General features: G+C 36.8%; 4 protein-coding genes across 7 annotated transcripts; 2 read left to right on the forward strand and 2 right to left on the reverse strand.

Annotated features, from left to right (window-relative positions):
• The first annotated feature begins 4,965 nt into the window (after nt 1–4,965).
• Nucleotides 4,966–10,447, forward strand: dnajc9 (DnaJ (Hsp40) homolog, subfamily C, member 9). The gene is given in 6 exon segments (NM_001200407.1): nt 4,966–5,001; nt 6,688–6,866; nt 7,274–7,411; nt 9,156–9,410; nt 9,502–9,585; nt 9,936–10,447. Coding segments are annotated over 5 exon segments (756 nt in total). The 5' UTR covers nt 4,966–5,001; nt 6,688–6,692; the 3' UTR covers nt 10,041–10,447.
• Nucleotides 10,448–13,465: 3,018 nt separating this feature from the next.
• p4ha1a (prolyl 4-hydroxylase, alpha polypeptide I a) lies at nt 13,466–33,364 on the forward strand. Of its 3 annotated transcripts, XM_053684967.1 has the most exons (16): nt 13,466–13,597; nt 16,210–16,297; nt 16,415–16,511; nt 17,733–17,884; nt 18,093–18,230; nt 18,340–18,591; nt 19,002–19,201; nt 19,357–19,533; nt 21,105–21,175; nt 23,150–23,215; nt 28,212–28,311; nt 29,286–29,339; nt 29,654–29,719; nt 29,854–29,922; nt 30,042–30,138; nt 31,151–33,364. In XM_053684967.1, exons 1-16 carry the CDS (start codon nt 13,583–13,585, stop codon nt 31,219–31,221), a joined length of 1,713 nt encoding a protein of 570 aa, XP_053540942.1. In that variant the 5' UTR covers nt 13,466–13,582; the 3' UTR covers nt 31,222–33,364. The 3 variants fall into 3 exon arrangements, with proteins under 3 accessions (XP_053540942.1, XP_017339065.1, XP_017339064.1); XM_017483576.3 differs by lacking the exon at nt 21,105–21,175 and having other exon boundaries at nt 23,145–23,215; XM_017483575.3 differs by lacking the exon at nt 23,150–23,215 and having other exon boundaries at nt 13,468–13,597.
• arg1 (arginase 1) lies at nt 32,500–36,905 on the reverse strand. Of its 2 annotated transcripts, none has more exons than XM_053684971.1 (8): nt 36,714–36,905; nt 36,533–36,605; nt 34,546–34,720; nt 34,294–34,453; nt 33,716–33,811; nt 33,500–33,612; nt 33,273–33,409; nt 32,500–33,086 (listed from the first exon to the last, which is right to left on the reverse strand). In XM_053684971.1, the coding sequence occupies exons 1-8, from the start codon at nt 36,798–36,800 to the stop codon at nt 32,923–32,925; spliced, it is 1,005 nt and encodes a 334-aa protein (XP_053540946.1). In that variant the 5' UTR covers nt 36,801–36,905; the 3' UTR covers nt 32,500–32,922. The 2 variants fall into 2 exon arrangements, with proteins under 2 accessions (XP_053540946.1, XP_017339068.1); XM_017483579.3 differs by having other exon boundaries at nt 33,500–33,604; nt 33,717–33,811; nt 36,714–36,904.
• A 3,690-nt stretch (nt 36,906–40,595) lies between these two features.
• heatr1 (HEAT repeat containing 1) lies at nt 40,596–73,258 on the reverse strand. Its single transcript, XM_017483580.3, has 45 exons — nt 73,166–73,258; nt 72,719–72,880; nt 70,855–71,071; nt 70,537–70,678; nt 70,003–70,104; nt 69,758–69,904; nt 68,562–68,773; nt 68,226–68,356; nt 67,013–67,118; nt 66,801–66,905; nt 66,025–66,142; nt 64,682–64,789; nt 64,440–64,535; nt 63,999–64,087; nt 63,665–63,876; nt 63,425–63,546; nt 63,094–63,288; nt 60,674–60,842; nt 60,388–60,536; nt 59,040–59,232; nt 58,760–58,932; nt 58,431–58,592; nt 57,630–57,872; nt 56,951–57,082; nt 56,734–56,837; nt 56,507–56,644; nt 56,145–56,260; nt 53,944–54,065; nt 53,708–53,836; nt 53,114–53,344; nt 50,349–50,478; nt 50,004–50,173; nt 49,840–49,892; nt 49,634–49,757; nt 48,638–48,778; nt 46,810–47,111; nt 44,950–45,100; nt 44,551–44,709; nt 44,234–44,368; nt 43,982–44,086; nt 43,724–43,892; nt 43,126–43,292; nt 42,465–42,623; nt 42,185–42,293; nt 40,596–40,984 (listed from the first exon to the last, which is right to left on the reverse strand). The coding sequence occupies exons 2-45, from the start codon at nt 72,858–72,860 to the stop codon at nt 40,896–40,898; spliced, it is 6,468 nt and encodes a 2,155-aa protein (XP_017339069.2). The 5' UTR covers nt 72,861–72,880; nt 73,166–73,258; the 3' UTR covers nt 40,596–40,895.
• Nucleotides 73,259–144,179: the final 70,921 nt, after the last annotated feature.

Below are 144,179 nucleotides of genomic sequence, written 5' to 3' on the forward strand. Positions count from 1 at the left end.
TGAGCAACACTGACCTGATAGTGTGTGTGGGGGATTTAAAATACCTTTTATATTGTTGCCTGGTTGAGAAACGGTCCACCACCCAAAACAATCCAGCCTAAATGTGAAGGTTCGAGTCACCCATGATCTGACATTTCAGACTTCCCCTCAGGCGGATATGGTATATTGTTTAGTGTCTTATTTCAATGTAATGTAGTGTTCTGATTTGATTTCTGACAGAATGATGAGGGTTTTCATTAATATCTTTAACTGAAAAAGCCGTAAAATAACAAGGCTCGTATAGGCGAACAATGTCAAGCTGACCAACAACAGAGTAACTATTATACTAAGCCAATGGTCACCAACCCTGTTCCTGGAGAGCTACCTTCCTGAAGACTGTAGCTCCAACCATATTCATCCCCACCTTACCATCTAATCATTGCCTTAAGAAGTTCATGATCATATTTTATCATTTATAAACATAGCAGAAAAGCACCACAGAACACATAACGACATCTGAGGTGGAAAACCATATCAGGTTCCACTCCTGACACCCAAGAACAAGAATCTGATGTTATCATGGATAAGCACAGACTCACCCTACCTGAAAAGTTGAAGACTGGAAAAAGACCAGGTGATTCCCGTCCATGATGCTGCCACCACCACACTTCACCCTGGGTATGCTGCAGTTGGGATGATCTTGATTTTATGCCAAACATTTCCTTTCGAATTCAACAAGTTCTACCTTGCTCTCATCAGACCACAACGCATTTTGCCACATGGTTTATGTCAGAATTTAGGATGGTTCTGGATGTTTGTTTCTCAGTCTCCTTGGTAAGTTTCTTTCATCTTTCATTGTCTGTTTGTCTATTTTGGAGAGATGTCCTGTTCTTGTCGCTGTGGTGTCCCATTTTCTCCATTTGATGAATGATGGCCTTCACCCTATTCCATGGTTACAGCTAACAGGGCCTACCTGGGCAACAAGAAACACCTGTCAATTGCAGGTTCCAGTATTTCTGATCACTTGAAAAATGGGTGGGTTCAAAAAAAAGGTGCCATGTTCTAACCTTTTTAACACATCTAGATGTACACCACCGGTCAAAAGTTTATACACACTCATTCTGAATTTATTTATTTATTTTTTACACATTTTAGAATAATAATAAAGTCATCAAAACTCTGGAGTAACACAAACGGAACAATGGGAATTAGGTTGTGATAAAAAAAAATTGTATTTTAGCATCTTCAAAGCAGACATGCTTTTGGCTAGAATTTTCCAGAAATATATTCTTGGCATTTTCTCAACTTATTTCTTGAGGAATTTCCCTGAGATGCTTTTTAAAACATATTAAAGGAGTTCACACCTACGCTGGACACTTACTGGCTGCTTTTTGGAATATTTCACTCGAGTCATCTGTTTAAAAAAATATTTTTTTGTAAATAAAATATTATTTTTCTAATGAAAGAAATGAATATGTTGGCACGATTATATCTTTGTCTACAGCACAGATTTCAAACATTTAATCAGACACAGTCAAAAGTGCTAAAAGAAAGTTTGGTTCAACCAAAACAATATTTTTAAGATCATAAACATTTCAGTCGAGTGTCTCCAAACTATTGACCAGTAGTGTATATATCACGAAATTAAAGCTAAAATTCTGATCTATCGTCTCATATTCATCTTTTGATCTCAAACCAATATAGCAAAAACAAAAGGCCTTGCCATTCCAACGCCAAATGCATCCCAGGCCTCCTCACCCAACACCAGTACCTGACCTCAACCTCACTAATCCCCTTGTGGCTGAATGAACACGAATCCCCCCAACCACGCTCCAAAATCCAGCCATACAGGCCCATGACATAAGATGAGGTTCTATGCTTTGAATCGTGAGCATTTCCTTCCCTTCTCCTGCTCTTCTCTTCCCATGATGCCATAGACACAAGATACAACTGTTCGTTTTTTTACGCATGAGCAAGCATGTTTTTCTAATGATGCTGAACAAGAGCCAACTGAGATCCAAGATAACTGACAGTCACCTTTGCAGTATGCTTCAAATCTTCACAAAAAACTTGACAGACATTCTTCATTCACATCACTGCTGCTATTAACTGACACAGTTTTATTTACACAACTCTATCAAACATTCAACATTAAAATGCGGTATTAATGGTTATAAATGTTATTACTACTGAGAGTCTGTGTCACATAACTGTATATATTTTCATACATCTGGCCCCCAACAAGAAAATTTTGGAAACCCCTGTCTTAAATAATAAGGAGAAAAATATATTGTGATAACATATTATTTACTAATAGTCCTGCCTTTTAAAATGAGCTCTTTGTTTTGGCCAAGCAATTATTCAGGGACTGGTACAGTGTGTAGCATAGCACTGCCTCGGTTGAGCCTGAGCTTGGGTTAATGTCACTTTTAAGTGACAGCAGTGTGGGTTTCCTCCAGGTTCTCTGGTTTCCTCCGACCTCTGAAAAACATGCCAGTAGATGTATTGGCTAGGGTCCATTGCACCTGTTCTAAGTTGTTTAACACATTTAGATGTAAATATCAAGCACGTTCGCCTCACAACTCCAGGCTTGGGGGTTCGAATCCCGTCGCTGCCCTGTGTGTGGGGTTTGCATGTTCTCCCCGTGCTGCAGGGGTTTCCTCCATTTACTCTGGTTTCAAAGACATGCATTGTAGGCTAATTGGCATGTGCAATGTCCATAGTGTATGAATGTGTATGTGATTGTGCCCTGCGATGGATTGGTACCCCGCCTTGTGCCCCATACCTCCCGGGATAGGCTCCAGGTTCCCCGCGATATAGAAGATGGATGGATGGATGGATGTTTTATGCTTTTTATCACCAGATCATTATGTTCTTGAGGATGTTCCAGCATGCAGTCCCCTTCTGGAGTGGTTTGTGAATAATGTTGAGTTTTTAGCAGTAAACTGTAGGGGGCAGCAAAACGGCGCGCTGCATCCAATCCCGCCATAAACCGTAGAAGAAAAACACTAACACTAATCTTCATGTCTGAAATCGCGCCCCTTGCTCACTATTCCCTACACTGAAGAATCTCGCGCACTATATGATAGCGGACTGTTTATTCATCGTTCAGCGCCAGCAGACACTTTTCTTGACACCAACAAACACCACTGCGTATTTTATATCGTTCTGACATGTTTGCAGCTGTGTGTAATGTTTTACATCGCTTGTTCCTGGCGCCCTATGGAGTAAGTGTGGTGTGGTTTGTAACGTGGCCTTTTCCTCGTGCGCGCGGTAAATTTTTGCCGCGTTCGTGCTGCGGGTTTGTAAAAGCGACAGAGACGCGTGTAGGAGCCGGTGTTGTGTCAACCTCAGGATAGGTCCCCTTCCCCCCGCCTAAACAGAGAAAAAAGCGCGCGTGCACGAAAAACTCGCCCCCGAGGTACTGTGCTCATACCGCTGAGGTACTATGGAAAGCCCTAAGGCTCAAAACTAACATTTTCATCCACTTTTATTTGTAAAATGTTGTAGTCCAGAAGTGAAAGGCATATTTCATGCCTGTCTAGTTTATTTAGGGATAACAGGCTAAAAAAGTACACAGGACGTACCTGTTAAACAAGTCATGAATTTGACACATGTGTAAGCTTTCTTTCTTATTGAAAAGTATTGGACAGTACCATCCTCAGCTGTCAGCATGCGCTCACCCTGATATTATAGACAAATTTTCTATGATGGAGGTGGTGTTAAGACAAAGATAAAAGCTAAACCTTGTATGATATTGTTTTTGTCTTCAATTTCTTTGGACCTTTTCTCAGTGAATTGCAGTGCAAGTGTACTTGTTGGGACAGAAAACCATCAGATTTAGTTTGCTCTAAACAGCTGAACTAAAGTGGAGTTGTTTTGTGCTTGATAAGTTTCAGGCATGATCTCGGTGTCTCAATTCTGAAAGTCTCTAGTTTGTGTCACGATGTACAGGAACCTAACTGTTTTGTGTTCTTGGTATGTGTTGTTTTTAGCATTCCTAAATCATCCTGTCTCTCTCTCTCTCTCTCTCTCTGTCTCTCTCTCTCTCTCTCTCTCTCTCTTCTTCTCTTATTATCTGGCAGACTAGACCAGTGGTTTTCAAAGTGGGGGGCCACCAGGGGGCGCCCGGGGGCCTCTACAATTTCGGGTCAAAAATAAATTCTCACTCTGACAACCACACAATCAATTCCTAATGTAATTTAATGTAAAAATGTAATTGTTAATAAAAAAAAGGGGGGGGGGGAATATTCAGAAATCTGTATTTTTAATGTGTTTTAAAGATATCTTGCAAAAAGGAGGCCTCGGTCAAATGTTAATGCCATTTGGGGTTCTTTGCCTGGAAGAGTTTGGGAACCCCTGGACTAGACGCCTTGAAGATCTTTTCTCACTCGAGCATATGTAATAGATGTTTTGATTTTATTTGTGACCTGTTCCAGTTGACATTTATCATTCTTTATCAAAATTCCTGTGTGTACTATATATACTATGGTTTCTGTATCATTAAACTAAGAAGCTTTCACTAAAAAACAATAATGTACTAAAGGGAAAAAAGAGAAATATGATCAATATGTCCAGGTATTGTGACTTTTGAGAGCGGGCAAATATTTAGCCTAGAAAATCACAGTTATATGTGAGTGAGCGCACATTTCTTCCAGAAGTCTACAATATTCAATATGAAAACTCTCTCACAAATATAACATTATTTGTTGATAGAATTAACAGTAGGTTTTTGTGTTAATAAAGACATAAAAACGCAACAAACATAAGTTCTGTTACCCCATGTTCACAATATAACCTGACAGTCATGAAATATGCCTTTCACTTCTGGAATACATTCTACAGATAAAAGTCGATTAAAAACGTTAGTTTTGAGCCTTAGGGCTTTCCACAGTACCTCAGTGCTACGAGCACAGCATATCGGGGGCGAGTTTTTCGTGCACGCGCGCGTTTTCGCGGTTTAGGTGGGGGAGGGAGTTCGATACAACACCGGTGTGCACAAAGTCGACACTTATTTTGTGGGTAAGTCAAAACAATATCAGTGATTTTTATATGAATGAGTAAATGTGCAGGTACAGGAGCAGAATAAGGAGCAGTGTTGTAGGTTTGAGACTCACAGCTAGTTTAGCTAGTTTAGCAGTTTTTAGCTAGTTTAGCAGTTTTTAGCTAGTTTAGCAGTTTTTAGCTAGTTAAGCAGTGTTTAGCTAGTTAGCGTGTCTAGGCGGTAAGAGGTTGTGTGTCTGTGCGTGACGAAATGTTTGGGTGTCAATAAAAGCTAAATTTGACAGCTTTGCTAAAAATATGTGGCAATTGGATGACACCAGTTATTTACAGCAATGTGCAAAGAAATACTGTAAAGCAAACATGCTTTTCAAAATAATAAACGGAACTGTTTCTACGTTAAAAAAAATAACTCCTATATAAATAAAGCGCAGTAAACATTAATGCAATTAACTGTCAGTACTGGTAATGCTTTGCTTTAAAATATATATATATAATAAATGCAGTAATGTCAGGTGTAATTTGCACAGTTTATAAGGAAATTAGTTTGTAGGTGTTTCTGAGCATTCTGACTTGGACCTTCACACTGGTTTCTGAAGGTGAAATCCCAACACTATGTTCATTATGGCTTTTTTTTTGTCTGAAAAGTGCTCTGTTATGTAAAAAAAAAAATATTTTGCACTGACTCAGTAATGCAGAAGTCATAAAATAATTTTTTGCACATTGCTGTCTGTCATTGTGATCTGGAGCTGTCAGTCACTTCAAAGTGCAGATGAATCCAGTTGTGTGATCATGTGACCAGCGTGCTCTGGTGTTCAAACAGTGTCATTTTATTATATGCATAATTTATTGACCTTATTATGAATAAGACAATATTCTGATTAAGGTGTTTACATGAGTTGCTTTTAGAATACTCCTTTTGTGTTCCTGTTTTACGTGTTAAAGAACATAGATGGATTAACATCACACGTCATTATGTCCGCATGCTACGTCGTCCGATGTCCCTCTAGAATTTCACGTGTCGACATACAGTTCACCTTCGTTATGGTACCATATACAGTTTTTTGTTTTTATTTTTAATTTTACGAAAGCTTCAAGTGAAGTTAATTATTTATCATGCTATACATGCAAATAGACAACTGCTTGAAACCATGGGCTGCTTCTGAAACTGCATACTTACCATGTATACGTGTATTTAACCTACTATGTAGTAAGTAAGTACACGGTTTGGGCCGCAGCCGTGCTCTCTTGTCTGCCGTCAAACGGTTGAGCGCTGCCATGTGTGTACGTGTCCTGTTGCAAAATGCGGTGAAAACTCCCACACGACGTTAATAGCGTGATTAAAGTGTGTACATGTCTGTAATACATGTCGATACTGTGACTAAAACAGGAATACTCCACACGTCTTAATTTCATTTGTTTACTTTGAGTATGACTTTAATCGGATTAAGGTCATCAAAAATCGCTGTTTACATGCTAGTTTCTTAAGATGAGTATCGTCTTAATCTGGTTAATATCGGATTATTGCTGACCATGTAAACGTACTGAGTGTTAGACCGCTATAAAATGGTTTAACATAAAGCAAATGACACATCTAAAAGATTCATACTATATCTGCGCCTGACGCTGCCAGTCATTTAGCAGCCCTCGTGTCCCACCGAAATCTGTCCATGTTAAAACATTGATGAGTTAATACTGTTATTCCAGGAGCCATGGGTTTGTTACAGCTATGTGCAGAGCTCTTCCGTACATCCGACCTTTACGAGGTGCTCTGTGTGGCGAAGGAGGCGTCGGACGCAGAGCTGCGGCGTGGTTATTATAAACTCTCCCTGCAGGTTCACCCAGACAGAGCACCGGATGATCAACAGGCCACCATCAAGTTTCAGGTACAGCATATCGTGCTTTCATTTATAAACCCTTACTGGAGTTCGTATACAGTAGTAGTGTTTAAAAATAAATAAATAAATCTGTCTTAAAAGTGAGTAATCACATCATTACACGATCAGATTTCTCCTAAAGTGAAATCACATGTTGGATCTTTCACTTTGTCAGTAAAATAATTTAGATGACTTTCCTATACAGGAAACCTAATGGCTCTTTCCTCATGGAAAGAATATTATTTATTTATTTTGTTAAATGATGTCACAAGTGTTTTCCAGTCTCTGCATGACACTTGTTTGACGCTCTTCCGAGTAACTTGCCCTACTTCACAGTACTTTCTTTTGCTGATGCGAACAGAACAAAGTCCTACAACATCTGATTTCACTATCCCAATATTGGATGTGCTAAACAGGTACTAGGAAAAGTCTATGCTGTGTTGAGCGACAAGGACCAAAGAGCTGTGTATGATGAGCAGGGTGTAGTAGATGAAGAGGATTCGCTTAACCAAGACCGCAACTGGGAAGAACATTGGAGAAGGCTATTTCCAAAGGTATGGTACTAATATAGGGTTAGGGTTTTTTTCTTTCTTTCCATATTCACAATTGTTCATTTGGAAACCTGTTTTAAGAAGTTCTGGGTATTTCCCTGGCTGAAAACACTATTTACTGTTTCTAATATGTTATTTTAAAAGTAATTGTCAAGCAGAAGAGATTGTTGTGAGGCAAATGAATGGTCTGTTTAAAAATAATAATTATGTAAACAGGGGTATTTATTTCCACCACTGGCTCTGTAAGTATTTTGCCCTGGATTAACTGAAGTGGTGTTTTCACTCTCTTTCATTGGATGTCTGTCATAAAGCATTTATATCTAATTATTTTTTAAATGTATATATTTTTGTATCGTTCCTGAGTGTCTCTTAGGTGCAGATTAAGTGATTTTTACCATTAAATTCCTGTCTATTTGTTTTTTAATAAACTGTTGTAGAGAGGCTTTTTTTTATATAATAGAAACACATTTATTAATGGTAGTGGACAAATCAGTAGCATGTGCAGTCAGGACTAGCAGATGTGACCAGGCAGTCACTATGCTAACCTAGTCTTAAAATTTCACAGTATTATAGTATTAATTAGGGATGCACCGAAATGAAAATTCTTGGCCGAAACCGAATATAATGAAAAACTTGTCCGAATACCGAACACGTTTTTTCGCGTTTTTTCCATTTATTTTGCCTTTTTTTTTCACCATTGCATAAATTAAATAGTCAAAACGGCTGATTATATTGGGGATGTATACCGCTCGCGTCCTTGTACACCTTGTAGAGTATTATAGTAGATACTGGATTTGTCTGCCTGCCCTTAAATAAATATGTCTTTACCTGCTTCCGTACTCTACTCCCTTACGTCTCGCGACGTGACAGAAACAAAACAAACGCACAGTAAACATCCGAAGAGCACGTAGCTCATGCACGTAGCTCGTGCGTGCGCGCGCCCCCTCATAAAGGTCGTGACATTTGCAAGTCTCACTCTGGTTGAAAAGAACTCTCGTTGAGATTTGGATGTCCTAAATGCATCCAAAAGTCCTATTGTCCCACCCTAGCTGTCTCATTTCATGCGGCAAACTTGCAAAAATAATATTACTGTGTACTGTTTTCACACTAGACCAATAATATCTAGTGTTTGCAGCAGACCCCTAGTGTAGGACCTCATGCATTTTGCCCATGCCACTGTACAGGGCATCTCACAGTGCTGAAAATCTGGTTAAAATCTACACCTGTCTGCTGTGTTTAATGTCAGACCCTGTCTAAAATCAAATTCAGAAATGTGTTGGGTGTTTGTCTTTAGTGTGATCAATTGATTAACTCCAAATCCCAAAATGCTAAAAAATAAATAAATAATAATAATAGAAAAATTAAGTGTACCTACAGTTAGGGTTCATATTAGGGTTGTCAATTGATTAAAATTGTTAATTGATTTAATTACACAATGTGCCGATTAATTAATCGAATCTGAGAGATTTTGACAAGGGCCGAGCACACAATGTATCGTAGCTTGCAGCATATGGGGCTTTGTAGCCAGAGACCAGTCAAGTGCCCATGCTGGCCCCTGTGATTACACTCAAAGATCTGCCAGTCTGGTTTTAGGCACCACCAGTAGACCATTATTGGAGGACCTTGTAGTCAGAGCTGTATTAGCTCAGAGAGGTAAGGCAGGGTGAGTCCATTCTTACTCATGATCTAAGGGAAGATGCCCTAAATGAATAAATTCTTTGATGTGTACAAATCTGTGTTGTCTCAGATAACGTTGCAGGACATAATTGACTTTGAGAAGCAGTATAAGGACTCTGAGGAAGAGAAGCAGGACTTAAAGAGGCTCTACCTGCAGCATGAGGGAGACATGGACCGCATCATGGAGTCAGCACTGTGCAGCAGTCATGATGACGAGCCTCGTGTGCGGGACATCCTGAAACAAGCCATAGATGCTAAAGATGTGCCAGCCTACAAAGTCTTTACTCATGAAAGTGCCAAGAAAAAGGCCAGACGCAGGAGGAAGGTCAGTGGTTTGTCCTTCATCTGGACTTCTTAGCCAACACATGGAGCTTTGTCTGTGTGTAGCATTAATGTCGCTCATCTGTGTTGTCCAGGCAGAGAACGAGCAGCAAGAGGCAGAGGAGCTCCAAAGAGAGATGGGGCTGAACACAGAGGATAGCCTAGTGGCCATGATCCAGGTGAAATAAATACTATGAGTGACTTGTGACCAAAGATTTTGGTTGGGCAGTATGACCTTAAATAGCATTAAAAAAAAAAAAAAAAAGTCAGCAGGCAATCATACATGACTTACACTGTAGGCTATTTTAAGTGTGACCCTGTAATAATCAACCGAGGGTCGACAAATCTTGAATGAACTTGAACAAACTATGTACACAAAAAAAAAACCTTAACTGAGCAAGCAGAAAAATTACTCTGGTCTAAAATCCCGCTGTCCCTGTGGATGAACTTGTCCCAGTGCAATTATTACTTATTTATTATTAATTATATTTTCAATATTCATCTGTTTGTCTCTTACTTCTCTCTCTAGCAAAGACAGAAATCCAAAGAAAAAGATTTTAACTCGCTCATCTCAGATCTGGAGGCCAAGTACTGCAAGAAGTCTTCCAAGGGGAAAAGGTCAAAGAAAAACTGAAATTTTATATTGTAAATATGAAACAAGAAATAGCTTGTGTTGAGTGTTGGGTTTTTTTCACCATCAACCATCTTCTTTTGGAACTGATCTCCCAGCAAAACCGTCAGGAACGCAGTAGGTGTATGTATTTCTTCTGTCGCACCAACTCCATACTGCATATCTATATCAGACCAATGTAAATATTAAATTGAATACACCACAGTCATACATGAATGAGTGCAAGTGTGTGTGTAACACCAAAACATTCATTTGAATTTTTCCCATCATGGATGACAAACAATTTAGACTATAAGTTCAAAATGATCCTACCCTTCTGTCAGCAATTCTTTATTAACGTTTTGAGGCACTTGTATGTATATTGATTTGGACAAAGTCTAAATGTAATAAACATTACTTTTTTCATTGAACTGGTCATGTATGACTGAACAGCATTCGCTGTATGTGTGACGTGTAAAGCAACATATGTCTGAACATATGTTTGAACATAGAGCCCAAAATGGTTGCATTTCTTTTTAAAAAGGAAAGAATGAAAATGGTTCAGGGTGACTGATACAATTGTCCTTAAATGTCTGCAAAGCTTTGTGATTTTGTGATTGTTCCATGGCCGAGCAATTAGACAATAGTAGCAACTGCATATTTAACTAAATTTCTACCTGTCATGCAAGCATGAAGACAAAATACATATATAGTGGGGCCTAAATTGAAAATCAGGGTGTTTTTTTATTTAAAATCGGAAATAAACTAAAGGTTTTGGAGTTTTTAAATATTTAAAACCAAGAAATTAAATGTTCAATATCTCAGTTTTTATGTCCCTATTTAAATCTAAGTAACATTTTGTACCTTTTTGTACAAAAGGTCACATTTTCCTCATCAAAAGGTCAGGATTCATATTCTCTGACGGATTTGATCTAAAATGGATTATAAAGTTTTTACAAACTTGTGGAGTCCATGCACAAGTGTACAATGCCAATAACGCAAAAAGGGAACATACTAAATACTAGGAACCTCCAAAATTCATGTAAATATTTCAGAGATTCTGCTTTTCAATCAGTTGTTGTAAATAATTTGTAATGAAAATTTTTGAATTAAATTAGAAAATAATGCAGCGTTTTCGCTAGTGGTTTCAGACTTTTGGACCCCAGTGTGTGTGTGTGTGTGTGTGTGTGTGTGTGTGTGTGTGTGTGTTTATACAGTCCACTTTAATAGGAACACCTGCTCATTTATGCAGTTCTCCAATAAGCCGATCATGTGGCAGCAGCACAATGTATAAAACCATGCAGATAACTGTGGCATGGTTGTTTTGCCAGATGGGCTGGTTTGAGTATTTCAGAAACTGCTGATCTGGCACTAACGACAGTCTCTAGGGTTTACACAGAACATTTCTCTAGGTTTCTGATCCTCTGCAACACTGACCAGGATAAAGCGGCCACTGAATCCCTTATTTTGAGGTTAAAACTTACTTTGGCATTATAAGAGATGCACACTGATGCAATTATGATGGAATACTTTTAAAATTCACCAAAGTTTTTGCAGTAGCAATGATTTACAACAGTGAATATACATATAAAATGCCTTAACATATTCCAATCACTTCAGTGAAGTCTTCAGAGTCTACTACCTCAAATATGCTAACTTTATTAGTTTTCTCCACTACAGGAAACCAACACACAGGCTTTCGATAACGGTTGTCCACATGCAGCAGCTTTATGAAGATGAACCTTCTGGGATTTACATCAGTGCAATCACTCAGATTAAGCCTTAATTTCCATACTGGCCTGAACAGGCTCGAGACTCGAGGTTGAGGCTTGAGGCTGTAATTCTCCACCTCCAAGTAATAAAAGCCAAATAAAACCCTCCTCAAATTGAAATTCCTACTCGTCAACTTCGGGTACGGAGTGACGTCAAATCAACATGGCGGCGCACAGCATCATAAATAAACACACCTTTAAATGAGTTAGACTATATATACAAGTATTTGCTTTAGAAGAATCAACATAAGGACATATTCGCTTGTTGACTCTATAACACTGATTATACACTTCGCTATTTGAGGAAGAATATATACATCACTTGACACAGTTAGCTAGCTTGTTGCTAACAAAGACAAACACGGAGGCGTCCATGTTTTTTCCCCACTTCGCAAGTCGAATATCTAATGAACTCATATACGTCGTCAGCTGACGCGTCACACATACACGGATGTAATTAGAGATATTTTTAATTAAATTCTGACTAGTCAAAATGATATTTTCAGATATCTGAATTGAGTTTTTGCTAGTACAGTTTGCTTTGTACTGAAGTGAGTGGGATGTGGAAACCATGGCGGCTGCTGTACTGAACCTTTTGGCCTCTTGGAGTCGCTATTGCTCCGATATTTTAAAAGCGCATAAGAATATACTGGCGTATGATACAAAATGTGGACTGTAAACATACAAATTGATTTTTATGGATTGATTAACTTGAGGCGCGTGGCACTTTTCAATGGCTTTTTCAACATTCAAAGAATATGTAGATTAACATTTCTTCAAGCTTTATTCTATCCTGATTTAATAACATTATGCAGGAACATAGTTTGCTGCACAGTCATTCTGTTCTCAGATTAACAGGCATATTTAATTCGGTATATAGGTTTTACTTTGTCTTAACTTTGTCCGAACTGCACTAATTGAGTGGTTAGAAAAGGAAAGACACGGCTTAGCAAAAGGGTTATTTGAATACATAATTTAGATATCTATAAAATAATTTAGACTAGTCAATGTTAATTCAAGATATGTCTATTGAGATTTGTCCTAGTCTGAATGACAGATCTCTGTGACTAAAGATTGCCCTAGTCAGAGATCTATTTGAGATATCTATAAATACATAATAGACGTCTTTAAATAAGATTCGACTAATGATACATTTAATTAAAGATATCTTTAATTAAGTTTGGACTAGACATAAATAAAATTCAAGATATCTACAATTGTAGTTTGACTAGTTATTTGTTCGTTTCAGATATCTCAAATATAATTTTGGATATATTTTGATACAAACTCAGTTCAGGTATCTGAAAATATCATATTGACTAGTCAGAATTGAATTAAAGATATCTATTTACCTCTGTATGTGTGACGCGTCAGCTGACGATATATTATGACGACATTAAAGATATCTTAAATGGAATTTTGATGTAAAGTTGTATTTACAGATATCTCGAATCAGATTACTTTCTAGTCAAATTATCTTTAAAGACATCTCTAATTACCATTCTGAGTAGTCAAATTATAATTATAACTCGTCGAAATACAATTGTAACTGTCTAAATATAATTATGGATACTCAATCAAACGTTTAATATTTTATAATTCCGCTTGCCATACCGCGCCCGCCGCAAAAAATAGGGTGCTGAATGTCTATAGGCTGTGTGACGTTAGAGCCGGTGTAGTATCGCCTTTCTGCCCTCAGGGGGCGACACTCAGCAGCAGCACTGCAGTCCCTGGAGCTGCACTGGTCAGTCTAGACACGGTGATACATCAGTAATCCACTCTTTTGGTAGGAAAATGAAAAGAATGATGGTAGGTTTCATGTTTTGTTCAGGTTATTAATCTTCGAATGACAAACAGCCGACGGAGCAAGTGGTTTATTAATTGTGAACTGGGGTCTGAGAGTCTAGAAATTTCTGTGTGTGTCTCTGAGCTGCTGCATGTCGGAGTAAGAAGAGCATGTCTAGCTCCACTTTCTATGATGTTTACACCACCTTTATTTATTCCTGCTCGGTAGTGTTTCGTGCTCCGTGCTGTTGCCGACCCCCTGTGTGTGGTATTTACCGTGTGGATACTGTGTTGTGTTTACTAACACCGCCAGTGTGAGAGAGGTCACTGATCAGTTCCTCGAGCTGGGCAAAAAGTTTTTGCTACAGAGGAGTATTTAGTTCATTTTTACTTCTCCCGGGTTACGCAATCCGGAAATCTACAAACTAAACCCCTTCTGCTTGACTGGATATACTGTTAGACACGATTAGCAGTTAACTTTCTTTTCATTTCTTTTCATTTCATAGGCTGCGGTGCCTTATTACAGGCCGCTGTTAACACGAGTAAAGCAAGGGAATAAATCTGTATTACAAAGGAGAAGAAAACAAGCTGGTTATGAGTTGTATTCAACTCCTGCAGTGTGTGTGTGTGTGTGTGTGCGCGTGCGCCCGAGGGACTGAATGAGTGTACGGGGGGGTAGGGCCGGGGACGTGGCACACTTTCCTCTTCACATATTCATATCACTTATGAATCCTGTGCGTTTTCCTCTTTGCTGAGGTTTGTGTGTGTTTTGTGTGTGTTTACAGCATGTCATGCAGATCCAGCCTGCTAACCTAATAACCTAGAAGAGCCAACTGAGTCCAAATAAAACTGAGTCCAACTGAGTCTAAATAAATAAAATAAAAACAACAACTAAAGCGTAAAGTTGTAGCGATGAAGATATGTTCTGGATATTTACAGCAAAAATAAACGCTTGATGTGTAACACACAAAAATGTTTGAAACATCCAAAATATATTCACATAATACACATTATTATACAGCACTGCACAAGTAATTGCACATATCTGCATTTTATTGCAATTATTGTCAGACTGTTGCCGTCACTCATATTTATATCCTACGTTATGTTTTGATATTTTTTACCAGCAAGTTCTGGTCAATGTAAATTCTACACTGTAAATGTGCATTTTCACTACACGTCGTACTGTGTATGGTTGTGTGCGTGATAAAAATTTGAAATGAAATTTGACTATTCGAGTACAGGTTTGTTTACGTTCTTCAGTTGCTGTATTTCTGACCGTTTCCTTACAGTGGCGCTATAGCACCAGGGTTTACGTTTTGGCGAGAGCTCGAGAACCTTAGGGTTCTTATTTTCTCCTCCCGCTATTTCATTGGCTACTGCCAAACAAAAAAAAGCATCGAGAGCAATTTAGCTCCACCCATTTAGATTTTGAGCTAATTTGTATACTATGCAAATAGTTTGCTACGGTTATGTTGCATAGTTGAGTTGACATGGATGTCGCTCAAGAAAAGTAAGTCTGATGGAGCTGAAATTTCTTTAACTGTATTGTTAAGATAGTCTGTAAGAGATTTAACGAGATTTAAAAGAAAATGGGGCTCATCTTACCATGTTGCCAAGGTCCAATTCCGAAGCTTGCATGCCCGTTGTACTTGCTGTCGATGATGGACAGGGGTCAGCATGGACACTGACCAGTCTGTGGCTACGTATCCCTATGTGCAGCAGGGTGTGATGCATTGTGCATTGTGACATGTTCCTCTCATAAAAATCATTAAAATTTTCTGTGACTTGTGCCACTGTAATCCATTATGTCGGTTTGGACCAGACGGGATAGCCTTCATTGCCCTTGTGCATCGATGAGCCTTGGGTACCCAACAACCTGTCACTGGTTTGTATTTTGCCCCTCCTCAGACCACTGTCTGTAGGTACTCACCACTTCTGACCAGGATCACCTCACGACCCTTGCCGTTTGGGAGATGCTCTCACCCAGTCGTCCGGCCATAACGCAATCCTAATCAGTATAGAGTGCCTTAGGAACTTTTGCTCAAAATCGCACCAATTCTTTCAGATTAGATGGAGACCATTGGTGAATGAATAATCTTGCCACAGATTCTCAATCAGATTGAGGTCTGGGCTTTGACTGCACCATCCTAGTCTCAAGTCTCTGACAGACTGGAACGAGTTTTCATCTAGGATTGCCATGTATATGGCTCAATCCATTTTGTCCTCAACACTGACTAGTTTCTGAGGCCCTGCTGAAGAAAAGCATCCCTAAAAAATGATGCTACCACAATCATGCCTCACTGTGGGTGATGGTGTTGTGTTTCAACCAAACTTACTATTGTGTACCAAGGCCAAAAATGTACATTTTGATCTCATCAGACGAGAGAACCATTTATTGCGTTTGCTTAGTCTCCATTGAGCCCAGAACCCTGGAGTTATAAGGTGGCAATGCTACCGACAGGGGCACCGTGCCTCCACTGTATAACACGAAGCAAGAAAAAGTATAATACGATAAGAGTGTATGGGTGTGTTTTTACATTTTTGTATTTATGTATGTGGATAAAGGTACAGCGTGCACTAATTAGCTCTCTCAGAAATCAGCGTAATTTGTGTATCTTTATGTATGTGTGTAGATGGAGACTTGGAGTGTATGGTGTATATTGCTGATCAGCTCGCTTCTGCACGACTGCTCTGCCCACAATGACCTCTACTCTTCCATTGGTCAGTTGAAATTTATGAGTTTGCAAAAACAGTTTGATTACTATTCATTTAGTATAACATGCTCTTAGGCTCTTCCATTTATGTTTCTGTTTGTCTACCCTATTATGTCCACCACAGGCCAAATGACAGATCTGCTGTTTATGGAGAAGGACCTGGTGACCTCTCTGAAAGACTATATCAAAGCAGAAGAGAGCAAGCTGCAGCAGGTCAAACAGTATGTCATGGACAGTGTTCCTTAAAATGTTTTCTACTGGCCAGACACCCGTGCCAGTTGAGCAGAAATACCCCATGAGCCACACAGTGTTGACCGTATAATAATTACATAGAAATTCTACAAAATTCAAAACCATGTAATATTTATTTCTTTATTAGGCCAATCATCAAATATTCCCAGTCCCTCCGTTTTGAGGTTCTTTTCACACACTAACTAAAAAAAAATTGTAATTGTGGCAGGATGATGTTAGTTATTTTATATGACAAGGTTATACGCTAAGCTGTGCCCACTCCGTTATGTTTCCCTAGTATGACAGAAGTGCCATCAGAGGTCAGCATGACCATTTTCTGCATCAAGGTCGTTATTGGCATAGAATTTTGTGACTGCTTTCACTATGTCTAGGCTATTTAATTGGCCCATACAGACATCCACTTCAGGTTCTAATGCTATAACGCCACCTGTGACTGGGCTGAACTGCGCTGCAGTTATCTGTTGGTTGAAGTGCTCAGCTTTGAGGGAACGGTGTTCACAGCCCTTAGATTAATAGTTACAAAGTGGATTTAGAGCTTAATTTACCACAGTCCGAGAATATTTTCCTTTCCTGATCCAACATAGGGTACCACTGAATCGGATTCTTACTACAGCCAGACAAAATTCTGTCCAAAACCAACTCCCTCCAATCAGAGGCCGAATAAAACCAGACTGTCCAGGTGATAAGACATGTAACTGTAATGAGATCATCAGTAAACAAAATCCAAATTTTAATTAGAATATAATTTGTATGCTCAGCAGGAAAGTGTATGGAGATCGTGAGTTTGAATCCTAATGATTCCACGGTTAAGGTCCAAGAGAGCAAAATTGGCTATGCTCTCTGGGTGGGAGGAATGGCATACTCTCTCCTCTGTTAGTCACTCTGACGCTAGCCAATTATGAGTGTCTGCGGGCTCATCTATGCAGAAGACGGTAGATGGCACTTTCTTCTGAGTGTCTTAGACTGTTCTGTGATGCAGCGTGAGTAGTAGTTTTAAAATTTAAAATTAAGCTTAAATGTAACTTTAATTATACATGGATCAGTGCATTCAAACAACACGACAAAACATTTTGTCTCAATAAGCTGGCCTTTTGTACTGACACAAACAAAAGACAAGCGTAAGCCTGCTTCGAATGTTAATTGAGATCAGTAAAAACATTTCATGGATATGTGCATGTGTTTTTTTTCAGTTGGGTTGAGAAAATGGAGACCCTAGTAACCATTGCTACGTACGACCCTGAGGGCTTCCTTGGTCACCCAGTCAATGCCTTCAAACTGATGAAAAGGCTGAACACAGAGTGGGGTGAAGTAGAAGACCTGGTGCTTAGAGACATGTCTGATGGTCAGTGTTGTATATCTTGTGTGAAGCCTTTAGATCAATATAATGAATCTATGTGAGAATGTGGCATTGGTTCATTAAAAAAACATATGTATACTCTGTGCAGTATTTTCTGTCAAGGTTGGATAGGGAATACATAAGTTTAGAAAAGTTTAATCTAAAACTGCAGAAGATAAATATATCAAATAAACAAATGTCTAATTTTACACAGGATTTATCTCCAACTTAACCATCCACCGGCAATACTTCCCTAGCGATGAAGATCAGACTGGAGCAGCCAAAGCTTTGCTCCGTCTTCAGGACACCTATAAGCTAGAAGCACAGGCTATCTCCACTGGAGATCTTCCTGGTGAGTATGATCTGAATTGAATGGAATTAGGCGAATTGTGTCAGTGTTATATAGGCCTAACTACGAATTTACATAGTTAACTTGCTACAAATGATTATATGTGTTATAGGTTTGCCTGCAGATTTGCCATATAAGGGCACTCTGGCAGTGGAGGACTGTTTTGAGCTGGGGAAAATTGCATACTCAGAAGCAGATTACTATCACACAGAGCTGTGGATGGCACAGGCTCTGGAACAGTTAGATGGCGGTGAGAAGTCAAGCATTGATGCTGTGACCGTCCTGGACTACCTGAGCTACTCTATCTACCAGCAGGGGGAGCTAGAGAGAGCCTTGGAGCATACCAAAAGACTACTGACTCTTGGTAAGGCCTGCTAGAAGACTATTCAAATCCTAACTAATGTTGCAAACTGTTCACTGATTTTTCATCCTTGCATAACTCTAACTCATTTGGTTCTCAAAAAAATACACAGCGTTGTTCATATTTGATAGTGTTACAACTGTCAGAACCTGGATTATTCACTGATTATTGTTGTAGCGGTTGGTATAGGTTGTACAAAAACATTAAAAGAATATAGATGAAGCCACGGTGGGAAGCCGGGTTCAGCATGGTCTGTATATCGTGCAGTGCAGGGTACTACTTTCATGATATGTATCTAAACATTTCATTTAGAAATTGTTTGGAAATCGATTTGCATGATGCTTTGTTAGAAGGGCTATACTTTCCTGATGTGATATTTTCTAACAGCTAATATAATCATTTATGTTGTACAGATCCAGCTCATCAGAGAGCCAATGGCAACCTAAAGTACTTTGAGTACCAGCTGGCCAAGCAGATGAAAGCCGAGAGGGATCAGAGAGGAACAGGGGAGGAGAAAAAGGAGCGAGAGAAGAGACAGTTGGACAGGATGAAGGACTTTCTTACAGAAAAGGGCAAATATGAGCAGCTTTGCAGAGGAGAAGGTATCAAGCTGGTAAGAGTCATCGTTATGTGCTTCCTTTAGTTCGGAAAGTACACAGGAAGAGTCCTCACAGTAGGGTTGCAGTGATAATCACAGAAAATGTAGAATTGGCAGAGCTACATAGGACTGGATTGACAGTTTCTTACTGTTCATTTTGAACCACACAGACCCCACGCAAACAGAGACGGCTGTTTTGCCGTTTCTACGACAACAACAGGCACCCGTACTATGTGCTGGGCCCTGTGAAACAGGAGGATGAGTGGGACCAGCCACGCATTGTACGTTTCCACGACATTATCAGTGAAAGAGAGATGGAAAAAGTAAAGGAAATGGCCAAGCCCAGGGTGAGTTCAACAAGATCTACAGCTCTTTATCAGTTATAGATGTTTTCATTTTAGATCACTTTTAATATTTGTGCTTAATGCACTTTGTTACTTGTTATAAAAATGGATCACAGTTCACTGGTTTTCAAGACTAGTGCTAAAAAAATTATATTCTACACATTAGTAAATTACAAAGCTCTTTCTGAGCTGATTTGGTGTGTACAACTGGAGCAACCATACTAGACATAGTTTTCACTAAACTAAGCAGTTTCTGACTCTTTGAGAAATGCATTCCATCAGATATTAATTTTATGTAACTTAGACCTGATTTTTATGCTGGTATTGCTAATCATCTACATTTGGTTTACTACCACATGCTATAATATGCTGTAATATGGTGCTGTAGTGCAGTTATATAGCTAATGCTATTGCCAGCACAGTAGACCTTGTAGTTCAGGCTAACTGAGGGATGTGTTCATTTATGAAACATTGGGCCTCATTTATCAAGCTGTATACAAATGGATTAATTTGTAAAATGGTTCGTAGGAACATTTACACAAGAAATTCGTTTGAATGAAAATCGCATAATTTCAGAAAGGAAAAAAAATGTTCCTGTGTGTGGAAATTTACACATAGGAATACTATCTAATGCAGGGGTGTCCAATCTTATCCGGAAAAGGCCGGTGTGTGTGCAGGTTTTCATTCCAACCGAGCAGAAGCCACACCTGAGTCTATTGAAAGCCAAGCTCAACTGATTAAACAGGTGGAATCAGCTGTGGCTCCAGATTGGTTGGAATGAAAACCTGCACTCACACCGGCCCTTTCCGGATAAGATTGGACACCCCTGATCTAATGTAAACCTTGGCTTGATTGACTTCAAATCAGATCATTTGTATGAATAACTGTACTTTTATTTATGTACTATATTGCAAGTTTAAATAGCTTATTTCTATTATATTTACAGCATTAGAACAGTGCTTAGAGAAGTGATTTATAGTCTCTATTAAAAACACTATTTTAAAACCATGCTAATTCACTACATCAGAGACTAAAAGTACCATCGAATATTTTGTGTAACTCAGTCGTTTTATATTATTGGCATTAATTTAAAAAATAAATATAAAGAAACCCATCAACCCTTTCTCTAATTTATCTCTAGATTCTGACCTTCTCAGGTGCTGTTACACTGCTAAACATTTCTTTTTATTGGCATAGAAGTGAGTCAGATAACTTCTGCAGCTCTGCCTTTTCTTTTACCATTTAGTAGTCATTTTTTGTTTCCAGCCCTGTATGCACTTTTATGGAGGTTTGTGGGCATCACTAAATGCAAATGAGCCGTGTTGGGAATGTGCTTTGGACTTCATGGGTGATCAGCATACATATGCAAGTATGAAGAAAATCAGCCTTTCTGAAACCTTTGTAAATCCAGCAGAATGTTCAGTTTGGCTTACATTTGCACACAGTTTTACAAAAAAGATGGATAAATGAGGCCCATTGAGGTTTAGTGTTATGGGAACATCGTAATCCCCAAACCAATGTACATAATTGGCGTAGTGAGTAATTCGTCTCCTCTCGGCCGGTTGGCTTCACAGCTGCGCCGAGCTACCATTTCCAACCCTGTCACTGGTGTACTGGAGACTGCCCACTATCGTGTCAGCAAGAGGTAAGACGCCTGTAGGCACACCAGTCATGCCAGTCATCCAGACACCTTTTTTCACCACATTCTACCTCAGCAACTTTAGCAAGACAGGACACACAGGGGACACTGTACACTTCTGTTTTAAATAATGTGTGTGTGTGTGTGTGTGTGTGTGTATGTGTATATATATATATATATATATATATATATATATATATATATATATATATATATATATATATATATATATATATATATATATATATGTATATATGTATATATGTAAAATAAAATATATGAAAAGTATGTTCCAATCCAAACATGGGGTTGAGGTCAGGGCTCTGTGCAGGCCACTCGAATTCGTCCACCCCGTCCTTGGTACACCATGTCTTCATGGAACTCACTTTGTACACAGAGGCATCGTCATGCAGAAACATGTTTGGGCTTCTTAGTTCCAGTGAAGGGAAATTGTAATGCTACAGCAAAGAAAGCCATTATACAGTTGTGTGCTTCCAAAACTGTGGGAAGTGTGTGGAAAAACCGCATATGGGTGTGATGGTCAGGTGTACACAAACCTTTGGGAATATAGTACATATGCAAAATTTGTATTAAAAAAAATACAGTGCGTAAGACTTTTGCACAGTACTCTCTCTCTCTCTCTCTCTCTCTCTCTCTCTCTCTCTCTATATATATATATATATATATATATATATATATATATATATATATATATATATATATATTCAATTCAGTTTTATTTGTATAGCACTTTTTACAGTAGACATTGTCTCAAAACAGTTTTACAGAAATATCAACACGGTATAGAGATGTTAAAGTTGCGAATTTATTCCAACTGAGTGGCGACGGTGGCGAGGAAAAACTCCCTAAGACATTTTAAGAGGAAGAAACCTTGAGCGGAACCAGACTCAGAATGGAACCCATCCTCATCTTGCAAGGTTGAGTCAGTACAAAAAACATTTTAGATTTCCAAAAATGACATTTTCAGCAATTTTTTTTTATGTTACAGAAAAATATTTATATAATCACAAGCATAGAAAGAAATAAATTAAATAGACTTCTTTTTAAACAATTTAGTGTCTACTAGGTTTTACCTGCAAAAACAGAAGTCAGTTTCCATTAGAACTGTTGTCTCCAAGATGTGCAGTAAACCTTACCAGCTGTTTCCTTATAAAATTGCACAAAATGTACCTGAGACTACTGATGTATTTACAAAAAACAAACAAACAAAAGCAAAGGGTTGGCACACTGAATATTGACCGTTTCATATATTACTGTTTACTCTTAATCTTTATAGCAGATTTTATGTAGAAGATGCAAGGCTATCTTTTCCAATACTTTTGCTCACCTGAAAATTGGGTGGTCTACCACCAAAGATGCCATGTTCTAAGTTGTGTAACAAATCTAGATGTTAATATCAGGGAATGAAAGCTGAAATTGTGATCTATCATCTCATATTCATCTTTGATATCTCAGCCTTGCCTTTCCAATACTTTTGGACAGGAATGTATGACAAATAGCTGTACTTGTTATCATCCTCACCAGGTAAATGAGTAGATTTCATTTATTTTTTGGCATGATAGTATGTTATTTCATTTAAACTCCTCATTGAATGATGCAGCAGGTTTATTTTTAACAATCATTTCACAGAGATCTTGAAACTTAAAAGGAGTGTGCAGGCTGTTCCTCTAGGTGTCACTGATCATGGTAGGGTTGCTGCAACACCTATCTTAGTACAGCGGAGATAGAGAATTAAAATGGCTGTTTTACTGCTTATAATTGCAGACTTTACCTGAGAGAACTTAAGCAGGTGCTACTCACCAAATAAGATACAAAGGGAGATCTTATCGGGCATGCATGCTCTTACCCTTTTCCTCTCTTTCTCTCTCTCTCTCTCTCTCTCTCGCTCTCTCTCTCTCTCTCTCTCTCTCTCTCTCTCTCTCTGTGTCTGTATTCCCCTGTGCCTTCTCCTTAGCTGAGGCGTGCCACCGTGCATGACCCCCAAACAGGGCAACTCACCACAGCCCAATACAGAGTCTCCAAGAGGTAAGGGGCTAAAGGTGAAGTGTAGAAGATCAGGAAGCATGTGTCCATTTGTTTTCCTGTCATGGTGCTCTAGTGTACCTCATGCATTCATGCTTTATGTTGAGGTTTGTCTTGTACTGAGTATATGAGGATGAAAAAAAACAAACTTGGATTAGCATTAGAATTGCCTCACATGTGGAGTAATGCACATTCATCAGAATGATCACTCGCACAAAGGTGCTGTGTTGGGACTGAGATAAAGCAAACATAAATATAAATATAGCATAAAAGAGTACAGTTCTTATCCCAACTTTAAAAATTGACCTCTGGCACTTTTCATTTAGCATGTATAAATTCAGGCAAATACGGTTAAATTAATCATTGTGTTTGTGTGTGTGTGTGAGAGAGAGAGAGAGAGCGAGAGAAAATAATTATTATGATGGACTGCATTTAATACAGTGGAAGACTTTAGTGGGGAACAGGCTGTGGGCCAAGCTTAAAAAATGTTGAATGTTGACCGTTACGATTTGTGTAAAAAAGCTCAGGCAATATCTCAGGATACCTACAGTACATAGGCACTTCTATGATACTTCAATAGGAAGCAAGCCAATCAGATCATTTGTTGGGCAGGACAAACCCACAACGCAAACATTACATGTGACTAGTAGAGCACCACAAAAACAAATTTAGCTAAATTATCTTCTGATAGCCAAGAAATGCACAAACAGGACTGATAAAAATATTATATACAGTGGATATGAAAGTATTCAGAGCCCTTCAGATTTTGCACACTTTGTGTTCTAGATTAATTAAATGGATTAATTTACCTATTGGATATCTACACACAATAATCCATAATGACGAGTTTATTTATTAAAATCAAAAACTGAAATTATTTGGATGGATGTTCAGAACTTTGTAGTAACACCTTTGTCACCGGTTACAGCTTGGAGTCTTCTTTGCACACTCGGATTTGGGCAGTTTCTCCCATTCTTCGTAGCAGATCCTCTGAAGCACAATCAGATTCTAGAGAATGTATTTCAAGATAATCAAAACAACAGGATGCACCTGAACACAATTTGGAGTGCCACAGCCAAGGGACTGAATACTTAGCTAAATGAGATTGTAACAGTAACTGTAACAGTGTTTAAAATATATATATATATATTCTTAATCACAGATCTCAACATAGAGATAAAAATAAATGCTAACATGAATACTCTCAATTTTCAGCAAAATAACAACGGTCATTTCACATAGGTATTTCCAGAATACCTGGTAAAAGATAATCACTGACAGTCCATTTTTGGCTAACATAATATGCTGATAATGTCATAATTATCAGCATGCAATTTCGACTGCCTTATTGGCATTGGCGTTGGTGCTTGCACACACACACACACACACATATATTAGTTATTTTGAGGGGACGGCAAATTTACACTGTTATACAAGCTGTACACTCACTACTTTACATTGTAGCAACGTGTCATTTCTTCAGTGTTGTCACATGAAAACATATAATCAAATATTTACAAAAATGTGAGGGGTGTACTCACTTTTGTGAGATACTGTATATACATACACACATCATGAGATATACAGTACTGTGCAAAAGACTTGCAGACAAGGCACATGCGTAGAAATGTTGTAGAGCAAAGATGTCTTCAAAAATAATGAAGTTAAATGTTTCTCCATTTAAAAAAAATACTATAAAGAGCAGTAAACAGTAATAAAAGAAACAAAGGCAGTATTTGGTGTGGCGACGCTTTGCTTTAAAAAAAAAAAAAGTAGTCTCTGGTAGAATTAATGCAGTTTTATAAGATAATGAGCTGTAAGTTTTATTGAGCATCTTGCAGTTGCCACAGTTCTTCTGGAGACTTTGACTGTTGCACTTGCTTCTTATATTTGCAACAAAACCCATCAGCCTTCATTGTGTTTTTTGTCTGAAAAGTGTCTCTTACCACTTAATATGTTGCTTTCTTTACTGACATACAAACATTTTTTGTAACATTTCATTTTGTGCTAGAAAACTAATGTTTGGAAATCTTAAATGTTTTTTGTACTGACTTGATAATGTAGAAGTCATAAAATAAAAATCTATAACAAAGTTTGTACTAAAAAAATAGGCTTCCCAAAACTTTTGCACAGTACTGTACATACACAACAATATCTCACGTGGTAGGTAGAATGGATAAACAGACAGAGTAACTCAGTGTCAGGTATACATACCCTCTTCCTCACAGCACCAACACTGATTAATGTACAAGCATATACGCTTGACTTTTCCCTGTAGCGAGTGCATTTCTGTCTAGCCTGACAGGAGCACTGAAGCTGCTGATAATCAGGTCAGTGTTTTCAGTGGCTGTCAACCACAACTCAGTAAGCAGTAATAGCCTTTATTTGTCATATATAAAAAGACTTGCACTATTAAGGGCCTTGATCAAGGGCCCAACAGTGGCAGCTTGTCGGTGCTTGGGCTTGAACCCCCGACCTTATGATCAGTAACCCCAAGCCTTAACCGTTGAGCCACCACGGCCCTAAAGCCAGTGTATTTCCATGAGTGCATTGTATTAACTTGAACGTCCTCCATTTTGTTCTCTGACGTCACACTGGCCAGTATTTTAGCGGGAAGCTCTGTTTCAAAGCGTTCATTCTTTTGTCTTTTTCTGCATTTCTATTCTCTTTTAACTTTTCCTTGGTTATAGATATTGTTTGAAAGTTTTCTTTACAACACTTAAAGAACAAGTCAGAGTTTGCTCTGAATGCAAGTGAAGATGTAACGAGCACTCTACAGTACAGAATCCTGTGGTGTTCATCTTCATGGTGATACAAACGCTGAGCAAATAAAATAAGTGCCCTTAAATAATATAGAAAAAGAGTGCCATAATCCAGTATTATTTAAATAAAACACTTGTTAGTCACAAAACATAAAATTGTGATAAGATTAGTCAATACAAACACGTGACGGCAACAGGAACAGCACTGCTCCTGGCCGCTACAAGAGCAGTACCTGCTCCCCCCCTCCAAGTAGGTCAAAAGGACCAGCCAACAGTTTTTTCAATCTTCAGTTGTCTAGTGTCAGTGAGTAGCCTCAGATTCTTGTTCTGGGTTGAAAGGAGTACTGTGAGATGTCTTCATCTGCTGTCACCTCAAGGTGTAACTGCTTCTGAGATGCATTTCTGCTTACAACAGTTGTTAAGATATAGCCACTATATGAGTTACATTAGCCTTTCTGTCAGCTCTGTCAGATCCTCTGACCTCTATCAGCAACAAAGAGTAAAGTCAGTGTAAAGTCATTCTGTATAAAGTCCAGAGACTGTTGTGTATGAAAAGCCCAGGAGATCAGTAGTTTCTAAAATATTCAAAGGTCCTGCCACAGCATCTCAATTGGTTCAAGTCAGGACTTTGACTAGGCCACTTTAATTTAGCTTGTTTTTTTTTAGTCATTCAGAGGTGACTGTGCTTTGGATCATTGTCTTGCTGCATAATCCAGTTGCGCTTGAGTTTCATCTTACAGACATTGTCCTTTAAGATTTTCTGGTAGAGAGCAGAATTCATGTTTCTATCAGTTAGTGCAAGTTGCCCAGGCCCTGAAGCAGCAAAGCATCCCCACACCATCACACTACCACCACCATGCTTGACAGAGCTGATGATGTTGATGTTCTTTTTGTGGAATTCTGTGTTTGGTTTATGATCAGAAGTAACAGGACCCCTGTCTTCCAAACAATTCCTCTTTTGACTCATCAGTCCACAGAACATTCTCCCAAAAGGTTTGAGGATCATCAAGGTGTGTTTTGGCAAAATTCAGACGAGTCTTAATGTTCTTCTGGGTTAGCAGTGGTTTTCACCTCACCTCTCTTCCATGGATCCATATTTACCCGGTGTTTTTCTGATAGTGGAGTCATGAACAGTGACCTTTATTGGTGCAGGAGAGGCCTGTAGTTCCTTTGATGTTGTCCTTGGTGCTTTTGTGACTTCCTGGATGAGTAGTCACTGTGCTCCTGGAGGACTTTTGGAAGGTGATCTACTTCTGGGAAGGTTCACTACTGTGCTGAGTTTTTCCATTTGGAGATAATGACTCTCACTGTGGTTCTTTGGAGTCACAGAGCTTTTGAAATAGCTTTGTAACCCTTCCCAGACTGATGTATTTCACTCACCTTCTTCCTCATCATTTCTGGAGTTTCTTTCAATTTTGACATAGTGTGTTACCGTGTTAGACCTTTTAACCAACTGTTAAACTGCTGTTGAAAAAGTTCTATTTAAGTGTTGATGTGATTGAACAGGGTTTGCAGTATTCAGTCCTGGTTGTGTCTAGTCCAGCTGAACCCCATTATGAATGCAGTTTCATAGATTTGGGGAATTACTATGGGGGCAAATAAATTTTCATACAGGCCCAGGTGGTATTGGATAACTTTTTTGCTTCAATAAATAACATTATCATTTTAAAAACTGTATTGTCTGTTTATTCAGGTTTCCTTTGTTTTATCTTAGATTATGTTTTAAATTTCTGAAACAATTTAGTACAATATATATACACAAAAACAGAAGAAATCAGGATACTTTTTCACAGCACTGTACTATTGCTGTATTGGACTTGTTTCAACTGGATTAATGTCAGAATATTGATCAATTTGTAAATGTAGTAATTCAAGCTTCATTAACATGCAGTACCTCCAAGGTTTCTGGATAGTCGGAAATTAGTGGTGTTTCCCAGAGTATCAATATCTACTGATCAGTGAGTGAGAGGGCCCTTTACTCATCAAAAACACATTAGGATAATGGAACATTTGATGTTTTTTCTTGGGGGGAATAAAGAAATGGGGCCTAGCAATAATCTCCCTACAGATGACTAATCAAACCTAAATCTTAGTAACTACACACTGCATGCTATCATTTCTACTAACTCAAATCACAACTAATTCTTGACCATTTCCCAACGACGATTGTGACTGTCTGAGCAGACTGCTTTCATGCTGATTCAGAGAAAAGCTGATTGATTGTTTTCTGCTTGCAGTGCCTGGTTAGCAGCCTATGAGCACCCAGTGGTGGACCGCATTAATCAGAGAATTGAAGATATTACAGGTTTGGATGTCACAACAGCAGAGGAGCTACAGGTGTGGCACTGTGTGTGTGTGTGTGTGTGTGTGTGTGTGTACTAACACTGCTGTTTGTTAACAAGTTAAATATGTTGTATTTTTGAAGATTTGCAGAATGGATAAGAAAACCATTGTATGTGATACTGTCAAAATTACTGCCTAAGGAATTAATAAGAGGAAAGGCTAATACATTCGGTTCAGAAAATATTCCAACTCCTTCTGGTTTTGCACACTGTTCTACATTTTCTTTTAAAATAGATGAAATTGACTTTTTGCCTTTAATCTATGCCCAATAATCCATGACAAAGTGGAAACGTGGTTTTAGATTTGTTTTTCTTAAAAATTAAAAACTGAAATAATTAAATGAGATAAATATATAGAACCTTGCCAAATTGAGGTACTCCAAATGAGCTCAGGTGTAGTCTGTTTGCTCTGATTAGCTATTATATCTCTAAACCATGACTGGACTCCACCTGTTGTAAATTCAACTGATTGAACATGATTTAGAAAGGCACACACCTGTGTTTATAATAATTCACAGTTGATGTCAGACCAAAAACCAAACCCTGAACTGAACCCCATATAACATCTTTGGCGAGACCTGAAGATGGCAGTTCACAGATGCTCCCGTCCAATCTGATCGAGCTTGAGAGAATCAGCCCGAATGAATGTGAGGAACTGCCCAACTCCAGGTGTGCCTAGAACACTCAAAGCTGTAATTATTGCTAAAGGTGTTTCTACAAAGAACTCATTTCAGTTTTTGATTTTTATTACACAGGCAAAAATTTCTAAACACTTGTATTCATTTAATCATTATGGATTATTGTGTGTAGATTGATTACCTTAATCCATTTTAAATTTAAGGTATTAGACAAAGTGTGCCAAAGCTGAAGAAGGGTTTGTATAATTTCCAAACCCACTGTATATCATTTTACAGTGTATTTTAATATAATGTGTTATGCATACTATACCTCTCTTTGTATTTCTTTTAGGTGGCTAATTATGGTGTAGGAGGCCAGTATGAGCCACACTTTGACTTTGGGCGGGTAAACAACATTGTCATTTTATGCTTTAACAGCTCTCAACATTGGTGAGCAAATAGGCGAAATGTATGTCAGTCTCCCATGGACTGATTTCAGTGTTGATCTGTATTCTTCCCTGATCTGCACATCAACTGATAACAAAACTCAAGATTAAAGGCAAATGATTCATGGCAGTAAAATTTTTAAGTTCATAAAATTAATAATGTGCATGGGACCTCTGTTGAAAGCTGTTTTGAATTATTCTGAGCCTTCTGCATTGAGCTCAAAGGCAACTGAAGCATTCGACACTTGTTTTGTTTCTTTATGATCTCCAATAGAAAGATGAGCCAGACGCCTTTAAGGAACTGGGCACAGGGAACCGCATTGCCACCTGGCTCTTCTATGTAAGTGATCCACGACACCTGAAATGCGTACTTGTATTTCCTCCGTTTCTACTGATGTGAGGCTGATTTTTATTTTTAAATTACTGTCTGAAGAAGTGGTCTCTCTGTAATATGGGCGCATGTTTCTTCTGTAGATGAGTGATGTGGCAGCAGGGGGTGCCACAGTCTTCCCAGAAGTAGGAGCAGCGGTAAAGCCAATGAAGGTACAGCATGTCCATGCTAGTGAAACAGGCTTGCTTAGTCTTGATTATGTTTTCAATCTTTTGTCCAACATTGTTTTTCCTTGTTTTTTCTAAAGCTTGTGTTTGTTTTTGAACTACAGGGTACAGCAGTGTTCTGGTACAACCTGTTCCCAAGTGGAGAGGGAGACTATAGCACAAGGCATGCTGCATGCCCAGTACTTATGGGCAATAAGTGGGGTGAGTGACCTGAAGGTCATCTTCATTTGAGCTCCTTTCGCTTTACTCCACACTGCATGTGCTTCTTTTTTCATTTAAATAGTTCATTTCTGTTCTTTTCTATTTTTATTCTGAAGGAAACTTCCACCCTGAGCATCTTGAGTTGACTTTTAGTTTAAACTTGGACAAGTTGGTGTATTTTCACTTTGTTTAATGGTTTCCTACCCACAAGGCCATTCTACAACCTGCTGATAGGTGTACCAGTGAGAATTAGACCTCAGTAAATCTCGATGAAAAGAGTGATGCAGCGGTGCTTTGGTCCTTTACTCTGTCCAGCTCACCTTCTCATCTTTACACTTTGCTGAAGTAGATAAGGTTCCAAAGCTTTCATTAAATAATGCAATCAACCGTCATGCCATATTCGAGCTAAGTCTCTGCCATAACCCTGTCTCGGAGTTGTATAGCTGCATCCACTACCTCTATGTTGTAGTTTTTTTTTCCACTAATATTGCATACAGTTAATCATGTCACTAGAAAATGGCGAGTGAGAAAAGCCACTTGTTCTTTTGTTTTTAGGAGTGGACAGCAAAATCTGTCATTGTCCCTTATGTTTGAGATCGTTGAAACTGTTCCTTCTGTTAAACATTATAGTAACTGCGCTAGTAATGACCCCGTGCGGTGCCAGCATGGTTAAAAGTGGCAACCAGTAATGTCTGACAGGAATAACAAAAATACAGCAGCAGAAAATGACCACGAAGAATCACTAAGCACAGTTTAACATGACATCCTTCTGACTTCCTGTTTTAGAAGGAAATACACCAACATATAGACTCAAATCATAGCTAAGAAGTTATTTCATGGGGACTTTAATGTGTTTCAGAGCAGAGTTTTTCCTTCTAATCACATCCCAACTTTAGAAAATTTATATCCCAGGAACTTTCTCTTGACAAAGAGAAGATATACATTTATTGATCCCTCTGAGAAATTCAAAAATTGCTTTGTTGAACATTCTTTCTGTGTCTTTCTTGTGTAGTTTCAAACAAGTGGATCCATGAAAGGGGTCAGGAGTTCAGAAGGCCCTGTAGTCTGCATAAGACAGACTGATGATACCCTTCCTCATCCCATCCTCCTCCTCGTTTGTGTCCACCCTGTGGTTTAAGACCTATGGGATGCTCCTAATTCAACCCCCAGCCCCACCCACATTTGCCTTTAACGATCAACCTAGGTCTGCCATATTTTATTTTTATTTAAATGTGTGTGTGTGTGTGTGTGTGTGTGTGTGTGTGTGTGTGTGTGTGTGTGTGTGTGTGTGTGTGTATCTGCCAGCATCTGCCAGCAAATTGCATTGATGCCACTGGTGCCTTTTATCGTTGCACAGAATAGCTGCAGAGAAGAAAGATGTCCCTCATGACACTCCATCTTTCCAGGTCTTAATATAGCTGAGGTACTATGGGGAAAATCTCAAGTTTCAGTACAGTACCCTCATGGTACCAGATTTAACTGAACTCACAAATAAAAAAAAACATGACATTTCAAATCTAAAACTTTCATCTAAACATTTCCTTCACACAAACTCTACACTCTGGAGCCCTGAAGTCGGATTGTAGCTAAGAATGTGTCAGGATGTCTGGCGGACTATAGCTACAACTGTGTCAGATTCCATTAGCTGTGCCATTGGAGTATTTTGCAATACCGTGCTTGCTCTGTGTCTGTGTGTGTGTGTCCATGTGTTGGGAAGGTAAAGGATAGGCTTATTGCACTGATTATCCTGTAGGAATGCTGATGAGAGTTAGGGCTTATAGATCTATGCACGCTTTCCCCTGAATGTCTGCCATTTGTTTGTTTCCCCCTTCTCTTCCCATTCTCTCAGCACACACACGTGCACACGTCTGATGCCAGGACATTGTATAAGGCTTCACTTGCACTGAGGTCATTCACACAGGGGAAAACAAATTAATGTCCTGTCCTGTTTAAACCAAAAGGTCCAGCTATGTTTAAGATTTCTCCTTCCTCAAGTGGAACAAGGATTAAAGAACAACAGATATAAAGTGCCCAAGAACTACTTGCCAATCAAATCAGTGCAAACCGTGTATGAAGTGCGCTAGGCCAAGATTTCTTGTACTATTGACAATTACAGTGGCTACACCAAGGTTTGAATTGATGAAATGCTAACATCCTTTTCTTCTTTGCTAGCAAAGTTTTTAATAATAGTGAGACTGTAGCACTCAAGCATGACTCCAGTTACTCCTGATCAGGAAATGAACACCTCTATTTGATTATCATTTCATGTAGTCTTTTCACTCCAGTGACATTAGATTTGGGTTCAAATACTGTATAAATGTGTGAAAATTGTTTACTGTGGAAAGAAATAATTCTCTGATCTATTTATCTGTTTGGATGCTTTTATTCTGTCAAAGCTTTCCAACAAATCTGTCAGCAGTGAAACACCACAAGAGAGAGAAACACTCATGTTGGTAATTGAATAAAAATAAGTAATAAAAATGATTGTGGTTATTTCATTTTGTTATGCTGCTACCACAAGGACGAGTGGATGGAGGGTTGTTCTATTTATAGTTGGAATATAGAATTTAATTGATTTGGATTTCTGAAATAGGTTTTCTTCAATAGCTTACTTCCTGTATATTTTAAGGGTATTTCAGGCATAAAAGAAATTGTTACAGGATGACTTAGTGCTGTTGTAGGCATTTCCATTGACGCTGTTTGTGTCGCCCAAAGTCTTGTTTTACTACAATTAATCTTGTGGCACGCATGAAATTTCCAGGAATACGTCTGAACATTTTGCATTTATGGGTCTGGGATTTTGTAATCGGCTGCGTGTGATCCTTCACGCACTCGTCCAAAACAGCCTAACACAAGATCCACCGCCACATTTGCTGTAAAACGTGCCTCTTCCTCTCTTTTGGCTTGCTTTGGGTTCACCTCCACGACGTCAACAGCAGACAGGAGCCCTGTTTGTGAAACACCATGGGATGGGTCGGCTCCTAATACTACATTTCCATTTCTACATCTGAATCCCTAAAAAGCTTCTCAACATTGCACCCAAGACTTTTGCATGTTTTATTTATATATCGCATGTTACTTTATTTATATGCTTGTCTAATTATGTTCAATTAAAAACAGCAGGTTTCTCTCACCTGTTTGACACACGTACTCCGTGATGTAGATGCCCTCTCTGTACGTCAGGCCTCCTATCACTGGGGTCCCTGTGGCTGGTGCCACTGAGGGGTCCAGGGCGTCAATATCATAACTCAGATGGATGGGTTTTTTTATCCTGTGTGTCAAAGCATAGTTGATATATTTATAATGTGGAATAATTTGAATATAGATATTATTTGTTTTAAGAATGTGAATGAGTACTTACTTTGAAAATATGTGATCACACATCTGTTCCATAACCTTGGCAATTCCAAGACTATCTACCTCTGTCATACAGAAAGTCTTAATACCCAGGTGTTTCAGGATGTGACTGGAATGTCCATATTTAAAACAAAAAAAAAAGAACATATGCCTTCATTCAGAGCCAAATAATACAAAAGTTTGATCTGAAACTGTATATTAGCCACTGATTAAGAATTTACTGTTCCTCTGGGTCTACATCTCTGAGTCCAATGTACACTACATCTTGTGCTGCTATGCAAGGCTTAATCCATGAGAAGTTTGGCAGGACAGGAATCTGAAGGAGACAGAAAGACAATAAAATAAAACAAACATATTTCTATATAAATAGTCTCTGTATGTTAAAGTTATAAATGTAACAACTAACAAGTGTCCATAGCAGCGGTCAAGGTCTGTGATATTCTGATCCATAATCAATGTTCTAAACATCAGGTTGATTGGGAAAAAAAAAAAAAAATTAAAAATCTTAACCTTCAAAACTAAGAAAACAGGATACTTTGATCTACATATGTATATGTACACACTGGAAACGTCTCTGACAGCTATATTTTTGCAGTAAGACTAGCAGACCATTCTCATCATATTACATGACCACACACATCATAGAACAAAGTCCTATAAATATAGTCCATAACACAGCCATGATGAACACCTTTCACATGGGTCTCTTGTATGGTGTACCCTAATTTTATTAACACAGAGGGTGTATTAGATGCACTGAATAAAAATATTTTCTCCAAAATGGTAAATAATTGCTACCTTAGTGCACAGCTCACGGATGAGGTAGGACATGGGCTGCCCATGGATGTTTCCTGTCGGACTGGTTAAAGGTGTGTTAATGTCAGCATGGGCATCCACCCACACTACACTCAGCTCAGGTCTGTAGGCTGCGTGACCATGGATCGAACCAATTGCTAAACTACAGGAACAAACAAAAACACTGGTGAATAAACATGTCCATTCCTCATTTTCAATCCTCAGACTTCAGTTTACGACATGAACTTGCTGAACCTGTGATCTCCTCCAAGCATCACGCAGGTGTGACCATCATTCTTAACTCTCTGCACAGCATCAGCAACTTGTTTGTTGGCAAGACCAACCACCCGGGGTTGCTTTGTCCTCCCAATGGGCTCATCATTGGACACGTCTTCAAATATTAGATTGCCATAATCCTTCACCACACAACCTGAAAGACAGAGCCTGGACCAGATTATTTCCTGATACACTCACTCACCAAACAATTTATTAGGACCACCTGCCAATTCATGCAATTATCCAATCAGCCAATCATGTGGCCATAAAATGCATAAAATAGTGCAGATACAGGTCAAGAGCTTGAATAAATGTTCACACCAAACATCAGCATAAGGAAAATGTGACCTTGACCATGGTATAGTTGATGATGGCAAATGTGCTGGTTTAAATTTTTTCAGAACCCTGGAACTTTCATGCATAACAGTCTCTAGAGCAGTTGCCAACATTGTTCCTGGAGATCACCCTTCATGAAGACTTTAGGTCCAACCATAATCATGCCCACCTAACCATCTAATCATTGCATTAAGAAGTTCTTGATCAACTGAATCAGATGTGTAAGATTTTAGTTGGAGATGAAACCTGCAGGAAGGTAGATCTGCAGGAACAGGGTTGGTGCTCTAGAGTTTACACAGAGTGGTGCAACAAAAAAAATCCAGTGAGTGGCAGGTCTGTGAGTGGAAACACTCACGTGTCAAGCTGACAGGACAGCTATGGTATCAAATAACCTCGCTTAACAACTTAACAACGGTGAGCAGAAAAGCATCTCAGGACACACAAAACTTCAGCTCTTGAGGTAAATGGGCTACAACAGCAGAATACCACATCAGGTTCCACTCTTGTCAACCAAGCCCAATGGGCACAGGCTCACCAAAACTGGACAGCTGAAAGTTTAAAAAAGTCCATGGATGTTTTTCCACAAATTCTTAAACCCTTCAACCAACAGCCATGCCATATTTTCCCACATTTGGATGTTTAATATGAACATTACCTGAAGCCCTTGACCTGAAGCTACATGATATTATGCACTGTGCTGTTGCCATGTGATTGGATCATTTCATTAATATGCAGGTTTATAAGTGTTCCTAATAAAGTGGTCAGTGAGGTAGTGCCTACACAAGAAAAAAAAAAGCCTGACGTCTGTTTTAAATTCTCTGGACTTGGAAAATACAGATTTAAAAGTAATAATGGCACTAAATGGAAAACCTCAAGCCTAATGAGTGACAGAAAAGTAAAATAAAGGCATAATCCAGTATATTAAAAACAGGCTGAGTTTGACTGTATGTCAATAAGTCACTCATGATACACAGGGTGCGTTACTGGTTGCACTTGGCTCTCTGCTGGTGAATTACTGTTTATGCAAGGAGAAGATCAACGCAGTAATGTCATCTCATTCTGACTATAACAGGAGGTGTGTACTGCACAGATACAATCAAACACACACAGAGGTGGGTGTTGCAAGGTCAGCCAGCTCTGTCCTATCAGATCCCATCTCGTGTCTCTCTCTCTCTCTCTCTCTCTCTCTCTCTCTCTCTCTCTCTCACACACACACACACACACACACACTACAATGTACTAGTCAGATTAGACAGCTGAATTGTGTTAAGAGAAACTGTAATAATACAGCAATTTATTTAAATGTTGCAACATGATCTTTGAGGCATTATGCAAATCCTGAATTTGTTTGAAGATTAATGATCCACAATAGGGACTGATTGGAATAACACGTTTGAACACATTTTGGTTATGAAACCATGTGAATCCAGTATTACAATGCAAACCTCGCCGTTAATACTCGAAACTAGTCAGTATTGCTAGAAAAAGTGCGTGTTCTCCTAAACAGAGAAGTTTAACAGTACAAGATTATATTTAAAATATCAAATACTGGACATTTTATTGGTAGATATTAGTAGCTTTTTTTTTTATTTATCTGACTTTTAAATTTCCAGCACAGTAACACGGTTACCTTGGCCTTCAAGTTTCTTCACCAGTCCCGCTTCCCGAATCACATCTGGTCCCAGCTGGACACCATCCCTGGGCTGTAGCAGGACACTTCACATTATTTCTCATTTCATTTACTATCCATCCTTCAAACAGGGAAATCAAAGCACGCTTCCAAATATCTTTTTTCTCCAACTGGAGCTCACCTGTCCTTTAGAAAACGGTGCTCCGATGATCCCGACAGAGTGCAGGTCTCTGCGGAAAATTCTGACCGCGGTGTTTAAAAGCTTCATTGCGGTGCTGATGCGGTGGCTCTCTCTGTAAACGCCTCACGCGCTCCAGCGCTCTCCCGCACCTGGGATCTGATCCATTACTTAAATAGCACCTCGGGCCAGGACTCGCCCCTTTCCCTCACATCACTGTGTTTATTAGGAAGCGGGGTCAAAAAAGTGGCCCGCCCACCAACCTGACCATGTACTTTAAACAGTCTGAGTGAGGACGCCAGTTAAGATGAAAAAAAAAAAAGGTAACACTAACGTTATCCAAGTATAACAACATGAACGTATGTAATCTGATGTTTTAAAACCTTGTCAACAAAATAAGCCTATTAAACCAGAATACATGATTTTATACCTAAACGTCACACGGATTAAATATTGCATTTTGAATGGGTTTCACTGGGGACATTTTTGTCCTTAAGGTCCTGAGTGTAACTATTTTGTGTAGCTAGTTTAAAATAGATTTATAAAATCAAATGAGGGTGAAATATTAAAATTCCAATAAAAATACAATACCTTTTGCGAAATCTATGCTGTTTGCATTAACACAGACAATTATATAAAACAACAAAAATAAAAAGACAAAAATGTCCACAAAGGGGTTAAAAACCGCTGGACAGCGACTTAAAAATTAATCTGACATTATTCTGCTGGCATGTTATGTCTAGTGGTAACCATTAAGGACCAATAATGGCAATGGTTTTAATGGTTAGCTGATGGTCTCTAATTGTATTTGTAGTGGAAACCATTAGGATTTCTGAGATGGTTTCTATTTTTTTTGTTTAGTTTTTCAGCAGGGATGTCACATTGACACCTCTCAAATCAGGCCACATGTGGGCAACGTGCATTAGAAATGCAGTTTCTCTTTGCTCACCCAGCAGGCACACGACCGACCTTCAAGGCTGAAACATGCTTGAAATAATGCCACAGTTGTTTTAGCATTTAATGTTTAAACAACAACTGATGCTAAATGGTTGCTGAAAGGTCAAAAGAATACTTATAAAGCAACGCTGAAATTTTGCCAAGACGTGTAGGTTGTATCAACACAATGTTTTCAACAACATAGTTGCATTTTAAATTAATATTTTAAAACTAATAATAATAATAATAATAATAATAATAATAATAATAATAATAATAATAATACATTGTAGTTGAGTATGAGTAGATACACAATTACTAAAGAAATATCACAGGCCTTCGCTGATTGGAACTTCAGGACCTGTTGACGTAATCACGCGAGACTAGCATGTGACTTCTGCACATGTATGTATTCAGCGCGAAAATCTGCAACGACAGCTCAAGGTTTTAGATTTAAAGGTAAGTCAGTATTTGTAAGCCAAAATGCTATTTAATTTACATATAAATAGTGAAACTGCTAAAATGACTAATGCCTAGTGGTGGGCAGAGCGAGGCTTCGTGGAAGCAAATGTGCCGTATTGTGTCGAGGCTTCGAAACAATCCGACTCCCGTATCCATGGTGACACTTAGTGGTCACTTGCAGGTGTTGCTCTGTGAGGGAGCTGATAGAGATTTCGACTGGTACAGGCTGCCTTGGGTTCAAATCCTGGGTGAAGTGTCCCTGTCCACATCATTCTAAGAGCCATTTAAAAATTTGTGTTTAAAAAAAAAAAAAAAAAAAAGTGTTGAGTTTTTAACATCTGTCTGACAGCTACATGAGCTTGGTTTTGTAACCTGTAGGCTCCTCATTGTGAATAACTATAGGTTATTTTGGTGATGAAAAATGAAGATTAATAAATGTAATAACCCACAACATCTGGCCCTGTCTTTTGAATTTTTATCAGGAAATTTGGTGGAATTTTGTCAGGTGATTAACAAGGCATCCTGAGGCGAGTACTGACCATGGACTATTGAATCATTTCAATTTTATAAACCTATATAATAAAACTGACCGGAGAACAGTTCAAATTATACATTAAACACTATTTCATTGGTTCACCTGGAGATCGGCGAACACCCCCTCGCGGCGAACTATGGAAATATCGAAACAGTAATGACCAAACGAAGCCTCGTTTGCTGAAATCACGTGATATGCCCAATATGATACACGCGCCGAACCCCTGAATCAAATAAAAGATTCATAAAGGTTTCAAAGCTTCAATAAGAAGTGTTTTGAAAGCGCCCATGACTGCTGATGCAGTAAAGCAAACACCACAGTTTGCTAATGGCTAGTTAGCCATATTTCCTGTGATGTACAAATACCTTCATGTATTACACAACTGCATCACCAAGCTCAATTTCCTGTGATATAAATACATGTTCATCAACACAGCACACTGTCAACAATTTTCAGTAACTTTTCATTCATTCATCATTCTTTTCACTCATCAGTTTTACTTTGTGATATCAGTTTACAGTGAACTACTTACAATTTTAAAAAGGACTTGCCTCTCCAAGTGCAGCACTGCATTATCTGACAGGTCAGTGACAGCATTTCCTTTGGCGATGCTGTCCGTTTGTGCAAAGTGCTCGGTGATGGACTGCCATTCCACCCAGGGCGTCTTCCTGTCTTGTCTCCAGTGTTCTCAGGATGGACTCCAGATCAACCATGACCAGGATAAAAAAAAGCTTATTGAGAATGGATGAATAAATGAATGAATATTGAGGTTAGTAAACCATGTTAATCCGTTCTGGGCAGAGATTAATTTACTCAAAGAGCTCTAAATGTGTGATTTTCGTCGGGCTACTGCTCAGAAGGTCATGAGACCAAACTCTAGCACCGCCAAGCACCATCAGGCACCATCAGGCTCCTGAGCAAAGCCTTTAACCCTCAGCTGTTCAGATGTATAAATGAAAGTAGGTAAGTAAGTCTCTCTGGACAAGGGTGTCTGCCAAATGTTGTAAATGTAATAAATTGAAAGGCATGTTTAGCACCAGTTTCTGAGGCCATGTACAACGGGTTGGGGTATAATAATTCATATGGACAGGGGAAAGTTCAAATAGCTGTTTCTGCATTGCCAGGATGTAAGCGGTATAAATTTTGTAAAATAAATAAATAAACAATCATGGCAAGAACTGGTCATTGTGCTGTTTGTGATGGATGCTTAGACCACATAGCTTGCTTGTGTTTGTTTTGTTTTCCTCAGATACATGACTACAAGGTGTCCCAAAAGTCTCCATACATGGGGAAAATGAACACTTTTTAGCTAAATGTCTTCCAAACATTTTATACTAGTTTTTAAATATGATATATTTTTCAGATAGCTTTTAAGAATGACTTTGACAAAAGAAGAACGTATTGAACTCATGCTTACTAACAGGAAACATGGCAAGCACATCACACAACATTGTTGCCAAACTTATTAACAAATCAAAAAACTGGAGGTGTTGCGGACCAACCGAGAAATGGACAGCCACGAACATCCACTGATGAAGACACAACCAACGTGGCGCTGGGAAACAGTCCACTATGTATGGAGACTTTTGGGACTACCATGTATATAAACTTTATAAACAAATAAATACACCTTATTACCGATTTGTCCGATTTCTGCTTTAAAAGACTAAATTCTTTAGAAATGGAAGGGTTAAATCCAAGGTGATGTGCCACTACAATCCTTCTGCACTCTGTCCAGAGGTGACATCACTGACCAGACTGAGTCTGGGTCAAAGGCCCAATAGGAGCAAACTTAAACTTAAACTTAATGTATAAAAGTTAAGGTGAACGTGTAAAAGTGTGAATACAGGGTGCAGCCATGGTGTTGTTTGTTAGTGTGAACAAAGTAAGAAGGTGTTCAGTTTAGACGGTTGTAAGCGTGAGAGAATAAATGGAACAGAAGACAACCCACATCATAGCACTCGGCAGACGGATTTATTGGAGACAATCATCTGGATTTGTTGCTTCATTACTAAACTGTGTTAAACAGAACACTGCAATTCAAATGTCACTGCTGGCAGAAGAAATGCACAACAGATAGTCTGTTATGCAAAAGGTACAAAGAAAGACCATCTTGGCAGTGGCTGTGAAGGTTTTTTAAGAATTACTTCAAGTGTGCAGTACATGAGACAGGAAGAGTGGCAGAAAAAAAAACTATGCTGAATCTGCAATAGAGCATGTTCCCATTAAAGAAGGTTTTTTAGATGCTTGTATTAGAAGTAGCTCTGTAACGATTCTCCCAGGATCGTTTCCATCTCCTGAATGGTCTTCTGTACCTGGTGTTCCACTTCCTCACATTCATCTGCAGCAACAAGACACATTTACATGTTGAGATTTTAAAATACCCAGAGCCGATAAAGAATTACCATAACACAACATGGTTAACAGATTAATCACAAATTGTTCAGAAAAAGAAAAGTCAGATGAGCACAGTCACGTTTATCAGATATAACCAATAATAACAACAACAATAATAATAATAATAATAATAATAATAATAATAATAATAATAATATCTTGAGTGTAATCAGCAGAACAGGGAAAACTGAGGCCATGATTGAGCAGTGAAAGCTGTAATAGGAGCGGTAGGTTGTTTATGGTCTGTCTGTAAAGTAGGAAATTGACTGGGCAGCACCAGTAACACCAGTAGCAGAGAGTTAGGCAAGAAATACATCATGGGACATGGTATCAAATACAGAGCTGTGGTCAAGCAGAAGAATATTAAGTTCACCAGAGTGAGTAACAAAGGAGGAGGTCATTAACAACCCTTATTAGACCAGTCTCAGTGCTCTGGAGGAGATGTAAGCCATGCTGGAAGTGTCTTTATTATTGGCTACAACTGCACTTGGAAGGTAACGACTTTTTTAAGCAGGCCAGCAACAAAAAGCAGATTACATGTTGCCTGGTTGTTGTTATTTAGATCAGTAGAACCTAAATCACACCTGGTATAGCTGTTCAAGGCTCTATATTAACTGCTTTCATGACCCGGGGTTCAGGAGTGAATGAGGTAGAGTGAGAGGAAGGTACAAGCCTAGCGGCATGTAAATCAAGGGCTATGGAAACAGTGTGGCTGGAGTGAGATCTTATCTAGCATTAACATTTTAGTAGAGAAGCAGAGAAAAATTGTGAATTAATTGATGTAAGATCGCAAAAGGATATGCAAGTGGAAACTCCAGTGTGATGCCAAGTCAGATGTTTTGGTTGCCCTACACTGTAACGTAATGTCTGGCTAACTAGTTAGCAAGTTAAGTGGATTAATACAGACAAATGAGTATATGAGGGCACACCGTGTTTGTGTCTTCAACATAACGTCAGCAAGATCAGTATCAAAATGTATATTAATAGCACTTAAAAATAACAACACAAGTCAGAGACCAGAGTGAGTAGTCTACTAAGCTCAGTTAAAAGTGTCAGCGTTTGGTTTAGAGGTGATAGATTAAGACCATGATTAGTGGAAGATACATAAGGAGGGACTGTATATGAACACACTCTCCTGGCTTACCTTCCATAAGCTCAGCCAGAAACGGGATGCTCTCTGGCAGAAGCACCATGTAGTTCTCCTTTAGTTTGCTTGCCAGCTCCACCAACATCAGCAGAGCAGAGAAGCGCACCTGCACCACAGGAGAAACACATACACAAACTTTGAGCAAATTACATGTGACATTATCAATTTACATCTATGTGAGAGGCGAAACTGAAAAGATTTATAGTTTATTTATATATTTTATTTATATATAACAGTGCGACAATAGGGACTGTTCTGCTATTTTTGCTGCTGTTACCTTGGGGGAGCTGTGGCGTGTCTTCAGCAGGATCTGGTAGTTCAGAACTTTCCACTGCGAGTCATCACCCATGGCAACAGAGAATTGTGCCACACACGGAACCAAGTGCTTGGTGACTCTGGCCTCGTAGACCTGCTCTCCGCCCAGCATGTTTTCCAACTGCCAATGAACAACATGAATATGTGAGTGCATAATCATAAACCTGATGGCTCTTTGCATGTTTGGGTCACATAACCAAACAGCAAGTGCATTACTGCCACTCATCCAGTTCGAGAAATTATTTGTCTTTAATCCAACAAAATAAATTTTATTTAATTGTATTTTCTCTTAACAAGTGGCACATTACAGACACACTAATGACTATCTTGAATAAAAGCAAACAAACGGTCATCCTATTCTGCTTTTATTTGCTCTCCGTGTCAAACAATTTTATTTTTGCCTTTGCTTAAATATGCATATCCCATATCTTTTTTGTATATTTGCACTTTAACAACAACAACAACAAAATAATAATAATAACAATAATTACCAGAGAAATTATCAAAAACTACAGGCAGTTAAAGTGTCATTAAGCATCATCAGGGATATAATAAAGTTTCAAAATTTGCCAGGAAGTGTGCACATAAAGTATATAAGAAGTATATAAAGCTGTTAAACCCACCTGATCTACCAGGGGGATAAGGAGTGCATCCGCTCTTTCTTTGCTGAGGAATCGTTGTGTGTCATACAGAAAGATCTTATGAAGACAGTCCAATGTGTATTGCAGCAACAGACTGCTCTTCTGCTTGGCATCATCATCCTCCTCCTCTGAGTCAAAGAAGGCCTCGTCTACAGGGGTTTCAAAGGCAAAAAGGCACACAATCATTTACAAGGGTGTTTGTGCCACTGGAAGACATGCACCTTAGTAGGCACCATATCAATTCAATCAACAGTGCTCTAGTTCTAGTTATTAAAGCACAAACAGTCACAGGATCAGGCCAGTTCACGAGCTCTCAGGGCAGTGTAAAAAGCACCATTATAATTATGAACATCAATATAATTAATTATAATGGAGTTGTGTTTGGCAGACCTATTCTGTTATGATTAGGAAATACTAAATTTGAATGAAAAGTGCCTACATTAGCTTCACTCTTTAGCATGTTCACACTACAGTATGTTCTTTCACTAAACTGTGTAAGAAGGGAAGTTGGGACGGAGGACACTCCTAAAAAACAATACAAATGGTGAATAAAGTGGCTCTGCAAAAAGGATTTCTCTACCGGTGTGCGCAGTATTCAGTTGACAGAGAAGGTCTGAGAATGGTTTCACCAGCTGCCCAGCAAACAGAACAAACAAGCCCTTCAGTCTGTCTGCAATGCAATCAGTCAGCCTGCAGAAGGTCAGCATTCGGTCTTTAGGCGCTCCCTCTGTCTTACTCCAGTCAAAAAGCTGCCACAAAAAAAGGTTTTGTTTTTAGCTTATTTATTAACTGATCCATTTAATAAGATCGACAGATAACTTGTGTTTTTTCCACTTACCTTGAAAAACAGTGGTCTAAATGTGACCTCAGAAAGCTTCATGACCATCACGAGAAGACAGTCTATCACACAACCCTCGATTTCAGCCGTCTTTTCCAGATCTCCCTGCCCAAACACATCAGGTGAAACGTCACCATGATTCTATATCAGGTCCTGACTACACTTACTATAGAATTCACATTAGCTTCAGCAGCAGAACTACTAACCTTTAACCATTAACGATGGTTTTAAATGTATGCTCAGGAGTTTTACCTGACAGTGTTTGGCACGGATGTCCAGAGCTGATAGGAAGAAGGAGGTGAGCTCTGACTGGTGGGAATTGAGTTGATCCTTTTCCATATGACCAATATGCTCTTTCAGAATGTTCATCAGAGGACAAATATGGCTCTGAACCAATGAAAAGAACATATAACAGACATACATGTGATTTTGTACTATAAAAGATTATCAATTTCTCTTAAAATATAACATTTCTCTACATACCCAAAAAAAAAAAAAAAAAAAAAAAAAAAAAGGTCACATAATATGATCAAATCTTTATGCTGTAAATAAAGGATAATCACACAAACCTGCTGAGAGTCCACCATGCTGTTATAGCACCTTGCCAGGGTGGGCATTAAAACCCTTGGTGGAACCTTTGTTGCGAGTGTGGAACTCAGGGAGGAGAGTCTAACGGCCAGCTGAGGGCAGGTGGTGAGACGTTCAGCAACCCGTGCCAGACGTGCCACCTGCTCCACAAAGGCAGACAGCAGCAGATAAATTAAAAATGATCATATACAGCACTGCATACAGACTATACTCAACAGTAATGGAACAATTAATTATTTATCTATTATTGGTAGATTAAGATTCAAATTAATTAGATTAAATGCTCCTGTGGGGAGTTCATTCCACAGAACAGTAGAGTTTTTCTGCGAAAGTTTGTATATATGAGCATGTGTTTTTATTATTTATTTATTTATTTTTACCTGTAATATTGTGTCCTCAAGGTAAGGGCTGATGAAATGAGGGAGAGTTTCTGCTGTTTTCTGTAGGGCTGTAACTGCACTCAACAGATACACCTCTGTAGAAAAAAGATCCTTGCGCTCCTTCAGGGCCTGTAGAACCGCTGGCATTAACCTTACCAACACACACACACACACACACACACACACACACACACACACACAGTGTAAATATTATTGAGTTTAGACAAAGGAGAAAATACAAGATAAATAAAGTCAAACTTAGTAACGAACAATGTACAAGTAAAAGACTGACTAAATATGTAGTTAGAATTAATGACTTCAATAAACTCACTCTGCATCAGGGGGTAAGAAATTCTATTTTAAAACAGAATCATACTTCAAAAGCATTTCAGGGCAATACAAGTTAAAGACCTGAAAACACCAGACACTTTATTAGGAACACCTGGTCATCCCTGGGATTTTCACTCAAAATAGTTTATACAGAATGGTGTGAAAAACAAAAAACATCCAGTAAGTAACAGTGCAGCAACATAAACGCCTTGTTGACGAGAGAGGTCAGAGGAGATTGACCACATGACTGACAAGCCAGCCACGGTAACTCAAATAACCACTCTTTACTACTGTGGCAAGCAGAAAACATGGCCAACATTAAGGTGGATGAGCTATAACAGCATGGCAGATTCAGAGCAAGAATGTGCAGCTGACAGTTATGTGATGCAATCACAAAAAAATGTGATGCAATCAATCAGAATCCATGGGTGAGTCATGTGTCAAAAATATAAATTTTTTCAGGCTGGATCACGATCCACAATTTTTTGCTCATGTTGCTTTCTAAGAATATATGTACACAGAGGTGTTGAAGATATACTAGTAAACAGTGAACATTTGCACTTAACATATTTTGGGGAGAAAAACTTGCTGCTTTCCAAGATTTCCATCTAGCTCGGACACCTACAGTAACTTACCCATCTAAATGTTGAAGTTTGTTTAAAAATCAGGGACTGGAAAATGTTACCAAATTGCTTTGAGTGTTATCTCAAGATCAATCAATAAATTAAGAAATTTTGCTGTGTTAGCTGCCATGGTTTATGCAATCACTTCAATCACACTGGTTTGCCAGTTAGAATACCAGTGGCTAGTACAATACCAAAAGGCTAGCTTAGACATCACCATGAACAACATCCCAGATAAACTACAAAGACCTCCTCACTGAGGGTTTTTCCATTACAAAGACAAATGTTGGGGATAATAAGGTCAACTGAACTTCCCCTGCCGTTGATGGAGAGAGGTAGCTCACAAGCACCTCCTGCACCTTCAGCAGAGCTAGATAACACAATGGCCCAGTCTCATTCATTATTCAGTGGATAACTGAAGATCTCTTCAAGACACTCAGTACAGTTTGACTTTATAGTATACAGCTGTGGATGAGCTGATAATCGCATCTGGTGTCACCCTGAAGAAGATAGGTTCCCTATTGAGTCTGGTTCCTCTCGAGGTTTCTTTATGTCATGTCTGCAAATCACTGCCTCAGTTGAGCTCTAAATCTAAATCCATATCTGTATTTCAGTAAAGCTGCTTTCAGACAATGTCCACTGTTAAAAGTGCTACATACACCCACCTAAACATTTTGTATTCAAATACATATGAATTCATAATTCATAGGCCTCAATTATGAAACATTGGTGAGTTTGTGGCACCCAGCCCTAATTACAAGAGATCGATTTAAACGTGATCAAAAAATGTTCTACAGAGTAATATACCAACAAAGCTAAAATGTTAGTAGTGGTAGAGGAGAATCATTTTGACATTTGTTAGCATGTAGGAAGTTCTTTACGCTTAATAGAACAATAGAACTAGTACCTGTGTACTTGGGTGATGGCAAGAGCCTCCAGTGTGCTAGTGACTTCGGCCACACAGAGCAAAGCGCTGCTCATAACATTTCTCTCTTCCCTGGGATTTGCCACCAACTCCACGGTCCTACTCAGTACAGGTAAGAATGCCTTCTGGTGGTGGGCACCAAAACTGCGGCACAGCAGCTTCAGACTGTAGAGGGCTGTCTGCCTGTTAATGGCTTGCTCTTCTTCCTCTTGTCCTCCAATCTGGCCACAACCCCGCCCCACAATGCTCAAGAGGTCATCAATGAGTTCCAGCAGCACAGCCACCTTAAGCATAGAAAAGGCCAAAAGACTAAATACAACTGGTATATTCTACAGCTCAAAAAATGTTTATATCTTGGAAAAGTTCATTTATACCCATAATTTTAATTCAAAAAGTGGAACTTTCATATATTCTAGATTCATTACACAAAGTGATATCTTTCAAGCTTTTTTTTTTTTTTTTTTTAAATCTTTTTTGATAATTACAGCTTACAGCTCATGGAAATTAAAAATCCAGTATCTCAAAATATTAGAATAAAGAATTTATTTATTTCTTCTGAAAAGTATGTAAATTTATGCACTCAATACTTGGTCAGGTTTTTTTTGTGTGCATGAATTACTGCATCAATGCGGCGTGGCACTGCTGAGGTGTACTGGAAGCCCAGGTTGCTTTGAGGCCTTCAGCTCGTCTGTATCGTTGGGTCTTTTGTCTCTCATAGATTCTCTATGGGGTTCAGGTCGGGCGTGTTGGCTGGCCAATCAAGCACAGTGGCCAAAAGTCAGCAAACCAGTTACTAGTAGTTTTGTGGGCAGGTGCCAAGTCCTGCTGGAAAAGGAAATCAGCATCTCCATAAAGCTCGTCAGCAGTTAGTAGCATGAAGTGCTCTAAAATCTCCCGGTAGACGCTGCATTGACTCCCAACTTGAGAAAACACAGTGGACCAACACCAGTAGATAACATGGCAACCCAAATCATCACTGACTGTGGAAACTTCACACTGGACTTCAAGCACATTGGATTCTGTTCCTCTCCACTCTTCCTCCAGACTCTGGAACCTTGATTTCCAAATGAAATGCAAAATTTACATTCATCTTCCCTGTGATTGTGGTTGTGTACTGAACCAGAGATTAAAGGCTCAGGAAACCTTTGCAAGTGTTTTGAGTTAATACGCTGATTAGAGCTCTTCTCAGGTCATCAGGACATTTCTGTATTATAAATTCTTTATTCAAATATTTTGAGATACTGGATTTTTGATTTCCATGAGCTGTAAGCCGTAATCCATCCATCCATCCATCCATCCATCCATCTTCTACTGCTTACTCCTTTTCAGGGTCACAGGGGAACCTGGAACCTATCCAAGGGAGCATCAGGCACAAGGCGGGGTACACACTGGAGGGGTGCCAGTCCATTGCAGGGCAGTAAGCCGTAATCATTAAAATTAAAATACAAAAGGCTGGAAATATTTCACTTTATGTGTAATGAATCTTGTATATATGAAAGTTCCTTTTTTATATTAAATTACAGGGAAAAATTAACTTTCCCATGATATGAATTATTTATTTTATTTTTACATGCACCTGTATATATATTTCTATTTCTAAAAGCTACTAGTCAACTGTTCATCTCAGAGAGAATCAATAACAAATACCCAAACACTGTATTTGTGCATGAAACATCACATATTCTGAAACTAACTGGCCACAAAATGTATTCATTTGAAAAAAATGTGTCTCTGACTAGAATAAAGCCTGAATATGAACTAAGACAAAATTGACAGCCATAAAGCCCAAGGAGTTAATGTAGGTGTGCACCTGCTGCTCCTCCCACCGTGTCCTCTGCTGCAACCTGTTGTTCAGCAACTCCATTGCCTTCCTCCTTACTGATGACAGCTGATTACCCATCAGGCCCCGCACCACCATGATGAAAGTGTCAGTAGGGAGGAGGGCGTTCACCTTCAGAGAAGACAAGGATCTTAAAATCACAAACACACACCCACCTTGAATACACCCAACCCAAGACATGCACGCAGACCTGCAAGAGGAACACTGAGTATTCCTGGAGTGTAAAAACATTTTCGATATAGCCTTTTCACAGATCACTTGCATACGGCATGAAATTAAATTCTGAAGAAAAACCCTCAAGACCACAGCTAGAAAGTTAAAACATGGCTACAACTGTGTCTTCCAGCAAGACAATGTTCCAAAGCATACCTCCATAGTTGGCTTAAAGATAACAAAGTGAAAGTATTGGAGTGGTCATCACAAACCTCAATCAGATAGAAAACTTGGGGACTGAATTGTGTGTACGAGCAAAGAGGAACACAAAACTGACTGAGGTACAGCACTTCTGTCTGGGGGAATGGGCAAAAATTCCAGCAAGGTATTGCTAGAATACTTGTGGCAGGCTAACGCAAGAGTCTGATTCAAGTCAAGCAATTCAAAAGCAATGGCACCAAATACTAACAAGTGCATTCACTTTTGACCCACTACAAATCGATACACTAAGTAAAAGCTGAAATAAATCTGCCTCTTAGCTTTTATTTTGAAATTACTAATGCGAGATGGGGGAAGGGCACAATGGCTTCTAGGGTGTCAGTTAATACAAAACTGTCAGTCATTCTGGAGTTACAGAAGTGTGTATTTTTTCAGTGATAAATCATAGCAGCATACTCTGACGTTAAAATGCGGAGTTCACACGCAAAGGTCGGCAAGTCTGTGCTTGGGTCATAATGTAATCCACAATATGTTACTTTTAATATGTTTATGTTTAAAACATTTGTGGAAGTATCTGTGATGAGCTGATTGTACCTTATCCAAGACATCATATGACTTGCTAAGCAATGCTCTCCAAAACTTGGCTGTGGGTTTGTCAGAGTTCTCCTCGACACACTGAGCCACAGTGTAGATGTAGCGCAGGTTCTCCTCCAACAGGCTAGAAAACCATCATGATATCATAATATGTTTACAGAAGAACAGCATAAGCACACTGAAAATAATTTCTGACAGACACTCACCTTTGCTGAAGTTCCTGCAGACAGCTTTCAGTTAAATCCTCACAATCAGCCACCTAAATTAGTACATTAAAATAACTTAAAATGAATCGAATATAAAAGTGTAGTTATTTTTAACCTTCCTTAAACTAGACCATGATATACTTAATTGAAAATACACAGCTTACCTTTCCTACAAAGCTGCTGGCGGCTAGTAGCTGTCCCATGAAGGACACAGACAGGAACTTGAAATGTCTGAGCTCTTTTCCACTGTGGGCCTCTACATTAAAAACCAGATCTAAAGCACTTTCCTCTGTTTTTTGACATACGGTTCCTCTCACCAGTCTCTTCTCCGGGACTGTAGAGAATGAACATAAATGAAAATATATGCTTTTGTCCATGAAGGAATTTAAAAGATTTTTCATAGGCATCACTGCATAACGGTTTGCAAAACCATACGTGTTACCTATATACTTGTTATTACATGTACTTATTACAAGATCTGGACAAGAGGGAGAACAGGGTGCACTTACCATCCTCTTTTTCCTTCGGGAGGCCCAAGAGGAACTGTAGAATTTTAATGAGAGAGGTCAGCTGCTCATGAACTTCAAATTCACAACACAGGAAGACCCAGAACTCTTGATCCCGCTCCAGTGCTGCTTCCTGAAACAGTTAAATCATCAAGGCTTCTACAATAAATACAACACTACTGCAGTTAAGAACCTTGATGTACACATAGATGCTGGCTTATTATTTGATTTGTATCATCTCTAAAATGGCAACTTTTATATAATTAATAGCCAAAATAAGAAATGCGCTAAATCCACAGAACACTGAAACTAGTGCATGCTAACTTCTACAGTACATTACGTCCTCTTCCCAGCATATTCATTAGAGCTCTGTTTAAAACATCTAAATTATTGTCCTAATAGTGGATATGGCCTTTTTTGAGAATACTGCAATTTTTATAGCTCGATTTTTGAAGGTCGACAAACTTTTATCTAATTTTTTGTGTATTGTCAGAGCTTCCCCATGTTGATGAATTACTCAGGAAGAACTGGGAAAGAACTGAGGAAAGGATAAATACAGATAAATACAGAAAACCAGAAGAAAACCTGCTTCAGAGTGCACATGACCTAAAAGAAGGGTGAAGCACGATAATGAAGTCTCTGAATGTCATAAGTGAGGACAAGGACAAGCAGTGTACAGTTTTGTTCTCTATACTTCATTTAAGTTAGCTAGACACAGTTTGTGGTCCTGCCGTTTGTAACATACCCCAGACATGTGCAGAGCCTCAGGAAAAGCTCATGGTCTGGTGCGGTAAGCATTAGGAGTGTACATCGCAAGTTTCATGACAATACGATGGAATATCGATTCTTTTAGCCAGCGACTTGACTGCCACGATGCGATTGCGCTTTGACTGATTCAAGGGCCTGATATTAAACAGTGCATCAATTTCACACAATCTGTAACATTTCTATTAGTTCACAGATGTGACCGAAAGATATTTTGAAAACATTTATTGCGCTTTTCAGTGCAAATAAGGACCCATGATGAACTTAAACTTTGACATGAAGTGGCTGGAATTAGAGTGTCCTAAATAAAGGTCTATCTCAGGGCTGGAGTGAGACCCATTTTCAGTTTAATGCCCAAGACCTGTCCATATTCTTTCATGGTGGAAGAACTTCTTACTACCCAGTTAGACATGTTTCAACAAAAGTATAAAGATAAATAACATACGACATACTGAGTATTGTTTTCTGTTACAAAAAGTCCAACTGTATCATTATGAAAAAAAAGTTGATTTGCACTCAAACAAATATGAAGTATTTCAGTAAGAAATATACATTTTTTAGGCAGCTACCTCGCGCCACGGCATGTGACGACGGTTTGTTTCTCCATGGTAATGACCTGGGTATACGCGCTTGCGTATGCATGTAAGCTCTGAGCCAAGTGATGTGAGAAAATGTCACATTTTAATGCATAAGAAATTTATGCGCTGCATTAAATATAAATGTAGTGTAATGAATTACTTTAGTTATCAGTCACGCAATAATGTAACACACATGCCTTTTCTGCTCGTGTGTGAGATACAGAGAGAAAGCGGGCGGAGTGGCAGTCTGCCGGCCCGATTTATGAGCGGCCCACCGGGAATTCTCCCGATTCTCTCAATTAGCCACTCAGGCTGTGGCCCAACTTAAAAATTATACACGCACTGATGTTTGCGCATTGCACTGATACATCAGAACGTTGGTTATTTGATTGATACATCCATCCATACTAAGCATGCCTTGAGATCACACTCTTCCCATCAAACAGCGCTAACACTAGGTGACTAGTGATTCTCTGTAGAATATTTGCTGATTACGAGCTCACAGAATGAGCAGTTGCAGCATAGCATGTTGGGAGTACGCGGACACTGACAGTAAGAGATAACCAGCTGATGGTAGACAAAACACAAGATCGTCCTGAGGGGAAGCGCAGGGTGATAAAACGGTATCGGTATTTATCGACGGTACACCTGTATCGGTAATGAAAGAAAAAATGTTCGGTATACAGCGCAATTAAATTTAAACAGACATTAAGTTTGGCTGCATGAACAACGCTCATGCTTGCGCGATCCCTGGATCATAAATAGCCTATCATATCCTTGATAAAGGAATGTGCTACAAGTGTCAAGCAAACAGCCAATAACAAGTTGCGTATCTATGGGGTGCGGTTGTGCCATCACCACGTGACATTAGAACACAAGAACACATTTGAAGATTAGTTCAGAGCCTGCTGAGGAGATTGTGAATAAAAAAAAAAAAAAAGAGTTTCTTCAACACTTATTTATTTAATTTTCATATAAGATATAAGAAAATATTTGTCTAAATTCTGTTTTGTTTTTGACTGTTTAAACTAAAATTATTTGTTGTTTGCCTTAATAAAGTGAGTAAACGAAAAACACAGTGGTTAAATTCAAACCTTTTTTCCTAATGGTCTTCATTTAAAAAAGATTCAAATTTATAAATAAAGAATGATATGAAACATTATATCGTGATAAATTGTTTAGCTGTACTGCCCAGCCCTACTGAGAGGTTTGGTCTTTCCTCTGGTACTCAGTAGCAGTCACACTGATGCACACAATCAAATTATTTTACTCTCATGACAATCAGAGAGTAAAATTGCACAATTGCAAGTTGCAAATACTAACAACATACAAATATGCAACTCAATTATTTTAGTAAATGTTGCTGACACCAGTATTCAAGAAACATTAAAGATTAAAATCCTAAGAAACATTAAAGCAGCGTACCTTCTCAGCTCCTGTGCTGCTGATAGCAGTGCTGGTGGCATGCTGTTTGAACAAGAGCAGCATTAAGACCCAGAGGAAATGTGCAGGCCCCAGTGTGCCCAGCAGCTGCCTGAGGATGGGTATACGCCTGTGTTCAGGGACGTGTGGAAGAGCATCAACAAAAACGTGTATGACACGTGTCACCACAACCTGCATTTGCCCCTGTGGATGAGTACTCCTACCGTCATGAGCCTTATGGACAAAAGAGAAGCAACAGGTTCATGTGTGGCAACACACGGAAAGCGGATCAGCATCCATTTCAGATCAGTGCAGCATAAACGTGCAAACCCCCAAAAAAGTCTCATTGTTATAAAGACAGGAAGCTATGCACACCAGTAAACAACAGGTAAAGCAGTTTTAATAAATCCCTAAAAGAATCCTACAACCTACTGAAATAAAGTGACTTATAAACTGCTCTCCGCTACTCAAGTGTACCCAGGTATTCATCATCATATATGAGGAAAACATCCTTTAACATTTTCTATGGCACAATTAACCCATAGCCATTGTGAACATTGGTCCTCCTCAAGCAAAGCCACTATGGTTTCAACATACATGAATGAGGGCAGGGATAACCATCTGCACAGTCCTGTTGATGATCTGGAAGCTGTAGGCGTCATCAAGTCGCATAATGTTGGCCCCCATAAACGTGAAGATTGGCATGATATTGTGCAGAACTTTTTCCTGAACCGCAGAGAACAAAAAGAAACATTAATAGTCTTTGTAAAAAAATATTTTTAAAAAAAGTGCAGCCAGAAGCATGTTTATGAAAACGTATGCACATTACTCACTGGAAAGATTCCAGCTACGGTACCCAGCAGCAGGAGTGCGTGGTGGTGTGTTTGAGGTGTGTTCGATGTCCTCACACATTGAACCACTAGCTCCACACTAAATTTATCCTCATCCAAGATGTCTGTAAAAAATGCGAAACAATTAAGCCAACAGAAAAACACTTATTTCATTGAAAATACATAGAGCTTTACAATTTAATTAAATAAATCCCTGCGACACAGTCGATATCGGGGAAATTCTTTAAATGGTTCTTAAAGCGTCACGAAACACTAAACTACATTTTCTGAGATTTTAACAGAGGTGTTCGTATCGCACATCATAAAACAACCTTAGCATCCGTTAATTTTAATTGTAGGAGAAAGCTGGTTAATTTTGAGCTTTTTTCCGCTTCCTGGTTTAAAATCTCGTCTGGTCATACGTCACAGGCAATGAGTGAAATGGCAATGTACTATAGTACTTTTATGACATGTTGGTGTCTCAAAATTATTCATGAGCCTGCGTGTTCTTATCCTACGAGAAGATGCCGTCTCTTAATTATTCATGACAGCACGTGGTGCTTTCCTACAGATGTAGTAGATGAGAGAGACGTTCAAATGGGATGCAGGTGTTCGTTTCAGTGGTGTAAGAGTTCAAGTGTGTTTACTTGGGAGAGCTATGAGAATTGGAGAAACGTGTCTACACAATGATGCGGTACTCAGTCCCGAGGACTTTCGCATCCCTTCAAATTAAATGTGTCTAATTTTTACATTTACATGTATATTTACAGTGGTCAGTGGTAGCTCAGTGGTTAAGACATTGGACTGCTGATCAGTGCATGACTTCAAATCCCAGCACTGCCAAGCTGCCACTGCTGGGCCCTTAACCCTCAAATGCTCAGTTGTATAAATCAGAGAAATGTAAGTCGCTCGATAAGGGCGTCTGCCAAATGCCATAAAAGTAAATGTAATTTTTAACCATGACAGTTTTACTTGCCTTTTGAGCTAATTAAACCGCTTAAAGCTCCTCAGGCCATCACGTGCAAAACCATGCAAGGAGAGTCCGAGTTGAAGGGAAGAGCCTTCGCCTTTTTATTTGTGAAAAGCTCGAGCCTATTACCTAGTTACCATTTCCACACTTCTCCCATGTGCACTGCCTCCGGTATTATTTTATGTTTTCCTCCATAGTCATGCCAGGGCCTAATGATTCAAATAGATAGAGCAGAGGACCTGCACTGCTATCTACTGTGTCTCCATTTAGCCCTGGGGGTTCAGGAGGAGAGAAGTCCTCTGCCTCGTCTGCAAACTTTTGGTCACTATCCGTCTATAAGTCCTGCCTTTCCCTGCCACGCCCACTCCCCCTCCCTTCTTCGCACAGCCATCCACGACCATGTAAGTTGCATTTTTCAAAAACAGTAGCTGCGTTTACATGGACAACAATAATCCACTCTTAATCCAATTAAGACCATACTTGGATTAAGAAACTACCATGTAAACAGCAATTTTTACATAGCTTAATCTAATTAAGGTCATAATCGAATTAAGCTCTAATCGAATTAAGACAGGTGGAGTACTCCTGTTTTAGTCGCATTATGGACGTGTATTACAGACATGTAAACACCTTAATCACATTATGAACGTTGTGTGAGAGTTTTCACCGCATTTTGCGACAGGACACGATCACACACGGCAGTTTTACGGCGAACAAGAGAGTTCGGCTGCGTCCCAATCCGCGTACTTACCTACTATAGGCCTGTAGTGGGGAAAAATACATGTATCTCGGCTACTATATAGACGGTAAGTACGCGGTTTGAGACGCAGCCTATGGCTTCAAGCAGTTGTCTATTAGCACGTATAGCATTACAAATAATTAACTGCACTTAAAGCGTTCGTAAATTTTTTTTTAATAAAAACACCCAAAACTGTATACGGTACCATAACGAAGACCAACTATATGTTGATACGTGAAATTCTGGAGGGACGTCGGACGGCGGATCTAATTATGCTCTATAACATGTAAAACGGGAACATGAAAGGAATATTTTAAAAGCGACTCATGTAAACACCTTAATCACATTATTATCTTAATCAGAGTAAGGTCAATAATTAGATTACTGCTGTCCATGTAAACGTAGTCAATGAGAGGTTGACTTGAGCTGAAAGAGGGAGCTTTCATGACCCTTTAAACCAGCATTTGCCATTGATGTGGGCCAGTAAATACATACCCTTGCTGATTGGTCCACCCTGTGGGGAGAGCTTCTGACAGACATTGAGGAGAACACTGAGGAGAAGCTGTTTGGTGTACTCCATATTCACTTGCTCCGTTGACAGCTCCAAACATCTCCAATACAGTAAACAGCAGGAAAAGGAGCATTAAATACAGATCTGTTCCACTAAAACACACATTACATTGTGAGGAACACTTTCATTAAAAAGAACCGCTACATTTATGATGATGAAAAGAATCAGATTTTTTAATTCACTGCTCTTACCAAAATAGGACATTTCTAGCGGTGTGTACTTAAAAAACCTATGGCATTGCAAGCAGTTAAAACATTTAACTATGTATAAATATATATGGCTGTACCTGGAGAGAAGGCTAAAAAGAGCTGGCACCAACATCTGAGGCCTTTTTAGCTTCTTCTTGTGCTGTAGGAGCTCCAAAATAAACGTGACCCTCGGCCAGGACACTGCTCCTCCATCTGTTGGGGCATCCTGCGCAGTCCTTTTGGTGGGGAAAAAATATTAACACGCTTGACCAACACTTTAGAGTAATTCAGGTTGGGTTTGGATGAATTCAAGTCGGCCACTTACTTAGGCTGCACCTTGCTCCGGCGAGTCTGCTGCACACTCACTGACATTTTTGGCTTGTCCATTGGAGTCAATTCATTAGCCACTAACTCTGCATCCACAGCAATCTATTAACAGATATACCATCTATAAGGCATAAACCAACAAACACCATAGAATAGGAAAACTAATAATAATAACAAGCTTCTTTTTCTGTTTCTGCAAGAAACTGCGCCCCTACCCCTTTGAAGACGCTACTGATGGTCTGGGAGCAAGTCGGGTTTTTATTGTCCACCAGCAGGTCGAATAACACTCCCAGTATCCTCTGTTGAATGTTCTCATCTCGCAGGGCCACAAAGAAGGGCTTAGTGATCTGAGTTCAGAAGAACCACAACACATTTAGGATTATTTTATGTACTAGTGATTAGTTTATAAGCATTAAAACTCATACAGCTAAAAATTTCAGAAGCTGTTTGAAAGAAAGCACCCCACCAAAAAGTAGAATGGATGGGAGATGGGAACAAAATCTAGCAATTTGGCACAGAAGGGAAAGCACCTGATACCTTCTGTAAAATATAGTGATGGATCATTCAGTATGTGTCCATGTAAACGTACTGATTGATGATCTAGGGCTGTTTAGCAGATGGTGTGAAGACTGATGGTCTCAGGAATTTTAACTTATGTATCAGGATATATTAGCCCAAAACCTAGTTGCCTCTCATAGTGTTTGTTTTATGTGTTCAGTGGGATCTAGTCATGTCTCCAGACTCATTTGTTAGGATATTGCAGGGGTGTCCAATCATATCTGCAACATCTTACCCCACGTGGCTTCTGCTTGGTTGGAATGAAAACCTCCACCCATACCGACCCTTTCCGGATAAGACCGGACACCCCTGTGCCAGAAGGGTACGGCTGCCTACCTGCTCCATGGCAATGATCTGGAAACTGTCCATGTGCGAGTAGGGTTTAGAGGAGCTGCCCAGTGCAGAGATAAAGAGCTCCAGGCTCCTAGCATCTCGAGCAAGCAGTGGGGCAGAAGCCTCAGAGTACTTGCCCAGAAGCAACTGCAGGAGCAGAGCCTCATCTGGCAGAAAAACTAAAGTGTCTGGAGCACACTGCTCCAGCAAACGCTCAATGGCTGGCAGGAGGATGGCCAAAACCAACTGAAGAGAGACCAAGAGACAGAGAGAAACACACAAACAAGTAAAAAGACAAAAATATTCTTTAGTACATCTACAGCAATACCAATGGCCTTTCTACTATTGTCAGTACTCATTCACCCAGGATTCACCCAGAGTAAAGTGAGCCATGGCATTTATTTGCCAGTATAAGCTATACACAGATCATTTGGTCATTTTCAAAGCTCAACAAACAAAACAAGCATTAAACAGTCATATGGAATGCAGAAACCACAACCGTATATGCAGCCTTTTCTTGATAGTTTTATAGTATTGTTCTACTGCTGAATAAATGAAATTTAATAATCCCCTCTAATATCTCATTTATAACCAAGCCACTAAACCTAATTTCTTTAACTATACTCTAACAAGTGTCTGGCTGAGAAGTGTGTTCTGACTGTGTGGTTAGTCTAAAACCATTGGATTAGTTTATGTCACAGTCTTCAATTTATGTCTAAAGCCAATCACCAGCACCTTGTAAAACATACTAGTACTAGATCTTTATCAGAAGAGATAACAAATTCACAGAAAAATCGCTTATACCTCTCCATTGACGTCTTGTAGTGCTCGCAGCAATACTTTAGCCATGTAGCTGGGGCAATCGGGAGACCTCACACATTGTAGAAGCTGCTCTATAGCTGAGAGCAGCTTGTTTTTGCCCTTCCCTTTCATAGAAACAGCTTCCTCATACAGCCTTGACAGTGCCTAAACCCAGATAAGGATACAAACAGTAAGCAAAAAAAAACAATACAGCTGTTGCTCCAAGCAATCCCAAGGCAACTCATTAAGAATCCTTAAGCATAGGAACAAATGGCATTGATATTATATAATTATTTATGTATAGAATCTGTTAGCAACTGGCAGTGGACAACCTGAGCGAGGTAGGTTGAATCAGCGATGAGCTCTTCAGCTGACAGAAGCAGCTTCTCTAATAGAGGGTGGTATGGAGAGGTGGTGACTCCAGCAAGAGGTTGCAACACTGCCACTGCTGCCCTTCTCACCTCTTTCACACCACAACTTAGACACCCCAGGAGAGATGGCACCACTGCGGGCAGCAAAAAATAAGCTTTCAAATTCAGAATGAACACAAATAATAAGTGCTTTCTAAGAAAATATCATTCTGTGTTGATGAAGGGGAGTACGTTTCTGTACCTGTTGAGGAGGGTGAGGCCAGAATGTTGAGCTTTTTCACAGGGAGGGCACTAAGAAGCACTTTACTCACATACAGTGCTTGGGTCTGCAGCAATGCTGTCACACGGAACTCTAACTGGTCACTTAGGTTATTGCTGTAGCCCCACAGCAGAGACAGAAACTTAAAGAGATGCTCTGGCTCACTCAGGTGCACCTGAGAATCCACATTAAAAGCAGAAAATAAAATTAATCGGTTACCTATTGGGATGGGGGGGGTTTAATTTTGCATCATCAAAAACCATTTCCCAGTGGTCCATATGTTTGACAGAGAAATAATCAACAGAGAAAACTTTACTGCAACAACTTTACTGAATGTCACTTTTCTCACGCCGCAGCAGCAGCTTGCACTCTCACCTCAGTTGTATTTTGTAAAGTTTAGAGAGTTATAACTGTCCCAGAGTCTCAGAGAAAATTTTTTAGTGGATTAACAACATTTATACGATCGCCACTGTTTATAAGTGGGCAGTGGTGGCTTGGCGGTTAAGGCTCTGGATTACTGATCTGTAGGTCGGGGTTCAAGCCCCAGCACTGCCAAGCTGCCACTGTTGGGCCCTTGAGCAAGGCCCTTAACCTTTTATGTATCATGGCTGACCCTGCACTCTAACCCCAGCTTCCTGACATTCTGGGGTATGCAAAGAAAAGAATTTCACTGTGCTGTAATGTAAATGTGATCAATAAAGACTCATTATCATAACAATCTGGAGGTCAGTACAAATATCTCATGTGTGTCATATCTACAAAACCAGTGAAATTTCCACAGAACAGTAGGACGCAGTGTAAAATAAAAAGCACTGTGGAGCAACTGGAGTCAGTGTAGTAGAATACTTTCAATGGAGATGTATTAAACTCGAATGTAAACGTATTATCTCACCCGTGTCCTGCTGTTTCACCCACATGAGAATGAAAACCACCTGTCCCCGAGATTTGTTTTAGTCCTGTTATCTACATTATCTACACTGACATACTGAGAGAAGTGCTATTTCTTTTGCCTCTGTCTCTATGCGTCTTTCTATCTGCGTAGTGATTTCAGTACTTGAACACAGGTGCCTCATACAGTTAGCTAGACAGTCAAATACATAATAAGCATGTTCTGTTCTGGCATGGCACTGTTTTTGTTTATAGCAGTTTTGTGGCTACAACCCAGAACACATTGCAACCAAAAATTAGACTATTGGCAAATATTCCTGCTCGCGTAGCATGTTCTGGGTGTGGCCCTTGCAGTGTACATAACAAAGGCCTATGAGCATTTGGGCTACTTTGTTCACAATGCACCGCTAAGCAGTTAATGCAAATAATGCTGTTGTGGTACCTGTAATAAGGGCTGCAAGAGGGCTCTAAAACTGGAGACCAGGGGTCCCTGACTAGCTCCAGATATCGCCATGTCAAACAGGCGGCACAGCAATTGCAGGTAGCAGCAAGTATTCATGTCTAGCTTCTCTGGGTTCCACCAGAGCTCACCTAAAACACAAATAAGATCCTGAAAGTCAAATGACAAATACTATCTGGGTTCTCACACCATATTAAAAGGTAAGGTCAATTTAAAAGTAATAAAAATAAAAAAAACTCAGGATGAAAAATAAATCACTCAACTCTACCTTTGAATGTAGATGCAGGACATTTGAGGTTTTTAATGAATTGTTGGAGGAGAGAGAGGAGCAGCAAGCTATATTCCCTTTCTCCTTTCTTCCCAGTGCGCAGTTGAACTAGGAAGCCTGCAAGCACCTCGTACATAGGCAAAGATGCTTTGTCCTGGCCCTCGTATAGCTGCAACAATGCAACACATTTACCACAAACCAACATATATGGGGCCCATCAAACACTTAAAATATTGTTAAACGTGAAGGAAAGCTCACAGTGCCATAAGGTATTTCTGATTATTAAATTAAATCAACAATGTTAACATTGATACATGAAAAAGTACAACAGTCCAAAAATCACCATCACAACAGACCATCACAAACTGTCTTCAATTTCAGTTTTTGATTGTAATAAATTTGCAAAGAAATTCCAAAAACCTTGTTTTTGATTTGTCATTATTGGTTATTGTGTGTAGATTGAAGGCCATAAAAGTAAATTTAATCCATTTTAAATTAAATGTATAACAGAGTAAGTCTGTAAAAACTGAAGGAGGCCGAACACTTTCCAAAGTAATAATTAGATTATTAACCCACTGAAGTAAAAGTGAACAAAGATCATTTGAGCAAATCATGGTCAAATTGCTTCAGGTGATAAAACTAGACAGGCTAACATAGGTGAATCTGATAACCAAATTGTGACCAAATAAATGGCCAAAACCCTGGACAAATTACATAAGTTATTGAATTTAAAAAATGATGAAAATTTATAAAATTCTGCAAACGTTAATCCATAGTTACTTTGTATTTGATTCGTTTAGAAAAATATAGTAATTGTGGCTGTGCAAAATATTGGACACTCTTCCAGTTGTAAAGTTTCACAGTTTAACTAGTTAGCCTTAAGTGATTTTGTCATTAGGAATTCCACAGCATAAAAATATATTTGACTCATCAAACCTTGTCCTAACACTTAACCACCATCGGAGGAGCTGACTAAGGATCTGAATATGATGCCTACAGAAGAGAAGGCGGTAATAAAAAGAAATTGAAGTGCTTCCACCTCCAATTTCCATTGTCTGTTCCAAAGAACTTTAAGAAATGGCAGTCAAGGGGAACTGTGAAGTCAAGGCAAGATCTGATATAAAACTTAAAACTGGAACTTATTGGCCACAAATCAACAAGGATCTGTTTAAAGGACAAAAAAGAAACAGGAGACTTTGGTGAAAAGAACACCTTGCCAATTGCCAACATGGAGGTGGATAAAGTTTGTGTGACAGCCAGTGGCACAGGAAACTTTACAGGCAGATGGTAGAATGGATTCCAGCAAATATCAGGAAGCAAGTGTAACACCTTTATCCAAGAAACTGAAGCTGAAAAGAGGCTGGCTTCTGCCACAGGACAATGATCCTAAACGTACCTCAAAATTCACCATGTACGACTTCAAGAAATGCAAACTGGAAGCTTTTGGAATGGCCCTCACAGTCCCCTGACTTGAACATCATTGAAAATATGTAGGTATTTAGAATTGTAAACAGTTATCCAATAACACAATAAATATTTTTTTTCCCATGAATAAATTAGGTTACAAATGTAGAGGTAGGCAGGAAGTTTGGGGTTACAACCTAGGATGATTTTAATCACGTTAAGATAATTCCGATGTTAAATAGTTCATGAATTAAATATAATGATTTCTAATTAATTATAAAGGTTATTTGATATCCTAAAATTAAAAAAAATATTTTCTTATTTTTATTACAACATGGAATGACTGCTTGATGGGTGAGACATCAGAGTAGTTTATCAGGCAGCTATGAATCTTTAAGAGTAATTTTCTCTTTCTCTGAAGGAAACCAGCTTTTTTTTAAATTGCATTACCTTGTGACTGAGATATGTGCAAATAAGACAACATGAACAACATACAGTATGAACAATTTACATCATAAGTTGTGAACAAACAAAGTTTTCCCAGCCTACTTGAGGCATTACCTCTTTAAAATACCATAAAAATACAAATGTATTCTACACAGAATTGGTAAACTTTATACTATTTCTCTCCCAACCTGAAAAGTGTCATTTTATGAATACAAATATAAAAAAAATATTTATTGTGTTATTGGATAACTGTTTACAATTCTAAATACCTACATATTTTCAATGATGTTCAAGTCAGGGGACTGTGAGGGCCATTCCAAAAGCTTCCAGTTTGCATTTCTTGAAGTCGTACATGGTGAATTTTGAGGTACGTTCAATGACACCATCATTGTCCTGTGGCAGAAGCCAGCCTCTTTTCAGCTTCAGTTTAATTAATACAATACTAAAAATTAGTATTGTATTAATTTGATATCCTAATATTAATGCCCTTAATATTTCAATGACACCATCATGTAAATAGTAATTTATTTTTTTCAGTGCAAGTGTTAAGTATAAAGCAGTATCGAGACCTTTTCAGTCTGTAGTGTGTACAGCTTTCTCAGCGAGGGCTCAAGCAGTCTGAAGAATGTCTGAGCTGTGTGGAGGTGCATGCTCTCATTCAGAGACTCCAGAGACTGCAGAAGAGCACAAATCAACACCACAAATGCTGCCCTCTCTCTCATTCCAGCACCCTGCTTGGCCAGCAATGCGCACACACTCTCAATCTGTCTCACACAAAGAAAAACAAACAAACAAAAATATCAGAGAGCCCTCCTCTGGATCTGCTAAATAAGAAAAACAAGCTCAATGTAATCAGAACAATCAGCAACCAAGAATTCCAACAGCCGGATAATGACTTACAGCATTGCGCTTAGTGGATGGCTCCATGCGGGCCAGGTTTTTTGTCAGAGTGCTGATGAGCATCTGGTTGGCCACTCGGATAAGATCTGCTGGAGGAGTTTTCTTCAGCACCCCGTGTAATACTGCAACAAACAAAGACACACCATACTCAGTCAAAAAACAAAATTAGTAATGATGAAAATTTCTCTATGTCAGACACTAGCAATTGGGATGTAAGAGAGTCAGCAAGTGTGTATGTACCTTTGGCCCAGCCCTCGGTGAGAGGATGCTGGGATAATAGATGCGTCTCAGCCACAAACAGCGCCAGCTTCAGCTCTGCTGACTCAGGTACTGAATTTGTTATTAGCAGGAAAGGTAGTAGCTCCCAGCTAATTTGGGCTCTCAGATTAGAGTTAGCCTCCCTGACGGGCAAGTCATCAAGAACTCGAACTGCCTCCTTCAATACTGAATACCTGTCATGGCATCAATCGCAGAGATTATTAGTTCTAGAAGGTGCACATCCGGCTGGACAACGCTGACACTAATAAAGCTCATAACGTGGAAATGTGGCATGTCTATTGCTTTGTGTACACACCAGGGATCAGCGTCGGCTGGCTGGACCCGGTGGAGAAGAGAAATCAAACAAGAAACTGTCTTCTCTGAATCCATATGATCGATATAGAGCTGGCGAGCCATCATTAGAAAGAAAACCCAATCAGAGTTCATGCAGAAAAAGGAACAAGTATTCAGAACATTCGAAAGCAAAACCTTTCCTCATGTATTTTGATATTAAGTATAAAAGTGTTTTGTGAAAGAATTAGGTAAAGACTCGTGAAATCGCAATGTGTTACATGTGCATTAGAAATTTAGAAGCTCATGACATACTGGAAAACTTTTGCAATAATTTAATATTTAAATCAATCATGCATTTGTGATTGCATAAATAATGGGTGAAGTTTTCTTCAAAAAACAACAACATATCTGTATGTCCATTAAACAGCATGCTTTACTGGTGGCCATAGGCCTTTTTTCCTACCCGCAGTGCTGAGAGTGCTGACAGGACAACATCAGGCACATCATCCTTCAACCTCTCAAGCAAAGCATCCTTCAGGAATGCCTCATCAAAGCCCTCCTTATAGAAGACACACACAAACCATACAAATTACAATACTTGCAATTCCATAAATAAAGGTGTTCACACAATGAAGTACAGGGTCTTTCTGAACATTTCCTGCATGCCGTAACACAGCAACCACGCAGCATTAAGGCTGAACAAACCTGTCCAGCAGTGAGAATCTCTTTCACATATTCTACAGCCATGTTCCTCACAGCGGACACAGGGTGTTTAAGACTGAGCATCAGAGAGGTGTCCGAGTTTGCCAGAACCTACACATTAAGTACACAAAATGGAGCAGATATTACAGTTAGAATTATATAAATATAAACTAGTGATAGCAGAATTTTACACAAGAAATTACACAACAGCGCAGCAGATACTGCTTTAGGTTAAAAACAACAATTATAACAACTGAAACAATGAAATGTTTCAGAAATGAATTATGTAACAAAAACAACATGCAGCGTTCATGGTCAATTAACACGCTAAACAGTAATATGATCTAAAATTACTACCACTAGCTAAACAGTAATGGCAGCTTGGTGATGTATACTCTGCAAGTACTAAACCAAATGATTACTCAAGTAAACCTGTATTTGTATTCAGTTCACTTTGTTGCACATTATATAGCTTACGAAATAAAATAAAATAAAATTAAAAAAATCTAAATAGGGAAATGCCCTGGAGAACAAATATTTGTAAAGGCTACATGAATGCACAACAAAAGTTTCATTGTCAATGTTTTATCATCATTTTAGTTTATAGTCCTTTTAGTTGACTGTTCATGGCTGTGTGAAGCCCTTAAATTAATTGAATAACATGCAGACAAACACTCTAGCAGCTATATTATAGCTTAGGAGCTATACCCTCCTAAAAGCTATATCACTGAGATAATCTGAAAAATGATTTTCACTCATTGATGATCACAAACATTTCTCATGAGTAACTACAGTCACTCTGATGGTAATCCATAATTATAGTGGATGACATTTTAATCCAATTCCTTAATACAATTCTTGATAGCTTCTTCAGTCAGATTTTAACCACATTGCTAGGCTATGTGGGTCTCTTTTTGTTTACAAACACCCAAGTGATATAGTAGCATGTCACTCATGGCATACACTTTTAGTACAATTCATTTACAAATGATGCAGCTGGTGTAAAAGGCTACCACTGATACCATATTCACTGTGTCTGGTTTAATATGTTCTTAATTAGATAACATTTTTAATTTGCTGTCAAGTCAGTAGGGTTTCTTTTCACCTTTGCAGTCAGATGTGTGCGTGTGCACCTAATCTAGACTTGGTAAACAGTACTGTTATGTTTCAACTTGGTACAGAAGCACCAGTTCCAATACTGAACTGAAAGCAGCTTTTGCATTTTTACCAGCTTTTAGAAGTACCAAACATCTAGTCCAGATTATCCTCAAATCTTCTTTACCACTTCCTGGTCTTAAACTGTACTAACATGCAGAAGGAAAAGACACAAATGCTACTCTGCCTACCTGGTGCTTGCCACAGCACACCGTAAGAGAGAGGAACTGATGGAGAAGGTTCTTCTGCTGCGCTGCGCTGATCTCACCCACACAAGCCACCAGAACAGCATCCAGAGCACCAGGATACCTGCAACACAGCATTAGCATTAGAGATAAACACTCTCCTCTCATCTGGATAAAGTCTGGGAAAGAATGGGCACAGTTATTCAGATATCTGAACCCAACTTCGTGTGTGAATGTGTATTTGACTAAGGCATCTGCAAATTCGAAACTAAATAAAATAAACTGTTTATTACAGTGTCGTTTTTAAACCTTTTTGACCGTGCACGCATAAAACTAAAGAGAATGATAGAACACAAGCAGCAAATATTGGGATTCATCAAGTGAAATGAAGCTAACAAAAGCAAACAAAAAGGTTCAACTGCCAGATTGAGAAAATACATAATGTACATCTATAGTAAATAGAAGAATGTAGAGTGACAGTGAGGCTCTGTAACCCAACACACAGCTGTGGTGGAAAAAACACAAACTCTTAGCTTCTTTTAGCTCGCAAAAGTTTCTTAAGCTTCTCGTGTATATTTTCAAAAACTATTTGTGTAGGAATGTGGATATTTGAGTATCACAAAAGCTTACAGTGCTCAACCATTTTCCAGATACTACATCAGCAATATGCACATCCCATACCCGGTAAAGAAAGTCAAGACCAAGTAGGGAGAAAACAAAAAAAGCTTAAGATTCTAGATTCATCGCAGTTAAAGCAAAGTTGGAGGTAGCTGAAAACTCACTTGTGTTCAAAGAGTCTGACAACTGGTTGGATCTTCTGATTAAGGACGGAGAGTTTGTCTGAGGGGAGCTCTGTACCACAGCACATGTATCCCTCAAGGAGTAGTCTAGAAATGCCAACAAATCCTTATTATTAGTCTTCAGCGTTCATACTCCAGAGCATTGTGCACACAGCACATAATGACGACACAGATTTGAGCCTAAAGCAGATTACCGTGCCACTGTGCTTGCCAAGCCAGTGGTCAAGGGAAGGTTCTCGATGACTGACTTGAGAAGGCCGCAGTTTGAAGCACTGTGCGAGTCCTCCTTGCCTGACTCATCTGTTGGCAAGCAATTTCAGTGAAATTATTATTCAAAAAAAGGTATGAAAAATTCTCAGGTAGCTCCATAAACACTATTTAAACATACTATCTTTACTTAACATAAATGGACAGACAATCTGAGTTCGTAGAACATTATCAATGAGTCATTAGTCATTAAAAGAGAGCACAAGGGGACACGAATTTCATGCACACAAAGTTATCTGAGAGTGCGAAGCAATGACGAGAAGTTGCTGCATGTGAGAGTGAACACTGAGCCCTTAGACAGGTGCACTTCTTTTCTGCTCACCAGGGACTAAATTTTTCTTGTGGGTCAAGTTGATTTTTTGAGACCTCTGGGGCAGGGATAAGATGTATGTTCCCACTCCTATGATTCTCAGGCCAACGCTTTCTACCGGAGAACCAGATCTCGATCTGTCTCTTATAAGAGTTACCAAGATGGAGAAGAATTACTTTTTACGTATTTGAGTTCCTGTATTTGTCACTTAAACAAAAAATCAGTTATAAAATTGTTTTGTTTTAAAGAAAATGTCAAGCAAATGGCACTACGTGGCCACTTCTTATGCAAAGGTAAATAAACTATATTTAAAGAAAATCTATAGAGTGATATAGATTTATAGATATACTGGAATTTATAATGGTGTGTGATGATTTTATCATGACCAGTGGTTAAACTAAGGTTAAACTAAGGATTCCAACTTGAAACCATGAAAAAACATTTGAATCCTATTAGCAAATATCCCAATATCAACTATTTCACTGCTCCATGTTCTTGGACACTTTTGTGTACATGCAGTTCATGGCAGCTTGTGCTCTTTTAATATCCATGCTCACTGTAAACTACTGCGCACTCATCTCTCCTTACACTATTAAAGATACTTTTTAAACGCCACAGTTCAAGAGCCAAGTGACAGAAGAGAAACTTATGGATATTTTTTTTCTCCGTAATTGAAACAGGGGAAAGAGAATATATTCCCGGCCATGGGTGACTGTCGCATCACTAGGATTCTGATCCATGATCAACAAAAAATACTTTTCAGGCATTTATCCAAGATTAAGCCCAAACATTTATCTAACAGTTTTAAAACTAGCAAATATGAACTCTACCATTTTGCGTGATGACCGTGTGAGTGAGATGTGGCAGGAGGTAGTGCAGCAAGGGACTGATATCGTAGGAGGCCGCTATACACTGCAGGGTGGGCACCAGAGAGGGAACTTGACAGAGGTACTCAAATGTCCTGGGTGGAGGAGGATGGGGACATTACTGATCAAACTCCATCCATCCATCAACAGATCACAATCACATTCAAAATTAATTAAAAAAATTAATAAATAATTAATTGACTGAAAAAACAATAGTCCGATTTACTGAGTGAATCGGTTATTAGTACAACAGATGAAAATAATCAAAGTACTAGTTTTGGAGCAAGCAGAAACACTCACCTTTGTCTGATGACTCTTTCCTTCTGATTTTGGAGGAGGATTATGAGGCACGACAAGCCCTCAGAAGTCAGCACTGGAGCTCTACTCACTGACCTACTCAACTGCCGTGCCAGTGAATCCAGCAGGTCTGGCTGCATCACTACCTTCACAGCAAGCTGACACACAATCATGTAAGTGGCAGCTTTGTAGTCCAACAGCTCTGATTTCAGGCCCTGCAAAAAATGTTTGCTGTAGTCATCTCTGCTTTTTCCGGGGCTCTGAGGCCTCGCTTTTATGTCAAATATTTAAATTGCACAATTGCAGTTTTAAACAATTTTAAGTTAAAATCTTAATGCTGTCTTCATGATTTACAGTCAACCCTTAAAGATTGTAGAAAATAAACAAGACAAATAAGTATTCAGATTTTCAAATTTATCTGAGTGGAGATTCTACTTATTGTTCTCTAACTGTACCATTCCCCCAAGAACATTTTGAAATAATGTTTTTTCTATTGCCAAGTTAAAAAAAAAAAACTTGTAAAATGATTACTCCTAAAGAATATCTAAATACTTATTCAAGCAAACTACCACTTTTGGGGAAATTAAAAAAAAAATTTTCATTTCTGCTTCCTTATGGTATAAATATGAAGTTACACACATGTAAAATCTCTATTTTATCATGTCATCCACGACGATAGTGGATTACCTGCATAAGTTATAAGTAATGGATACACATGCAGTAAAACTGTGCACTATCAGAGTCGTAATAAAAATGTAATAACGGTCTGGAACAAGTGAACACCTGACAGGAATTTAGCCAAAACCTAGTTTCCTCTCCAGATAGAGATAGATGGCCATAAATTGAACTTTCAACAACTCAATTACCCCAGCCATGAACCCAAATGAACAAAGAAATGGTCACAGGATGCCAAATTAATGTTTTGCATCTCAGTCTCAGGTTTTGAATGCTACTGAAAACCAACAAATTAGCTGAAGAGGTCAGAAATTATACAAAATCCTAAGTACAAGTGCAAGGAAGAGTGTACTTTAATAAAATATTCCCCATACAAAAATGGTTTACGTTTCAAAGAAATATTGTGCTAAAATTAAATTAATTACTAAAGGCATGCTTTTCTAAGTTTCAAGAAGGGTGCCAAGAATTGTGGAGTTAACTGAAAGCGTATTAACATTTTTAGGTTAAGTAAGATCTGGACTTACCAGTTGTAAATATGGAAGCAACTTGGCTAAGACAGAATCTGTGATTTTCTCTACTGCCTCCAGTGCGGGAACAATAGTTGCCGAATAGAAAGAAAATATCACTCGCAGCTGCGCACATTTCCCATCGTGAACAAATCGTGAATAAGCCTAAAAGAACAATAATGTTACCCAGTTAATCAGGCTACAACCGTAAAAATCTCTTTATGATACCACAACAAATCAGGCTGGGGGTAAAGATGGTTTACCTCAACTGACTTTGTCACCAAGGTGCAGATGAAATCCATAAAACCCAGATCTTTATAACAGTGAGTCAGAAGAGTCCCTCTTGCTAAAGGAACTCCAGGTTTCTATGGAGCAGACAGACAGACAGACAGTGAGAGAGAGAGAGAGAGAAAGAGAGAGAGAGAGAGAGAGAGAGAGAGAGAGAGAGAGAGAGAGTTCATCTGAGCAAGTTGCTGTCTTGCTGTACTGACTAAAAAATGCTGCCGGAATATTTCAAAATGGAATTGCATAACACAGACAAGTAGTTTATTTAGTTTGGGATGAAAACATTGGATGAAGACTCCCTAGCTTTGTCTTATTTACTGCTATGGAAGAGTGAATAATTGCAGACTTTCTCAGTACTTATAATTTTAAAGAAGCACGCCTATTATGTCATCAGTTGTATAAAATAAATAAATTAATTAATAAGTATTTTTTGACGCATCTTTGAAATATAACAGACATTTACAAAAGCATAAAAAATCTCCCCCATTGCAGAGCCATTTAAAAATGTTTACCTGAAGTGCATGCAGCCAATGCCACCTGTGTGTGGGATCCTCTATTTTAAAAAGCTGAATGACTCGTACAAACAATTTGGTCTCGTGATATGGCAATACACAAGCAATCAAACTGTCCTGGTTGTACAAGTGAATGTGGAACCTGAAATACAGTCATAAAAAAATAAATAAAATAAAAATTCAGTGTATGCCTGCCTACATGTGTGTTCAAACATGAGATAACCAACAAGAACATACAGATAACCAACAGCAGACAGTCATGACAGTGCTTAATAAATCATGAGCAAAATAATGATGTTATTATTAGAGATATTCCACCTGTGTACAAGCCATTCCAAACACTTCAGCGCAGGCTTGAGCAGGAAGTATGGGGATAGACGGACAAGGAACAGTGAGATGTCCTTGTCTAGTTTCTGGTTTACCTCCTTGGACTGCACGCTACGCTCAAGGCTTAAGGAAGCCTGGCTAAAGAGGGTTTCTTGAAACTCTGCGAACGCTGCCTCAATTCCAAGTAGCTCATCAAGCCCTGTGCAACCTGCATAATGGACATATAGACTTTAGCAGAATATTATTAAGGCATGATTTAAGCAATCCATGAATCATGTATTATATAGCATTTAAGTAATCTGCAGTGTGTGCGTGTGTGTGCACATACTGTGTCATGTTTTGTAGTGTGAGTGTGTGTGTTTGAGCTGCATCAATATGGAGCTTGGAAACTGATAGTATCCGAATATATGCATTTCATATATTGGAATTCTATCTGTCACAGAAAACAATTTTTTTCTGTATTGTATTTAAGAAATTTATGTGGGTTTTTTTTCCCCCACCAGTATTTCTCTTTGTTTTGTCTTTAAATACATAGTTAGAAATTACAGGATACAGTTTTGAGATAATAATAAAAATAAAAACAAAACAAGAACCCTAAATACAAATCTAAAAAACAAAAATAACCTTAAAAATACATTTTATGTAAATTAGGTCAAAGGCAAAGCATCTGCAATTCCCAGGGAACAAATAACAGTTTTGAGTTTTCTATGGTGATGTTAAACACTAAATGCCAAACATAACTATTTAGGTGGGGTTTTTTTAACTACTAGAGCCCAACCATGTTTACAAAGCTCTGCCCCAGGATCGATTGTGATCTGTAGAATCTACAAATGGAATTTTCCACTGCACGATACTGCTCGACTCGACTCTGCTCGCTTTCCACTGTGCATACCACGTACCTTTTTTTAGTACCACCTCAAGTTGAGGTTCCAAGTGGGCTGAGTCGATACTAAATGTGAGGTATGCACTGAGGGAGTAAAGATTCTCCTTAACATGTCATTCTGTATTGTACCTGAATAAATGTGTCATTTAATACATACTTTATGTATGGTAATATTCTATTAATTGAAAATTCTCTCATACAAAATAAAATTACAACAAAGATTTTTGATAAACGCCTGTTTGGAAATTGGTAACAAGCAAGATACAAAAATCTAAGAAGATTTTTAAATCTTGCATGTTACCGATTTCCAAACAGGCATTTATCGAAATCACTCCTGTTACAGCTGAATCTAACTTCTATCATAACTTGTTATATCGAGCACTACGTAGGTTCTAGAGCACTGTTATTTTATATCCTTAATAGGGTCCATGTTTGGTGAATAGGAAAGGCATTTGGAATACGGCCTGAGCATGAATTTGTACAGGGTTTCGATTCGATACAACATTATTCCAGTGTGAAGGTGAGTGGAAGATGGCACCCACCCACACACACACACACATGTGTGTGTGTATATATATATATATATATATATATATATATATATATATAAACAAATTACTGCACCTCTAAATCTCAAAACAGTAAAACTTATTTTTTAATGATTAGTTTTCAATACGAAGAAAAAACTGGCAAAACATAAATGTATTAAATAAACTGCAGAAAGCACTATTATATAGAGCATATAATTTAATTGTCATTATTTTTTGTTATATATGGGGTGTATATAATTCATATTCATACTTTTGTCACCTTCCAAACTCCATACATCACACTCTATATTGGGTGTGTGTGAGTGAGCTGCATAAACATTCTGTATTATATATATGTATGTGTGTACGTGTGTACGTGTGTGTGTGTGTGTGTGTGTGTGTGTGTGTGTGTGTGTGTGTGTGTGTGTGTGTGTGTTCATACCCAGGGCATAGATAGTGCCCCTGTCCATGCTGGCAGCATCTTTAGGATCAAAGAGAACCGAGGCGACCTCCCTCCGGCTCAGCAGACTCGGGTCACTTTGCGGTAAAGCGAGCCGCTTCAACTGGTGTGCTAATGACGTCATCTCAACTACTCTCTGTAGATCTTAACACACAAATCTTGATTTAAATATGTTTAAAACTACATTGATCTATGTTACGTTAAAAATGCCGAGGGGACCAAAATGTAACATCTGTCCAGCTGTGTGTATTCTGTGGGCCTTGCTGCCCGGCACGTTACAGACAAAACGAGCAGCCAAGATCATTCGCGCTCTTTCTTTGTGTTCTTCGTTAGCCATCAAAACGAATAATCCAGTTATAAGTAAAAACCGCTCATTTTTGATATTTAATTGCCATTAAACTGGGAACAGGGTAAAAACACAACACTTACCTTCCTCACACGTGCTGCTGGAGCGTAAACTTCTTCGACTGTTTTGCAATAAGCGCGATGGTCCCTCCAGTTCCCTCTAGTGGAGAGGAGTCAATATTACTGCGTTGTCGACTAGAGGTCGTAACTCGTAATTCCCGATTTTCTCACCAGGAAAAACCAAAGAAACCCCACCTCAACTCAGAATCCATACCCTATATATAAATATAAGGCCCCGTTTATATCTTAGCACCTGTTAGTATATGTTATGAGTTAGGGCATAACAGTGACAGCTTTGGGGGTCTGATAAAATGGAATCTGACTTGGTATGTTGAGAAGATTTTTTTTCTTTTAAGAGTTTTATAGGGAGTGGTAGTTGACAGACTTCTTTCAGCGAGTTAATGTTTTTGACCCCTGTTAAGCAGGAGTACATTTTAGTGTAGTCTGGGGTGAAGTGCATTTTGCATTTTCTTTCTTTTTCTTTTGGACATTACAGCGTTACTGAACTACAGTGGTACAGTGAGAGAGGTCGACTGTAAAGCCCACCCACAGATAATACTGATAGGTTTAGTTTAATTGGCTTCCCATGGGGCTCCCACTTCGGCTCTAATTGGCTACTTATATTCCTATGGTTTACTTTATTTAAATGGTTAGTAGTAATATGGATCCCAGCATAGCTGGGACAGGCACGCCTTTAAGATTTATTAGTTGGAACGTCAGAGGTATGGGTAATCCTGTCAAGAGATCTAAGGTTTTTACACATTTGAAACGTTTAAATTCCGATATAGTATTTTTACAGGAGACTCACCTACATATTAAAGCTCATCATAGGTTACACTGCTCTTGGGTGAGTCAAGTCTTCCACTTGAACTTTAATTCGAAGGCAAGAGGGGTCGCTATTTTAATTGACAAAAGGTCAGTTTTCCTCCACTAACGTTATTGCTGCTGTGAATGGTAGATATATTATAGTTGCTGGTACTCTAATGCAAAGACAGGTGTTGTTGGTAAATGTATACGCTCCAAACTTTGATGACGTGGAATTCGCTAATAGTTTGCTGAGCAACATTTCTTTCTTAAATACTCACCTGTTGATTTTCGGGGGAGATCGAAACTATGTTTTTGACCCAAACTTGGATCGGTCTAATTCCCGTACTCTGAATCAATCTGCTACGTCTAAAACATTTTCCGATTTTATGTGTCAGAACGGTCTCGTTGATCCCTGGAGATCCCGTAACCCCTCTCTTAAAAAGTTTTCTTTCTTCTCCCAGGTGTATCATTCCTATTCGAGGATTGATTCTTTTTTATAGACAGCACTCTTGATCCTTGTGTAGTCTCTTCTAACTATTTGGGTATTGTAATTTCTGATCATGCGCCTCTACAATTAGATATACAGCTTTCTATTTATAAACGTAGCCCACCGCCTTGGAGACTTAATTCTCTTCTTTTGGCAGACAGCGAATTCTGTAAGTTCATTTCTACTTCTATTGATGACTTTCTTTTCTTCAATCAGAATGACTCCACCTCTTATTCATTGTTATGGGAGACACTTAAATCCTATATCAGAGGGCAGATTATTTCTTACTCTGCTCTCTGTAATAAAAAATGCACTGCTAGGGTGAATGAACTTGCATCTGTGATCATTAACCTCAATCAGAGATGTGCATTGAACCCCTCTCCAGAACTTCTTAAACAGCGTCTCGACTTACAGGCAGAATTTAATGTTATTTCGACTAAAGAGGCGGAACGCTTGTTGTTACGTACTCGTGGTTCATATTATGAACATGGCGACAAGCTGAGTCGTTTACTGGCACATCAGCTACGGCAACAGGCCACTTCCTGTCTCATACGTCGTATTAAAAACACTTATAATATCGTCACTACAGATCCCATGGAAATTAATGCTACTTTTAAATCCTTTTACTCTTCTCTTTATAAGTCAGAATTTCCAACAGATAATACTAAAGTGAACGCATTTCTTCAAAACCTTTGTAACCCTGTTATTGATTCGAATACTGCCATGCAACTGGACTCCCCAGTCTCTCTTGAAGAAATTTTAATTTCAGTTAAAACTATGCAATCTTACAAAGCTCCTGGCCCGGATGGGTTTCCAATTGAATTTTTTAAAACGTTTATTGGAAAATTAGCTCCATTGCTTTTGGCTATGTTCAACGAATCCTTGGAACGTGGGTCTTTGCCTCCAACTCTGACACAAGCCACGATAGCTCTCCTTCTTAAGGAGGGTAAGGATCCATCTTCCTGTGGTTCTCATAGACCGCTGTTTAATCTGCTTAATGCAGATGTAAAGGTGTTGGCGAAAGTAATGGCATCTCGTTTAGAGAATGTACTCCCTTATATTAAATCTGAAGAGGAGAACGGCTTTATAAAGGGACGTCAATTGTTTTTCAATACCCGTACACTCTTTAATATAATTTATTCAAAGCATTCAGATGAGCTTCCTGAGATTGTGATTTCTTTAGATGCTGAAAAAGCATTTGATAGGGTTGAGTAGGAATATTTGTTTGCAGTCTTAAGGAAGTTCGGATTTGGGGAAAAGTTTATTTCTTGGATTAGCCTCCTTTACTCATCCCCTAATGCCAGGGTTCAGACAAATTATATTTATTCAGATTATTTTGCTCTCGGACGTGGGTGTCGCCAAGGTTGTCCTTTATCCCCTCTGCTTTTTGCTGTTGCTATCGAGCCTCTGTCTTTCGCATTAAGATCTTCCCCCTGGTTTAAAGGAATAATTTGATATGGTGTAGAATACAAATTATCGCTATATGCTGATTTGTTATTGTATGTAACCGATCCTATTGCCTCTATGCCAGCTGTCTTGGGTGTTCTGGAGTCCTTCGGTGTTGTCTCTGGTTATAAATTAAACTTGGACAAAAGCGACTGCTTTCCTGTCAATACTGAAGCATTTTCTCTCCAACAGTCAGATCTACCTTTTCGATTTAGCCAGTCAGGGTTTAAATACCTAGGTATCAACGTGACACGTTCATTATCTAATCTTTTATCAGCTAATTTCACTCCCCTTATCTCAAAGGTTAAATCCAATATTCAGAGTTGGGGTAACTTACCCCTTTCTCTAATTGGCAGGATCACTGTCGTCAAAATGAATATATTACAGAAGTTTCTTTTCTTGTTCCAGAAAGTTCCTCTTTCTCTGCCAAAATCATTCTTCGACTCATTGGATAAGATAATTAGTACTTTTATTTGGGGAGGGAAGTTACCAAGGGTTCGTAAATCTTTATTGCACAAATGTAGACTTAGTGGAGGACTTGCATTACCGAATTTTCAATTCTATTACTGGGCTGTGCACATCCATAAACTCTGCTACTGGATTAAATCTCCTGGATCTTCTTGGTCTAAATTGGAACTATCTTCTTGTAGGGAATCCTCTTTACCTGCTTTACTCTATTCCTCTCTACCTATAAAACTCTCCCTATATACTGATAATCTAGTTGTTCTCAACTCACTTAAGACGTTTATTCATTTGGACGGCACTTTAAATTTTTAGGTGTATCCTCTTTGGGTCCTTTAGTCAACAACCATCTATTTCCTCCATCGTGTTTTGACTCCACATTCTCAGTGTGGTATGACAAGGGTATTAAACAAGTTAGAAATCTGTATGCCGATGGTGTCTTTGATAGCTTTGCCAATTGTCATCTACTTATGACCTCTCTATGACGCATTTCTTTCTGTATTTTCAAATTCGGAATATTATTTCTAGATGTTTTTCTGATTTCCCCTCTGCGCCTCCTGAACAGGCTTGAGAAAGCTTGTTTTCAAACAGTCCACATCAGAGAGGAACGATTTCTAGGATATATGATTTTATTCTGGCGTTAAGTCGAGCACCAAAATTAGGAATGTGTGGGAAACTTAGTTAAGAGTACAGATAAGTGAAGAGTGTTGGGAACATGCTATAGGGAGGATACAATCTACCACTTCTTGTGCTCGTCTTGACTTATCCAGTTCAAAGTTTTACACAGAGTCCATCTGTCCAAGTCAAGACTTTCTTGCAATATATCCAGACGTAGAGGACAAGTGTGATAAATGTCATGGCTCTCCCTGCCATCTTGGCCATATGTTTTTCTTCTGCCCTGATCTCCATGGTTTTTGGACTGGGTTTTTACCATCATGTCCACTATTCTTAGGGTAGATTTAAAGCCTTGCCCATTGATTGCTGTATTTGGGATTCCTGATGACTCAGTTCCACTGAACTCGATAGAAAAGGATATTATTGCTTTCACATCCCTTATAGCAAGACGTTCCCAACTGTTGCATTGGAAGTCTAATAAATATCCATCTATCTCCCAGTGGCTAAAGGACGTGATGTTTTTTTCTAAAACTCGAGAAAATAAGGTATACGATGAGGGGTTGTACAGACAAGTTTTTTTTTTAATAAATGGCATCCCTTTATTGTATACTTTATGGAGTTACAGACACTTCCAACCTAAATTTTTGTGCCTGTTGTTGGGTTTTACAATATCTATATAACCAGCGACAGTTGTTGGGTAGCCATGATGAGCCGGGGGGGGGGGAAGGAATGTTCAGCAGGAATGTTCAGGAGGAATGTTCAGTAGAAATGTTCAGTAGAAATGTTCAATAGAAATTAAACTGGAGATGTTAGTTTGAGCTGAAATGAAATATAAACACATACAAATAAATAAATAAACAAATAAATAAACAAAAAAAAAGCACATGTACATAAGTATTCACAGCCTTTGCCACGACACTCAAAATTGAGCTCAGGTGCATCCTGTTTCCACTGATCATCCTTGAGATGTTTCTACAACTCGATTGGAGTCCACCTGTGGTAAATTCAGTTGATTGGACATGATTTGGAAAGGCACACACCTGTCTATATAAGGTCCCACAGTTAACAATGCATGTCAGAGCACAAACCGAGCCATGAAGCCAGGAATTGTCTGGAGACCTCCGAGACAGGATTGTATCAATGCACAGATCTGGGAAAGGGTACAGAAATATTTCTGCAGCATTGAGGTTCCAATGAGCACAGTGGCCTCCATCATCCGTAAATGGAAGAAGTTTGGAACCAGCAGGACTCTTCCTAGAGCTGGCCGCCCAGCCAAACTGAGCGATTGGGGGAGAAGGGCCTTAGTCAGGGAGGTGACTAAAAACCCGATGGTCACTCTGACAGAGCTCCAGCGTGTCTCTGTGGAGAGAGGAGAACCTTCCAGAAGGACAACCATCGCTGCAGAACTCCACCAATCAGGCCTGAATGGTAGAGTGGCCAGATGGTATTGGCCAGGTGATGACTGGAGGAAACCAGGCACCAGTCATCACCTGGCCAATACCATCCCTACAGTGAAGCATGATGGTGGCAGCATCATGCTGTGGGGATGTTTTTCAGCAGCAGGAACTGGTAGACTAGTCAGGTTCGAGGGAAAGATGAATGTCTCATGTCTTGTGACGTAAGGAAGATGAGGACGGATGCAAGTGCAGTAGGAACCGTTTTATTTAAGAGAGGCACAGACAGGTAAATCCAAAACCTCATCCAAAAACGTAATCCAAAAGATGCAAAAGGTCAGGCGATCGGCAAACAGGCATAAACGGGGCAAGGCACGGAACTATGTCGTGGTCACGGATAACAGGGTCGATATACAAAACATGAAACATAAGCTATGACTATGAACTGGGAGCGGAGAAACCAGCGTGAACTAAACAAACGATCTAACATGAAACGGACTATGACTATGGTTAACTATGGAAAGGACGCTAAACTAATCTACTCTAATATATCTTATCTATTCTAATATTCTGCGCCGTGTGCTGGGAGGTGCACTGTATATATACAAACATAATCAGCCTTGTAATGGCTGACGGCTGAGGGCAATTCAGACACACCTGAAACAATAACCAATGACAGAACGGGGAGGAGACATAACAGAAACATAAACAACTGCACGAGTCGAAATGTCACGATTGTCAACAAGGGAAAAGCAGGTTCTCGCGCACCTTGCTTGTCCATGCGCGCTCATATGCTCTCCCGTGCATTAACACCTAAAGGGGAAACCGTGACAGAATGCAGCAATGTACAGAGACATCCTTGATGAAAACTTGCTCCAGAACACGCTGGACCTCAGACCGGGATGAAGGTTCATCTTCCAACAGGACAATGATCCTAAGCACCCAGCCAAGATGAGGATGTCGCCCAGCGTTCCAGTCCCTCTGAGGACGTCGCCCAGCGTTCCAGTCCCACGGAGGACGTCGCCCCGAGCTTCAGTCACACTGGGGTTGGTGCTCCGCCTGTTTGCTTCCCGGCGGAGGTCACCCTGTTTTCCGATGCATCAAGAGACAGCTTACACAGCGGCCCAGGTCCCCTGCTGGAGGGTGTTTTTCGGCGCTCTGGGAGGAGCGCGTTTGGAGGGGGAGGTTCTGTCATGATCCTGCCGGCAGATGGCGCGGTGGCAACCACATGCACGAGCGGCTTGCGAGCACGCACGTGCTTGAAGAGCACATGGACGCTAAAGCTGTGTGAAATGTTGCCAGCTGTCGGCAATTAAGAGACTGGTTACTTAAACCACTCGCGTTCCTGTGCACATCGTGCGGCATTAAAGTGTGAAAGTGTTAAAGCAAAGTGAAGAAGTAAAATAAAGTGAAGAAAGTAAAGTAAAGTGGAGAAAGTAAAGTAAAGTGGAGAAAGGACTAATGGTGAAAGGACTAACAGAGAAGACAGACTGAATAATGGTGCCCGGTTGTCATGTTGCTTTGCTCTTTCTGTTTTCTTGTTCCTTAGTTTATGAGTGTTGAGAGTGTTTATGTCCTGTCATAGTTGAGTGTGTGTGCTATGCCTTGTTAAGAGTGTTGATGTCATGCTCTAGTTAAATGAAGCGTTCAGCCCAAAGTTATGTGTTCATGACATAATTTGAGGACTGTTTCCTGCCTAGTTTCTAGTTAAAGGAGAACTGTTTGTCAGTTAAATGTAGTAGAGTTTCCACACCCTGTTAAATTTCATACTCTTTGCTTAAGTTTTAGTTTTATGTTTAGACCTGGTTTCCCGCCTGCTTGTGTGTTTAGTTAAGTGGCAAATAAAGACTGCACTCCTGCGCTTACTTCCTGGCTCGAGTCCTGTTTCGTAACACAGTGTGTATGGACACACAGGACAAATGTACGAGTATTAAATTACATCATAAATATGTGAAAAATCACAAAGTTATTGATTTTAATGTAAACAATCATATTTTGTAATATTTTAGCTCAGAAACATTTCATAGTACTATATTATGTGTAAATATGTGAAATATCATATTGGAGTAGGTCGGGCAACTGATTATATGAGTTTGTTAGAAAAAGACACATACAGACGTGGAGCAGAAAAGTTCAGTAGACTTCTAGCATTAAATGATTGGTTAGTCTCTTGGTGTAATGAGCAGAATCTGGTGTTTGTCAATAACTGGAATCTCTTCTGGGAGCGTCCTAGGTTGTTTCGTCCTGATGGCCTGCACCCCAGCAGCCTTGGAGCGGAACTGCTTTCAGACAACATTTCCAAGGCGCTACACTCCAAGTGACTGCCTACCGTAAGTACATCTTCCAATAATAACAACATTCAGTATAATCAATGTTCAATTAAAAATCCGGCAAAGGTAATACATACTATAGAGACTGTGTCTGTTCCCCGAGCTATACAAATATATAGAAAATCTCGGAAAGTCTATCTTCGTAACCTAATTAACATAAAATTAAATCATATTGAATGCACAGCCAGCACTTTTGATCTGAGGCTAGGACTATTAAACATTAGATCTCTTGCGTCTAAGGCTCTTATTGTTAACGACATCATTACTGATCAGGAATGTAATTTAATGTGTTTAACGGAAACTTGGATTAAACCAAACGAGTACATAGCATTAAATGAAGCCAGTCCTCCTGGATACAGTTATGTACATCAGCCTCGTTCAACTGGTAGAGGAGGAGGTGTTGGACTCATCCATAGTAAAAATCTAGTCGTCACACAAAAACCTAAGCATAAATTTAATTCTTTTGAAATTCTTTATACCAGTATAAGTTATGTAGCCACAAAAAATAAGTCAATTCCTCTAATTCTTATTTACAGACCCCCAGGGCCATATACTGAATTTCTTAGTGAATTTGCAGACTTTGTCTCAAACCTGGTTGTGTCTGTAGATAAAGCATTAATCGTCGGAGACTTTAATATTCATTTTGATAACCTGGAAGACCCTCTAAGATTAGCGGTTGTGTCCATCTTAGATTCAGTAGGGATTAATCAGAACGTAATCGGGCCTACTCATAATGGTGGTCACACTCTTGACCTCATACTAACATACGGACTAAGTATAGAAAATATTATCATTTTTCCGCAGTCTGGAGTTGTCTCAGACCATTATCTTATCTCGTTCATAATACGTATTGATCATAATAGTTTCGCCTCGCTACCGCATAAAACGTACCTACACATCAACTACTGCACCGAGCTTCATAAATAACCTCGCAGAAACATCAATTAGATTTGGATCACCGTCTGAGCCCATAGAACTCGATCAGACGCCTGAAAGCTTGGAGTCAACACTCCGCTACACGCTAGATAGAGTGGCTCCACTCAAAAGGAAAATAATTAGAGAGAAAAAATTATCACCCTGGTATAACGATCAAACGCGAACCTTAAAACAGACAACTCGACAATTAGAACGTAAATGGATATTTCAAACAGCATGGAAGGAGAGCCTCCTGAAATATAGGAAATCTCTTGGCGATGCTAGAAAAATCTATTTCTCCACCTTGATAGGAGACAACAAAAACAATTCTAGATTCCTTTTCAACACAGTAGCAAAATTAACTAGGAATAAAACCACTACAGAGAGAAACACTCAATCATTACATAGCAGTGAAGATTTCATGAAATTTTTCATTGGTAAGGTTGAAAATATTAGACATGAAATACAGGCCATTAAATTAAAACTGGACAGTACTGTAACAAACCCATTACATGACAATGTAGCAATATCAGATCAATGTTTAGAGTGTTTTGCTCCGCTTAGAGAGACCGAACTAGCTACATTAATCTCTTCAGCCAATTCATCATCTTGCTTACTAGATCCCGTACCTACATGTTTGTTTAAACAGATTTGTCCAGGAGTAATTGAACCACTTCTAAATATAATCAATTCTTCCCTAAGCACTGGCTATGTACCTAAATCACTTAAATTAGCAGTTATTAAACCCTTGATTAAAAAACCTGATCTTGACCCGTCTCAATTGTCCAACTATAGACCAATATCAAATCTCCCCTTCATCTCTAAGATTTTAGAAAAGGTTGTAGCAAAGCAGTTATGCTTGTACTTAGATAGGAATAACATTCATGAACTGTATCAGTCGGGATTTAGACCTCATCATAGCACAGAGACAGCGTTAGTTAAAGTAGTAAATGACCTTCTACTGACTTACGATCAGGGTTGTGTCTCGCTGCTTGTGTTACTCGACCTTAGTGCAGCTTTTGATACTATAGATCACACTATTCTCCTTGATAGATTAGAAAATGTTGTTGGTATTAAGGGAACAGTCCTCTCCTGGCTCAGGTCTTATCTGACAGATCGTTATCAGTTCGTAGATGTAAATGGTGATTTCTCCATGCGTACTGAGGTTACTTTTGGAGTTCCACAGGGTTCTGTTTTAGGCCCACTGCTCTTTACTTTATATATGCTACCCCTAGGTCAAATTATTCGTAAACATGGAATTGGCTTCCACTGTTATGCTGATGAAACAGTTGTATGTTTCAGCGAAGCCAGAGGACAGACAGAAGCTTAGTAAAGTTGAGGATTGTGTAAAGGACATTAGACGTTGGATGTTAATTAACTTCCTTCTACTTAATTCTGATAAAACAGAAATACTTTTATTAGGCCCACGTGTAGCTAGAAGTATTCTTTCTGATCACATGGTTACTCTGGATGGTCTTTCTGTTTCATCATGTGCAGCAGTTAAAGACCTTGGAGTGATTGTTGACTCCAGCCTATCATTTGATGCTCTTGTAGATAATATTACTAGGATAGCCTTCTTTCATCTCAGAAATATTTCTAAAATAAGAAACATATTGTCACTACATGATGCGGAAATACTAGTTCACGCATTCGTCACCTCTAGATTAGATTATTGTAATGCCTTACTGTCTGGATGTTCCAGTAGGAATATAAATAAGCTCCAGTTAGTCCAGAATGCAGCTGCTAGAGTCCTAACTAGAACTAGAAGATACGACCATATCACACCGATATTATCAATACTGCATTGGCTCCCAGTAAAATCTCACATTAATTATAAAATACTTTTATTAACCTATAAAGCACTAAATGGTCTCGCGCCACAATATCTAAGCGACCTTTTGGTTTTATATGATCCGCCACGCCTACTTAGGTCAAAAGATGCAGGCTATCTGACGGTACCTCGAATAGTGAAGGCTACAGCAGGGGGAAGAGCTTTCTCTTATAGAGCCCCACAGTTATGGAACAGTCTTCCTATTAGTGTTCGGGACTCAGACACAGTCTCAGTGTTTAAGTCTAAGCTTAAAACGTATTTGTTTACTCAAGCCTACCCTGACTAGATTCTGTTCTACTACTTTGCAGTCATAATGATCTTTTTTCTCCCTCTCTCCTTTCGCCGAGCCCCACACGAATTTATGGAGATAGTAGAGATCCTGATCCTCTCTGCCTCTGGATGGAGCGCAAATCTTCTTTAATTCCAGACTGCTGGGACTACGGCTGCTCCTAACGCCATACAGACTTCCTATAAATCCATAATGAACTTTTTCACACTATCTGTTGTTACCCAGATGAGGATGGATTCCCTTCTGAGTCGGGTTCCTCTCAAGGATTCTTCCTCTTAAAACATCTTAGGGAGTTTTTCCTTGCCACCGTCGCCACTCAGTGGCTTGCTCAGTTGGAATAAATTCACACCTTTTAATATCTGTATACCATGTTGATATTTCTGTAAAGCTGCTTTGAGACAATGTCTATTATTAAAAAGTGCTATACAAATAAATAAAATTGAATAGAAAAACCACTTTCCTTTGCTCCTAGCGCCTTCTCGTTCGCTGTATAGCGTTTTGAGCGGATAAAGAGCACAAGTGTGTAAGGAGACACAGGATGAATGCAAACTAGTTTTGTTATGGTACTTTTGATTCAAAGTGACTTTCTAGACATAAAATGTCACTTTTTTTCACCTTATCATACTTTTTCATCAACTTTTGCATTTTAATGTAAACAATCATATTTCGTAATATTTTGGGTCAGAAACATTTCATAGTACTATATTATGTCTAACTATGTGAAAAAAATCAAATTGGACTACGTCGTGCACTTGCTTATATGAGTTTGTTAGAAAAACCACTTTCCTTTGCTCCTAGCGCCTTCTCGTTCGCTGTATAGCGTTTTGAGCGGATAAAGAGCACAAGTGTGCATGGAGACACAGGATGAATGGGAACAAGTTTAGTTATTGCACTTATGATGAAAAGTGACTTTCTAGACATAAAATGTCACTTTTTTCACCTTATCATACTTTTTCATCAACTTTTGCATTTTAATGTAAACAATCATATTTCGTAATATTTTGGGTCAGAAACATTTCATAGTACTATATTATGTCTAACTATGTGAAAAAAATCAAATTGGACTACGTCGTGCACTTGATTATATGAGTTTGTTAGAAAAACCACTTTCCTTTGCTCCTAGCGCCTTCTCGTTCGCTGTATAGCGTTTTGAGCGGATAAAGAGCACAAGTGTGTAAGGGGACACAGGATGAATGCAAACTAGTTTTGTTATGGAACTTTTGATTCAAAGTGACTTTCTAGACATAAAATGTCACTTTTTTCACCTTATCATACTCTTTCATCAACTTTTGCATTTTAATGTAAACAATCATATTTCGTAATATTTTGGGTCAGAAACATTTCATAGTACTATATTATGTCTAACTATGTGAAAAAAATCAAATTGGACTACGTCGTGCACTTGATTATATGAGTTTGTTAGAAAAACCACTTTCCTTTGCTCCTAGCGCCTTCTCGTTCGCTGTATAGCGTTTTGAGCGGATAAAGAGCACAAGTGTGTAAGGGGACACAGGATGAATGCAAACTAGTTTTGTTATGGAACTTTTGATTCAAAGTGACTTTCTAGACATAAAATGTCACTTTTTTCACCTTATCATACTTTTTCATCAACTTTTGCATTTTAATGTAAACAATCATATTTCGTAATATTTTGGGTCAGAAACATTTCATAGTACTATATTATGTCTAACTATGTGAAAAAAATCAAATTGGACTACGTCGTGCACTTGATTATATGAGTTTGTTAGAAAAACCACTTTCCTTTGCTCCTAGCGCCTTCTCGTTCGCTGTATAGCGTTTTGAGCGGATAAAGAGCACAAGTGTGTAAGGGGACACAGGATGAATGCAAACTAGTTTTGTTATGGAACTTTTGATTCAAAGTGACTTTCTAGACATAAAATGTCACTTTTTTCACCTTATCATACTCTTTCATCAACTTTTGCATTTTAATGTAAACAATCATATTTCGTAATATTTTGGGTCAGAAACATTTCATAGTACTATATTATGTCTAACTATGTGAAAAAAATCAAATTGGACTACGTCGTGCACTTGATTATATGAGTTTGTTAGAAAAACCACTTTCCTTTGCTCCTAGCGCCTTCTCGTTCGCTGTATAGCGTTTTGAGCGGATAAAGAGCACAAGTGTGCATGGAGACACAGGATGAATGGGAACAAGTTTAGTTATTGCACTTATGATGAAAAGTGACTTTCTAGACATAAAATGTCACTTTTTTCACCTTATCATACTTTTTCATCAACTTTTGCATTTTAATGTAAACAATCATATTTCGTAATATTTTGGGTCAGAAACATTTCATAGTACTATATTATGTCTAACTATGTGAAAAAAATCAAATTGGACTACGTCGTGCACTTGATTATATGAGTTTGTTAGAAAAACCACTTTCCTTTGCTCCTAGCGCCTTCTCGTTCGCTGTATAGCGTTTTGAGCGGATAAAGAGCACAAGTGTGTAAGGGGACACAGGATGAATGCAAACTAGTTTTGTTATGGAACTTTTGATTCAAAGTGACTTTCTAGACATAAAATGTCACTTTTTTCACCTTATCATACTCTTTCATCAACTTTTGCATTTTAATGTAAACAATCATATTTCGTAATATTTTGGGTCAGAAACATTTCATAGTACTATATTATGTCTAACTATGTGAAAAAAATCAAATTGGACTACGTCGTGCACTTGATTATATGAGTTTGTTAGAAAAACCACTTTCCTTTGCTCCTAGCGCCTTCTCGTTCGCTGTATAGCGTTTTGAGCGGATAAAGAGCACAAGTGTGTAAGGGGACACAGGATGAATGCAAACTAGTTTTGTTATGGAACTTTTGATTCAAAGTGACTTTCTAGACATAAAATGTCACTTTTTTCACCTTATCATACTTTTTCATCAACTTTTGCATTTTAATGTAAACAATCATATTTCGTAATATTTTGGGTCAGAAACATTTCATAGTACTATATTATGTCTAACTATGTGAAAAAAATCAAATTGGACTACGTCGTGCACTTGATTATATGAGTTTGTTAGAAAAACCACTTTCCTTTGCTCCTAGCGCCTTCTCGTTCGCTGTATAGCGTTTTGAGCGGATAAAGAGCACAAGTGTGTAAGGGGACACAGGATGAATGCAAACTAGTTTTGTTATGGAACTTTTGATTCAAAGTGACTTTCTAGACATAAAATGTCACTTTTTTCACCTTATCATACTCTTTCATCAACTTTTGCATTTTAATGTAAACAATCATATTTCGTAATATTTTGGGTCAGAAACATTTCATAGTACTATATTATGTCTAACTATGTGAAAAAAATCAAATTGGACTACGTCGTGCACTTGATTATATGAGTTTGTTAGAAAAACCACTTTCCTTTGCTCCTAGCGCCTTCTCGTTCGCTGTATAGCGTTTTGAGCGGATAAAGAGCACAAGTGTGTAAGGGGACACAGGATGAATGCAAACTAGTTTTGTTATGGAACTTTTGATTCAAAGTGACTTTCTAGACATAAAATGTCACTTTTTTCACCTTATCATACTCTTTCATCAACTTTTGCATTTTAATGTAAACAATCATATTTCGTAATATTTTGGGTCAGAAACATTTCATAGTACTATATTATGTCTAACTATGTGAAAAAAATCAAATTGGACTACGTCGTGCACTTGATTATATGAGTTTGTTAGAAAAACCACTTTCCTTTGCTCCTAGCGCCTTCTCGTTCGCTGTATAGCGTTTTGAGCGGATAAAGAGCACAAGTGTGCATGGAGACACAGGATGAATGGGAACAAGTTTAGTTATTGCACTTATGATGAAAAGTGACTTTCTAGACATAAAATGTCACTTTTTTCACCTTATCATACTTTTTCATCAACTTTTGCATTTTAATGTAAACAATCATATTTCGTAATATTTTGGGTCAGAAACATTTCATAGTACTATATTATGTCTAACTATGTGAAAAAAATCAAATTGGACTACGTCGTGCACTTGATTATATGAGTTTGTTAGAAAAACCACTTTCCTTTGCTCCTAGCGCCTTCTCGTTCGCTGTATAGCGTTTTGAGCGGATAAAGAGCACAAGTGTGTAAGGGGACACAGGATGAATGCAAACTAGTTTTGTTATGGAACTTTTGATTCAAAGTGACTTTCTAGACATAAAATGTCACTTTTTTCACCTTATCATACTCTTTCATCAACTTTTGCATTTTAATGTAAACAATCATATTTCGTAATATTTTGGGTCAGAAACATTTCATAGTACTATATTATGTCTAACTATGTGAAAAAAATCAAATTGGACTACGTCGTGCACTTGATTATATGAGTTTGTTAGAAAAACCACTTTCCTTTGCTCCTAGCGCCTTCTCGTTCGCTGTATAGCGTTTTGAGCGGATAAAGAGCACAAGTGTGCATGGAGACAGGATGAATGGGAACAAGTTTAGTTATTGCACTTATGATGAAAAGTGACTTTCTAGACATAAAATGTCACTTTTTTCAGATTATCATACTTTTTCATCAACTTTTGCATTTTAATGTAAACAATCATATTTCGTAATATTTTGGGTCAGAAACATTTCATAGTACTATATTATGTCTAACTATGTGAAAAAAATCAAATTGAACTACGTCGTGCACTTGATTATATGAGTTTGTTAGAAAAACCACTTTCCTTTGCTCCTAGCGCCTTCTCGTTCGCTGTATAGCGTTTTGAGCGGATAAAGAGCACAAGTGTGTAAGGGGACACAGGATGAATGCAAACTAGTTTTGTTATGGAACTTTTGATTCAAAGTGACGTTCTAGACATAAAATGTCACTTTTTACACCTTATCATACTTTTTCATCAACTTTTGCATTTTAATGTAAACAATCATATTTCGTAATATTTTGGGTCAGAAACATTTCATAGTACTATATTATGTCTAACTATGTGAAAAAAATCAAATTGGACTACGTCGTGCACTTGATTATATGAGTTTGTTAGAAAAACCACTTTCCTTTGCTCCTAGCGCCTTCTCGTTCGCTGTATAGCGTTTTGAGCGGATAAAGAGCACAAGTGTGTAAGGGGACACAGGATGAATGCAAACTAGTTTTGTTATGGAACTTTTGATTCAAAGTGACTTTCTAGACATAAAATGTCACTTTTTTCACCTTATCATACTTTTTCATCAACTTTTGCATTTTAATGTAAACAATCATATTTCGTAATATTTTGGGTCAGAAACATTTCATAGTACTATATTATGTCTAACTATGTGAAAAAAATCAAATTGGACTACGTCGTGCACTTGATTATATGAGTTTGTTAGAAAAACCACTTTCCTTTGCTCCTAGCGCCTTCTCGTTCGCTGTATAGCGTTTTGAGCGGATAAAGAGCACAAGTGTGTAAGGGGACACAGGATGAATGCAAACTAGTTTTGTTATGGAACTTTTGATTCAAAGTGACTTTCTAGACATAAAATGTCACTTTTTTCACCTTATCATACTTTTTCATCAACTTTTGCATTTTAATGTAAACAATCATATTTCGTAATATTTTGGGTCAGAAACATTTCATAGTACTATATTATGTCTAACTATGTGAAAAAAATCAAATTGAACTACGTCGTGCACTTGATTATATGAGTTTGTTAGAAAAACCACTTTCCTTTGCTCCTAGCGCCTTCTCGTTCGCTGTATAGCGTTTTGAGCGGATAAAGAGCACAAGTGTGTAAGGGGACACAGGATGAATGCAAACTAGTTTTGTTATGGAACTTTTGATTCAAAGTGACTTTCTAGACATAAAATGTCACTTTTTTCACCTTATCATACTCTTTCATCAACTTTTGCATTTTAATGTAAACAATCATATTCCGTAATATTTTGGGTCAGAAACATTTCATAGTACTATATTATGTCTAACTATGTGAAAAAAATCAAATTGGACTACGTCGTGCACTTGATTATATGAGTTTGTTAGAAAAACCACTTTCCTTTGCTCCTAGCGCCTTCTCGTTCGCTGTATAGCGTTTTGAGCGGATAAAGAGCACAAGTGTGTAAGGGGACACAGGATGAATGCAAACTAGTTTTGTTATGGAACTTTTGATTCAAAGTGACTTTCTAGACATAAAATGTCACTTTTTTCACCTTATCATACTCTTTCATCAACTTTTGCATTTTAATGTAAACAATCATATTTCGTAATATTTTGGGTCAGAAACATTTCATAGTACTATATTATGTCTAACTATGTGAAAAAAATCAAATTGGACTACGTCGTGCACTTGATTATATGAGTTTGTTAGAAAAACCACTTTCCTTTGCTCCTAGCGCCTTCTCGTTCGCTGTATAGCGTTTTGAGCGGATAAAGAGCACAAGTGTGCATGGAGACACAGGATGAATGGGAACAAGTTTAGTTATTGCACTTATGATGAAAAGTGACTTTCTAGACATAAAATGTCACTTTTTTCACCTTATCATACTCTTTCATCAACTTTTGCATTTTAATGTAAACAATCATATTTCGTAATATTTTGGGTCAGAAACATTTCATAGTACTATATTATGTCTAACTATGTGAAAAAAATCAAATTGGACTACGTCGTGCACTTGATTATATGAGTTTGTTAGAAAAACCACTTTCCTTTGCTCCTAGCGCCTTCTCGTTCGCTGTATAGCGTTTTGAGCGGATAAAGAGCACAAGTGTGTAAGGGGACACAGGATGAATGCAAACTAGTTTTGTTATGGAACTTTTGATTCAAAGTGACTTTCTAGACATAAAATGTCACTTTTTTCACCTCATCATACTCTTTCATCAACTTTTGCATTTTAATGTAAACAATCATATTTCGTAATATTTTGGGTCAGAAACATTTCATAGTACTATATTATGTCTAACTATGTGAAAAAAATCAAATTGGACTACGTCGTGCACTTGATTATATGAGTTTGTTAGAAAAACCACTTTCCTTTGCTCCTAGCGCCTTCTCGTTCGCTGTATAGCGTTTTGAGCGGATAAAGAGCACAAGTGTGTAAGGGGACACAGGATGAATGCAAACTAGTTTTGTTATGGAACTTTTGATTCAAAGTGACTTTCTAGACATAAAATGTCACTTTTTTCACCTTATCATACTTTTTCATCAACTTTTGCATTTTAATGTAAACAATCATATTTCGTAATATTTTGGGTCAGAAACATTTCATAGTACTATATTATGTCTAACTATGTGAAAAAAATCAAATTGGACTACGTCGTGCACTTGATTATATGAGTTTGTTAGAAAAACCACTTTCCTTTGCTCCTAGCGCCTTCTCGTTCGCTGTATAGCGTTTTGAGCGGATAAAGAGCACAAGTGTGCATGGAGACACAGGATGAATGGGAACAAGTTTAGTTATTGCACTTATGATGAAAAGTGACTTTCTAGACATAAAATGTCACTTTTTTCACCTTATCATACTTTTTCATCAACTTTTGCATTTTAATGTAAACAATCATATTTCGTAATATTTTGGGTCAGAAACATTTCATAGTACTATATTATGTCTAACTATGTGAAAAAAATCAAATTGGACTACGTCGTGCACTTGATTATATGAGTTTGTTAGAAAAACCACTTTCCTTTGCTCCTAGCGCCTTCTCGTTCGCTGTATAGCGTTTTGAGCGGATAAAGAGCACAAGTGTGCATGGAGACACAGGATGAATGGGAACAAGTTTAGTTATTGCACTTATGATGAAAAGTGACTTTCTAGACATAAAATGTCACTTTTTTCACCTTATCATACTCTTTCATCAACTTTTGCATTTTAATGTAAACAATCATATTTCGTAATATTTTGGGTCAGAAACATTTCATAGTACTATATTATGTCTAACTATGTGAAAAAAATCAAATTGGACTACGTCGTGCACTTGATTATATGAGTTTGTTAGAAAAACCACTTTCCTTTGCTCCTAGCGCCTTCTCGTTCGCTGTATAGCGTTTTGAGCGGATAAAGAGCACAAGTGTGTAAGGGGACACAGGATGAATGCAAACTAGTTTTGTTATGGAACTTTTGATTCAAAGTGACTTTCTAGACATAAAATGTCACTTTTTTCACCTTATCATACTTTTTCATCAACTTTTGCATTTTAATGTAAACAATCATATTTCGTAATATTTTGGGTCAGAAACATTTCATAGTACTATATTATGTCTAACTATGTGAAAAAAATCAAATTGAACTACGTCGTGCACTTGATTATATGAGTTTGTTAGAAAAACCACTTTCCTTTGCTCCTAGCGCCTTCTCGTTCGCTGTATAGCGTTTTGAGCGGATAAAGAGCACAAGTGTGTAAGGGGACACAGGATGAATGCAAACTAGTTTTGTTATGGAACTTTTGATTCAAAGTGACTTTCTAGACATAAAATGTCACTTTTTTCACCTTATCATACTCTTTCATCAACTTTTGCATTTTAATGTAAACAATCATATTTCGTAATATTTTGGGTCAGAAACATTTCATAGTACTATATTATGTCTAACTATGTGAAAAAAATCAAATTGGACTACGTCGTGCACTTGATTATATGAGTTTGTTAGAAAAACCACTTTCCTTTGCTCCTAGCGCCTTCTCGTTCGCTGTATAGCGTTTTGAGCGGATAAAGAGCACAAGTGTGTAAGGAGACACAGGATGAATGGGAACAAGTTTAGTTATTGCACTTATGATGAAAAGTGACTTTCTAGACATAAAATGTCACTTTTTTCAGATTATCATACTTTTTCATCAACTTTTGCATTTTAATGTAAACAATCATATTTCGTAATATTTTGGGTCAGAAACATTTCATAGTACTATATTATGTCTAACTATGTGAAAAAAATCAAATTGGACTACGTCGTGCACTTGATTATATGAGTTTGTTAGAAAAACCACTTTCCTTTGCTCCTAGCGCCTTCTCGTTCGCTGTATAGCGTTTTGAGCGGATAAAGAGCACAAGTGTGTAAGGGGACACAGGATGAATGCAAACTAGTTTTGTTATGGAACTTTTGATTCAAAGTGACTTTCTAGACATAAAATGTCACTTTTTTCACCTTATCATACTTTTTCATCAACTTTTGCATTTTAATGTAAACAATCATATTTCGTAATATTTTGGGTCAGAAACATTTCATAGTACTATATTATGTCTAACTATGTGAAAAAAATCAAATTGGACTACGTCGTGCACTTGATTATATGAGTTTGTTAGAAAAACCACTTTCCTTTGCTCCTAGCGCCTTCTCGTTCGCTGTATAGCGTTTTGAGCGGATAAAGAGCACAAGTGTGTAAGGGGACACAGGATGAATGCAAACTAGTTTTGTTATGGAACTTTTGATTCAAAGTGACGTTCTAGACATAAAATGTCACTTTTTACACCTTATCATACTCTTTCATCAACTTTTGCATTTTAATGTAAACAATCATATTTCGTAATATTTTGGGTCAGAAACATTTCATAGTACTATATTATGTCTAACTATGTGAAAAAAATCAAATTGGACTACGTCGTGCATTTGCTTATATGAGTTTGTTAGAAAAACCACTTTCCTTTGCTCCTAGCGCCTTCTCGTTCGCTGTATAGCGTTTTGAGCGGATAAAGAGCACAAGTGTGCATGGAGACACAGGATGAATGGGAACAAGTTTAGTTATTGCACTTATGATGAAAAGTGACTTTCTAGACATAAAATGTCACTTTTTTCACTTTATCATACTTTTTCATCAACTTTTGCATTTTAATGTAAACAATCATATTTCGTAATATTTTGGGTCAGAAACATTTCATAGTACTATATTATGTCTAACTATGTGAAAAAAATCAAATTGGACTACGTCGTGCACTTGATTATATGAGTTTGTTAGAAAAACCACTTTCCTTTGCTCCTAGCGCCTTCTCGTTCGCTGTATAGCGTTTTGAGCGGATAAAGAGCACAAGTGTGTAAGGGGACACAGGATGAATGCAAACTAGTTTTGTTATGGAACTTTTGATTCAAAGTGACTTTCTAGACATAAAATGTCACTTTTTTCACCTTATCATACTCTTTCATCAACTTTTGCATTTTAATGTAAACAATCATATTTCGTAATATTTTGGGTCAGAAACATTTCATAGTACTATATTATGTCTAACTATGTGAAAAAAATCAAATTGGACTACGTCGTGCACTTGATTATATGAGTTTGTTAGAAAAACCACTTTCCTTTGCTCCTAGCGCCTTCTCGTTCGCTGTATAGCGTTTTGAGCGGATAAAGAGCACAAGTGTGTAAGGGGACACAGGATGAATGCAAACTAGTTTTGTTATGGAACTTTTGATTCAAAGTGACTTTCTAGACATAAAATGTCACTTTTTACACCTTATCATACTTTTTCATCAACTTTTGCATTTTAATGTAAACAATCATATTTCGTAATATTTTGGGTCAGAAACATTTCATAGTACTATATTATGTCTAACTATGTGAAAAAAATCAAATTGGACTACGTCGTGCATTTGCTTATATGAGTTTGTTAGAAAAACCACTTTCCTTTGCTCCTAGCGCCTTCTCGTTCGCTGTATAGCGTTTTGAGCGGATAAAGAGCACAAGTGTGCATGGAGACACAGGATGAATGGGAACAAGTTTAGTTATTGCACTTATGATGAAAAGTGACTTTCTAGACATAAAATGTCACTTTTTTCACTTTATCATACTTTTTCATCAACTTTTGCATTTTAATGTAAACAATCATATTTCGTAATATTTTGGGTCAGAAACATTTCATAGTACTATATTATGTCTAACTATGTGAAAAAAATCAAATTGGACTACGTCGTGCACTTGATTATATGAGTTTGTTAGAAAAACCACTTTCCTTTGCTCCTAGCGCCTTCTCGTTCGCTGTATAGCGTTTTGAGCGGATAAAGAGCACAAGTGTGTAAGGGGACACAGGATGAATGCAAACTAGTTTTGTTATGGAACTTTTGATTCAAAGTGACTTTCTAGACATAAAATGTCACTTTTTTCACCTTATCATACTCTTTCATCAACTTTTGCATTTTAATGTAAACAATCATATTTCGTAATATTTTGGGTCAGAAACATTTCATAGTACTATATTATGTCTAACTATGTGAAAAAAATCAAATTGGACTACGTCGTGCACTTGATTATATGAGTTTGTTAGAAAAACCACTTTCCTTTGCTCCTAGCGCCTTCTCGTTCGCTGTATAGCGTTTTGAGCGGATAAAGAGCACAAGTGTGTAAGGGGACACAGGATGAATGCAAACTAGTTTTGTTATGGAACTTTTGATTCAAAGTGACTTTCTAGACATAAAATGTCACTTTTTTCACCTTATCATACTCTTTCATCAACTTTTGCATTTTAATGTAAACAATCATATTTCGTAATATTTTGGGTCAGAAACATTTCATAGTACTATATTATGTCTAACTATGTGAAAAAAATCTAATTGGACTACGTCGTGCACTTGATTATATGAGTTTGTTAGAAAAACCACTTTCCTTTGCTCCTAGCGCCTTCTCGTTCGCTGTATAGCGTTTTGAGCGGATAAAGAGCACAAGTGTGTAAGGGGACACAGGATGAATGCAAACTAGTTTTGTTATGGAACTTTTGATTCAAAGTGACTTTCTAGACATAAAATGTCACTTTTTTCACCTTATCATACTTTTTCATCAACTTTTGCATTTTAATGTAAACAATCATATTTCGTAATATTTTGGGTCAGAAACATTTCATAGTACTATATTATGTCTAACTATGTGAAAAAAATCAAATTGGACTACGTCGTGCACTTGATTATATGAGTTTGTTAGAAAAACCACTTTCCTTTGCTCCTAGCGCCTTCTCGTTCGCTGTATAGCGTTTTGAGCGGATAAAGAGCACAAGTGTGTAAGGGGACACAGGATGAATGCAAACTAGTTTTGTTATGGAACTTTTGATTCAAAGTGACTTTCTAGACATAAAATGTCACTTTTTTCACCTTATCATACTTTTTCATCAACTTTTGCATTTTAATGTAAACAATCATATTTCGTAATATTTTGGGTCAGAAACATTTCATAGTACTATATTATGTCTAACTATGTGAAAAAAATCAAATTGGACTACGTCGTGCATTTGCTTATATGAGTTTGTTAGAAAAACCACTTTCCTTTGCTCCTAGCGCCTTCTCGTTCGCTGTATAGCGTTTTGAGCGGATAAAGAGCACAAGTGTGCATGGAGACACAGGATGAATGGGAACAAGTTTAGTTATTGCACTTATGATGAAAAGTGACTTTCTAGACATAAAATGTCACTTTTTTCACTTTATCATACTTTTTCATCAACTTTTGCATTTTAATGTAAACAATCATATTTCGTAATATTTTGGGTCAGAAACATTTCATAGTACTATATTATGTCTAACTATGTGAAAAAAATCAAATTGGACTACGTCGTGCACTTGATTATATGAGTTTGTTAGAAAAACCACTTTCCTTTGCTCCTAGCGCCTTCTCGTTCGCTGTATAGCGTTTTGAGCGGATAAAGAGCACAAGTGTGTAAGGGGACACAGGATGAATGCAAACTAGTTTTGTTATGGAACTTTTGATTCAAAGTGACTTTCTAGACATAAAATGTCACTTTTTTCACCTTATCATACTTTTTCATCAACTTTTGCATTTTAATGTAAACAATCATATTTCGTAATATTTTGGGTCAGAAACATTTCATAGTACTATATTATGTCTAACTATGTGAAAAAAATCAAATTGGACTACGTCGTGCACTTGATTATATGAGTTTGTTAGAAAAACCACTTTCCTTTGCTCCTAGCGCCTTCTCGTTCGCTGTATAGCGTTTTGAGCGGATAAAGAGCACAAGTGTGTAAGGGGACACAGGATGAATGCAAACTAGTTTTGTTATGGAACTTTTGATTCAAAGTGACTTTCTAGACATAAAATGTCACTTTTTTCACCTTATCATACTCTTTCATCAACTTTTGCATTTTAATGTAAACAATCATATTTCGTAATATTTTGGGTCAGAAACATTTCATAGTACTATATTATGTCTAACTATGTGAAAAAAATCAAATTGGACTACGTCGTGCACTTGATTATATGAGTTTGTTAGAAAAACCACTTTCCTTTGCTCCTAGCGCCTTCTCGTTCGCTGTATAGCGTTTTGAGCGGATAAAGAGCACAAGTGTGTAAGGGGACACAGGATGAATGCAAACTAGTTTTGTTATGGAACTTTTGATTCAAAGTGACTTTCTAGACATAAAATGTCACTTTTTTCACCTTATCATACTCTTTCATCAACTTTTGCATTTTAATGTAAACAATCATATTCCGTAATATTTTGGGTCAGAAACATTTCATAGTACTATATTATGTCTAACTATGTGAAAAAAATCAAATTGGACTACGTCGTGCACTTGATTATATGAGTTTGTTAGAAAAACCACTTTCCTTTGCTCCTAGCGCCTTCTCGTTCGCTGTATAGCGTTTTGAGCGGATAAAGAGCACAAGTGTGTAAGGGGACACAGGATGAATGCAAACTAGTTTTGTTATGGAACTTTTGATTCAAAGTGACTTTCTAGACATAAAATGTCACTTTTTTCACCTTATCATACTCTTTCATCAACTTTTGCATTTTAATGTAAACAATCATATTTCGTAATATTTTGGGTCAGAAACATTTCATAGTACTATATTATGTCTAACTATGTGAAAAAAATCAAATTGGACTACGTCGTGCACTTGATTATATGAGTTTGTTAGAAAAACCACTTTCCTTTGCTCCTAGCGCCTTCTCGTTCGCTGTATAGCGTTTTGAGCGGATAAAGAGCACAAGTGTGCATGGAGACACAGGATGAATGGGAACAAGTTTAGTTATGGAACTTTTGATTCAAAGTGACTTTCTAGACATAAAATGTCACTTTTTTCACCTTATCATACTTTTTCATCAACTTTTGCATTTTAATGTAAACAATCATATTTCGTAATATTTTGGGTCAGAAACATTTCATAGTACTATATTATGTCTAACTATGTGAAAAAAATCAAATTGGACTACGTCGTGCACTTGATTATATGAGTTTGTTAGAAAAACCACTTTCCTTTGCTCCTAGCGCCTTCTCGTTCGCTGTATAGCGTTTTGAGCGGATAAAGAGCACAAGTGTGTAAGGGGACACAGGATGAATGCAAACTAGTTTTGTTATGGAACTTTTGATTCAAAGTGACGTTCTAGACATAAAATGTCACTTTTTACACCTTATCATACTTTTTCATCAACTTTTGCATTTTAATGTAAACAATCATATTTCGTAATATTTTGGGTCAGAAACATTTCATAGTACTATATTATGTCTAACTATGTGAAAAAAATCAAATTGAACTACGTCGTGCACTTGATTATATGAGTTTGTTAGAAAAACCACTTTCCTTTGCTCCTAGCGCCTTCTCGTTCGCTGTATAGCGTTTTGAGCGGATAAAGAGCACAAGTGTGTAAGGGGACACAGGATGAATGCAAACTAGTTTTGTTATGGAACTTTTGATTCAAAGTGACTTTCTAGACATAAAATGTCACTTTTTTCACCTTATCATACTCTTTCATCAACTTTTGCATTTTAATGTAAACAATCATATTCCGTAATATTTTGGGTCAGAAACATTTCATAGTACTATATTATGTCTAACTATGTGAAAAAAATCAAATTGGACTACGTCGTGCACTTGATTATATGAGTTTGTTAGAAAAACCACTTTCCTTTGCTCCTAGCGCCTTCTCGTTCGCTGTATAGCGTTTTGAGCGGATAAAGAGCACAAGTGTGTAAGGGGACACAGGATGAATGCAAACTAGTTTTGTTATGGAACTTTTGATTCAAAGTGACTTTCTAGACATAAAATGTCACTTTTTTCACCTTATCATACTCTTTCATCAACTTTTGCATTTTAATGTAAACAATCATATTTCGTAATATTTTGGGTCAGAAACATTTCATAGTACTATATTATGTCTAACTATGTGAAAAAAATCAAATTGGACTACGTCGTGCACTTGATTATATGAGTTTGTTAGAAAAACCACTTTCCTTTGCTCCTAGCGCCTTCTCGTTCGCTGTATAGCGTTTTGAGCGGATAAAGAGCACAAGTGTGTAAGGGGACACAGGATGAATGCAAACTAGTTTTGTTATGGAACTTTTGATTCAAAGTGACTTTCTAGACATAAAATGTCACTTTTTTCACCTTATCATACTCTTTCATCAACTTTTGCATTTTAATGTAAACAATCATATTTCGTAATATTTTGGGTCAGAAACATTTCATAGTACTATATTATGTCTAACTATGTGAAAAAAATCAAATTGGACTACGTCGTGCACTTGATTATATGAGTTTGTTAGAAAAACCACTTTCCTTTGCTCCTAGCGCCTTCTCGTTCGCTGTATAGCGTTTTGAGCGGATAAAGAGCACAAGTGTGTAAGGGGACACAGGATGAATGCAAACTAGTTTTGTTATGGAACTTTTGATTCAAAGTGACTTTCTAGACATAAAATGTCACTTTTTTCACCTTATCATACTCTTTCATCAACTTTTGCATTTTAATGTAAACAATCATATTTCGTAATATTTTGGGTCAGAAACATTTCATAGTACTATATTATGTCTAACTATGTGAAAAAAATCAAATTGGACTACGTCGTGCACTTGATTATATGAGTTTGTTAGAAAAACCACTTTCCTTTGCTCCTAGCGCCTTCTCGTTCGCTGTATAGCGTTTTGAGCGGATAAAGAGCACAAGTGTGTAAGGGGACACAGGATGAATGCAAACTAGTTTTGTTATGGAACTTTTGATTCAAAGTGACTTTCTAGACATAAAATGTCACTTTTTTCACCTTATCATACTCTTTCATCAACTTTTGCATTTTAATGTAAACAATCATATTTCGTAATATTTTGGGTCAGAAACATTTCATAGTACTATATTATGTCTAACTATGTGAAAAAAATCAAATTGGACTACGTCGTGCACTTGATTATATGAGTTTGTTAGAAAAACCACTTTCCTTTGCTCCTAGCGCCTTCTCGTTCGCTGTATAGCGTTTTGAGCGGATAAAGAGCACAAGTGTGCATGGAGACACAGGATGAATGGGAACAAGTTTAGTTATTGCACTTATGATGAAAAGTGACTTTCTAGACATAAAATGTCACTTTTTTCACCTTATCATACTCTTTCATCAACTTTTGCATTTTAATGTAAACAATCATATTTCGTAATATTTTGGGTCAGAAACATTTCATAGTACTATATTATGTCTAACTATGTGAAAAAAATCAAATTGGACTACGTCGTGCACTTGATTATATGAGTTTGTTAGAAAAACCACTTTCCTTTGCTCCTAGCGCCTTCTCGTTCGCTGTATAGCGTTTTGAGCGGATAAAGAGCACAAGTGTGTAAGGGGACACAGGATGAATGCAAACTAGTTTTGTTATGGAACTTTTGATTCAAAGTGACTTTCTAGACATAAAATGTCACTTTTTTCACCTTATCATACTCTTTCATCAACTTTTGCATTTTAATGTAAACAATCATATTTCGTAATATTTTGGGTCAGAAACATTTCATAGTACTATATTATGTCTAACTATGTGAAAAAAATCAAATTGGACTACGTCGTGCACTTGATTATATGAGTTTGTTAGAAAAACCACTTTCCTTTGCTCCTAGCGCCTTCTCGTTCGCTGTATAGCGTTTTGAGCGGATAAAGAGCACAAGTGTGTAAGGGGACACAGGATGAATGCAAACTAGTTTTGTTATGGAACTTTTGATTCAAAGTGACTTTCTAGACATAAAATGTCACTTTTTTCACCTTATCATACTTTTTCATCAACTTTTGCATTTTAATGTAAACAATCATATTTCGTAATATTTTGGGTCAGAAACATTTCATAGTACTATATTATGTCTAACTATGTGAAAAAAATCAAATTGGACTACGTCGTGCACTTGATTATATGAGTTTGTTAGAAAAACCACTTTCCTTTGCTCCTAGCGCCTTCTCGTTCGCTGTATAGCGTTTTGAGCGGATAAAGAGCACAAGTGTGTAAGGGGACACAGGATGAATGCAAACTAGTTTTGTTATGGAACTTTTGATTCAAAGTGACTTTCTAGACATAAAATGTCACTTTTTTCACCTTATCATACTTTTTCATCAACTTTTGCATTTTAATGTAAACAATCATATTTCGTAATATTTTGGGTCAGAAACATTTCATAGTACTATATTATGTCTAACTATGTGAAAAAAATCAAATTGGACTACGTCGTGCACTTGATTATATGAGTTTGTTAGAAAAACCACTTTCCTTTGCTCCTAGCGCCTTCTCGTTCGCTGTATAGCGTTTTGAGCGGATAAAGAGCACAAGTGTGTAAGGGGACACAGGATGAATGCAAACTAGTTTTGTTATGGAACTTTTGATTCAAAGTGACTTTCTAGACATAAAATGTCACTTTTTTCACCTTATCATACTCTTTCATCAACTTTTGCATTTTAATGTAAACAATCATATTTCGTAATATTTTGGGTCAGAAACATTTCATAGTACTATATTATGTCTAACTATGTGAAAAAAATCAAATTGGACTACGTCGTGCACTTGATTATATGAGTTTGTTAGAAAAACCACTTTCCTTTGCTCCTAGCGCCTTCTCGTTCGCTGTATAGCGTTTTGAGCGGATAAAGAGCACAAGTGTGTAAGGGGACACAGGATGAATGCAAACTAGTTTTGTTATGGAACTTTTGATTCAAAGTGACTTTCTAGACATAAAATGTCACTTTTTTCACCTTATCATACTTTTTCATCAACTTTTGCATTTTAATGTAAACAATCATATTTCGTAATATTTTGGGTCAGAAACATTTCATAGTACTATATTATGTCTAACTATGTGAAAAAAATCAAATTGGACTACGTCGTGCACTTGATTATATGAGTTTGTTAGAAAAACCACTTTCCTTTGCTCCTAGCGCCTTCTCGTTCGCTGTATAGCGTTTTGAGCGGATAAAGAGCACAAGTGTGTAAGGGGACACAGGATGAATGCAAACTAGTTTTGTTATGGCACTTTTGATTCAAAGTGACTTTCTAGACATAAAATGTCACTTTTTTCACCTTATCATACTCTTTCATCAACTTTTGCATTTTAATGTAAACAATCATATTTCGTAATATTTTGGGTCAGAAACATTTCATAGTACTATATTATGTCTAACTATGTGAAAAAAATCAAATTGGACTACGTCGTGCACTTGATTATATGAGTTTGTTAGAAAAACCACTTTCCTTTGCTCCTAGCGCCTTCTCGTTCGCTGTATAGCGTTTTGAGCGGATAAAGAGCACAAGTGTGTAAGGGGACACAGGATGAATGCAAACTAGTTTTGTTATGGAACTTTTGATTCAAAGTGACTTTCTAGACATAAAATGTCACTTTTTTCACCTTATCATACTTTTTCATCAACTTTTGCATTTTAATGTAAACAATCATATTTCGTAATATTTTGGGTCAGAAACATTTCATAGTACTATATTATGTCTAACTATGTGAAAAAAATCAAATTGGACTACGTCGTGCACTTGATTATATGAGTTTGTTAGAAAAACCACTTTCCTTTGCTCCTAGCGCCTTCTCGTTCGCTGTATAGCGTTTTGAGCGGATAAAGAGCACAAGTGTGTAAGGGGACACAGGATGAATGCAAACTAGTTTTGTTATGGAACTTTTGATTCAAAGTGACTTTCTAGACATAAAATGTCACTTTTTTCACCTTATCATACTTTTTCATCAACTTTTGCATTTTAATGTAAACAATCATATTTCGTAATATTTTGGGTCAGAAACATTTCATAGTACTATATTATGTCTAACTATGTGAAAAAAATCAAATTGGACTACGTCGTGCACTTGATTATATGAGTTTGTTAGAAAAACCACTTTCCTTTGCTCCTAGCGCCTTCTCGTTCGCTGTATAGCGTTTTGAGCGGATAAAGAGCACAAGTGTGTAAGGGGACACAGGATGAATGCAAACTAGTTTTGTTATGGAACTTTTGATTCAAAGTGACTTTCTAGACATAAAATGTCACTTTTTTCACCTTATCATACTTTTTCATCAACTTTTGCATTTTAATGTAAACAATCATATTTCGTAATATTTTGGGTCAGAAACATTTCATAGTACTATATTATGTCTAACTATGTGAAAAAAATCAAATTGGACTACGTCGTGCACTTGATTATATGAGTTTGTTAGAAAAACCACTTTCCTTTGCTCCTAGCGCCTTCTCGTTCGCTGTATAGCGTTTTGAGCGGATAAAGAGCACAAGTGTGTAAGGGGACACAGGATGAATGCAAACTAGTTTTGTTATGGAACTTTTGATTCAAAGTGACTTTCTAGACATAAAATGTCACTTTTTTCACCTTATCATACTCTTTCATCAACTTTTGCATTTTAATGTAAACAATCATATTTCGTAATATTTTGGGTCAGAAACATTTCATAGTACTATATTATGTCTAACTATGTGAAAAAAATCAAATTGGACTACGTCGTGCACTTGATTATATGAGTTTGTTAGAAAAACCACTTTCCTTTGCTCCTAGCGCCTTCTCGTTCGCTGTATAGCGTTTTGAGCGGATAAAGAGCACAAGTGTGTAAGGGGACACAGGATGAATGCAAACTAGTTTTGTTATGGAACTTTTGATTCAAAGTGACTTTCTAGACATAAAATGTCACTTTTTTCACCTTATCATACTTTTTCATCAACTTTTGCATTTTAATGTAAACAATCATATTTCGTAATATTTTGGGTCAGAAACATTTCATAGTACTATATTATGTCTAACTATGTGAAAAAAATCAAATTGGACTACGTCGTGCACTTGATTATATGAGTTTGTTAGAAAAACCACTTTCCTTTGCTCCTAGCGCCTTCTCGTTCGCTGTATAGCGTTTTGAGCGGATAAAGAGCACAAGTGTGTAAGGGGACACAGGATGAATGCAAACTAGTTTTGTTATGGAACTTTTGATTCAAAGTGACTTTCTAGACATAAAATGTCACTTTTTTCACCTTATCATACTCTTTCATCAACTTTTGCATTTTAATGTAAACAATCATATTTCGTAATATTTTGGGTCAGAAACATTTCATAGTACTATATTATGTCTAACTATGTGAAAAAAATCAAATTGGACTACGTCGTGCACTTGATTATATGAGTTTGTTAGAAAAACCACTTTCCTTTGCTCCTAGCGCCTTCTCGTTCGCTGTATAGCGTTTTGAGCGGATAAAGAGCACAAGTGTGCATGGAGACACAGGATGAATGGGAACAAGTTTAGTTATTGCACTTATGATGAAAAGTGACTTTCTAGACATAAAATGTCACTTTTTTCACCTTATCATACTTTTTCATCAACTTTTGCATTTTAATGTAAACAATCATATTTCGTAATATTTTGGGTCAGAAACATTTCATAGTACTATATTATGTCTAACTATGTGAAAAAAATCAAATTGGACTACGTCGTGCACTTGATTATATGAGTTTGTTAGAAAAACCACTTTCCTTTGCTCCTAGCGCCTTCTCGTTCGCTGTATAGCGTTTTGAGCGGATAAAGAGCACAAGTGTGTAAGGGGACACAGGATGAATGCAAACTAGTTTTGTTATGGAACTTTTGATTCAAAGTGACTTTCTAGACATAAAATGTCACTTTTTTCACCTTATCATACTTTTTCATCAACTTTTGCATTTTAATGTAAACAATCATATTTCGTAATATTTTGGGTCAGAAACATTTCATAGTACTATATTATGTCTAACTATGTGAAAAAAATCAAATTGGACTACGTCGTGCACTTGATTATATGAGTTTGTTAGAAAAACCACTTTCCTTTGCTCCTAGCGCCTTCTCGTTCGCTGTATAGCGTTTTGAGCGGATAAAGAGCACAAGTGTGTAAGGGGACACAGGATGAATGCAAACTAGTTTTGTTATGGAACTTTTGATTCAAAGTGACTTTCTAGACATAAAATGTCACTTTTTTCACCTTATCATACTCTTTCATCAACTTTTGCATTTTAATGTAAACAATCATATTTCGTAATATTTTGGGTCAGAAACATTTCATAGTACTATATTATGTCTAACTATGTGAAAAAAATCAAATTGGACTACGTCGTGCACTTGATTATATGAGTTTGTTAGAAAAACCACTTTCCTTTGCTCCTAGCGCCTTCTCGTTCGCTGTATAGCGTTTTGAGCGGATAAAGAGCACAAGTGTGTAAGGAGACACAGGATGAATGGGAACAAGTTTAGTTATTGCACTTATGATGAAAAGTGACTTTCTAGACATAAAATGTCACTTTTTTCACCTTATCATACTTTTTCATCAACTTTTGCATTTTAATGTAAACAATCATATTTCGTAATATTTTGGGTCAGAAACATTTCATAGTACTATATTATGTCTAACTATGTGAAAAAAATCAAATTGGACTACGTCGTGCACTTGATTATATGAGTTTGTTAGAAAAACCACTTTCCTTTGCTCCTAGCGCCTTCTCGTTCGCTGTATAGCGTTTTGAGCGGATAAAGAGCACAAGTGTGTAAGGGGACACAGGATGAATGCAAACTAGTTTTGTTATGGAACTTTTGATTCAAAGTGACTTTCTAGACATAAAATGTCACTTTTTTCACCTTATCATACTCTTTCATCAACTTTTGCATTTTAATGTAAACAATCATATTTCGTAATATTTTGGGTCAGAAACATTTCATAGTACTATATTATGTCTAACTATGTGAAAAAAATCAAATTGGACTACGTCGTGCACTTGATTATATGAGTTTGTTAGAAAAACCACTTTCCTTTGCTCCTAGCGCCTTCTCGTTCGCTGTATAGCGTTTTGAGCGGATAAAGAGCACAAGTGTGTAAGGGGACACAGGATGAATGCAAACTAGTTTTGTTATGGAACTTTTGATTCAAAGTGACTTTCTAGACATAAAATGTCACTTTTTTCACCTTATCATACTCTTTCATCAACTTTTGCATTTTAATGTAAACAATCATATTTCGTAATATTTTGGGTCAGAAACATTTCATAGTACTATATTATGTCTAACTATGTGAAAAAAATCAAATTGGACTACGTCGTGCACTTGATTATATGAGTTTGTTAGAAAAACCACTTTCCTTTGCTCCTAGCGCCTTCTCGTTCGCTGTATAGCGTTTTGAGCGGATAAAGAGCACAAGTGTGCATGGAGACACAGGATGAATGGGAACAAGTTTAGTTATTGCACTTATGATGAAAAGTGACTTTCTAGACATAAAATGTCACTTTTTTCACCTTATCATACTTTTTCATCAACTTTTGCATTTTAATGTAAACAATCATATTTCGTAATATTTTGGGTCAGAAACATTTCATAGTACTATATTATGTCTAACTATGTGAAAAAAATCAAATTGGACTACGTCGTGCACTTGATTATATGAGTTTGTTAGAAAAACCACTTTCCTTTGCTCCTAGCGCCTTCTCGTTCGCTGTATAGCGTTTTGAGCGGATAAAGAGCACAAGTGTGTAAGGGGACACAGGATGAATGCAAACTAGTTTTGTTATGGAACTTTTGATTCAAAGTGACTTTCTAGACATAAAATGTCACTTTTTTCACCTTATCATACTCTTTCATCAACTTTTGCATTTTAATGTAAACAATCATATTTCGTAATATTTTGGGTCAGAAACATTTCATAGTACTATATTATGTCTAACTATGTGAAAAAAATCAAATTGGACTACGTCGTGCACTTGATTATATGAGTTTGTTAGAAAAACCACTTTCCTTTGCTCCTAGCGCCTTCTCGTTCGCTGTATAGCGTTTTGAGCGGATAAAGAGCACAAGTGTGTAAGGGGACACAGGATGAATGCAAACTAGTTTTGTTATGGAACTTTTGATTCAAAGTGACTTTCTAGACATAAAATGTCACTTTTTTCACCTTATCATACTTTTTCATCAACTTTTGCATTTTAATGTAAACAATCATATTTCGTAATATTTTGGGTCAGAAACATTTCATAGTACTATATTATGTCTAACTATGTGAAAAAAATCAAATTGGACTACGTCGTGCACTTGATTATATGAGTTTGTTAGAAAAACCACTTTCCTTTGCTCCTAGCGCCTTCTCGTTCGCTGTATAGCGTTTTGAGCGGATAAAGAGCACAAGTGTGTAAGGGGACACAGGATGAATGCAAACTAGTTTTGTTATGGAACTTTTGATTCAAAGTGACTTTCTAGACATAAAATGTCACTTTTTTCACCTTATCATACTTTTTCATCAACTTTTGCATTTTAATGTAAACAATCATATTTCGTAATATTTTGGGTCAGAAACATTTCATAGTACTATATTATGTCTAACTATGTGAAAAAAATCAAATTGGACTACGTCGTGCACTTGATTATATGAGTTTGTTAGAAAAACCACTTTCCTTTGCTCCTAGCGCCTTCTCGTTCGCTGTATAGCGTTTTGAGCGGATAAAGAGCACAAGTGTGTAAGGGGACACAGGATGAATGCAAACTAGTTTTGTTATGGAACTTTTGATTCAAAGTGACTTTCTAGACATAAAATGTCACTTTTTTCACCTTATCATACTCTTTCATCAACTTTTGCATTTTAATGTAAACAATCATATTTCGTAATATTTTGGGTCAGAAACATTTCATAGTACTATATTATGTCTAACTATGTGAAAAAAATCAAATTGGACTACGTCGTGCACTTGATTATATGAGTTTGTTAGAAAAACCACTTTCCTTTGCTCCTAGCGCCTTCTCGTTCGCTGTATAGCGTTTTGAGCGGATAAAGAGCACAAGTGTGTAAGGGGACACAGGATGAATGCAAACTAGTTTTGTTATGGAACTTTTGATTCAAAGTGACTTTCTAGACATAAAATGTCACTTTTTTCACCTTATCATACTTTTTCATCAACTTTTGCATTTTAATGTAAACAATCATATTTCGTAATATTTTGGGTCAGAAACATTTCATAGTACTATATTATGTCTAACTATGTGAAAAAAATCAAATTGGACTACGTCGTGCACTTGATTATATGAGTTTGTTAGAAAAACCACTTTCCTTTGCTCCTAGCGCCTTCTCGTTCGCTGTATAGCGTTTTGAGCGGATAAAGAGCACAAGTGTGTAAGGGGACACAGGATGAATGCAAACTAGTTTTGTTATGGAACTTTTGATTCAAAGTGACTTTCTAGACATAAAATGTCACTTTTTTCACCTTATCATACTCTTTCATCAACTTTTGCATTTTAATGTAAACAATCATATTTCGTAATATTTTGGGTCAGAAACATTTCATAGTACTATATTATGTCTAACTATGTGAAAAAAATCAAATTGGACTACGTCGTGCACTTGATTATATGAGTTTGTTAGAAAAACCACTTTCCTTTGCTCCTAGCGCCTTCTCGTTCGCTGTATAGCGTTTTGAGCGGATAAAGAGCACAAGTGTGTAAGGGGACACAGGATGAATGCAAACTAGTTTTGTTATGGAACTTTTGATTCAAAGTGACTTTCTAGACATAAAATGTCACTTTTTTCACCTTATCATACTTTTTCATCAACTTTTGCATTTTAATGTAAACAATCATATTTCGTAATATTTTGGGTCAGAAACATTTCATAGTACTATATTATGTCTAACTATGTGAAAAAAATCAAATTGGACTACGTCGTGCACTTGATTATATGAGTTTGTTAGAAAAACCACTTTCCTTTGCTCCTAGCGCCTTCTCGTTCGCTGTATAGCGTTTTGAGCGGATAAAGAGCACAAGTGTGTAAGGGGACACAGGATGAATGCAAACTAGTTTTGTTATGGAACTTTTGATTCAAAGTGACTTTCTAGACATAAAATGTCACTTTTTTCACCTTATCATACTTTTTCATCAACTTTTGCATTTTAATGTAAACAATCATATTTCGTAATATTTTGGGTCAGAAACATTTCATAGTACTATATTATGTCTAACTATGTGAAAAAAATCAAATTGGACTACGTCGTGCACTTGATTATATGAGTTTGTTAGAAAAACCACTTTCCTTTGCTCCTAGCGCCTTCTCGTTCGCTGTATAGCGTTTTGAGCGGATAAAGAGCACAAGTGTGTAAGGGGACACAGGATGAATGCAAACTAGTTTTGTTATGGAACTTTTGATTCAAAGTGACTTTCTAGACATAAAATGTCACTTTTTTCACCTTATCATACTTTTTCATCAACTTTTGCATTTTAATGTAAACAATCATATTTCGTAATATTTTGGGTCAGAAACATTTCATAGTACTATATTATGTCTAACTATGTGAAAAAAATCAAATTGGACTACGTCGTGCACTTGATTATATGAGTTTGTTAGAAAAACCACTTTCCTTTGCTCCTAGCGCCTTCTCGTTCGCTGTATAGCGTTTTGAGCGGATAAAGAGCACAAGTGTGTAAGGGGACACAGGATGAATGCAAACTAGTTTTGTTATGGAACTTTTGATTCAAAGTGACTTTCTAGACATAAAATGTCACTTTTTTCACCTTATCATACTTTTTCATCAACTTTTGCATTTTAATGTAAACAATCATATTTCGTAATATTTTGGGTCAGAAACATTTCATAGTACTATATTATGTCTAACTATGTGAAAAAAATCAAATTGGACTACGTCGTGCACTTGATTATATGAGTTTGTTAGAAAAACCACTTTCCTTTGCTCCTAGCGCCTTCTCGTTCGCTGTATAGCGTTTTGAGCGGATAAAGAGCACAAGTGTGTAAGGGGACACAGGATGAATGCAAACTAGTTTTGTTATGGAACTTTTGATTCAAAGTGACTTTCTAGACATAAAATGTCACTTTTTTCACCTTATCATACTCTTTCATCAACTTTTGCATTTTAATGTAAACAATCATATTTCGTAATATTTTGGGTCAGAAACATTTCATAGTACTATATTATGTCTAACTATGTGAAAAAAATCAAATTGGACTACGTCGTGCACTTGATTATATGAGTTTGTTAGAAAAACCACTTTCCTTTGCTCCTAGCGCCTTCTCGTTCGCTGTATAGCGTTTTGAGCGGATAAAGAGCACAAGTGTGTAAGGGGACACAGGATGAATGCAAACTAGTTTTGTTATGGAACTTTTGATTCAAAGTGACTTTCTAGACATAAAATGTCACTTTTTTCACCTTATCATACTTTTTCATCAACTTTTGCATTTTAATGTAAACAATCATATTTCGTAATATTTTGGGTCAGAAACATTTCATAGTACTATATTATGTCTAACTATGTGAAAAAAATCAAATTGGACTACGTCGTGCACTTGATTATATGAGTTTGTTAGAAAAACCACTTTCCTTTGCTCCTAGCGCCTTCTCGTTCGCTGTATAGCGTTTTGAGCGGATAAAGAGCACAAGTGTGTAAGGGGACACAGGATGAATGCAAACTAGTTTTGTTATGGAACTTTTGATTCAAAGTGACTTTCTAGACATAAAATGTCACTTTTTTCACCTTATCATACTTTTTCATCAACTTTTGCATTTTAATGTAAACAATCATATTTCGTAATATTTTGGGTCAGAAACATTTCATAGTACTATATTATGTCTAACTATGTGAAAAAAATCAAATTGGACTACGTCGTGCACTTGATTATATGAGTTTGTTAGAAAAACCACTTTCCTTTGCTCCTAGCGCCTTCTCGTTCGCTGTATAGCGTTTTGAGCGGATAAAGAGCACAAGTGTGTAAGGGGACACAGGATGAATGCAAACTAGTTTTGTTATGGAACTTTTGATTCAAAGTGACTTTCTAGACATAAAATGTCACTTTTTTCACCTTATCATACTTTTTCATCAACTTTTGCATTTTAATGTAAACAATCATATTTCGTAATATTTTGGGTCAGAAACATTTCATAGTACTATATTATGTCTAACTATGTGAAAAAAATCAAATTGGACTACGTCGTGCACTTGATTATATGAGTTTGTTAGAAAAACCACTTTCCTTTGCTCCTAGCGCCTTCTCGTTCGCTGTATAGCGTTTTGAGCGGATAAAGAGCACAAGTGTGTAAGGGGACACAGGATGAATGCAAACTAGTTTTGTTATGGAACTTTTGATTCAAAGTGACTTTCTAGACATAAAATGTCACTTTTTTCACCTTATCATACTCTTTCATCAACTTTTGCATTTTAATGTAAACAATCATATTTCGTAATATTTTGGGTCAGAAACATTTCATAGTACTATATTATGTCTAACTATGTGAAAAAAATCAAATTGGACTACGTCGTGCACTTGATTATATGAGTTTGTTAGAAAAACCACTTTCCTTTGCTCCTAGCGCCTTCTCGTTCGCTGTATAGCGTTTTGAGCGGATAAAGAGCACAAGTGTGTAAGGGGACACAGGATGAATGCAAACTAGTTTTGTTATGGAACTTTTGATTCAAAGTGACTTTCTAGACATAAAATGTCACTTTTTTCACCTTATCATACTCTTTCATCAACTTTTGCATTTTAATGTAAACAATCATATTTCGTAATATTTTGGGTCAGAAACATTTCATAGTACTATATTATGTCTAACTATGTGAAAAAAATCAAATTGGACTACGTCGTGCACTTGATTATATGAGTTTGTTAGAAAAACCACTTTCCTTTGCTCCTAGCGCCTTCTCGTTCGCTGTATAGCGTTTTGAGCGGATAAAGAGCACAAGTGTGTAAGGGGACACAGGATGAATGCAAACTAGTTTTGTTATGGAACTTTTGATTCAAAGTGACTTTCTAGACATAAAATGTCACTTTTTTCACCTTATCATACTCTTTCATCAACTTTTGCATTTTAATGTAAACAATCATATTTCGTAATATTTTGGGTCAGAAACATTTCATAGTACTATATTATGTCTAACTATGTGAAAAAAATCAAATTGGACTACGTCGTGCACTTGATTATATGAGTTTGTTAGAAAAACCACTTTCCTTTGCTCCTAGCGCCTTCTCGTTCGCTGTATAGCGTTTTGAGCGGATAAAGAGCACAAGTGTGTAAGGGGACACAGGATGAATGCAAACTAGTTTTGTTATGGAACTTTTGATTCAAAGTGACTTTCTAGACATAAAATGTCACTTTTTTCACCTTATCATACTCTTTCATCAACTTTTGCATTTTAATGTAAACAATCATATTTCGTAATATTTTGGGTCAGAAACATTTCATAGTACTATATTATGTCTAACTATGTGAAAAAAATCAAATTGGACTACGTCGTGCACTTGATTATATGAGTTTGTTAGAAAAACCACTTTCCTTTGCTCCTAGCGCCTTCTCGTTCGCTGTATAGCGTTTTGAGCGGATAAAGAGCACAAGTGTGTAAGGGGACACAGGATGAATGCAAACTAGTTTTGTTATGGAACTTTTGATTCAAAGTGACTTTCTAGACATAAAATGTCACTTTTTTCACCTTATCATACTTTTTCATCAACTTTTGCATTTTAATGTAAACAATCATATTTCGTAATATTTTGGGTCAGAAACATTTCATAGTACTATATTATGTCTAACTATGTGAAAAAAATCAAATTGGACTACGTCGTGCACTTGATTATATGAGTTTGTTAGAAAAACCACTTTCCTTTGCTCCTAGCGCCTTCTCGTTCGCTGTATAGCGTTTTGAGCGGATAAAGAGCACAAGTGTGTAAGGGGACACAGGATGAATGCAAACTAGTTTTGTTATGGAACTTTTGATTCAAAGTGACTTTCTAGACATAAAATGTCACTTTTTTCACCTTATCATACTCTTTCATCAACTTTTGCATTTTAATGTAAACAATCATATTTCGTAATATTTTGGGTCAGAAACATTTCATAGTACTATATTATGTCTAACTATGTGAAAAAAATCAAATTGGACTACGTCGTGCACTTGATTATATGAGTTTGTTAGAAAAACCACTTTCCTTTGCTCCTAGCGCCTTCTCGTTCGCTGTATAGCGTTTTGAGCGGATAAAGAGCACAAGTGTGTAAGGGGACACAGGATGAATGCAAACTAGTTTTGTTATGGAACTTTTGATTCAAAGTGACTTTCTAGACATAAAATGTCACTTTTTTCACCTTATCATACTCTTTCATCAACTTTTGCATTTTAATGTAAACAATCATATTTCGTAATATTTTGGGTCAGAAACATTTCATAGTACTATATTATGTCTAACTATGTGAAAAAAATCAAATTGGACTACGTCGTGCACTTGATTATATGAGTTTGTTAGAAAAACCACTTTCCTTTGCTCCTAGCGCCTTCTCGTTCGCTGTATAGCGTTTTGAGCGGATAAAGAGCACAAGTGTGTAAGGGGACACAGGATGAATGCAAACTAGTTTTGTTATGGAACTTTTGATTCAAAGTGACTTTCTAGACATAAAATGTCACTTTTTTCACCTTATCATACTCTTTCATCAACTTTTGCATTTTAATGTAAACAATCATATTTCGTAATATTTTGGGTCAGAAACATTTCATAGTACTATATTATGTCTAACTATGTGAAAAAAATCAAATTGGACTACGTCGTGCACTTGATTATATGAGTTTGTTAGAAAAACCACTTTCCTTTGCTCCTAGCGCCTTCTCGTTCGCTGTATAGCGTTTTGAGCGGATAAAGAGCACAAGTGTGTAAGGGGACACAGGATGAATGCAAACTAGTTTTGTTATGGAACTTTTGATTCAAAGTGACTTTCTAGACATAAAATGTCACTTTTTTCACCTTATCATACTCTTTCATCAACTTTTGCATTTTAATGTAAACAATCATATTTCGTAATATTTTGGGTCAGAAACATTTCATAGTACTATATTATGTCTAACTATGTGAAAAAAATCAAATTGGACTACGTCGTGCACTTGATTATATGAGTTTGTTAGAAAAACCACTTTCCTTTGCTCCTAGCGCCTTCTCGTTCGCTGTATAGCGTTTTGAGCGGATAAAGAGCACAAGTGTGTAAGGGGACACAGGATGAATGCAAACTAGTTTTGTTATGGAACTTTTGATTCAAAGTGACTTTCTAGACATAAAATGTCACTTTTTTCACCTTATCATACTCTTTCATCAACTTTTGCATTTTAATGTAAACAATCATATTTCGTAATATTTTGGGTCAGAAACATTTCATAGTACTATATTATGTCTAACTATGTGAAAAAAATCAAATTGGACTACGTCGTGCACTTGATTATATGAGTTTGTTAGAAAAACCACTTTCCTTTGCTCCTAGCGCCTTCTCGTTCGCTGTATAGCGTTTTGAGCGGATAAAGAGCACAAGTGTGTAAGGGGACACAGGATGAATGCAAACTAGTTTTGTTATGGAACTTTTGATTCAAAGTGACTTTCTAGACATAAAATGTCACTTTTTTCACCTTATCATACTCTTTCATCAACTTTTGCATTTTAATGTAAACAATCATATTTCGTAATATTTTGGGTCAGAAACATTTCATAGTACTATATTATGTCTAACTATGTGAAAAAAATCAAATTGGACTACGTCGTGCACTTGATTATATGAGTTTGTTAGAAAAACCACTTTCCTTTGCTCCTAGCGCCTTCTCGTTCGCTGTATAGCGTTTTGAGCGGATAAAGAGCACAAGTGTGTAAGGGGACACAGGATGAATGCAAACTAGTTTTGTTATGGAACTTTTGATTCAAAGTGACTTTCTAGACATAAAATGTCACTTTTTTCACCTTATCATACTCTTTCATCAACTTTTGCATTTTAATGTAAACAATCATATTTCGTAATATTTTGGGTCAGAAACATTTCATAGTACTATATTATGTCTAACTATGTGAAAAAAATCAAATTGGACTACGTCGTGCACTTGATTATATGAGTTTGTTAGAAAAACCACTTTCCTTTGCTCCTAGCGCCTTCTCGTTCGCTGTATAGCGTTTTGAGCGGATAAAGAGCACAAGTGTGTAAGGGGACACAGGATGAATGCAAACTAGTTTTGTTATGGAACTTTTGATTCAAAGTGACTTTCTAGACATAAAATGTCACTTTTTTCACCTTATCATACTCTTTCATCAACTTTTGCATTTTAATGTAAACAATCATATTTCGTAATATTTTGGGTCAGAAACATTTCATAGTACTATATTATGTCTAACTATGTGAAAAAAATCAAATTGGACTACGTCGTGCACTTGATTATATGAGTTTGTTAGAAAAACCACTTTCCTTTGCTCCTAGCGCCTTCTCGTTCGCTGTATAGCGTTTTGAGCGGATAAAGAGCACAAGTGTGTAAGGGGACACAGGATGAATGCAAACTAGTTTTGTTATGGAACTTTTGATTCAAAGTGACTTTCTAGACATAAAATGTCACTTTTTTCACCTTATCATACTTTTTCATCAACTTTTGCATTTTAATGTAAACAATCATATTTCGTAATATTTTGGGTCAGAAACATTTCATAGTACTATATTATGTCTAACTATGTGAAAAAAATCAAATTGGACTACGTCGTGCACTTGATTATATGAGTTTGTTAGAAAAACCACTTTCCTTTGCTCCTAGCGCCTTCTCGTTCGCTGTATAGCGTTTTGAGCGGATAAAGAGCACAAGTGTGTAAGGGGACACAGGATGAATGCAAACTAGTTTTGTTATGGAACTTTTGATTCAAAGTGACTTTCTAGACATAAAATGTCACTTTTTTCACCTTATCATACTCTTTCATCAACTTTTGCATTTTAATGTAAACAATCATATTTCGTAATATTTTGGGTCAGAAACATTTCATAGTACTATATTATGTCTAACTATGTGAAAAAAATCAAATTGGACTACGTCGTGCACTTGATTATATGAGTTTGTTAGAAAAACCACTTTCCTTTGCTCCTAGCGCCTTCTCGTTCGCTGTATAGCGTTTTGAGCGGATAAAGAGCACAAGTGTGTAAGGGGACACAGGATGAATGCAAACTAGTTTTGTTATGGAACTTTTGATTCAAAGTGACTTTCTAGACATAAAATGTCACTTTTTTCACCTTATCATACTTTTTCATCAACTTTTGCATTTTAATGTAAACAATCATATTTCGTAATATTTTGGGTCAGAAACATTTCATAGTACTATATTATGTCTAACTATGTGAAAAAAATCAAATTGGACTACGTCGTGCACTTGATTATATGAGTTTGTTAGAAAAACCACTTTCCTTTGCTCCTAGCGCCTTCTCGTTCGCTGTATAGCGTTTTGAGCGGATAAAGAGCACAAGTGTGTAAGGGGACACAGGATGAATGCAAACTAGTTTTGTTATGGAACTTTTGATTCAAAGTGACTTTCTAGACATAAAATGTCACTTTTTTCACCTTATCATACTCTTTCATCAACTTTTGCATTTTAATGTAAACAATCATATTTCGTAATATTTTGGGTCAGAAACATTTCATAGTACTATATTATGTCTAACTATGTGAAAAAAATCAAATTGGACTACGTCGTGCACTTGATTATATGAGTTTGTTAGAAAAACCACTTTCCTTTGCTCCTAGCGCCTTCTCGTTCGCTGTATAGCGTTTTGAGCGGATAAAGAGCACAAGTGTGCATGGAGACACAGGATGAATGGGAACAAGTTTAGTTATTGCACTTATGATGAAAAGTGACTTTCTAGACATAAAATGTCACTTTTTTCAGATTATCATACTTTTTCATCAACTTTTGCATTTTAATGTAAACAATCATATTTCGTAATATTTTGGGTCAGAAACATTTCATAGTACTATATTATGTCTAACTATGTGAAAAAAATCAAATTGGACTACGTCGTGCACTTGATTATATGAGTTTGTTAGAAAAACCACTTTCCTTTGCTCCTAGCGCCTTCTCGTTCGCTGTATAGCGTTTTGAGCGGATAAAGAGCACAAGTGTGTAAGGGGACACAGGATGAATGCAAACTAGTTTTGTTATGGAACTTTTGATTCAAAGTGACTTTCTAGACATAAAATGTCACTTTTTTCACCTTATCATACTCTTTCATCAACTTTTGCATTTTAATGTAAACAATCATATTTCGTAATATTTTGGGTCAGAAACATTTCATAGTACTATATTATGTCTAACTATGTGAAAAAAATCAAATTGGACTACGTCGTGCACTTGATTATATGAGTTTGTTAGAAAAACCACTTTCCTTTGCTCCTAGCGCCTTCTCGTTCGCTGTATAGCGTTTTGAGCGGATAAAGAGCACAAGTGTGTAAGGGGACACAGGATGAATGCAAACTAGTTTTGTTATGGAACTTTTGATTCAAAGTGACTTTCTAGACATAAAATGTCACTTTTTTCACCTTATCATACTTTTTCATCAACTTTTGCATTTTAATGTAAACAATCATATTTCGTAATATTTTGGGTCAGAAACATTTCATAGTACTATATTATGTCTAACTATGTGAAAAAAATCAAATTGGACTACGTCGTGCACTTGATTATATGAGTTTGTTAGAAAAACCACTTTCCTTTGCTCCTAGCGCCTTCTCGTTCGCTGTATAGCGTTTTGAGCGGATAAAGAGCACAAGTGTGTAAGGGGACAGGATGAATGCAAACTAGTTTTGTTATGGGACTTTTGATTCAAAGTGACTTTCTAGACATAAAATGTCACTTTTTTCACCTTATCATACTCTTTCATCAACTTTTGCATTTTAATGTAAACAATCATATTTCGTAATATTTTGGGTCAGAAACATTTCATAGTACTATATTATGTCTAACTATGTGAAAAAAATCAAATTGGACTACGTCGTGCACTTGATTATATGAGTTTGTTAGAAAAACCACTTTCCTTTGCTCCTAGCGCCTTCTCGTTCGCTGTATAGCGTTTTGAGCGGATAAAGAGCACAAGTGTGTAAGGGGACACAGGATGAATGCAAACTAGTTTTGTTATGGAACTTTTGATTCAAAGTGACTTTCTAGACATAAAATGTCACTTTTTTCACCTTATCATACTTTTTCATCAACTTTTGCATTTTAATGTAAACAATCATATTTCGTAATATTTTGGGTCAGAAACATTTCATAGTACTATATTATGTCTAACTATGTGAAAAAAATCAAATTGGACTACGTCGTGCACTTGATTATATGAGTTTGTTAGAAAAACCACTTTCCTTTGCTCCTAGCGCCTTCTCGTTCGCTGTATAGCGTTTTGAGCGGATAAAGAGCACAAGTGTGTAAGGGGACACAGGATGAATGCAAACTAGTTTTGTTATGGAACTTTTGATTCAAAGTGACTTTCTAGACATAAAATGTCACTTTTTTCACCTTATCATACTTTTTCATCAACTTTTGCATTTTAATGTAAACAATCATATTTCGTAATATTTTGGGTCAGAAACATTTCATAGTACTATATTATGTCTAACTATGTGAAAAAAATCAAATTGGACTACGTCGTGCACTTGATTATATGAGTTTGTTAGAAAAACCACTTTCCTTTGCTCCTAGCGCCTTCTCGTTCGCTGTATAGCGTTTTGAGCGGATAAAGAGCACAAGTGTGTAAGGAGACACAGGATGAATGGGAACAAGTTTAGTTATTGCACTTATGATGAAAAGTGACTTTCTAGACATAAAATGTCACTTTTTTCACCTTATCATACTCTTTCATCAACTTTTGCATTTTAATGTAAACAATCATATTTCGTAATATTTTGGGTCAGAAACATTTCATAGTACTATATTATGTCTAACTATGTGAAAAAAATCAAATTGGACTACGTCGTGCACTTGATTATATGAGTTTGTTAGAAAAACCACTTTCCTTTGCTCCTAGCGCCTTCTCGTTCGCTGTATAGCGTTTTGAGCGGATAAAGAGCACAAGTGTGTAAGGGGACACAGGATGAATGCAAACTAGTTTTGTTATGGAACTTTTGATTCAAAGTGACTTTCTAGACATAAAATGTCACTTTTTTCACCTTATCATACTTTTTCATCAACTTTTGCATTTTAATGTAAACAATCATATTTCGTAATATTTTGGGTCAGAAACATTTCATAGTACTATATTATGTCTAACTATGTGAAAAAAATCAAATTGGACTACGTCGTGCACTTGATTATATGAGTTTGTTAGAAAAACCACTTTCCTTTGCTCCTAGCGCCTTCTCGTTCGCTGTATAGCGTTTTGAGCGGATAAAGAGCACAAGTGTGTAAGGGGACACAGGATGAATGCAAACTAGTTTTGTTATGGAACTTTTGATTCAAAGTGACTTTCTAGACATAAAATGTCACTTTTTTCACCTTATCATACTCTTTCATCAACTTTTGCATTTTAATGTAAACAATCATATTTCGTAATATTTTGGGTCAGAAACATTTCATAGTACTATATTATGTCTAACTATGTGAAAAAAATCAAATTGGACTACGTCGTGCACTTGATTATATGAGTTTGTTAGAAAAACCACTTTCCTTTGCTCCTAGCGCCTTCTCGTTCGCTGTATAGCGTTTTGAGCGGATAAAGAGCACAAGTGTGTAAGGGGACACAGGATGAATGCAAACTAGTTTTGTTATGGAACTTTTGATTCAAAGTGACTTTCTAGACATAAAATGTCACTTTTTTCACCTTATCATACTTTTTCATCAACTTTTGCATTTTAATGTAAACAATCATATTTCGTAATATTTTGGGTCAGAAACATTTCATAGTACTATATTATGTCTAACTATGTGAAAAAAATCAAATTGGACTACGTCGTGCACTTGATTATATGAGTTTGTTAGAAAAACCACTTTCCTTTGCTCCTAGCGCCTTCTCGTTCGCTGTATAGCGTTTTGAGCGGATAAAGAGCACAAGTGTGTAAGGGGACACAGGATGAATGCAAACTAGTTTTGTTATGGAACTTTTGATTCAAAGTGACTTTCTAGACATAAAATGTCACTTTTTTCACCTTATCATACTTTTTCATCAACTTTTGCATTTTAATGTAAACAATCATATTTCGTAATATTTTGGGTCAGAAACATTTCATAGTACTATATTATGTCTAACTATGTGAAAAAAATCAAATTGGACTACGTCGTGCACTTGATTATATGAGTTTGTTAGAAAAACCACTTTCCTTTGCTCCTAGCGCCTTCTCGTTCGCTGTATAGCGTTTTGAGCGGATAAAGAGCACAAGTGTGTAAGGGGACACAGGATGAATGCAAACTAGTTTTGTTATGGAACTTTTGATTCAAAGTGACTTTCTAGACATAAAATGTCACTTTTTTCACCTTATCATACTTTTTCATCAACTTTTGCATTTTAATGTAAACAATCATATTTCGTAATATTTTGGGTCAGAAACATTTCATAGTACTATATTATGTCTAACTATGTGAAAAAAATCAAATTGGACTACGTCGTGCACTTGATTATATGAGTTTGTTAGAAAAACCACTTTCCTTTGCTCCTAGCGCCTTCTCGTTCGCTGTATAGCGTTTTGAGCGGATAAAGAGCACAAGTGTGTAAGGGGACACAGGATGAATGCAAACTAGTTTTGTTATGGAACTTTTGATTCAAAGTGACTTTCTAGACATAAAATGTCACTTTTTTCACCTTATCATACTTTTTCATCAACTTTTGCATTTTAATGTAAACAATCATATTTCGTAATATTTTGGGTCAGAAACATTTCATAGTACTATATTATGTCTAACTATGTGAAAAAAATCAAATTGGACTACGTCGTGCACTTGATTATATGAGTTTGTTAGAAAAACCACTTTCCTTTGCTCCTAGCGCCTTCTCGTTCGCTGTATAGCGTTTTGAGCGGATAAAGAGCACAAGTGTGTAAGGAGACACAGGATGAATGCAAACTAGTTTTGTTATGGAACTTTTGATTCAAAGTGACTTTCTAGACATAAAATGTCACTTTTTTCACCTTATCATACTTTTTCATCAACTTTTGCATTTTAATGTAAACAATCATATTTCGTAATATTTTGGGTCAGAAACATTTCATAGTACTATATTATGTCTAACTATGTGAAAAAAATCAAATTGGACTACGTCGTGCACTTGATTATATGAGTTTGTTAGAAAAACCACTTTCCTTTGCTCCTAGCGCCTTCTCGTTCGCTGTATAGCGTTTTGAGCGGATAAAGAGCACAAGTGTGTAAGGGGACACAGGATGAATGCAAACTAGTTTTGTTATGGAACTTTTGATTCAAAGTGACTTTCTAGACATAAAATGTCACTTTTTTCACCTTATCATACTTTTTCATCAACTTTTGCATTTTAATGTAAACAATCATATTTCGTAATATTTTGGGTCAGAAACATTTCATAGTACTATATTATGTCTAACTATGTGAAAAAAATCAAATTGGACTACGTCGTGCACTTGATTATATGAGTTTGTTAGAAAAACCACTTTCCTTTGCTCCTAGCGCCTTCTCGTTCGCTGTATAGCGTTTTGAGCGGATAAAGAGCACAAGTGTGTAAGGGGACACAGGATGAATGCAAACTAGTTTTGTTATGGAACTTTTGATTCAAAGTGACTTTCTAGACATAAAATGTCACTTTTTTCACCTTATCATACTCTTTCATCAACTTTTGCATTTTAATGTAAACAATCATATTTCGTAATATTTTGGGTCAGAAACATTTCATAGTACTATATTATGTCTAACTATGTGAAAAAAATCAAATTGGACTACGTCGTGCACTTGATTATATGAGTTTGTTAGAAAAACCACTTTCCTTTGCTCCTAGCGCCTTCTCGTTCGCTGTATAGCGTTTTGAGCGGATAAAGAGCACAAGTGTGTAAGGGGACACAGGATGAATGCAAACTAGTTTTGTTATGGAACTTTTGATTCAAAGTGACTTTCTAGACATAAAATGTCACTTTTTTCACCTTATCATACTTTTTCATCAACTTTTGCATTTTAATGTAAACAATCATATTTCGTAATATTTTGGGTCAGAAACATTTCATAGTACTATATTATGTCTAACTATGTGAAAAAAATCAAATTGGACTACGTCGTGCACTTGATTATATGAGTTTGTTAGAAAAACCACTTTCCTTTGCTCCTAGCGCCTTCTCGTTCGCTGTATAGCGTTTTGAGCGGATAAAGAGCACAAGTGTGTAAGGAGACACAGGATGAATGGGAACAAGTTTAGTTATTGCACTTATGATGAAAAGTGACTTTCTAGACATAAAATGTCACTTTTTTCACCTTATCATACTTTTTCATCAACTTTTGCATTTTAATGTAAACAATCATATTTCGTAATATTTTGGGTCAGAAACATTTCATAGTACTATATTATGTCTAACTATGTGAAAAAAATCAAATTGGACTACGTCGTGCACTTGATTATATGAGTTTGTTAGAAAAACCACTTTCCTTTGCTCCTAGCGCCTTCTCGTTCGCTGTATAGCGTTTTGAGCGGATAAAGAGCACAAGTGTGTAAGGGGACACAGGATGAATGCAAACTAGTTTTGTTATGGAACTTTTGATTCAAAGTGACTTTCTAGACATAAAATGTCACTTTTTTCACCTTATCATACTCTTTCATCAACTTTTGCATTTTAATGTAAACAATCATATTTCGTAATATTTTGGGTCAGAAACATTTCATAGTACTATATTATGTCTAACTATGTGAAAAAAATCAAATTGGACTACGTCGTGCACTTGATTATATGAGTTTGTTAGAAAAACCACTTTCCTTTGCTCCTAGCGCCTTCTCGTTCGCTGTATAGCGTTTTGAGCGGATAAAGAGCACAAGTGTGTAAGGGGACACAGGATGAATGCAAACTAGTTTTGTTATGGAACTTTTGATTCAAAGTGACTTTCTAGACATAAAATGTCACTTTTTTCACCTTATCATACTCTTTCATCAACTTTTGCATTTTAATGTAAACAATCATATTTCGTAATATTTTGGGTCAGAAACATTTCATAGTACTATATTATGTCTAACTATGTGAAAAAAATCAAATTGGACTACGTCGTGCACTTGATTATATGAGTTTGTTAGAAAAACCACTTTCCTTTGCTCCTAGCGCCTTCTCGTTCGCTGTATAGCGTTTTGAGCGGATAAAGAGCACAAGTGTGTAAGGGGACACAGGATGAATGCAAACTAGTTTTGTTATGGAACTTTTGATTCAAAGTGACTTTCTAGACATAAAATGTCACTTTTTTCACCTTATCATACTTTTTCATCAACTTTTGCATTTTAATGTAAACAATCATATTTCGTAATATTTTGGGTCAGAAACATTTCATAGTACTATATTATGTCTAACTATGTGAAAAAAATCAAATTGGACTACGTCGTGCACTTGATTATATGAGTTTGTTAGAAAAACCACTTTCCTTTGCTCCTAGCGCCTTCTCGTTCGCTGTATAGCGTTTTGAGCGGATAAAGAGCACAAGTGTGTAAGGGGACACAGGATGAATGCAAACTAGTTTTGTTATGGAACTTTTGATTCAAAGTGACTTTCTAGACATAAAATGTCACTTTTTTCACCTTATCATACTTTTTCATCAACTTTTGCATTTTAATGTAAACAATCATATTTCGTAATATTTTGGGTCAGAAACATTTCATAGTACTATATTATGTCTAACTATGTGAAAAAAATCAAATTGGACTACGTCGTGCACTTGATTATATGAGTTTGTTAGAAAAACCACTTTCCTTTGCTCCTAGCGCCTTCTCGTTCGCTGTATAGCGTTTTGAGCGGATAAAGAGCACAAGTGTGTAAGGAGACACAGGATGAATGGGAACAAGTTTAGTTATTGCACTTATGATGAAAAGTGACTTTCTAGACATAAAATGTCACTTTTTTCACTTTATCATACTTTTTCATCAACTTTTGCATTTTAATGTAAACAATCATATTTCGTAATATTTTGGGTCAGAAACATTTCATAGTACTATATTATGTCTAACTATGTGAAAAAAATCAAATTGGACTACGTCGTGCACTTGATTATATGAGTTTGTTAGAAAAACCACTTTCCTTTGCTCCTAGCGCCTTCTCGTTCGCTGTATAGCGTTTTGAGCGGATAAAGAGCACAAGTGTGTAAGGGGACACAGGATGAATGCAAACTAGTTTTGTTATGGAACTTTTGATTCAAAGTGACTTTCTAGACATAAAATGTCACTTTTTTCACCTTATCATACTTTTTCATCAACTTTTGCATTTTAATGTAAACAATCATATTTCGTAATATTTTGGGTCAGAAACATTTCATAGTACTATATTATGTCTAACTATGTGAAAAAAATCAAATTGGACTACGTCGTGCACTTGATTATATGAGTTTGTTAGAAAAACCACTTTCCTTTGCTCCTAGCGCCTTCTCGTTCGCTGTATAGCGTTTTGAGCGGATAAAGAGCACAAGTGTGTAAGGGGACACAGGATGAATGCAAACTAGTTTTGTTATGGAACTTTTGATTCAAAGTGACGTTCTAGACATAAAATGTCACTTTTTACACCTTATCATACTCTTTCATCAACTTTTGCATTTTAATGTAAACAATCATATTTCGTAATATTTTGGGTCAGAAACATTTCATAGTACTATATTATGTCTAACTATGTGAAAAAAATCAAATTGGACTACGTCGTGCATTTGCTTATATGAGTTTGTTAGAAAAACCACTTTCCTTTGCTCCTAGCGCCTTCTCGTTCGCTGTATAGCGTTTTGAGCGGATAAAGAGCACAAGTGTGTAAGGGGACACAGGATGAATGCAAACTAGTTTTGTTATGGAACTTTTGATTCAAAGTGACTTTCTAGACATAAAATGTCACTTTTTTCACCTTATCATACTTTTTCATCAACTTTTGCATTTTAATGTAAACAATCATATTTCGTAATATTTTGGGTCAGAAACATTTCATAGTACTATATTATGTCTAACTATGTGAAAAAAATCAAATTGGACTACGTCGTGCACTTGATTATATGAGTTTGTTAGAAAAACCACTTTCCTTTGCTCCTAGCGCCTTCTCGTTCGCTGTATAGCGTTTTGAGCGGATAAAGAGCACAAGTGTGTAAGGGGACACAGGATGAATGCAAACTAGTTTTGTTATGGAACTTTTGATTCAAAGTGACTTTCTAGACATAAAATGTCACTTTTTTCACCTTATCATACTTTTTCATCAACTTTTGCATTTTAATGTAAACAATCATATTTCGTAATATTTTGGGTCAGAAACATTTCATAGTACTATATTATGTCTAACTATGTGAAAAAAATCAAATTGGACTACGTCGTGCACTTGATTATATGAGTTTGTTAGAAAAACCACTTTCCTTTGCTCCTAGCGCCTTCTCGTTCGCTGTATAGCGTTTTGAGCGGATAAAGAGCACAAGTGTGTAAGGGGACACAGGATGAATGCAAACTAGTTTTGTTATGGAACTTTTGATTCAAAGTGACTTTCTAGACATAAAATGTCACTTTTTTCACCTTATCATACTTTTTCATCAACTTTTGCATTTTAATGTAAACAATCATATTTCGTAATATTTTGGGTCAGAAACATTTCATAGTACTATATTATGTCTAACTATGTGAAAAAAATCAAATTGGACTACGTCGTGCACTTGATTATATGAGTTTGTTAGAAAAACCACTTTCCTTTGCTCCTAGCGCCTTCTCGTTCGCTGTATAGCGTTTTGAGCGGATAAAGAGCACAAGTGTGTAAGGGGACACAGGATGAATGCAAACTAGTTTTGTTATGGAACTTTTGATTCAAAGTGACTTTCTAGACATAAAATGTCACTTTTTTCACCTTATCATACTTTTTCATCAACTTTTGCATTTTAATGTAAACAATCATATTTCGTAATATTTTGGGTCAGAAACATTTCATAGTACTATATTATGTCTAACTATGTGAAAAAAATCAAATTGGACTACGTCGTGCACTTGATTATATGAGTTTGTTAGAAAAACCACTTTCCTTTGCTCCTAGCGCCTTCTCGTTCGCTGTATAGCGTTTTGAGCGGATAAAGAGCACAAGTGTGTAAGGGGACACAGGATGAATGCAAACTAGTTTTGTTATGGAACTTTTGATTCAAAGTGACTTTCTAGACATAAAATGTCACTTTTTTCACCTTATCATACTTTTTCATCAACTTTTGCATTTTAATGTAAACAATCATATTTCGTAATATTTTGGGTCAGAAACATTTCATAGTACTATATTATGTCTAACTATGTGAAAAAAATCAAATTGGACTACGTCGTGCACTTGATTATATGAGTTTGTTAGAAAAACCACTTTCCTTTGCTCCTAGCGCCTTCTCGTTCGCTGTATAGCGTTTTGAGCGGATAAAGAGCACAAGTGTGTAAGGGGACACAGGATGAATGCAAACTAGTTTTGTTATGGAACTTTTGATTCAAAGTGACTTTCTAGACATAAAATGTCACTTTTTTCACCTTATCATACTTTTTCATCAACTTTTGCATTTTAATGTAAACAATCATATTTCGTAATATTTTGGGTCAGAAACATTTCATAGTACTATATTATGTCTAACTATGTGAAAAAAATCAAATTGGACTACGTCGTGCACTTGATTATATGAGTTTGTTAGAAAAACCACTTTCCTTTGCTCCTAGCGCCTTCTCGTTCGCTGTATAGCGTTTTGAGCGGATAAAGAGCACAAGTGTGTAAGGGGACACAGGATGAATGCAAACTAGTTTTGTTATGGAACTTTTGATTCAAAGTGACTTTCTAGACATAAAATGTCACTTTTTTCACCTTATCATACTCTTTCATCAACTTTTGCATTTTAATGTAAACAATCATATTTCGTAATATTTTGGGTCAGAAACATTTCATAGTACTATATTATGTCTAACTATGTGAAAAAAATCAAATTGGACTACGTCGTGCACTTGATTATATGAGTTTGTTAGAAAAACCACTTTCCTTTGCTCCTAGCGCCTTCTCGTTCGCTGTATAGCGTTTTGAGCGGATAAAGAGCACAAGTGTGTAAGGGGACACAGGATGAATGCAAACTAGTTTTGTTATGGAACTTTTGATTCAAAGTGACTTTCTAGACATAAAATGTCACTTTTTTCACCTTATCATACTTTTTCATCAACTTTTGCATTTTAATGTAAACAATCATATTTCGTAATATTTTGGGTCAGAAACATTTCATAGTACTATATTATGTCTAACTATGTGAAAAAAATCAAATTGGACTACGTCGTGCACTTGATTATATGAGTTTGTTAGAAAAACCACTTTCCTTTGCTCCTAGCGCCTTCTCGTTCGCTGTATAGCGTTTTGAGCGGATAAAGAGCACAAGTGTGTAAGGGGACACAGGATGAATGCAAACTAGTTTTGTTATGGAACTTTTGATTCAAAGTGACTTTCTAGACATAAAATGTCACTTTTTTCACCTTATCATACTTTTTCATCAACTTTTGCATTTTAATGTAAACAATCATATTTCGTAATATTTTGGGTCAGAAACATTTCATAGTACTATATTATGTCTAACTATGTGAAAAAAATCAAATTGGACTACGTCGTGCACTTGATTATATGAGTTTGTTAGAAAAACCACTTTCCTTTGCTCCTAGCGCCTTCTCGTTCGCTGTATAGCGTTTTGAGCGGATAAAGAGCACAAGTGTGTAAGGGGACACAGGATGAATGCAAACTAGTTTTGTTATGGAACTTTTGATTCAAAGTGACTTTCTAGACATAAAATGTCACTTTTTTCACCTTATCATACTTTTTCATCAACTTTTGCATTTTAATGTAAACAATCATATTTCGTAATATTTTGGGTCAGAAACATTTCATAGTACTATATTATGTCTAACTATGTGAAAAAAATCAAATTGGACTACGTCGTGCACTTGATTATATGAGTTTGTTAGAAAAACCACTTTCCTTTGCTCCTAGCGCCTTCTCGTTCGCTGTATAGCGTTTTGAGCGGATAAAGAGCACAAGTGTGTAAGGGGACACAGGATGAATGCAAACTAGTTTTGTTATGGAACTTTTGATTCAAAGTGACTTTCTAGACATAAAATGTCACTTTTTTCACCTTATCATACTTTTTCATCAACTTTTGCATTTTAATGTAAACAATCATATTTCGTAATATTTTGGGTCAGAAACATTTCATAGTACTATATTATGTCTAACTATGTGAAAAAAATCAAATTGGACTACGTCGTGCACTTGATTATATGAGTTTGTTAGAAAAACCACTTTCCTTTGCTCCTAGCGCCTTCTCGTTCGCTGTATAGCGTTTTGAGCGGATAAAGAGCACAAGTGTGTAAGGGGACACAGGATGAATGCAAACTAGTTTTGTTATGGAACTTTTGATTCAAAGTGACTTTCTAGACATAAAATGTCACTTTTTTCACCTTATCATACTTTTTCATCAACTTTTGCATTTTAATGTAAACAATCATATTTCGTAATATTTTGGGTCAGAAACATTTCATAGTACTATATTATGTCTAACTATGTGAAAAAAATCAAATTGGACTACGTCGTGCACTTGATTATATGAGTTTGTTAGAAAAACCACTTTCCTTTGCTCCTAGCGCCTTCTCGTTCGCTGTATAGCGTTTTGAGCGGATAAAGAGCACAAGTGTGTAAGGGGACACAGGATGAATGCAAACTAGTTTTGTTATGGAACTTTTGATTCAAAGTGACTTTCTAGACATAAAATGTCACTTTTTTCACCTTATCATACTCTTTCATCAACTTTTGCATTTTAATGTAAACAATCATATTTCGTAATATTTTGGGTCAGAAACATTTCATAGTACTATATTATGTCTAACTATGTGAAAAAAATCAAATTGGACTACGTCGTGCACTTGATTATATGAGTTTGTTAGAAAAACCACTTTCCTTTGCTCCTAGCGCCTTCTCGTTCGCTGTATAGCGTTTTGAGCGGATAAAGAGCACAAGTGTGTAAGGGGACACAGGATGAATGCAAACTAGTTTTGTTATGGAACTTTTGATTCAAAGTGACTTTCTAGACATAAAATGTCACTTTTTTCACCTTATCATACTTTTTCATCAACTTTTGCATTTTAATGTAAACAATCATATTTCGTAATATTTTGGGTCAGAAACATTTCATAGTACTATATTATGTCTAACTATGTGAAAAAAATCAAATTGGACTACGTCGTGCACTTGATTATATGAGTTTGTTAGAAAAACCACTTTCCTTTGCTCCTAGCGCCTTCTCGTTCGCTGTATAGCGTTTTGAGCGGATAAAGAGCACAAGTGTGTAAGGGGACACAGGATGAATGCAAACTAGTTTTGTTATGGAACTTTTGATTCAAAGTGACTTTCTAGACATAAAATGTCACTTTTTTCACCTTATCATACTTTTTCATCAACTTTTGCATTTTAATGTAAACAATCATATTTCGTAATATTTTGGGTCAGAAACATTTCATAGTACTATATTATGTCTAACTATGTGAAAAAAATCAAATTGGACTACGTCGTGCACTTGATTATATGAGTTTGTTAGAAAAACCACTTTCCTTTGCTCCTAGCGCCTTCTCGTTCGCTGTATAGCGTTTTGAGCGGATAAAGAGCACAAGTGTGTAAGGGGACACAGGATGAATGCAAACTAGTTTTGTTATGGAACTTTTGATTCAAAGTGACTTTCTAGACATAAAATGTCACTTTTTTCACCTTATCATACTTTTTCATCAACTTTTGCATTTTAATGTAAACAATCATATTTCGTAATATTTTGGGTCAGAAACATTTCATAGTACTATATTATGTCTAACTATGTGAAAAAAATCAAATTGGACTACGTCGTGCACTTGATTATATGAGTTTGTTAGAAAAACCACTTTCCTTTGCTCCTAGCGCCTTCTCGTTCGCTGTATAGCGTTTTGAGCGGATAAAGAGCACAAGTGTGTAAGGGGACACAGGATGAATGCAAACTAGTTTTGTTATGGAACTTTTGATTCAAAGTGACTTTCTAGACATAAAATGTCACTTTTTTCACCTTATCATACTTTTTCATCAACTTTTGCATTTTAATGTAAACAATCATATTTCGTAATATTTTGGGTCAGAAACATTTCATAGTACTATATTATGTCTAACTATGTGAAAAAAATCAAATTGGACTACGTCGTGCACTTGATTATATGAGTTTGTTAGAAAAACCACTTTCCTTTGCTCCTAGCGCCTTCTCGTTCGCTGTATAGCGTTTTGAGCGGATAAAGAGCACAAGTGTGTAAGGGGACACAGGATGAATGCAAACTAGTTTTGTTATGGAACTTTTGATTCAAAGTGACTTTCTAGACATAAAATGTCACTTTTTTCACCTTATCATACTTTTTCATCAACTTTTGCATTTTAATGTAAACAATCATATTTCGTAATATTTTGGGTCAGAAACATTTCATAGTACTATATTATGTCTAACTATGTGAAAAAAATCAAATTGGACTACGTCGTGCACTTGATTATATGAGTTTGTTAGAAAAACCACTTTCCTTTGCTCCTAGCGCCTTCTCGTTCGCTGTATAGCGTTTTGAGCGGATAAAGAGCACAAGTGTGTAAGGGGACACAGGATGAATGCAAACTAGTTTTGTTATGGAACTTTTGATTCAAAGTGACTTTCTAGACATAAAATGTCACTTTTTTCACCTTATCATACTTTTTCATCAACTTTTGCATTTTAATGTAAACAATCATATTTCGTAATATTTTGGGTCAGAAACATTTCATAGTACTATATTATGTCTAACTATGTGAAAAAAATCAAATTGGACTACGTCGTGCACTTGATTATATGAGTTTGTTAGAAAAACCACTTTCCTTTGCTCCTAGCGCCTTCTCGTTCGCTGTATAGCGTTTTGAGCGGATAAAGAGCACAAGTGTGTAAGGGGACACAGGATGAATGCAAACTAGTTTTGTTATGGAACTTTTGATTCAAAGTGACTTTCTAGACATAAAATGTCACTTTTTACACCTTATCATACTTTTTCATCAACTTTTGCATTTTAATGTAAACAATCATATTTCGTAATATTTTGGGTCAGAAACATTTCATAGTACTATATTATGTCTAACTATGTGAAAAAAATCAAATTGGACTACGTCGTGCACTTGATTATATGAGTTTGTTAGAAAAACCACTTTCCTTTGCTCCTAGCGCCTTCTCGTTCGCTGTATAGCGTTTTGAGCGGATAAAGAGCACAAGTGTGTAAGGGGACACAGGATGAATGCAAACTAGTTTTGTTATGGAACTTTTGATTCAAAGTGACTTTCTAGACATAAAATGTCACTTTTTTCACCTTATCATACTTTTTCATCAACTTTTGCATTTTAATGTAAACAATCATATTTCGTAATATTTTGGGTCAGAAACATTTCATAGTACTATATTATGTCTAACTATGTGAAAAAAATCAAATTGGACTACGTCGTGCACTTGATTATATGAGTTTGTTAGAAAAACCACTTTCCTTTGCTCCTAGCGCCTTCTCGTTCGCTGTATAGCGTTTTGAGCGGATAAAGAGCACAAGTGTGTAAGGGGACACAGGATGAATGCAAACTAGTTTTGTTATGGAACTTTTGATTCAAAGTGACTTTCTAGACATAAAATGTCACTTTTTTCACCTTATCATACTTTTTCATCAACTTTTGCATTTTAATGTAAACAATCATATTTCGTAATATTTTGGGTCAGAAACATTTCATAGTACTATATTATGTCTAACTATGTGAAAAAAATCAAATTGGACTACGTCGTGCACTTGATTATATGAGTTTGTTAGAAAAACCACTTTCCTTTGCTCCTAGCGCCTTCTCGTTCGCTGTATAGCGTTTTGAGCGGATAAAGAGCACAAGTGTGTAAGGGGACACAGGATGAATGCAAACTAGTTTTGTTATGGAACTTTTGATTCAAAGTGACTTTCTAGACATAAAATGTCACTTTTTTCACCTTATCATACTTTTTCATCAACTTTTGCATTTTAATGTAAACAATCATATTTCGTAATATTTTGGGTCAGAAACATTTCATAGTACTATATTATGTCTAACTATGTGAAAAAAATCAAATTGGACTACGTCGTGCACTTGATTATATGAGTTTGTTAGAAAAACCACTTTCCTTTGCTCCTAGCGCCTTCTCGTTCGCTGTATAGCGTTTTGAGCGGATAAAGAGCACAAGTGTGTAAGGGGACACAGGATGAATGCAAACTAGTTTTGTTATGGAACTTTTGATTCAAAGTGACTTTCTAGACATAAAATGTCACTTTTTTCACCTTATCATACTTTTTCATCAACTTTTGCATTTTAATGTAAACAATCATATTTCGTAATATTTTGGGTCAGAAACATTTCATAGTACTATATTATGTCTAACTATGTGAAAAAAATCAAATTGGACTACGTCGTGCACTTGATTATATGAGTTTGTTAGAAAAACCACTTTCCTTTGCTCCTAGCGCCTTCTCGTTCGCTGTATAGCGTTTTGAGCGGATAAAGAGCACAAGTGTGTAAGGGGACACAGGATGAATGCAAACTAGTTTTGTTATGGAACTTTTGATTCAAAGTGACTTTCTAGACATAAAATGTCACTTTTTTCACCTTATCATACTTTTTCATCAACTTTTGCATTTTAATGTAAACAATCATATTTCGTAATATTTTGGGTCAGAAACATTTCATAGTACTATATTATGTCTAACTATGTGAAAAAAATCAAATTGGACTACGTCGTGCACTTGATTATATGAGTTTGTTAGAAAAACCACTTTCCTTTGCTCCTAGCGCCTTCTCGTTCGCTGTATAGCGTTTTGAGCGGATAAAGAGCACAAGTGTGTAAGGGGACACAGGATGAATGCAAACTAGTTTTGTTATGGAACTTTTGATTCAAAGTGACTTTCTAGACATAAAATGTCACTTTTTTCACCTTATCATACTTTTTCATCAACTTTTGCATTTTAATGTAAACAATCATATTTCGTAATATTTTGGGTCAGAAACATTTCATAGTACTATATTATGTCTAACTATGTGAAAAAAATCAAATTGGACTACGTCGTGCACTTGATTATATGAGTTTGTTAGAAAAACCACTTTCCTTTGCTCCTAGCGCCTTCTCGTTCGCTGTATAGCGTTTTGAGCGGATAAAGAGCACAAGTGTGCATGGAGACACAGGATGAATGGGAACAAGTTTAGTTATTGCACTTATGATGAAAAGTGACTTTCTAGACATAAAATGTCACTTTTTTCACCTTATCATACTTTTTCATCAACTTTTGCATTTTAATGTAAACAATCATATTTCGTAATATTTTGGGTCAGAAACATTTCATAGTACTATATTATGTCTAACTATGTGAAAAAAATCAAATTGGACTACGTCGTGCACTTGATTATATGAGTTTGTTAGAAAAACCACTTTCCTTTGCTCCTAGCGCCTTCTCGTTCGCTGTATAGCGTTTTGAGCGGATAAAGAGCACAAGTGTGTAAGGGGACACAGGATGAATGCAAACTAGTTTTGTTATGGAACTTTTGATTCAAAGTGACTTTCTAGACATAAAATGTCACTTTTTTCACCTTATCATACTCTTTCATCAACTTTTGCATTTTAATGTAAACAATCATATTTCGTAATATTTTGGGTCAGAAACATTTCATAGTACTATATTATGTCTAACTATGTGAAAAAAATCAAATTGGACTACGTCGTGCACTTGATTATATGAGTTTGTTAGAAAAACCACTTTCCTTTGCTCCTAGCGCCTTCTCGTTCGCTGTATAGCGTTTTGAGCGGATAAAGAGCACAAGTGTGTAAGGGGACACAGGATGAATGCAAACTAGTTTTGTTATGGAACTTTTGATTCAAAGTGACTTTCTAGACATAAAATGTCACTTTTTTCACCTTATCATACTTTTTCATCAACTTTTGCATTTTAATGTAAACAATCATATTTCGTAATATTTTGGGTCAGAAACATTTCATAGTACTATATTATGTCTAACTATGTGAAAAAAATCAAATTGAACTACGTCGTGCACTTGATTATATGAGTTTGTTAGAAAAACCACTTTCCTTTGCTCCTAGCGCCTTCTCGTTCGCTGTATAGCGTTTTGAGCGGATAAAGAGCACAAGTGTGTAAGGGGACACAGGATGAATGCAAACTAGTTTTGTTATGGAACTTTTGATTCAAAGTGACTTTCTAGACATAAAATGTCACTTTTTTCACCTTATCATACTTTTTCATCAACTTTTGCATTTTAATGTAAACAATCATATTTCGTAATATTTTGGGTCAGAAACATTTCATAGTACTATATTATGTCTAACTATGTGAAAAAAATCAAATTGGACTACGTCGTGCACTTGATTATATGAGTTTGTTAGAAAAACCACTTTCCTTTGCTCCTAGCGCCTTCTCGTTCGCTGTATAGCGTTTTGAGCGGATAAAGAGCACAAGTGTGTAAGGGGACACAGGATGAATGCAAACTAGTTTTGTTATGGAACTTTTGATTCAAAGTGACTTTCTAGACATAAAATGTCACTTTTTTCACCTTATCATACTTTTTCATCAACTTTTGCATTTTAATGTAAACAATCATATTTCGTAATATTTTGGGTCAGAAACATTTCATAGTACTATATTATGTCTAACTATGTGAAAAAAATCAAATTGGACTACGTCGTGCACTTGATTATATGAGTTTGTTAGAAAAACCACTTTCCTTTGCTCCTAGCGCCTTCTCGTTCGCTGTATAGCGTTTTGAGCGGATAAAGAGCACAAGTGTGTAAGGGGACACAGGATGAATGCAAACTAGTTTTGTTATGGAACTTTTGATTCAAAGTGACTTTCTAGACATAAAATGTCACTTTTTTCACCTTATCATACTTTTTCATCAACTTTTGCATTTTAATGTAAACAATCATATTTCGTAATATTTTGGGTCAGAAACATTTCATAGTACTATATTATGTCTAACTATGTGAAAAAAATCAAATTGGACTACGTCGTGCACTTGATTATATGAGTTTGTTAGAAAAACCACTTTCCTTTGCTCCTAGCGCCTTCTCGTTCGCTGTATAGCGTTTTGAGCGGATAAAGAGCACAAGTGTGTAAGGAGACACAGGATGAATGGGAACAAGTTTAGTTATTGCACTTATGATGAAAAGTGACTTTCTAGACATAAAATGTCACTTTTTTCACCTTATCATACTCTTTCATCAACTTTTGCATTTTAATGTAAACAATCATATTTCGTAATATTTTGGGTCAGAAACATTTCATAGTACTATATTATGTCTAACTATGTGAAAAAAATCAAATTGGACTACGTCGTGCACTTGATTATATGAGTTTGTTAGAAAAACCACTTTCCTTTGCTCCTAGCGCCTTCTCGTTCGCTGTATAGCGTTTTGAGCGGATAAAGAGCACAAGTGTGTAAGGGGACACAGGATGAATGCAAACTAGTTTTGTTATGGAACTTTTGATTCAAAGTGACTTTCTAGACATAAAATGTCACTTTTTTCACCTTATCATACTTTTTCATCAACTTTTGCATTTTAATGTAAACAATCATATTTCGTAATATTTTGGGTCAGAAACATTTCATAGTACTATATTATGTCTAACTATGTGAAAAAAATCAAATTGGACTACGTCGTGCACTTGATTATATGAGTTTGTTAGAAAAACCACTTTCCTTTGCTCCTAGCGCCTTCTCGTTCGCTGTATAGCGTTTTGAGCGGATAAAGAGCACAAGTGTGTAAGGGGACACAGGATGAATGCAAACTAGTTTTGTTATGGAACTTTTGATTCAAAGTGACTTTCTAGACATAAAATGTCACTTTTTTCACCTTATCATACTTTTTCATCAACTTTTGCATTTTAATGTAAACAATCATATTTCGTAATATTTTGGGTCAGAAACATTTCATAGTACTATATTATGTCTAACTATGTGAAAAAAATCAAATTGGACTACGTCGTGCACTTGATTATATGAGTTTGTTAGAAAAACCACTTTCCTTTGCTCCTAGCGCCTTCTCGTTCGCTGTATAGCGTTTTGAGCGGATAAAGAGCACAAGTGTGTAAGGGGACACAGGATGAATGCAAACTAGTTTTGTTATGGAACTTTTGATTCAAAGTGACTTTCTAGACATAAAATGTCACTTTTTTCACCTTATCATACTCTTTCATCAACTTTTGCATTTTAATGTAAACAATCATATTTCGTAATATTTTGGGTCAGAAACATTTCATAGTACTATATTATGTCTAACTATGTGAAAAAAATCAAATTGGACTACGTCGTGCACTTGATTATATGAGTTTGTTAGAAAAACCACTTTCCTTTGCTCCTAGCGCCTTCTCGTTCGCTGTATAGCGTTTTGAGCGGATAAAGAGCACAAGTGTGCATGGAGACACAGGATGAATGGGAACAAGTTTAGTTATTGCACTTATGATGAAAAGTGACTTTCTAGACATAAAATGTCACTTTTTTCACTTTATCATACTTTTTCATCAACTTTTGCATTTTAATGTAAACAATCATATTTCGTAATATTTTGGGTCAGAAACATTTCATAGTACTATATTATGTCTAACTATGTGAAAAAAATCAAATTGGACTACGTCGTGCACTTGATTATATGAGTTTGTTAGAAAAACCACTTTCCTTTGCTCCTAGCGCCTTCTCGTTCGCTGTATAGCGTTTTGAGCGGATAAAGAGCACAAGTGTGTAAGGGGACACAGGATGAATGCAAACTAGTTTTGTTATGGAACTTTTGATTCAAAGTGACTTTCTAGACATAAAATGTCACTTTTTTCACCTTATCATACTCTTTCATCAACTTTTGCATTTTAATGTAAACAATCATATTTCGTAATATTTTGGGTCAGAAACATTTCATAGTACTATATTATGTCTAACTATGTGAAAAAAATCAAATTGGACTACGTCGTGCACTTGATTATATGAGTTTGTTAGAAAAACCACTTTCCTTTGCTCCTAGCGCCTTCTCGTTCGCTGTATAGCGTTTTGAGCGGATAAAGAGCACAAGTGTGTAAGGGGACACAGGATGAATGCAAACTAGTTTTGTTATGGAACTTTTGATTCAAAGTGACTTTCTAGACATAAAATGTCACTTTTTTCACCTTATCATACTCTTTCATCAACTTTTGCATTTTAATGTAAACAATCATATTTCGTAATATTTTGGGTCAGAAACATTTCATAGTACTATATTATGTCTAACTATGTGAAAAAAATCAAATTGGACTACGTCGTGCACTTGATTATATGAGTTTGTTAGAAAAACCACTTTCCTTTGCTCCTAGCGCCTTCTCGTTCGCTGTATAGCGTTTTGAGCGGATAAAGAGCACAAGTGTGTAAGGGGACACAGGATGAATGCAAACTAGTTTTGTTATGGAACTTTTGATTCAAAGTGACTTTCTAGACATAAAATGTCACTTTTTTCACCTTATCATACTCTTTCATCAACTTTTGCATTTTAATGTAAACAATCATATTTCGTAATATTTTGGGTCAGAAACATTTCATAGTACTATATTATGTCTAACTATGTGAAAAAAATCAAATTGGACTACGTCGTGCACTTGATTATATGAGTTTGTTAGAAAAACCACTTTCCTTTGCTCCTAGCGCCTTCTCGTTCGCTGTATAGCGTTTTGAGCGGATAAAGAGCACAAGTGTGTAAGGGGACACAGGATGAATGCAAACTAGTTTTGTTATGGAACTTTTGATTCAAAGTGACTTTCTAGACATAAAATGTCACTTTTTTCACCTTATCATACTCTTTCATCAACTTTTGCATTTTAATGTAAACAATCATATTTCGTAATATTTTGGGTCAGAAACATTTCATAGTACTATATTATGTCTAACTATGTGAAAAAAATCAAATTGGACTACGTCGTGCACTTGATTATATGAGTTTGTTAGAAAAACCACTTTCCTTTGCTCCTAGCGCCTTCTCGTTCGCTGTATAGCGTTTTGAGCGGATAAAGAGCACAAGTGTGTAAGGGGACACAGGATGAATGCAAACTAGTTTTGTTATGGAACTTTTGATTCAAAGTGACTTTCTAGACATAAAATGTCACTTTTTTCACCTTATCATACTCTTTCATCAACTTTTGCATTTTAATGTAAACAATCATATTTCGTAATATTTTGGGTCAGAAACATTTCATAGTACTATATTATGTCTAACTATGTGAAAAAAATCAAATTGGACTACGTCGTGCACTTGATTATATGAGTTTGTTAGAAAAACCACTTTCCTTTGCTCCTAGCGCCTTCTCGTTCGCTGTATAGCGTTTTGAGCGGATAAAGAGCACAAGTGTGTAAGGGGACACAGGATGAATGCAAACTAGTTTTGTTATGGAACTTTTGATTCAAAGTGACTTTCTAGACATAAAATGTCACTTTTTTCACCTTATCATACTCTTTCATCAACTTTTGCATTTTAATGTAAACAATCATATTTCGTAATATTTTGGGTCAGAAACATTTCATAGTACTATATTATGTCTAACTATGTGAAAAAAATCAAATTGGACTACGTCGTGCACTTGATTATATGAGTTTGTTAGAAAAACCACTTTCCTTTGCTCCTAGCGCCTTCTCGTTCGCTGTATAGCGTTTTGAGCGGATAAAGAGCACAAGTGTGTAAGGGGACACAGGATGAATGCAAACTAGTTTTGTTATGGAACTTTTGATTCAAAGTGACTTTCTAGACATAAAATGTCACTTTTTTCACCTTATCATACTCTTTCATCAACTTTTGCATTTTAATGTAAACAATCATATTTCGTAATATTTTGGGTCAGAAACATTTCATAGTACTATATTATGTCTAACTATGTGAAAAAAATCAAATTGGACTACGTCGTGCACTTGATTATATGAGTTTGTTAGAAAAACCACTTTCCTTTGCTCCTAGCGCCTTCTCGTTCGCTGTATAGCGTTTTGAGCGGATAAAGAGCACAAGTGTGTAAGGGGACACAGGATGAATGCAAACTAGTTTTGTTATGGAACTTTTGATTCAAAGTGACTTTCTAGACATAAAATGTCACTTTTTTCACCTTATCATACTCTTTCATCAACTTTTGCATTTTAATGTAAACAATCATATTTCGTAATATTTTGGGTCAGAAACATTTCATAGTACTATATTATGTCTAACTATGTGAAAAAAATCAAATTGGACTACGTCGTGCACTTGATTATATGAGTTTGTTAGAAAAACCACTTTCCTTTGCTCCTAGCGCCTTCTCGTTCGCTGTATAGCGTTTTGAGCGGATAAAGAGCACAAGTGTGTAAGGGGACACAGGATGAATGCAAACTAGTTTTGTTATGGAACTTTTGATTCAAAGTGACTTTCTAGACATAAAATGTCACTTTTTTCACCTTATCATACTCTTTCATCAACTTTTGCATTTTAATGTAAACAATCATATTTCGTAATATTTTGGGTCAGAAACATTTCATAGTACTATATTATGTCTAACTATGTGAAAAAAATCAAATTGGACTACGTCGTGCACTTGATTATATGAGTTTGTTAGAAAAACCACTTTCCTTTGCTCCTAGCGCCTTCTCGTTCGCTGTATAGCGTTTTGAGCGGATAAAGAGCACAAGTGTGTAAGGGGACACAGGATGAATGCAAACTAGTTTTGTTATGGAACTTTTGATTCAAAGTGACTTTCTAGACATAAAATGTCACTTTTTTCACCTTATCATACTCTTTCATCAACTTTTGCATTTTAATGTAAACAATCATATTTCGTAATATTTTGGGTCAGAAACATTTCATAGTACTATATTATGTCTAACTATGTGAAAAAAATCAAATTGGACTACGTCGTGCACTTGATTATATGAGTTTGTTAGAAAAACCACTTTCCTTTGCTCCTAGCGCCTTCTCGTTCGCTGTATAGCGTTTTGAGCGGATAAAGAGCACAAGTGTGTAAGGGGACACAGGATGAATGCAAACTAGTTTTGTTATGGAACTTTTGATTCAAAGTGACTTTCTAGACATAAAATGTCACTTTTTTCACCTTATCATACTCTTTCATCAACTTTTGCATTTTAATGTAAACAATCATATTTCGTAATATTTTGGGTCAGAAACATTTCATAGTACTATATTATGTCTAACTATGTGAAAAAAATCAAATTGGACTACGTCGTGCACTTGATTATATGAGTTTGTTAGAAAAACCACTTTCCTTTGCTCCTAGCGCCTTCTCGTTCGCTGTATAGCGTTTTGAGCGGATAAAGAGCACAAGTGTGTAAGGGGACACAGGATGAATGCAAACTAGTTTTGTTATGGAACTTTTGATTCAAAGTGACTTTCTAGACATAAAATGTCACTTTTTTCACCTTATCATACTCTTTCATCAACTTTTGCATTTTAATGTAAACAATCATATTTCGTAATATTTTGGGTCAGAAACATTTCATAGTACTATATTATGTCTAACTATGTGAAAAAAATCAAATTGGACTACGTCGTGCACTTGATTATATGAGTTTGTTAGAAAAACCACTTTCCTTTGCTCCTAGCGCCTTCTCGTTCGCTGTATAGCGTTTTGAGCGGATAAAGAGCACAAGTGTGTAAGGGGACACAGGATGAATGCAAACTAGTTTTGTTATGGAACTTTTGATTCAAAGTGACTTTCTAGACATAAAATGTCACTTTTTTCACCTTATCATACTCTTTCATCAACTTTTGCATTTTAATGTAAACAATCATATTTCGTAATATTTTGGGTCAGAAACATTTCATAGTACTATATTATGTCTAACTATGTGAAAAAAATCAAATTGGACTACGTCGTGCACTTGATTATATGAGTTTGTTAGAAAAACCACTTTCCTTTGCTCCTAGCGCCTTCTCGTTCGCTGTATAGCGTTTTGAGCGGATAAAGAGCACAAGTGTGTAAGGGGACACAGGATGAATGCAAACTAGTTTTGTTATGGAACTTTTGATTCAAAGTGACTTTCTAGACATAAAATGTCACTTTTTTCACCTTATCATACTCTTTCATCAACTTTTGCATTTTAATGTAAACAATCATATTTCGTAATATTTTGGGTCAGAAACATTTCATAGTACTATATTATGTCTAACTATGTGAAAAAAATCAAATTGGACTACGTCGTGCACTTGATTATATGAGTTTGTTAGAAAAACCACTTTCCTTTGCTCCTAGCGCCTTCTCGTTCGCTGTATAGCGTTTTGAGCGGATAAAGAGCACAAGTGTGTAAGGGGACACAGGATGAATGCAAACTAGTTTTGTTATGGAACTTTTGATTCAAAGTGACTTTCTAGACATAAAATGTCACTTTTTTCACCTTATCATACTCTTTCATCAACTTTTGCATTTTAATGTAAACAATCATATTTCGTAATATTTTGGGTCAGAAACATTTCATAGTACTATATTATGTCTAACTATGTGAAAAAAATCAAATTGGACTACGTCGTGCACTTGATTATATGAGTTTGTTAGAAAAACCACTTTCCTTTGCTCCTAGCGCCTTCTCGTTCGCTGTATAGCGTTTTGAGCGGATAAAGAGCACAAGTGTGTAAGGGGACACAGGATGAATGCAAACTAGTTTTGTTATGGAACTTTTGATTCAAAGTGACTTTCTAGACATAAAATGTCACTTTTTTCACCTTATCATACTCTTTCATCAACTTTTGCATTTTAATGTAAACAATCATATTTCGTAATATTTTGGGTCAGAAACATTTCATAGTACTATATTATGTCTAACTATGTGAAAAAAATCAAATTGGACTACGTCGTGCACTTGATTATATGAGTTTGTTAGAAAAACCACTTTCCTTTGCTCCTAGCGCCTTCTCGTTCGCTGTATAGCGTTTTGAGCGGATAAAGAGCACAAGTGTGTAAGGGGACACAGGATGAATGCAAACTAGTTTTGTTATGGAACTTTTGATTCAAAGTGACTTTCTAGACATAAAATGTCACTTTTTTCACCTTATCATACTCTTTCATCAACTTTTGCATTTTAATGTAAACAATCATATTTCGTAATATTTTGGGTCAGAAACATTTCATAGTACTATATTATGTCTAACTATGTGAAAAAAATCAAATTGGACTACGTCGTGCACTTGATTATATGAGTTTGTTAGAAAAACCACTTTCCTTTGCTCCTAGCGCCTTCTCGTTCGCTGTATAGCGTTTTGAGCGGATAAAGAGCACAAGTGTGTAAGGGGACACAGGATGAATGCAAACTAGTTTTGTTATGGAACTTTTGATTCAAAGTGACTTTCTAGACATAAAATGTCACTTTTTTCACCTTATCATACTCTTTCATCAACTTTTGCATTTTAATGTAAACAATCATATTTCGTAATATTTTGGGTCAGAAACATTTCATAGTACTATATTATGTCTAACTATGTGAAAAAAATCAAATTGGACTACGTCGTGCACTTGATTATATGAGTTTGTTAGAAAAACCACTTTCCTTTGCTCCTAGCGCCTTCTCGTTCGCTGTATAGCGTTTTGAGCGGATAAAGAGCACAAGTGTGTAAGGGGACACAGGATGAATGCAAACTAGTTTTGTTATGGAACTTTTGATTCAAAGTGACTTTCTAGACATAAAATGTCACTTTTTTCACCTTATCATACTCTTTCATCAACTTTTGCATTTTAATGTAAACAATCATATTTCGTAATATTTTGGGTCAGAAACATTTCATAGTACTATATTATGTCTAACTATGTGAAAAAAATCAAATTGGACTACGTCGTGCACTTGATTATATGAGTTTGTTAGAAAAACCACTTTCCTTTGCTCCTAGCGCCTTCTCGTTCGCTGTATAGCGTTTTGAGCGGATAAAGAGCACAAGTGTGTAAGGGGACACAGGATGAATGCAAACTAGTTTTGTTATGGAACTTTTGATTCAAAGTGACTTTCTAGACATAAAATGTCACTTTTTTCACCTTATCATACTCTTTCATCAACTTTTGCATTTTAATGTAAACAATCATATTTCGTAATATTTTGGGTCAGAAACATTTCATAGTACTATATTATGTCTAACTATGTGAAAAAAATCAAATTGGACTACGTCGTGCACTTGATTATATGAGTTTGTTAGAAAAACCACTTTCCTTTGCTCCTAGCGCCTTCTCGTTCGCTGTATAGCGTTTTGAGCGGATAAAGAGCACAAGTGTGTAAGGGGACACAGGATGAATGCAAACTAGTTTTGTTATGGAACTTTTGATTCAAAGTGACTTTCTAGACATAAAATGTCACTTTTTTCACCTTATCATACTTTTTCATCAACTTTTGCATTTTAATGTAAACAATCATATTTCGTAATATTTTGGGTCAGAAACATTTCATAGTACTATATTATGTCTAACTATGTGAAAAAAATCAAATTGGACTACGTCGTGCACTTGATTATATGAGTTTGTTAGAAAAACCACTTTCCTTTGCTCCTAGCGCCTTCTCGTTCGCTGTATAGCGTTTTGAGCGGATAAAGAGCACAAGTGTGTAAGGGGACACAGGATGAATGCAAACTAGTTTTGTTATGGAACTTTTGATTCAAAGTGACTTTCTAGACATAAAATGTCACTTTTTTCACCTTATCATACTTTTTCATCAACTTTTGCATTTTAATGTAAACAATCATATTTCGTAATATTTTGGGTCAGAAACATTTCATAGTACTATATTATGTCTAACTATGTGAAAAAAATCAAATTGGACTACGTCGTGCACTTGATTATATGAGTTTGTTAGAAAAACCACTTTCCTTTGCTCCTAGCGCCTTCTCGTTCGCTGTATAGCGTTTTGAGCGGATAAAGAGCACAAGTGTGTAAGGGGACACAGGATGAATGCAAACTAGTTTTGTTATGGAACTTTTGATTCAAAGTGACTTTCTAGACATAAAATGTCACTTTTTTCACCTTATCATACTCTTTCATCAACTTTTGCATTTTAATGTAAACAATCATATTTCGTAATATTTTGGGTCAGAAACATTTCATAGTACTATATTATGTCTAACTATGTGAAAAAAATCAAATTGGACTACGTCGTGCACTTGATTATATGAGTTTGTTAGAAAAACCACTTTCCTTTGCTCCTAGCGCCTTCTCGTTCGCTGTATAGCGTTTTGAGCGGATAAAGAGCACAAGTGTGCATGGAGACACAGGATGAATGGGAACAAGTTTAGTTATTGCACTTATGATGAAAAGTGACTTTCTAGACATAAAATGTCACTTTTTTCACCTTATCATACTTTTTCATCAACTTTTGCATTTTAATGTAAACAATCATATT

The sequence above is a fragment of the Ictalurus punctatus genome, chromosome 13 (assembly GCF_001660625.3).
Source record: "Ictalurus punctatus breed USDA103 chromosome 13, Coco_2.0, whole genome shotgun sequence".
NCBI lineage: Eukaryota > Metazoa > Chordata > Actinopteri > Siluriformes > Ictaluridae > Ictalurus > Ictalurus punctatus.

Coding starts and splice junctions, on each gene's coding strand:
- p4ha1a (XM_053684967.1), top strand. Junction 16,512..17,732: donor AAGCTGCAGCAGGTCAAACA/GTATGTCATGGA, acceptor GTTTTTTTTCAG/TTGGGTTGAGAAAATGGAGA. Junction 18,231..18,339: donor CTCCACTGGAGATCTTCCTG/GTGAGTATGATC, acceptor TATGTGTTATAG/GTTTGCCTGCAGATTTGCCA.
- arg1 (XM_053684971.1), bottom strand. CDS start 36,800: ATGAAGCTTTTAAACACCGCGGTCAGAATTTTCCGCAGAGACCTGCAC. Junction 34,721..36,532: donor GAAGAAACTTGAAGGCCAAG/GTAACCGTGTTA, acceptor TCTGTCTTTCAG/GTTGTGTGGTGAAGGATTAT. Junction 33,087..33,272: donor GGAGTACGTGTGTCAAACAG/GTGAGAGAAACC, acceptor TTTCACAAACAG/GGCTCCTGTCTGCTGTTGAC.
- heatr1 (XM_017483580.3), bottom strand. CDS start 72,860: ATGACGTCATTAGCACACCAGTTGAAGCGGCTCGCTTTACCGCAAAGT. Junction 50,174..50,348: donor CCCGAAGGAAAAAGAGGATG/GTAAGTGCACCC, acceptor CATTCTCTACAG/TCCCGGAGAAGAGACTGGTG. Junction 43,293..43,723: donor ACTGAATACTGCGCACACCG/GTAGAGAAATCC, acceptor AAACCCCTGTAG/ACGAGGCCTTCTTTGACTCA.